The 133,251-nt window shown below is 49.7% G+C and overlaps 6 protein-coding genes and 1 non-coding gene across 9 annotated transcripts; 5 read left to right on the top strand and 2 right to left on the bottom strand.

The window, feature by feature from the left end:
- The first annotated feature begins 4,257 nt into the window (after positions 1–4,257).
- C21H16orf92 (chromosome 21 C16orf92 homolog) lies at positions 4,258–6,919 on the top strand. The gene is made up of 5 exons (XM_038763817.1): positions 4,258–4,317; positions 4,529–4,624; positions 5,805–5,957; positions 6,258–6,348; positions 6,803–6,919. The coding sequence occupies exons 1-5, from the start codon at positions 4,272–4,274 to the stop codon at positions 6,846–6,848; spliced, it is 432 nt and encodes a 143-aa protein (XP_038619745.1). The 5' UTR covers positions 4,258–4,271; the 3' UTR covers positions 6,849–6,919.
- Positions 6,920–7,300: 381 nt separating this feature from the next.
- On the bottom strand, positions 7,301–18,696 carry TLCD3B (TLC domain containing 3B). The gene is made up of 5 exons (XM_038763313.1): positions 18,572–18,696; positions 17,646–17,729; positions 9,353–9,587; positions 8,963–9,058; positions 7,301–8,553 (listed from the first exon to the last, which is right to left on the bottom strand). Exons 1-5 carry the CDS (start codon positions 18,694–18,696, stop codon positions 8,245–8,247), a joined length of 849 nt encoding a protein of 282 aa, XP_038619241.1. The 3' UTR covers positions 7,301–8,244.
- A 7,915-nt stretch (positions 18,697–26,611) lies between these two features.
- LOC119942995 lies at positions 26,612–26,749 on the top strand. Its single transcript, XR_005455484.1, has one exon. It is a non-coding gene; the product is annotated as a small nucleolar RNA SNORA7 (small nucleolar RNA).
- A 43,977-nt stretch (positions 26,750–70,726) lies between these two features.
- On the top strand, positions 70,727–85,150 carry LOC119942602 (keratin-associated protein 4-12). Its single transcript, XM_038763457.1, has 4 exons — positions 70,727–70,975; positions 73,184–73,354; positions 84,313–85,014; positions 85,107–85,150. The coding sequence occupies exons 1-3, from the start codon at positions 70,883–70,885 to the stop codon at positions 84,424–84,426; spliced, it is 378 nt and encodes a 125-aa protein (XP_038619385.1). The 5' UTR covers positions 70,727–70,882; the 3' UTR covers positions 84,427–85,014; positions 85,107–85,150.
- A 7-nt stretch (positions 85,151–85,157) lies between these two features.
- ALDOA (aldolase, fructose-bisphosphate A) lies at positions 85,158–94,141 on the top strand. Of its 3 annotated transcripts, none has more exons than XM_038763456.1 (9): positions 85,158–85,178; positions 88,732–88,864; positions 88,950–89,161; positions 89,457–89,511; positions 89,778–89,938; positions 90,732–90,815; positions 90,898–91,072; positions 92,571–92,770; positions 93,865–94,141. In XM_038763456.1, the coding sequence occupies exons 2-9, from the start codon at positions 88,753–88,755 to the stop codon at positions 93,958–93,960; spliced, it is 1,095 nt and encodes a 364-aa protein (XP_038619384.1). In that variant the 5' UTR covers positions 85,158–85,178; positions 88,732–88,752; the 3' UTR covers positions 93,961–94,141. The 3 variants fall into 3 exon arrangements, with proteins under 3 accessions (XP_038619384.1, XP_038619383.1, XP_038619382.1); XM_038763455.1 differs by lacking the exon at positions 85,158–85,178 and adding an exon at positions 85,519–85,568; XM_038763454.1 differs by lacking the exon at positions 85,158–85,178 and adding an exon at positions 87,717–87,794.
- An 8,039-nt stretch (positions 94,142–102,180) lies between these two features.
- PPP4C (protein phosphatase 4 catalytic subunit) lies at positions 102,181–121,630 on the top strand. Its single transcript, XM_038762894.1, has 9 exons — positions 102,181–102,240; positions 111,976–112,144; positions 117,009–117,060; positions 117,839–117,889; positions 118,221–118,322; positions 119,371–119,544; positions 119,678–119,804; positions 120,590–120,779; positions 121,039–121,630. The coding sequence occupies exons 2-9, from the start codon at positions 112,047–112,049 to the stop codon at positions 121,166–121,168; spliced, it is 924 nt and encodes a 307-aa protein (XP_038618822.1). The 5' UTR covers positions 102,181–102,240; positions 111,976–112,046; the 3' UTR covers positions 121,169–121,630.
- Positions 121,631–122,817: 1,187 nt separating this feature from the next.
- Positions 122,818–132,532, bottom strand: TBX6 (T-box transcription factor 6). The gene is given in 9 exon segments (XM_038763561.1): positions 122,818–123,067; positions 123,193–123,352; positions 124,199–124,269; positions 124,633–124,703; positions 124,896–125,042; positions 127,601–127,868; positions 131,818–132,058; positions 132,207–132,273; positions 132,275–132,532. Coding segments are annotated over 9 exon segments (1,326 nt in total). The 5' UTR covers positions 132,326–132,532.
- Positions 132,533–133,251: the final 719 nt, after the last annotated feature.

Genomic DNA, 133,251 nt, shown 5'->3' with positions numbered 1-133,251 from the left:
TCCAGTGCTCTGCACACAGTAAGCGCTCAATAAATACGATTGAATGAATGAATGAGTACTTAGGCAATCATCTCCGAATGGCTACAGTGGGCAGGGCGGTAATAATAATAATAATGATGGCATTTGTTAAGCGCTTACTATGTGCAAAGCACTGTTCTAAGCGCTGGCACTTTTAGACTGTGAGCCCACTGTTGGGTAGGGACCGTCTCTATATGTTGCCAACTTGGACTTCCCAAGTGCTTAGTACACTGCTCTGCACACAGTAAGCGCTCAATAAATACGATTGATGATGATGATGATGGCACTGTTCTAAGCGCTGACCGTTGGACATAAGGAACGGTTTCCTCGGACCCTCCGTGACCATGTAATAGCCGCTTCTCATTCCCTCACGCTCATGCCACAACCTTTCTTGTGTGCGGTGTTGGGGAGAAGTGTATGTGGCCTTTGGTCTTGGGAGACTATCATTCATTCATTCTTTCAATCAATCGTATTTATCGAGCGCTTACTGTGTGCCGAGCACTGTACTAAACGCTTGGAAAGTCCAATTCGGCAACAGAGACAATCCCCACCCAGCAACGGGCTATCAGGCTGCTTCTGCTCCAAGTCCACCTGTTGTTGGGGGTTTGTTTTTTCATTCATTCATTCAATCGTATTTAGTGAGCGCTTACTGTGTGCCGAGCACTGTACTGAGCGCTTGGGAAGTCCAAGTTGGCAACGTATAGAGACGGTCCCTACCCAACAGGGGGCTCACAGTCTAGAAGGGGGAGACAGACAACAAAAGAAAACATATTAACAAAATCAAATAAATAGAATGAATATGTACAAATAAAATAAATATTTTTTTTTTTTACTGTTTTTCCCACTTGTTGGTAGGATTTTAGGGGTTAGGACTGTGAGCCCGTTGTTGGGTAGGGACCGTCTCTGTATGTTGCCAACTTGTACTCCCCAAGCGCTTAGTACAGTGCTCTGCACGCAGTAAGCGCTCAATAAATATGATTGAATGAATGACTTTCCAGGAGGGTAGGGAGCGGATTTTCCTCCTCGGGAAGGCCGCAGCATCTAGGACAGTGCGGTGTCCTGCGGTGAATCCTGATGCCCGAGTGGCACAGCGGGTGGCCGGGAGCAGTGATAATAATAATAATAATAATAATAATAATAATAATAATGGTATTTGTTAAGCGCTTACTATGTGCAAAGCACTGTTCTAAGCGCTGGGGAAGATACAAGGTTATCAGGTTGTCCCACATGGGGCTCACAGTCCCATTTTCCAGATGAGGGAACTGAGGCCCAGAGAATAATAATAATAATAATAATGGCATTTATTAAGCGCAAAGCACTGTTCTAAGCGCTGGGGGGGGATACAAGGTGATCAGGTTGTCCCACGTGGGGCTCACAGTCAAACCCCATTTTACAGATGAGGGAACTGAGGCTCAGAGAAGTGAAGTGACTTGCCCAAAGTCACACAGCTGACGAGTGGCAGAGCTGGGATTCGAACCCATGATCTTTCCACTGAGCCACAGCTGCTTCTCATCCCCAGCCCGGCTTCCTCTCCGAGAACCCAGGGGCTCCTTCTCCCCACCCTGGGTCCGTCGGCGCCTTCATCATCATCATCATCAATCGTATTTATTGAGCGCTTACTGTGTGCAGAGCACTGTACTAAGCGCTTGGGAAGTACAAGTTGGCAACATATAGAGACAGTCCCTACCCAACAGTGGGCTCACAGTCTAGAAGCGGGAGACAGAGAACAAAACCAAACATACTAACAAAATAAAATAAATAGAATAGATAGGTACAGGTAAAATAAATAAATAAATAAATAAATAGAGTAATAAATATGTACCAACATATATCCATATATACAGGTGCTGTGGGGAAGGGAAGGAGGTAAGATGGGGGGATGGAGAGGGGGATGAAGGGGAGAGGAAGGAAGGGGCTCAGTCTGGGAAGGCCTCCTGGAGGAGGTGAGCTTTCAGTAGGGTCTTGGCAGGGAAGAGGCAGGGGTGGCTGTTGGCTGCGCCCGCTCCTCTGGCAAAGGGAGCTGGGACGCTCTCGCCATTGAACAGTGCTTCGCACAGAGTAAGCGCTTAATAAATGCCATTATTATTATTATTATCTAGCATTATTCCTTCTCAAATCTAACCAGAGATGGGCCCTTTTGCCATCCGCTTCGGGGGGGAAGAATGAGGAGAAGCAAAGCTTGGACGGCCTTTATATCTCCGGGTGGGAGAGGAGGAGGGAATCAAACAATCAATCAATCGTATTTATTGAGCGCTTACTGTGTGCAGAGCACTGTACTAAGCACTTGGGAAGTACAAGTTGGCAACATATAGAGGTGGTCCCTACCCAACAGTGGGCTCACAGTCTAGAAGAAGCAAAAGCTTGGAAGGCCTTTATATCTCCAGGTGAGCCCACTGTGAGCCCACAGTTGGGTAGGGACTATCTCTATATGTTGCCAACTTGTACTTCCCAAGCGCTTAGTACAGTGCTCTGCACACAGTAAGCGCTCAATAAATACGATTGATCGATTGAGGGAGGGCGTTTCAGGGCGGCTGAGATGAGGAAGAGGGACCTAATAATAATAATGGCATTTATTAAGCGCTTACTATATGCAAAGCGCTGTTCTAAGCGCTGGGGAGGTTACAAGGTGATCAGGTTGTCCCACAGGGGCCTCACAGTCTTCATCCCCATTTTCCAGATGAGGTAACTGAGGCCCAGAGAAGTGAAGTGACTTGCCCAAAGTCACACAGCTGACCTGCGTAGGAGATGGTTTCCCACAGGCCCTGGCTGAGGGAGCGTCATCGTCCAAGGTGTCAAAGGACACAGCCAGCGTTCTCACTCCGTGAGGGCAGTGAGGGTGTGGGATTCTCCCTGGAAGCCTTTAAGGAAAGGCTGGATTGCTGTGTCCTGAAAAAGGTAGTCAAGCAGGTGACTTCCCAAGGCCCCATCAAGTCTGGGGTTCCCTTCCCAGCAGGGGGGATGTCCCCTCTTTCACCACCTCTCCCGCTCCTCTGCCGCTCACCTCCTCACCGGGCCTCGTTCTCGCCCGTCCCGCCGTCGACCCCCGGCCCACGTCCTCCCCCTGACCCGGAATGGCCTCCCTCCGCACATCCGCCAAACTAGCTCAATTCCTCCCTTCAAAGCCCTCCTGAAAGCTCACCTCCTCCAGGAGGCCTTCCCACACTGAGCCCCCCTTTTCCTCTCCTCCTCCCCACCCCCGGCCCTACCTCCTTCCCCTCCCCACAGCACCTGTATATATGTTTGTCCAGATTTATTACTCTATTTACTTTACTTGTACAGATTTACTATTCTATTTATTTTCATTCATTTCATTCAATCGTATTTATTGAGCGCTTACTATGTTCAGAGCACTTATTTTGTTAATGATGTGTATCTATGAGAAGCAGCGTGGCTCAGTGGAAAAAGCCCGGGCTTTGGAGTCAGAGGTTATGGGTTCAAAACCTGGCTCCGCCACCTGTCAGCTGTGTGACTTTGGGCAAGTCACTTAACTTCTCTGGGCCTCAGTTACCTCATCTGTAAAAAGGGGATTAGGACTGTGAGCCCCCCCATGGGACAACCTGATCACCTTGTAACCTCCCCAGCGCTTAGAACAGTGCTTTGCGCATAGTAAGTGCTTAATAAATGTCATTATTATTATTATTAATATGTATGTATTATTATTATTATGTATATGCACCTGTATATATGTATATATGTTTGTACATATTTATTGCTCTATTTATTTATTTATTTATTTTACTTGTACAGATCTATCCTATTTATTTTATTTTGTTAGTATGTTTGGTTTTGTTCTCTGTCTCCCCCTTTTAGACTGTGAGCCCGCTGTTGGGTAGGGACTGTCTCTATATGTTGCCAATTTGTACTTCCCAAGTGCTTAGTACAGTGCTCTGCACATAGTAAGCGCTCAATAAATACGATTGATGATGATGATGATGATGATGATGATGATTATCTAGCTTTATTTCCATTTATTCTGACGACTTGACCCCTGTCCACATGTTTTGTTTTGCTGTCTGTCTCCCCCTTCTAGACTGTGAGCCCGCTGTTGGGTAGGGACTGTCTCTATATGTTGCCTACTTGGACTTCCCAAGCGCTTAGTACAGTGCTCTATGCACAGTAAGCGCTCAATAAATTCGATGGAATGAATGAATACCCCCCACCCCCGCCCCCAGGATGGAAATGGGACATTCCTGGGGCAGCTTGTGATCTCATAAAGCGGTTTCTGGGGTTCCGGGATACCCCAGAGAGGGGAGATGTGGCTGGGGCTCTGGCTAGCGGTGTTAGGGTTTGCTGCCGCAGGTTGGGGATATGGGGAAAAGGGAACGGGCCTCATGGGCAGTAAGGGAAAGAAGTGTCCTGGAGGGGCTTTAGGGCAGGAGAAAGGCGCAGACCATCGGCCCAAGGCTTGGGGTGGAAGGGACCAGGCCCCATCCTGGGATCTTTGGGGGAGGGACACCATGCCAACCCGGGATCTTCTCTTTCCTTCCCAACTCCTCTCTACCCCCCACAGCTCCAGTTAGAGATCGGCCCCCGATTGAGGATGAGCCGCCTAAGAGCCTCAGCCCCCCGATCACCGTCCCCGCCGGGCAGAAGCCCCCCTTTTCAGGTAACGACCCCCTCCCTTTCTCCCATTCCCCCGGACGGAGGAGGAGAGCGTCCAACCTTGGCTTCTTACCCCCCCAAGACGTCCTAGAGACAAGTCCTCTCTGAAGCGGGAGCATTAGGAATGTCCTCTAAAGGGAACTGAGGAGACCACCTCTCTCAGATTAGCACTGGCCCTCCTGTCTTACTACAACTCTCTGGCCTGGACCAAGAGTCTTCTTGATTTGTCTCCTATAGGGAGAAACAGGTTCCTTAGCTAGTCTTCTGCGCTGTAGGTGGTAATATCAGACCCTCCAAAGTATTCACCGGAGAAAGTGGGACAGTATACTGAGAGAACTATTTTCCCAAACGAGGGCGTCCTCTGTGCCAGGGAAGGTAAACCTCAGGCCAGAGTGTAAACCTCAGGAGGGTAAACCTCAGGCCAGAGTGTAAACCTAAGGAGGGAGTGAAGTAGATTTATCCATTGTGAGATATCAGACCCAGAAGCTGTCCCCCTTCTCCTTTTCTTTCTTTTCCTTTTCTTCCTCTTCTTCCTTTCCCGCCTCATCTTCATCCTTCTCCTCCTCCTCTTCTCCTTTTTCTTCTCCTCTTTCTCCTCTTCCTTTTTCTTATCCTCCTCCCCCAGCCTCCACCATGCCAAGGTGAGCTGATCCTAGGAAGTCCACTGAAGGGTAACATAATTTTATGTATGTCATAGTTGAAAGTTGGGTCTCTGTGACTTCCCTCGTACCCCGATGGCACACTGGGCCTAATGTCTAGTAGAGCTTCAGCCTGGTTTACCTCCGAGGTGCCCTGGCTGCAGATGCCAGTGAAGACCCTCTGGGTCTTTGTCGGGTTACATCCCGGAGAGGTGGGGAAGACCACCCTAGGCACTGGAAGTCATTAACATGGCCCTTAAGTGTCCAGGTACTAATGTGTTCTGCTGTGACTCTGCGGCCCTACTAGGACCCTTTGGTGATCACCCCTGGGTCACCCCTAACAGCTGGCTGGGACCCTCGGCTTCAGGGACCCCATATTGGAGGCATCAAATCGATCCTGAAACCCACATCATCCCCTGTGCTGACCTTGGAGTCATTTGCTGGATGGAAGTGCGGTCCCCGAGGGTGGCCATCCACACACCTTGTCCGGTGGGTCAGCGGACCCTCGGGGTGGGGGTTTACAGATACTCTCTTCTGTGTTCCCAGGCCACGATCCTCAACGCTCGGTAGACCAGGCGCTTGACCAACAGATTATGTTTCTTGGAGAACCCAACTGGTTTGATTACGCAGACACGGATCAGGCTAAGATCCTAGTGGTCTACCACCTCATTGGAGAGAAACCCGTCTTCTTTTCGTCAAGTGAGGGACTGGCACTCCGTTTTAAATGCCAGAGAACAATTCTACCCACAGAGATCCCTCCTCCCCTTACCAGCCCTCGACTCCGACCTCACTCCGTCTGTACACGCCCCTGTTCCTAGCTCTGCTCCCTTTTACCGTGAGGGGCCGTGAGAGGGGATGCAAACGGGGAGGTGGTGTTCCTGACCCCATCCCTCTCCCTGCTCCCCGAAAGCTTGTTTGGGGCCGGATCTTCTTTGTGTGTGGGACCAGAGGTGCTGGGGGAAGGGAACTGGGGTTGCTGACTTCTCCTTCTTCCTCCAGAAACCTACAGTTCCAAGTTCTTGGGCCAGGTCCTCTTTGGGTCATTTATCCTCCTCCTCCTCCTCATCATCTTCCAGTTGTGCTACCACATGTAAGGCCCAGAACCACGCTCCTTCCCTCCCGCCTTGGTTCCCTTGGCCTTTCAAGAGTTGCTCCCTCCTAGGGCCTCCTTCAGGGCTCCCCTCACCTTCCCCACAACCGGGTTCCCGGTGGGGAACATAATAATAATAACTGTGGGATTTGTTAAGCGCTTACTCTGTGCCAGGCACTGTACTAAGCACTAGGGTGGGTACAAGTAAATCGGGTTGGACACAATCCCTGTCCCAGGTGGGGCTCGCAGTCTCAATCCCCATTTTAGAGATGAGTTATCTGAGGCCCAGAGGAGTAAACTGACTTATCCAAGGTCGCACAGCAGACAAGTGGCAGAGCCGGGATTAGACTCCCAGGTTCGCGCTCTATCCATCACGCCATGCTGCTTCTCGACTACACCATTGTGGGAAGGGGAAGTGTCACACCGTATCTTCAAAAGTCTCTGATGTCCACAGGTACTGCAAGAAGGGACCCCGAGGAGCTGGACGGCCCGTGCCTTGATGTAGACCTCTCTGGTTTGGGAAGCACAATCTGCTCGAATCTTTAGTCCTGAATAAAAGAGTCCCTCTTCCTTATCACCTGCTAGTGTCAGAAAAAAGGTGTTTTGTTCCCTGATCCTTCCTTCCCCTCTCAGATTTTGAATGTTCAGTTCCCCCAAACTCCAGGCCCCTCCTAGAACTGAGGTGTGTGGGTCACCCCCCAAAAATGGCACTGAGGCGCCCTGGAACTGAGCACTGAAGCCTCCTAGACCTGAGGTGTTGGGGTCACCCCCAGATAACAGCACCAAAGCCTCCTAGACATGAGGTGTTAGAGTGACCCCCGAATAACAGCACTGAAGCTCCCCAGACCTGAGGTGTTAGGGTGACCCCCGAATAACAGACCAAAGCGTACTAAAACTGAGGTGGCAGGTCACCCCCGAATAATGGCGCTGAGGTCCCGGTGGCATTCACGCTGATCTCGTCTTTATTAGCGGTGGAGCCGGGGAGGAGGAGGAGGAGGAGGAGGAGGCCCGGCCCTTGCACCAGGGTTCCCCTTGCCCCTGACCCTGGGGTGGAAGAAGGGGAGGGGGAGAAGGATTGTAGCACCAGGGGCTGGGGGGAGGGAAGGAGGTCTGAGGTCAAGCTTTGCAGCCTGCAGAGGTAGGGAGGAGGCTCGCCTCCTCCCCAGAGGCCGTGGTCAGCACTAGAAGGGCTTGGGGAGGGCAGAGGGGGAGCATATGTCCCCATCCCCCAATAAATTAATAAAAACTTGGGGAATAAAGAAAATCCCTGGGGCGGGGGAGGGAGGGAGAGAGGTAGGACCACTCCCCTTGGGTGGTCGATTCAGGGGGCAGCCCACCCTCTGCACGCGTGGGACACACCTATCGATCGGGGCCACCCTCCCCAGGGGAGAGGCCAGATTGGGGCCGCCTACCTAGTTTTCACCTAAGGAGAGGGGAAGCGAGGGTCTCCTTGGCTGAGGGGAGAGGGGCCTCCCCAATTTATTCCTCCCTGATCGTCTAGAGCCTCTGTCTCCCTCTCTCTCTCCCTGAATCTCTCCTACTCCAAGAAGGCTTTAGAGTAGGGCATCACCCTCCTGTAGGCCTCACCCACGGGGTCCCGGTGAATTGTGGATGGGAGGAAGGGAGTGGTCGGCCTCTCTGCTTTCCTCTCCTTTTTTCTCCCAGTGCCTGCAAGGAGAGGAGAGTCGCCCCATCCCAAGCCTCTGTCCTCGCCCTCTCAGGCCCAGGCTCGGTAGGGAAGACAGCCTCCATCTGCCAATTCCCACTTCTGCCCTGCCATCCTCCTCCTCCTTCGTCCACCCTTCTGCCTATTGGGAGAGAGATGCCCATCCCTGCCCGTCAGTCCCGGGGCCCGGCCCCTGCGGGGTCAGGCCCCCCGCTCCCCCATCCCGCCCCTCAGTCCCGGGGCCCGTTGTGTAGTCCCGGCGGAGGCCGAGGCGACGGAGTCACGGCCCCACGGGGCCGGAATAGGCGGCAGGCCCCACGGCAGATGAGGAAGAACCAGTAGAGCTGCGGGGCCAGGAGCAGGGCAGCACCCAGGTTGACATGGGCAGGGATGGCCAGGGGCACGGCCAGCAGCGGCAGTCCCGCGTGCCGCCCGTAGGCCCAGTACAAGTAAGGGAAGAGCAGCACGCGGCAGCAGAGGAAGCTCAGCAGCATCAGTGTCCCGTTTACCTTGTGCAGCAGTGTGTGTTGTTGCTTGTACTGGCGAGGGAGAGAGAGACGTAGAATAGGAGGGCAGAAGGCGGGAGAACAGAAGATGGTTTTGAGGCCTAGCCTCCAGAGAGAAGGCCCAGGACCCACTAGGGAGAAACCAGCCCCGTCCCCCCAAAGCTGGACAGCATCCTACTTTCCCACCGTGCTTCTCAGCGCTGAGAACAGTGCTTTGCTTAATAAATGCCATTATTATTATTATTATTCTCCAACTCCAAGTCTCCTCAGATCTTTGGAGGTCCCCCATCCAACCCCTGGGAGAGCCTCCAGCCCCACGATTTCCTTCTCCCCAACTCCTGCCAATCCACCTCTCTTGATCCGTGTGCTTTGTCCCACATCTCTCTTTCTCTTTCTCTCCTTTTTATCCCTCCCTCCCTCCCTGACCATGAGTGCCCCTCACCTGGATGAGGATCTTGCCTAGGCAGACGAAGGGTGTGCTGACTTCAGCCATCAGCATACAGCCCAAGAAGAAGTCCCCTTTACCCTGCCGCCATACCTTGGAGGGGAAAGAGGGGACGTGGGAGGGTGACAGGCCCCTAAGATTACTGTTTTTTCCCTTCCCTCTCTACTTCTCCGTGCCCAACGTTTGGGTTCCCTGTCGACCACCGGAAAGGAAGCCCGCGGCTCAGAGACCTCCACACAGTAGCCATTCAAGAATTATTTGTTGCCGCCCACCCCCGCCAATGACCCCACCCCAGGCTGGGCCCGGCAGGGACAAAGTGGCGTCCTAGTAACATGGGTAAGTCCCTCCCTTCTTCCCTCCCTCCCTCAGTTTCCCCGAGCCACTCACCACAGACAAAGGGAAGCAGACCAGCACCATAACGGCGTGGTGCAGCACCATGAGGAATTCCTTGTGCAGGTAGCCGAGGGCCACAGCCCATGTACTACCCGGGGGGCTGGTTCCCCCATCATCCCTGCCGTGCCCTTTGACCTGACGCTTGTGCCAGTGACAGAGGAACATGGCATAGATGTCGTAGATGAAATAGGGCACCGCAAACTGGGTGTAGGCGGAGGTCAGCCAGTGTCTGCAGAACGGGAAGAGCGAGAGAGAGGTGGAGACGGGGTGATAGAGAAACAGACCGAAATGGGGACGGGGATTCAGGGCCTTTGACCAAAAGAGGGGCTGAGGGAGAAACTGAGATGGGGTGGGAGAAAGACGAAAGAAGAGATGAAAGGCGCAGATCAAAGAAGCTAGGAGAGGGGAGACAAAATTTAGGGAGAAGAGAGCGTGGGAAGCAGGGTGGCCTAATAGGAAGAGCACAGTAGTCGGGACAAGGGTTCTAATCCCAGCTCTGCCACTTGGCCTGCTGTGAGATAATAATAATACTAATAATAATGGCATTTATTAAGCGCTTACTATGTGCAAAGCACTGTTCTAAGCGCTGGGAGGATACAAGGTGATCAGGTTGCTCCATGTGGGGCTCACAGTCTTAATCCCCATTTTACAGATGAGGTAACTGAGGTTTAGAAAAGTTAAGTGACTTGCCTAAGGTCACATAGCAGACATGTGGCGGAGCTGGGATTTGAACCCATGACCTCAGACTCCAAAGCCCGTGCTCTTTCCACCGAGCCACGCTGCTTCTCGACAAGTCACTTAACTTCTCCAGGCCTCCGTTTTGTCAACCGCGAAATGGGGATTCAAAACCTGTTCTTTCTCCTACTTCGACTGGGAGCCCCATGTGGGGCGGGGGCCCCGTCTGACTGTTTATCTCCCAGTGCTTAGAACAGTGCTTGACCCATAGGGAGGGCTTAGCAGATACCATCCTTATTATCGAGAGACGAGGTTGGCTGGAAGAACGGTCTTGGGGAGAAGAGGTAAGAGCCGTTCTGTGGAGGGGAGGCCAACCAAGGAGTCGGTCAGGGATTGGGAGAGCAAAGGCGAAAGGGACTGCTCAGGGGAGAGTTGCAAGAGTGGAGCATCAGCCCAGGACAGAGGGAGTCCCGGAGTAGACGCTTAGAAGCAGCGTGGCTCAGTGGAAAGAGCCCGGGCTTTGAAGTCAGAGGTCATGGGTTCCAATCCCGACTCCGCCAACTGTCAGCTGTGTGACTTCGGGCAAGTCACTTCATTCATTCATTCAATCGTATTTATTGAGCGCTTACTGCGTGCAGAGCACTGGACTAAGCGCTTGGGAAGTCCAAGTTGGCAACATAGAGAGACGGTCCCTACCCAACAGTGGGCCTCTCTGGGCCTCAGTTCCCTCAACTGGAAAATGGGGATTAAGACTGTGAGCCCCCCTACCGTGGGACAACCGGATCACTTTGTAACCTCCCCAGCGCTTAGAACAGTGCTCATAATAGGCGCTTAATAAAAGCCATCATAAACAATAAACCAAGGGTCACACCGACTTCGGGGGGGAAAGCAGGAGGGAAAATTTCTGGAGGGAGAGACTGAGGCCGCTCTGCCAAGTGTGTCGGGGTTGAGAGCGGATTGGGCAGAGAAGCAGCAGGACCCGGGGAAAAGAGGTGGGTCAACTTGGGTTGGAAGGAGAGTGGTGTTTAAGGGGAAGGGCCTTGGTGAACAGAAAGTCCTTTTCTCCCTGGGTGGGGAATGGGGAGGGCATCCTCCTGCAGAGGGTTAAATCCCCCACAAAATCCCCCATCCGTTGGGCACCCAGTGTCCTGAACAGCTGCTGCTCCTGGATTAGCCTTGATCCGTCCCTGGGCTGAGGGATTAAGTGGGAAGGGAAGGAAAATTGAGGGGGCGTCAAAGAGAGGGAGGTGCAGTGGGAAGGGCACAGGTAATCCTGGCTCAGCCTGGATGCAGACAAGGTGACAACAGAGGTGAGGGACGGGGAAGCCAAGGGGGCAGGAGAGTTCAGGAGAAGCAACGTGGAGCCCGGGCTTGGGAGTCAGAGGTCATGGGTTCTAATCCCGGCTCCGCCACTTGTCAGCTGGGTGACTTTGGGCCAGTCACTTCACTTCTCTGGACCTCAGTTCCCTCATCTGTCAAATGGGGATGAAGACTGGGAGCCCCCCGTGGTTCAACCCGATCACCTTGTATCCTCCCCAGCGCTTAGAACAGTGCTTTGCACTTAGTAAGCGCGTAACAAATGCCATCATCATTATTATTATTCAGATCCCGGCTCCGCCGCTTGTCAGCTGGGTGACTTTGGGCGAGTCACTTCACTTCTCTGGGCCTCAGGTCCCTCATCCGGAAAATGGGGATGAAGACTGTGAGCCGCACGGGGGACAACCTGATCACCTCGTATCCCCCGGAGCGCTTAGAACAGTGCTTGGCACATAGCAAGCGCTTAACAAATACCATCATTATTATGATTATTCAGGGACGGGGGAGCCAAGGTGGTAGGAGAGGTTTAGGGAAAGGGAATAATAATCATAATAATTTTTGGTATTTGTTAAGTGCTTACTATGTGCCAAACACTGTTCTAAGTGCTGGAGGGATACAAGGTGATCAGGTTGTCCCACTTGGGGCTCCCAGTCTTGATCCCCATTTTCCAGATGAGGGAACTGAGGCCCAGAGAATAATAATAATAATTTTGGTATTTGTTAAGCGCTTACTATGTGCAAAGCACTGTTCTAAGCGCTGGGGAGGATACAAGGTGATCAGGTTGTCCCACGGGGGGCTCACAATCTTGATCCCCATTTTTCCAGTTGAGGGAACTGAGGCCCAGAGAATAATAATAATAATTTTGGTATTTGTTAAGTGCTTACTATGTGCAAAGCACTGTTCTAAGCGCTGGGGAGGATACAAGGTGATCAGGTTGTCCCACGTGGGGCTCACAATCTTAATCCCCATTTGACAGATGAGGTAACTGAGGCCCAGAGAACTGAAGCGACTTGCCCAACGTCACCTAGCTGACAAGTGGCAGGGCGGAATTCGAACCCATATCCTCTCACTCCCAAGCCACGCTGCCAAGGCGGGCTTGTGGGAAGGGAAGGGGAAGGAGTTGAGGAGATGGGTCAGGATGGAGTTTCGGCCTTCTAGGGCCAGGTGGCCTGTAGGGAGGGTGGCCCAAAGGGAGGGCAGCAAACTTTCCTGGGGCCGGCAGGCTGGACGGAGGGAGCCAGGCCCATCAGTACCCTGGACAGTGTCCTCCTCCCGGCTCCCTCTCCCCTCCTTCCCTTTCTCCCCTCTTTCCCTTTCTCCCCTCTTTCCCTTTCTCCCCTCCTTCCCCTTCTCTCCTCCTTCCCCTTCCCCTCCTTCCCCTTCTCCCCTCCTTCCCTTTCTCCCCTCCTTCCCTTTCTCCCCTCCTTCCCCTTCTCCCCTCCTTCCCCTTCACCCCTCTTTCCCTTTCTCCCCTCCTTCTCCTTCTCCCCTCTTTCCCCTTCTCCTCTCCTCCCCGTTCTCCCCTCCTTCTCCATCTCCTCTCCTTCTCCTTCTCCCCTCCTTCTCCTTCTCCCCTCCTTCCCCTTCTCCCCTCCTTCCCTTTTTCCCCTCCTTCCCTTTCTCCCCTCCTTCCCCTTCTCCCCTCCTTCCCCTTCTCCCCCCTTCTCCTTCTCCCCTCCTTCTCCTTCTCCTTCTCCCCTCTTTCTCCTCCCCTCCTCCCCCTTCTCCCCTCCTTCTCCCCTCCTTCTCCTTCTCCCTTCCTCCCCCTTCTCCCCTCCTTCCCCTTCTCCCCTCCTTCCCCTTCTCCCCTCCTTCCCCTTTTCCCCTCCTTCCCTTATCCCCTCCTTCCCCTTCTCCCCCAAACTCCTCCTTCCCCTTCTCCCCTCCTTCCCTTTCTGCCCTCCTTCCCCATCTCCCTTCCTTCCCCTTATCCCCCCTATAATAATAATAACGATGGCATTTATTAAGCGCTTACTATGTGCAAAGCACTGTTCTGAGCGCTGGGGAGGTTACAAGGTGATCAGGTTGTCTGTCCCACGGGGAGTTCACAGTCTTAATCCCCATTTTCCAGACGAAGTAACTGAGGCCCAGAGAAGTGAAGTGATTGGCCCAAAGTCACCCAGCTGACAATGGGTGGAGCCGGGATTTGAACCCATGACCACTGACTCCAAATCCCGGGCTCTTTCCACTGAGCCCCGCTGCTTCTCTGCCTCTCTTCTCCTCTCCTTCCCCTTCTTCTCCCGTCCTTCCCTTTCTCCCCTCCCGTCTCCTCCCCTCTGTCCCCAGTTTTTGGCAAGACCATCGCACTGCAGGGGCTGCCCGTGCCAAACGGCGGCCTCCCTCCCTGCCCAGCCCGGCCTGGGTCCTCACACTCTGCCCACAACAAGCAGGTGAGAGCTCACCTCCTCCAAGAGGCCTTCCCAGACTGAGCCACCTTTTTAATAATAATAATAATGGCATTTATTAAGCGCTTACTATGTGCAAAGCACTGTTCTAAGCGCTGGGGAGGTTACAAGGTGATCAGGTTGTCCCATGGGGGGGGGGGGGGGGGCTCACAGTTTTAATCCCCATTTTACAGATGAGGTAACTGAGGCACAGAGAAGTGAAGTGACTTGCCCAAAGTCACCCAGCTGACAATTGGCGGAGCCGGGGTTTGAACCCATGACCTCTGACTCCAAAGCCCGGGCTCTTTCCACTAAGCCATGCTGCTTCCTTTTTCCTCTCCTCCTCACCATACCCCTCGCCCTACCTCCTTCCCCTCCCCACAGCACCTGCATATATGTTTGTACAGATTTATTAATAGTAATAATAATGATGGTATTTGTTAAGCGCTTACTATGTGCAAAGCACTGTTCTAAGCACGGGGGAGGTTACAAGGCGATCAGGTTGTCCCACGAGGGGCTCACAGTTTTAATCCCCATTTTACAGGTGAGGTAACTGAGGCACAGAGAATCAATCAATCGTATTTATTGAGCGCTTACTGTGTGCAGAGCACTGTACTAAGCGCTTGGGAAGTACAAGGTGGCAACATATAGAGACGGTCCCTACCCAACAGTGGGCTCGCAGTCTAGAAGGGGGAGACAGAGAACAAAACAAAACATATTAACAAAATAAAATAAATAAAATAAAAGAGAAGTGAAGTGACCTGCCCAAAGTCACATAGCCTACTTTGTTACTCTATATACTAGAGTAAATAATTTACTATTTACTCTAGTTATTTTATTACTCTATTTGAATTGTACCTATTTACTATTCTATTTATTTTGTTAATGATGTGCATCTAGCTTTATTTCTATTTGTTCTGACGACTTTGACACCCGTCTCCTTGTTTTGTTTTGTTGTCCGTCTCCCCCTTCTAGACTGGGAGCCCGTTGTGGGGTAGGGACCGTCTCTCTATGTTGCCAACTTGGACTTCCCAAGCGCTTAGTACAGTGCTCTGCACACAGTAAGCGCTCATGTTTTGTTGTCTGTCTCCCCCTTCTAGACTGGGACCCTGTTGTGGGGTAGGGACTGTCTCTTTAGAACCAGCGTGGCTCGGTGGAAAGAGCCCGGGCTTTGGAGTCAGAGGTCATGGGTTCGAATCCCGACTCTGCCACATGTCTGCTATGTGACCTTGGGCAAGTCACATCACTTCTCTGAGCCTCAGTGACCTCATCTGTCAAATGGGGATTGAGACTGTGAGCCCCACGTGGGACAACCTGATCACCTAGTATCCCCCCAGTGCTTAGAACAGTGCTCCGCTCATAGTAAGCGCTTAACAAATGCCATTATTATTATTATTATTATTATGAGCCCCACGTGGGACAACCTGATCACCTTGTATCACCCCAGCGCTTAGAACAATGCTCTGCTCATAGTAAGCGCTTAACAAATGCCATTATTATTATTATTATAGGTTACCAACTTGTACTTCCCAAGCGCTTAGTCCAGTGTTCTGCACACAGTAAGCGCTTAACAAATGCCATTATTATTATTATTATGTGAGCCCCACGTGGGACAACCTGATCACCGTGCATCACCCCAGCGCTTAGAACAGTGCTCTGCTCATAGTAAGTGCTTAACAAATGCCATTATTATTATTATTATTATTATAGGTTGCCGACTTGTACTTCCCAAGCGCTTAGTCCAGTGTTCTGCACACAGTAAGCGCTTAACAAATGCCACTATTATTATTATTATTATAGGTTGCCGACTTGTACTTCCCAAGCGCTTAGTCCAGTGTTCTGCACACAGTAAGCGCTTAACAAATGCCATTATTATTATTATGTGAGCCCCACGTGGGACAAACTGATCACCTTGTATTCCCCCAGCACTTAGAACAGTGCTCTGCTCATAGTAAGCGCTTAACAAATGCCATTATTATTATTATTATAGGTTGCCGACTTGTACTTCCCAAGCGCTTAGTCCAGTGTTCTGCACACAGTAAGCACTTAACAAATGCTATTATTATCATTATTATTATTATTATTATTATTTGAGCCCCATGTGGGACAACCTGATCACCTTGCATCACCCCAGCGCTTAGAACAGTGCTCTGCTCATAGTAAGCGCTTAACAAATGCCATTATTATTATTATTATTATTATTATTATTTGAGCCCCACGTGGGACAACCTGATCACCTTGCATCACCCCAGCGCTTAGAACAGTGCTCTGCTCATAGTAAGCGCTTAACAAATGCCATTATTATTATTATTATTATAGGTTGCCGACTTGTACTTCCCAAGCGCTTAGTCCAGTGTTCTGCACACAGTAAGCGCTCAATAAATACGATTGAACGAATGAATGTTGGAGTCGGACGCCTGGGCTATTGAAGGGGAGCCCCAAACTGGGTGGGGGCTGGAAGGGTGGAGGCCCAGGCCCTGGGAAGGGAAGAGAGGCCGGCTGGAGGACGAGGGGGTGCTGGAAACTGGGGTTCAGGGCTCCCACTTAAAGGCCGCCCATTCCCCCCCCATCCCCGCCCCCCCAGGTTTGACCTTTAAGGACAGGAGGAAGCTAAATTTATCCCTGGGTGTTGAATTGCAGCTGCGGCAATTAGCTTACTACTCTGACCCGAGGGCAAGGCAAGGGGAGCGGAGGCTCTGGAAAGAGCCTCTCTCCTCCCCCTAGCCAATCGAATCGATCAGTCGGAGAAGCACTCAGTGGAAAGAGCCCGGGCTATGGAGTCAGAGGTCGTGGGTTCAAATCCCGCCTCCGCCGACTGTCAGCTGGGTGACTTTGGGCGAGTCACTTCACTTCTCTAGGCCTCGGTTCCCTCATCTGGAAAAGGGGGATGAAGACTGTGAGCCCCCCCCCCCGTGGGACAACCTGATCGCCTTGTAATAATAATAATAATGATGATGGCATTTACTAAGCGCATACTATGTGCAAAGCACTATTGTAAGCGCTGGGGAGGTGATCAGGTTGTCCCACGGGGGGCTCACAGTCTTAATCCCCCATTTTACAGATGAGGTAACTGAGGCTCAGAGAAGTGAAGTGACTTGCCCAAAGTCACACAGCTCACAATTGGCGGAGCTGGAATTTGAACCCATGACCCTTCCCCACAGCACCTGTATATATGTATACATGTTTGTACATATTTATTACTCTATTTATTTATTTATTTTACTTGTACATATCTATTCTATTTATTTTATTTTGTTAATATGTTTGGTTTTGTTCTCTGTCTCCCCCTTCTAGACTGTGAGCCCACTGTTGGGTAGGGACTGTCTCTATATGTTGCCAACTTGTACTTCCCAAGCGCTTAGTCAAGTGCTCTGCACACAGTAAGCGCTCAATAAATACGATTGATTGATTTCCACTGAGCCACACTGTTTCTTGTAACCTCCCCAGCGCTTAGAACAGTGCTTTGCACATAGTAAGCGCTTAACAGATACCATCATTATTATTGTTACTAGGTGCTCCCTATGTGCAGAGCACTATACTCAGCGCTTGGGAAACTACAAGACAGCAGATTGGCAGACACATTCCTGGCCCACGATGAGCTTACAGTCTAGAGGGGGAGATAGACGTTAGTGGAAATAAACACTTGCTAATATAGAGTTTAAAGATAGGTACGTGAAGAGCTGTGGGGTCGACGGTAGAGAGACGTTAGTGGAAATAAACACTTGATAATATAGAGTTTAAAGATAGGTATGTGAAGAGCTGTGGGGTCGACGGTGGAGCGAATAGTTAATGCCCAAAGGTCACAGATCCGAGTACGTAGATGATGCGGGAAGGGGATCCCGGGGAGGGTGGAGGTGAGGGGGGAGAGAGCTTTATCTAGGGTGAAGAAAAGGCGCTTTGAACGTACTTACTGGTCATCGATGATGTGTTTGCAGGATGAGGAGACGATATAGCCAGCGGTGGAGGCCATGATGGCCTGAACCGAAGACACCAACCTAGAGAGACGGAGGGGAGAGGTCAAGGGTGGGCGGCCTCCCTCCCTCCTGCTTTTGGTGACCTCCCCTGTGCCTGACCTCCTCCAGGGCCGCTCCAACTGCACTGGGCCCCATCTCCCCTCAGGCCTACCTGTCAGTTGGTGTATCTCTCTCCCCGCTCCCGGCCCTCTTCAAGTTAGGCCTTCAAGGCCTGGTCCGGACGGGCCCCTCTTTCCCCAGGTTGGCCCCAGACCTCTTCCTCTATTTCGTCTTCCACTACCCTCTTCCTTCAGGCAGAGGAGGAACGGATCCCCTCCCGCCCAGAGAGGACACTGGGGTTGTCCCTTGGAGGTGAGACAATGCCGGGAATGTGCTGCTGATAACGAGGCCTCTCTTGGACAGGACCGAGACGCCAGGAGGGAGGGAAGGAGCCATCTCTCAGCCTTTCAAAACTCAGTTTCCCCCCCCAACCAGCTCTCCTCCTCAACCTCCCCCAAGACCAGGCCCCTCATTCCTCCTGCTTGGGCAGGGCTCCATGGTCTCTTCCCTCCCCGCCTGCTTCGCCCCCCATCCCTGTCCCTTTTCTCCTTAACCCACCACAGAGGTGTGTCTGTGTTGGGAGGGATTCTGGGGAGACAGATGGCTGGGACCGGGCGAAGTCTCCTGGGGAAATGAGGGAAACCAGGGGGAGGAGATGGGGAGGAAGGCGCAAACCACTGTCCCTAGAGGATAGAGGACCGAGGGGGAGGAAAGAGAGAAATGACCTTGCCACTCCCCCTCGCCCTCAACACCCTCCCATCCTCGGGAGGCCCAGGAGCATGGGAGAAGGAGGAGAGGAGGATCTGGGGAAGATGCCCTATTACCTGGCCGAGACAATGACGGCGTCAGCCTCTTCCCAGCGCAGCTGGGGCAGTCGCCGGAGCGTGTTCTTGGAGAGGAGGAAGAGTCCGGGAAACACAACGCCTCCAGCCACGAGAGGGGACAGCATGGTGACTCGGGAGAGGGGATGGAGGAGGACAGTGAGGGGTCGGACAGGGCTCCCGGGGAGGAGATGCAGAGAGGAAGAAGGGCTGAAGAGAGGGTGGAGGGTGGGGGGATGCAGGGAGAGAGAGGGAGAGAGGAGCCACACAAAGGGGACAGGGGAGAGAGAGAAGGTGGAACTGAGCAGATGGACAGAGACAGGGGAATGGAATGGAGGTGGGGGGACAGGGCGGGACTGGGTGGGAAGTTGTGGGGGACAGAAGGGATGGAGCTGGACAATGAGAGGATGGAAAGAAAGGGAAACAGAAGGGACAGGGGATGGGGGAAGATGCAGATGGGGGAGGGACAGAGATGGGAGGGAGGGGGAGGACTGGGGGTGTGCGCCAGGCCAACCCTGGGAAGTAGGGGGAGGGAAGGGGGGTAGAGAGGAGGCTTGGGGAGGAGGGGGCAGGTCAGTGGTCAGCACCGCTCTCCCATTTCCACCTCCTCCTCCTCACAAGGCGGCCGCCCCCACCGTCTCTCTGTTGAGGTCTGAAGCTGCTCATGGTATCATCGCATCCTCCTCCTCCTCCTCCTCCTCCTCCTCCTCCGGGCCCCCTGCCCCCTCTTTGTGGGGAGGGGGCGGGGGGAAAGGAAGGGAGGGCTGAGGGGTGGGCTGGGAATGAAGGCCCCGTCCAGGCACCGAGACACCGGACCTGCAGTGGCGTCTCCCCAGGCAGCTCTGAGCGGCTGCGACAGAGAGATGGGGGGCGAGAGAAAGGGGGAGGGGGAGACCCTTAAAGAGACAGTGGCTGCGGCAGAAGGGGGTCAAGGGGGGCGGGGGGATTGAGGAAGCCCTCCTCTCCCGGGAGAAGGCATCCTCTGCCCCTACAAAGGACTTTTAGACTGTGAGCCCACTGTTGGGTAGGGACTGTCTCTGTACGTTGCCAATTTGTACTTCCCAAGCGCTTAGTACAGTGCTCTGCACATAGTAAGCGCTCAATAAATACGATTGATGATGATGATGATGACAGGGAAGGGATTCCCATCTCCCCTCCCATTCATTCATTCCCCCCCCCGTATTTCATAATAATAATAAGGATGATGGCATTTATAAAGCGCCTACTATGTGTCAAGCACTGTTCTAAGCGCTGGCGAGGTCACAGGAGAAGCAGCGCGGATCAATGGAAAGAGCCCGGGCTTGGGAGTCGGAGGTCATGGGTTCAAATCCCGGCTCTGCCAGTTGTCAGCTGTGTGACTTTGGGCACGTCACTTAACTTCTCTATGCCTCAGTTCCCTCATCTGTCAAATGGGGACGAAGACTGGGAGCCCCCCGTGGGACAACCTGATCACCTTGTATCCTTCCCAGCGCTTAGAACAGTGCTTTGCACACATTAAGCGCTTAACAAATGCCATCATCATTATTATTATTATTACAAGGTGATCAGGTTGTCCCACGTGGGGCTCACAGTCTGCATCCCCATTTTCCAGATGAGGTCACTGAGGCCCAGAGAAGTGAAGTGACTTGCCCAAAGTCACACAGCTAAGTGGCGGAGCCGGGATTTGAACCCCTGACCTCCTCCAGGAGGCCTTCCCAGACTGAGCCCCCTCCTTCCTCTCCCCCTCCTCCCCCTCCCCATCCCCCAGCCTTACCTCCTTCCCCTCCCCACAGCACCTGTATATATGTATATATGTTTGTGCGTATTTATTACTCTATTTGTTTATTTATTTTATTTGTACATGTTTATTCTATTTATTTTATTGTGTTAATATGTTTTGTTTTGTTCTCTGTCTCCCCCTTCTAGACTGTGAGCCCACTGTTGGGTAGGGACCGTCTCTAGATGTTGCCAATTTGGACTTCCCAAGCGCTTAGTCCAGTGCTCTGCACACAGTAAGCGCTCAATAAATACGATTGAATGAATGAATGAATGAATGCACTGTCCTAAGCACTTGGGAGAGCCCAGTACAACAGAGTTGGCAGACACACTCCCTGCCTAATAATAATAATAACAATAATAATAATGATGATGTTTAAGTGCTTCCCCCTCCCCATCCCTGCCCCGCCTTACCTCCTTCCCCTCCCCACAGCACCTGTATATATGTATATATGTTTGTACGGATTTATTACTCTATTTATTTATTTATTTATTTTATTTATACATATTTATTCTATTTATTTTATTTTGTTAATGTGTTTGGTTTTGTTCTCTGTCTCCCCCTTCTAGACTGTGAGCCCGCTGTTGGATAGGGACCGTCTCTATATGTTGCCAACTTGGACTTCCCAAGCGCTTAGTCCAGTGCTCTGCACACAGTAAGTGCTCAATAAATACGATTGAAGGAATGAATGACTGTCTCTATATGTTACCAACTTGTACTTCCCAAGCGCTTAGTCCAGTGCTCCGCACACAGTAAGCGCTCAATAAATACGATTGAATGAATGACTCCAAAGCCCGGGCTCTTTCCACTGAGCCACGCTGCTTCTCATATTTATTGAGCGCTGACTGTGTGCGGAGCACTGGACTAAGCGCTTGGGAAGTCCAAGTTGGCAACAGATAGAGACGGTCCCTACCCAACAACGGGCTCACGGTCTAGAAGGGGGAGGCGGACAACAAAACCAAACGTGGAGACAGGTGTTGGCATCCCAGCTGCAACCCCTGGCCTCCCTTTCCCCCCCTTTCCCCTTTCCCCTCCGCCCATATTCCCGGGTGACTCTGTTCTGGGAAATGGGGATGAAGATGACCCTTGCTCCAAACGGAGGACTCCGGAGTTTGGAAGAGGAGTCAGGAGAGTGGGGAGAAAGAAGGAACTAATAATAAGAATAATAATGATGGCATTTATTAAGCCCTTACTATGTGCAAAGCACCGTCCTAAGCGCTGGGGAGGTTACAAGGTCATCAGGTTGTCCCATGGGGGCTCACAGTCTTCATTCCCATTTTACAGAGGAGGTAAGTGAGGCACAGAGAAGTTAAGTGACTTGCCCGAAGTCACACAGCTGACAACTACGGCCCCTAATAATAATAATAATGATGGCATTTGTTAAGCGCTTATTATGTGCAAAGCATTGTTCTAAGCGCTGGGCCTCCCCACAGCACTTGTATAGCGTGGCTCAGTGGAAAGAGCCCGGGCTTTGGAGTCAGAGGTCATGGGTTCAAATCCCGGCTCTGCCAATTGTCAGCTGTGTGACTTTGGGCAAGTCACTTCACTTCTCTGTGCCTCAGTTACCTCATCTGGAAAATGAGGATTAAAATTGTCCCACGTGGGACAACCTGATCACCTTGTAACCTCCCCAGCACTTAGAACAGTGCTTTGAACATAGTAAGCACTTAACAAATACCATTATTATTATTATTATTATATTTGTACAGATTTATTACTGTATTTATTTTACTTGTACATATTCACTATTCTATTTTGATAATGATGTGCATCTAGTTTTAATTCTATTTGCTCCGACGACTTTGACACCTGTCTCCATGTTTTGTTTTGTCGTCTGTCTCCCGCATCTAGACTGTGATCCCGTTGTTGGGTAGAAACCGTCTCTAGATGTTGCCGACTTGTACTTCCCAAGAGTTTAGTCCAGTGCTCTGCACACAGTAAACGCTCAATAAATGCGATTGAATGAATGAATAAATGAATGGGGAGGTTACAAGGTGATAAGGTTGGGGGGGCTCACAGTCTTCATCCCCATTTTCCAGATGAGGGAACTGAGGCCCAGAGAAGTGAAGTGACTTGCCCAAAGTCACACAGCTGACAATTGGCGGAACTGGGATTTGAACCCACGACCTCTGACTCCAAAGCCCGGGCTCTTTCCATTGAGCCACTCTGCTTCTCTAAGCACAGGACTGGAGCAGAGTTGGGGCCTGAGTGTTCTGAGCAGTGTGGGAGCCCAGATAGCACCCTCTTTCTTTTAGACTCACCCCCCAAAAAAACTTTATAGAGCTCTGCCCCCCACCCCGTTCCCGGCCCACAGCCTCCCCCATCTTACTTCCCCCCGGCTCCTCACCGAGAAGCAGTGTGGCTCAGTGGCAAGAGCTTGGGAGTCACAGGACGTGGGTTCTAATCCCGGCTCCGCCACTCGTCTGCTGGGTGACCTTGGGTAAGTCACTTCACTTCTCTGGGCCTCAGTTCCCTCATCTGGAAAATAGGGATGGAGACCGTGAGCCCCACGTGGGACAACCTGATTACCTTAGATCTACCCACAGTAGAACCACGCTGAGAAGCAGCGTGGCTCAGTGGAAAGAGCCCGGGCTTTGGAGTCAGAGGTCGTGGGTTCGAATCCCAGCTCTGCCACATGTCTGCTGTGTGACCTTGGGCAAGTCACTTAACTTCTCTGAGCCTCAGTTCCCTCATCTGTAAAACGGGGGTTAAGACTGTGAGCCCCACGTGGGACACCCTGATCACCTTGTATCCCCCCAGCGCTTAGAACAGTGCTTTGCACATAGAAAGCGCTTAACAAATGCCATTATTATTATTACCCCAGTGGTTAGAACAGTGCTTGGCCCATAGTAAATGCTTACTATTACTATTATATTATTACTATTATAACTTACCACCATTATTATCTGGTGGCTTTCCCTGGTCCCCAGGATCCCTTGCTCCCCTGACTTCCCATTCATTCATTCAATTTTATTTATTGAGCGCTTACTGTGTGCAGAGCACTGTACTAAGCTCATGGGAAGTACACCCATCTGACTTCCCACGTCCCTGCTCCCCTCGTGATTCCCCTCACCCTCCAGCTCCATCCCTCCCTGATTCTCAGACTGACCGCTCTATCCTGGCCTCCCCCCTGAATCAATCATTCAATCAATCGTATTTATTGAGCGCTTACTGTGTGCAGAGCACTGGACTAAGCGCTTGGGAAGTACAAGTTGGCAACATATAGAGACAGTCCCTACCCAACAGTGGGCGCACAGTCTAGAAGGGGGAGACAGAGAACAAAACCAAGCATATTAACAAAATAAAATAAATAGAATAGATATGTACCAGTAAAATAAATAAATAGAGTAATAAATATGTACAGACATATATACATATATACAGGTGCTGTGGGGAAGGGAAGGAGGTAAGATGGGGGGCATGGAGAGGGGGACGAGGGGGAGAGGAAGGAGGTGGCTCAGTCTGGGAAGGCCTCCTGGAGGAGGTGAGCTCTCAGTAGGGCCTTGAAGCATGGACTGTCATGCTTCTCTAAAGTGTGGACTGTCACGCTGGGACTGTCACTCCCCTCTAATCCCCCTACCCCTTCTAGGCACTGCCTCGGTTTCCCTCTTCTTCTCTTCCCTTCCCCTTCCCTCTCCCCCCCACCTCCAATTCCCAGTGAGGAGTGGGATTCTGGATCTCGTACCTCCTCCTCCTCCCCCCATCCCAGTCCCCCACGACCACCAGGGTGTTCGAGGCTGGAGCTGGGGGTCTCCTGGGGTTAGGGTTGACCTCTCCTCCAGGGGTGACTGCGACCTGAAGAATCCCGCCAGGAGGGATGGAGAGAGGTAGCCTGGTGGCTTTCGTTCATTCGTTCAATTCAATCATATTTATTGAGCGCTTACTATGTGAAGAGCACTGTACTAAGCGCTTGGGGGAAGCAGCATGACTCAGTGGAAAGAGCCCGGGCTTTGGAGTCAGAGGTCATGGGTTCAAATCCCGGCTCCACCACTTGTCAGCTGTGTGACTTTGGGCCAGTCACTTCACTTCTTTGTACCTCAGTTACCTCACATGTAAAATGGGGATTAAAACTGTGAGCCCCCGTGGGACAGCCTAATCAACTTGCAACCTCCCCAGCACTTAGGATAGTGCTTTGCACATAGTAAGCACTTAACAAATACCATTATTATTATTATTATTATTGGGAAGTACAAGTCGGCAACATACAGAGACGGTCCCTACCCAACAACGGGCTCACAGTCTAGAAGGGGGAGACAGACGACAGAACAAAACACGCGGACATGTACCAAGTCAGAACAAATAGAATTAAAGGTAGATGCACATCATTAACAAAATAAATAGAATGGTAAATATACGTCCAACAGAGTAATAAATCTGTACAAACATATACACAGGTGCTGTGGGGAGGGGAAGGAGGTAGGGCGGGAGGCGGGGAGGAGGAGAGGAAACAGGGGGCTCAGTCTGGGAAGGCCTCTTGGAAGAGGGGAGATCTTAGTAGGGCTTTGAAGGGAGGAAGAGAGGTGGCTTTCCAGATCTCCCTGCCTCCCGCTTAGTTAATAATACTGGATTTTAGGTCTCCGAAAGCTGACGGCCAGCCTCACCCTGGCCCTGCCAACACGGCATGGTGGGGAGAGGGGATGAGCCCAACCAGGCCCTTCCCAAATCCCAGCGTGGTAGGGAAGGAAGCGTGTCGAGGGGAGCCCTAGTTAGCTCAGGGAAGAGGCCAGGCCAGACCAGGCCGGGGTGGATCGAGCGCTCACTATGAGCAGAGCACTGGACCACTTGCAGTTGCGAGAATACAGCGCTCTGCACACAGTAAGCGCTCAATAAATACAGTTGATGAATACAATTCGACAAAGTGGGGAGACGTGTCCCCTGCCCACGACAAGCTTTACAGCTCGTATTCCCTCCCTCTCCCAAAAGAGATTCTGCCTGGTATATTCCATCTGATTCAAATTCGACCATTTGACATGTTTTCAATTCTCTGTTCAATTAAATCAATCGATGGTATATAATGATGATGATGATGGTATTTGTTAAGCGCTCACTATGTGCCAAGCACTGTTCTAAGCGCTGGATGTTTTAAGCGCTTACAGTCTGCCAGACACTGTACTAAGCGCTGGGGTGGATACAAGTTAATTGGGTTGGATGCTGCCCTTGTTCCACATGGGGCTCGCAGTCTCACAGTCTTGTTGCCAACTTGTACTTCCCAAGCGCTTAGTACAGTGCTCTGCACACAGTAAGCGCTCAATAAATATGATTGAATGAGTGAATGATCCCCCTTTTACAGGTGAGGCGACTGAGACCCAGAGAAGCGACTTGCCCAAGGTCACATGGCAGACAAGTGGCAGAGCCGGGAGTATTTTCTGAGCAGACAGCACTGTACTAGGTGCCTGGAAGACACAATAGAGTCGATAGGCCTGATGTCTGCCTTCAGACATCTTACAATCTAGCAGGGGAGGTGGACACTAAAATAAATTACAGAAGAAAGCAAACGAGTATAAATTCCTCACTGTACCCCGTTCTCCTCACTGTACCTCGTTCTCGCCCATCCCACTGTCGATCCCCGGCCCACGTCCTCCCGCTGGCCCGGAATGCCCTCCCTCTGCCCATCCGCCAAGCTAGCTCTCTTCCACCCTTCAAAGCCCTACCAAGAGCTCACCTCCTCCAAGAAGCCTTCCCACACTGAGCCCCCTTTTTTCTGCTCCTCCTCCCCATCCCCCCCGCCCTACCTCCTTGCCCTCCCCACAGCACCTGTATATATGTTTGTACAGATTTGTTACTCTATTTATTTTACTTGGACATATTTACTATTCTATTTATTTTGTTAATAATGTACATTTAGCTTGAATTCTATTGATTCTGACGACTTGACACCCGTCCACATGTTTTGTTTTGTTGTCTGTCTCCCCCTTCTAGACTGTGAGCCCGTTGTTGGGTAGGGACCGTCTCACCGTCTCTCTATGTTGCCGGCTTGTACTTCCCGAGCGCTTAGTCCAGTGCTCTGCACACAGTAAGTGCTCAATAAATACAACTGAATGAATGAATCTGTTCATAAGAGCTTTGAGGATGGGGGAGGGATGAGTCCCTAAGTGCTGAAGGGGTCCAGAGGAGGGGTCACCTCCAGTTGTCGGGAGACTCTCCCTTCGACTGTCTCTATATGTTGCCGACTTGTACTTCCCAAGCGCTTAGTACAGTGTTCTGCACACAGAAAGTGCTCAATAAATATGACAATGAATGAATGAACTCTCCGACTTAGTCTGTGAGGGCCAATTATCTTGCACTTTCCCCTTTCAGGATCGCACCCGGAGAGTTTCCAGGACTCTACCAGTTTCGACTACGGGATGGAGAGTCAAGCAGAGGCCTACCCATTCCATTCCTAGCTTGCCCAGTGGCTAGTGAGTGGCAAGCAATCTGCTACAAGTCAAAACTCACCCGTGTTGGGCAGCGGCGGCATGGGAGAGAGTCGAGGGCGGAGGCTCAGGTTTGCTGCATGGAAGGAGGCGATGGTAAACCTCTTCCATATTTTTTACCAAGAAAACTCTATGGATTCATTCAATCGTATTTATTGAGCACTTACCGTGTGCAGAGCACTGTACTAAGCGCTTGGGAAGTACAAGTTGGCAACATCTAGAGACGGTCCCTACCCGACAGCGGGCTCACAGTCTAGAAGGGGGAGACGGACAACAAAACAAAACATATTAACAAAATAAAATAAATAGAATAAATATGTACAAGTAATATAAAAATAAATAGAGTAATAAATACATACAAACATATATACAGGTGCTGTGGGGAGGGGAAGGAGGTAAGGCGGGGGGGATGGGGAGGGGAAAAACCAGAAAAACCCAAGGTAGCCGATTCTTTCTCTGACCTCCGGTGGCTTTCGGTCTAAAATGAGCATCAGTTCTCAAGCAAATGATGCTGCGGGGCAGCCGCCAAACGGGCTGCTCCGGTCACTATTCTGGGAATACCGTGATCTAGTTGCAACAGCGGTGAGATGACAACAGTTAGCCTCACGGCACTCACGTCCGTATCTGAAATTTATTTATATTAACTTCCGCCTCCCCCTCTAAACTGTAAGCCCGTTCTTTCATTCGACCGTGTTTATCGGGCCAGGCTGCCGGCTTATAGCTGCCTGCCCCTGCAGCCGGTGAACCTCCGGTGATGATGATGATGACGGTATTTGTTAAGCACTTACTATGTGCAAAGCACTGTTCTAAGCGCTGGGGAGGTCACAAGGTGATCAGAGATACATTACCAGGACGATTGTGGATGGAGGTGGGGCGTTCTGGGAAAAATGTGTCCATGGAGTCATAAAAGACAAGACCCCAGCTCTTAATGTAGTGCTTGGAGTCTAGTAAGTGCTGAACAAACAACGCAATTATTATTATTGTTTTCAGGGGTAAATTTGGAGGCCCAGGTACAGCAGTGCGAGATCCTTGGCAGAAAGATGCACTATGCATCTAATAAATAAATGAAAGCCAAACGGCAATGGTTCATTTCCCATTATGACAAGGGAATGGTGTTCTTTTCCTCATTTAGAGAAGCAGCCTGGCTCAGTGGAAAGAGCATGGGCTTTGGAGTCCGAGGTCAGGGGTTCAAATCCCGGTTCCACCAACTGTCAGCTGTGTGACTTTGGGCAAGTCACTTCACTTCTCTGGGCCTCAGTGACCTCATCTGTAAAATGGGGATTAAAACTGTGAGCCCCCCCGTGGGACAACCTGATCACCTTCTAACCTCCCCAGCGTTTAGAACAGTGCTTTGCACATAGTAAGTGCTTAACAAATACCATCATTATTATTATTTAGCCCAGGACAAACCACCTCTGTCTCTTTATCTCTTTGTCTCTTAACAAATGCCATCATTATTTATTATTATTTATCATTACCCTAATCCACATGAGTGGAAAGACCTAATCCTCCTATCAATAATCTAAAGAAGGATCCTATTCATCTACATAGTAACTCAGTGAAGAGGAAAGTCAGTTGATATTTATTCACACATAACAAGTAAGGAGAACTACTTTCTGTTACAATCTTTGAAGAGAGGAGGATCTTTTTCTAGGGAAAGAGGATTATCTTGCTCACTGCATCAGTTTATCCCAAATAGGAAGCCTCAATAAATCCATAGTACTTCTTCAGAACCTACTGTTTCCAGAGCCTGCTACTAAGATTTTGGGGAGCACACAATGCCGGTATTAGCAGACCTGTCCCCAGAGAGCTCACAATCGAAGCATTTTCAGGTATGAGAAAGAAGGAAAAGGGGCTATGTATACACGTTGGCTCGTTAAATGCCACTGATTGATTGAATTGGTGGTCAAACCATAGGGCATGTAAGAGTCTTACATAAATGAGAAGCAGCATGGCCTGGGAATCAGAAGGACCCCTGGGTTTTCATCCTGGCTCCTCCACTTCTCTGCTGTGTGACCTGAGGTAAGTGCCTTCTCTGTGCCTCAGTAACCTCATCTGTAAAATGTGGATTAAGTCTGTGAGCCCCATGTGGGACAGGGAGTGTGTCCAACCTGATTAGTTCGCATCTGCCTCGGTGCTTAGGACAGTGTCTGGCACATAGTAAATGCTTAGCAAATACCATCATCAATCATCATCATCATCAATCGTATTTATTGAGCACTTACTATGTGCAGAGCACTGTACTAAGCGCTTGGGAAGTACAAATTGGCAACATATACCATTAAAAATGCTACTGGAAGTTGGGAATATTTAAGTGCTGAGGTGGTACAGAAGTGCTGAATTAACAGGTAGAGGGATATAAGCAGGGTGATTAGAAATAAATTAGGGAAGGCGTGATTTCAGTAGGATTTTGAAGACGGGGAGAGCAGTGGTCATTCATTCATTTATTCAATCGTATTTACTGAGTTCTTACTGCATGCAGAGCACTGTACTAGGAGCTTGGGAAGTACAAATCATCAACACATCCATCAGATGTGAAGGGGGAGAGAGTTCCAACCATCATCATAATAATAACTGTGGTATTTGTTAAGCACTTACTATGTGCCGAGCACGGTTCTAAGCACCGGGGTAGATACAAGCTAATCAGGTTGGACTCAGTCCCTGTCTCACATGGAGTTCACCGTCTTAATCCCCATTTACAGATGAGGTAACCGAGGCACAGAGAAGTTAAATGACTTGTCCAAGGTCACACGGCAGAGGCGTGGCAGAGCCAGGATTGGAACATATGTCCTCCGACTTCCAAGCCTGCGTTCATTCCCCTGGACCGTGCTGCTTCAAGGCCGGGGAGGGGGTGAGCAAGAGTTGGGCAGTGGTGGAAGAGATGAGAACCAGGCACAGTGAATTCATTCGCATGAGGGGAATGAAGAATATGAGCTGCTGGAGTTTAGTGAGAGAAGAGAGCAGTTTAGATAATAAAAATAATAATAATAATAATAATAACAATAATGGCATTTTTAAGCGCTTACTATGTGCAGAGCACTGTTCTAAGTGCTGAGGGGATACAAGGTGATCAAATTGTCCCACGTGGGGCTCAGTCTTCATCCCCATTTTACAGATGAGGTCGCTGAGGCTCAGAGAAGTGAAGAGACTTGCCCAAGGTTACCCAGCAGGCATGTGGAATAGCTGGGATTCGAACCCATGACCTCTGACTCCAAAGGATCAGAGGGAGAGAGCTGATGTGTGCATAGTGATGTGCATCTGGCTTTATTGCTATTTATTGTGATGACACCTGTCCGCGTGTTTTGTTTTGTTGTCTATCTCCCCCTCCTAGACTGTGAGCCCGTTGTTGGTTAGGGACCGTCCCCATATGCTGCCAACTTGTCCTTCCCAAGCGCTTAGTCCAGTGCTCTGAACACAGTAAGCGCTCAATAAATGCGACTGAATGAATGGAATGATGGAGTGACCTTAAAGCCAAGGGTCAGGAGTTTCCGCTGTAAGGGGAGAGGAATGGCTTAACCAGAAGGTTTATGAGGGGTTGGGAGATGGGGCGCAGAGTGACATTTTAGGAAAATGACGAGGGCAGCGGAGTGAAATACAGATGGAGGAGGGGAGAGGTTGGAGATGGGGGATAATAATAATAATGATGGCATTTATTAAGCACTTACTATGTGCAAAGCCCTGTTCTAAGCACTGGGGAGGTTACAAGGTGATCAGGTTGTCCCACGGGGGGCTCACAGTCTTCATCCCCATTTTACAGATGAGGGAACTGAGGCACAGAGAAGTTAAGTGACTTGCCCAAAATCACACAGCTGTCAAGTGGCGGAGCCGGAATTTGAACCCGTGACCTCTGACTCCAAAGCCCGGGCTCTTTCCACTGAGCCACGCTGCTTCTCTGAGTGAGAAGGAGATGAGTGAGAAGGCTGATACCTCCTTGAGAGAAAGATTTCTCCCCAAATTGCAGAGCTCATTGGGGACGGAAGTAGAATTGTTCATCATCAAATCGCTGAGGGAATTGTTTATTTCCCTTTCAAATAATGGCACTTTTTTCCAAACAGAAGGTGCTCAGGATCGACATAGGCTTCCTATTTTCCTATAGAGAAGCAGCGGGGCTCGGTGGAAAGAGCCCGGGCTTGGGAGTCAGAGGTCATGGGTTCAAATCCCGGCTCCGCCATTTGTCAGCTGTGTGACTTTGGGCAAGCTGACAAGTACATATTTACTATTCTATTTATTTTATTTTGTTAATATGTTTTGTTTTGTTGCCTGTCTCCCCCTTCTAGACTGTGAGCCTGCTGTTGGGTAGGGACCGTCTCTATATGTTGCCAACTTGTACTTCTCAAGCGCTTAGTACAGTGCTCTGCACAAAGTAAGCACTCAATAAGTACGATTGAATGAATGAATGAAGTCACTTCACTTCTCTGGGCCTCAGTTTCCTCATCTGTAAAATGGGGATTAAGACTGTGAGCCCCACGTGGGACAACCTTGATGACCTTGTATCCTCCCCTGCGCTTAGAACAGTGCCTGGCACATAGTAAGCACTTAACAGATACCAGCGTCATTATTATTCTTATTATTTGGGATACACCTATATCCTGAGCAAGAGAAATCCCTTTCCCTAGAAAAAGATCCTCCTCTTCAAATATTCTAAGAGAAAGTAGAAGTTCTCCTTATGTATTATGTATGAATAAATGACTACTGATTTCTCTCTTTGCTGAGTTATGTGGACAAATAGGATTCTTCTTTAGGCTGCTCCTTGTAAATTTGTTATGGGAAGAAGATAATTCAATAAATCATTCAATAATAAAGGGAGGACCGTAGTTTAACCGCTGTCCTGTCCCAACTGCCCTGGGCAGTGTGAATCCCTGGGAAACAGTATGGTCTAATGGGGAAGATCCCTGAGAGAGGCGAACATTGTGGTGGAGAGTTGGAAATCCGGATTTCACTGTGTCAAACAGCATATTAAGCACTAGGATAGGTACAAGCTAATCAAATCAGCACTTAGTACATTCCAGCCCCACCACATGTCTGCTGCGTGACCTTGGGCAAGTCACTTAACTTCTCTGGGCCTCAGTTCCCTCATCTGAAAATGGGGATTAAGATTGTAAGACTGTAATTCCCCTGTGGGATGGGGACTTTGTCCATCCCGATTATTTTAGATCTATCCCAGTGCTTTAGAACAGTGCTGGGCACATATTAAGTGCTTAACAAATACCACTATTATTAGTAGTAGTAGTAGTAGTAGTAGTATTAAAGGAGCAGAGTGTGCGGATTGGGTTATAGTAAGAGTTCAGTGAGGTAATAATAATAATAATAAATATAATATAATAAACATAATAATAATGTTAAGTGCTTACTATGTGCAAAGTACTGTTCTAAGCGCTGGGGAGGTTACAAGGTGATCAGGTTGTCCCATGGGGGGCTCACAGTTTTAATCCCCATTTTACAGATGAGGCAACTGAGGCCCAGAGAAGAATATGAGCTGCTGGAGTTTAGTGAGAGAAGAGAGCAGTTTAGATAATAATAATAATAATAATGGCATTTTTAAGCACCTACTATGTGCAGAGCACTGTACTAAGCACTTGGGAAGTACAAGTTGGCAACACAGAGAGATGGTCCCTACCCAACAGCAGGCTCACAGTCTCGAAGGGGGAGACAGACAACAAAACGTATAAACCAAATACAATAAATAGAATAAATATGTACAAGTAAAATAATTCTCTGGGCAGACAAGGCGTACCCATAAGACTGTAAGCCCCAAGTGGGACAACCTGATCACCTTGTAACCCCCCCAGCGCATAGAACAGTGCTTTGCACATAGTAAGCGCTTAACAAATACTACCACCACCATTATTATTATTATTATAAAGGGATTGACTACCTCCTATCTCCTCCATTATAATCCAGAGGGGTTGGGAGCCCTCAGCAGCGTTTGGGGTGGGAGTTTATGGGATTTGGGGATATCGTCCCCCTCTCCATCCCCCCCATCTTACCTCCTTCCCTTCCCCACAGCAACTGTATATATGTATATATGTTTGTACAGATTTATTACTCTATTTATTTATTTTACTTGTCCATATCTATTCTATTTATTTTCTTTTGTTAGTATGTTTGGTTTTGTTCTCTGTCTCCCCCTTTTAGACTGTGAGCCCACTGTTGGGTAGGGACTGTCTCTAGATGCTGCCAACTTGGACTTCCCAAGCGCTTAGTCCAGTGCTCTGCACACCGTAAGCGCTCAATAAATACGATTGATGATGATGATGATGATTTATTTATTTTACTTGTACATATCTATTCTATTTATTTTATTTTGTTAGTATGTTTGGTTTTGTTCTCTGTCTCCCCCTTTTAGACTGTGAGCCCACTGTTGGGTAGGGACTGTCTCTAGATGTTGCCAACTTGTGCTTCCCAAGCGCTTAGTCCAGTGCTCTGCCCACAGTAAGCGCTCAATAAATACGATTGATGATGATGATGAGGGCAGCCGGAATTTCCCATTCCTCCCTGACTCTCCCCACTTATGGAACAGATCCGGAAGGCTCTGTGCCGCTTTCAGCCACGGCCCTCTGTCCCTTCGTGCATTATGTATGAGACCCGAAGCGGGAACAGAACATGATCAGGAAAGAGAGTCCGTTTGTCTGGAAGGCCGCCTGATACACCCTGGTTCCCTGCCAGGGCGGCTGTTTCTAGACTGTGAGCCCGCTGTTGGGTAGGGACCGTCTCTATGTGTTGCCGACTTGTCCTTCCCAAGCGCTTAGTCCAGTGCTCTGCACACAGTAAGCGCTCAATAAATACGCTTGATTGATTGATTGATTGATTTCCCAGACTGAGCCCCTTCCTTCCTCTCCCCCTCTCCATCCCATCTTACCTCCTTCCCTTCCCCACAGCACCTGTATGTATATATGTTTGTACATATTCCTTACTCTATTTATTTATTTATTTATTTATTTTACTTGTACATATCCATTCTATTTATTTTATTTTGTTAGTATGTTTGGTTTTGTTCTCTGTCTCCCCCTTTTAGACTGTGAGCCCAATGTTGGGTAGGGACTGTCTCTAGATGTTGCCAATTTGTACTTCCCAAGCGCTTAGTCCAGTGCTCTGCACACAGTAAGCGCTCAATAAATACAATTGATTGATTGATTGATTGATTGCCGTCCCTGCTGGCAGTACAACAAGAGGGAAAGGCTCCCCAGGTGGGGCATCTGGGACCCTTCTAGATGGCGAGCCCGCTGTTGGGTAGGGACCGTCTCTAGATGTTGCCAACTTGGACTTCCCAAGCGCTTGGTACAGTGCTCTGCACACAGTAAGCACTCAATAAATACGATTGATTGATTGATTGATCGCGGTGGGGTGGAGAGGCCGAAGGGGAGCAGCTAGAAATGTTGGAGGAAGCCTGGCTTAGAGAGACCCTCAAAGGCCCGCTGTTCCCCTGCTTCACAGCCTCCCTGAAGGCCCATCTCCTCCAAGAGGCCTTCCCTGCTTACACCCTTATTTCCTCTTCTTCCACTCCCTTCCGCATCACCCTGACTTGCCCTCTTTAATCACCCCCTTCCCCCAGCCCCACTCCACTTCTGTACATTGGGTAGGGACCGTCTCTATATGTTGCCAACTTGTCCTTCCCAAGCGCTTAGTCCAGTGCTCTGCACACAGGAAGCGCTCAATAAATATGATTGATTGATTGATAGCCCTCATTATTTCTATAAATGTCTGTCTCATCCATAATTCGTCTCCCTCTCTAACCTGTAAGCTCGATCTGGGCAGGGAATTCGTCCGTTATATTTTTGGGTTGTATATAATATATGATAATAATGGCATTTATTAAGCGCTTACTATATGCAAAGCACTGCTCTAAACGCTGGGCAGGTTGCAAGGTGATCAGGTTGTCCCAGAGTGGGGGCTCACAGTCTTAATCCCCGTTTTACAGATGAGGCAACTGAGGCACAGAGAATAATGATAATAATCATAATGGCATTTATTAAGCACTTACTATGTGCAAAGCACTGTTCTAAGCTCTGGGGAGGTTACAAGGTGATCATGTTGTCCCACCAGGGGAGCTCACAGTCTTAATCCCCATTTTACAGATGAGGCAACTGAGGCACAGAGAATAATGATAATAATAATAATAATGGCATTTATTAAGCACTTACTATGTGTAAAGCACTGTTCTAAGCGCTGGGGAGGTTGCAAGGTGATCAGGTTGTCCCACGGGGGGGGTTCACAGTCTTAATCCCCATTTGACAGATGAGGCAACTGAGGCATAGATAATAATGATAATAATAATAATGGCATTTATTAACCGCTTACAATGTGCAAAGCACTGTTCTAAGCACTGGGGAGGTTACAAGGTGATCAAGTTGTCCCACGGGGGGCTCACAGTCTTCATCCCCCATTTTACAGATGAGGTAACTGAGGCACAGAGAAGTGAAGTGACTTGCTCAAAGTCACACAGCTGACAATTGGCGGAGCCGGGATTTGAACCCATGACCTCTGACTCCAAAGCCCGGGCTCTTTCCACTGAGCCACACAAGTGCTTAGTACAGTGCTTTGCACACAGTAAGTGCTCAGTAAATACAATCGGTTGACTGATCGGAGGCTGTGGGGAGGAAGCAAGCGGGGGCTGAGCAAACAGAAACAGACTCGTCGTACGGCTGCAACGACTCCCATTACAGTACTTGTCAGCTGTGTGACTTTGGGTGAGCCACTTAACTTCTCAGTGCCTCAGTTCCCTCATCTGTAAAATGGGGATTAAGACTGTGAGCTCCCCATGGGACAGCCTGATTGCCTTGTATCTCCCCCAGTGCTTAGAACAGTGCTTGGCACATAGTAAGTGCTTAAATGTCATTCTTATTATTACTAAGGCCCACCACGAGATAAAGGAGAGATGTCACTCCCTCCCCACCCCAAATGCCACCCTATGGGGTCTAATTGGTAGCGTAGAAGATTCAGCAGGTTGTTCCTGTGTGGCTCAGTGGAAAGAGCCCGGGCTTGGGAGTCAGAGGTCATGGGTTCTAATCCCGACTCCACCACTTGTCTGCTGTGTGATTTTGGGCAAGTCACTTCACTTCTCTGGGCCTCAGTTACCTCATCTGTAAAATGGGGATGAAGACTGTGAGCCCCACATGGGACAACCTGATCACCTTGTATCCCCCCGGCGCTTAGAACAATGCTTTGTATATAGTAAGTGTTTAACAGATACCACTATTATTATTATTATTGTCAATCAGGAGCCGGAAAACTGCTCCTTCAGCCATTATGGATTCCGGCGTTAAGTATCGTCTTTGTTTCCTTAAGGTTGTTTCGTTGAGTTTATTATTTTAGCCTTTCTTCGTGGGTCCATGGCCATCCCTCTCCCCCGCAAACCCTACTCTGCGGTCGTGATCCCCCTCCAGCCCCAGTGGGCCAGAACGAGGGTTTTTAATTGATTAGTGCATAGTACAGTAATTTGAATGGAATCGATCAGCGCACAATACCGTCGGCCAAGCAAAGGAGATGCTCAGTAAATGCTACTGAATAAATGAAAGGGAGAAGGGGGACTGGCAGTGCTCCACACCGGAGAGGTCACCGGTCTTGTGTTCTGAGATTGAGACTCCTCAGAGATGGTGATAGCGAGGGCCGCCTGGACACCGACCAAGGAGCCTCGGTTCCCGATAACATTCAGAGGGGGCTGGAGCAGGAAAAATGGTGGGAGCCAGCCAGGGAGCGGGCCCTGGAATAGGAAGCGTCTCCTAACAGCTGTTCCTGTTATAATAATGATGGCATTTGTTAAGCGCTTACTATGTGCAAAGCATCTGTTCTATGCACTGGGGGGGATACAAGGTGATCGGGTTGTCCCCCGTGGGGCTCCCAGTCTTCATCCCCATTTTCCAGATAAGGGAACTGAGGCCCAGAGAAGTGAAGTGTCTTCCCCAAAGTCACCCAGCTGACAATTGGCGGAGCTGGGATTTGAACCCATGACCTCCGACGGCAGCCGGACTTGGGCTACTAGGGAGGTCAGTGATGGGCAGGCCCAAATAATAATAATGATGATGGCATTTATTAAGTGCTTACTATGTGCAAAGCACTGTTCAGGTTGCAAGGTGATCAGGTTGTCCCATGGGGGGCTCACAGTCTTAAACCCCATTTTACAGATGAGACAACTGAGGCTCAGAGAAGTTAAGTGATTTGCCCAAAGTCACACAGAAGACATGTGGCGGAGCCGGGATTCGAACCCATGACCTCTGACTCCAAAGCCTGGGCTCTTTCCACTGAGCCACGCTGCTTCCCAAACCCACCTCCCTCTGCTGGCCCCGAAGTGGGGGATTGGTTGGAGACCAATTTTATTTTGTTAGTATGTTTGGTTTTGTTCTCTGTCTCCCCCTTTTAGACTGTGAGCCCACTGTTGGGTAGGGACTGTCTCTATATGTTGCCAATTTGTACTTCCTAAGCGCTTAGTACAGTGCTCTGCACATAGTAAGCGCTCAATAAATACGATTGATGATGATGATGATGGTGATGATGGAGACGCTGCTGGGAGAGCGGCTGGAGGAATCGGCAACGGGAATGCGGGGACCTGCCCTGTGGCTTCTTTCCAGCCGGTGTGGCCAGCTCAGCCCAGTCCAGCCAGTTCAGCCCAGTCAACATGGCCCCGTCCAGCCAGCTCAGCCCAGTCCCAGCTCAGTCCTGTCCCTCCAGCTTGGCCCAGTTCATTCATTCATTCATTCAATCGTATTTATTGTGCACTTACCATGTGCAGAGCACTGGACTAAGCGCTTGGGAAGTACAAGTCAGCAACAGATAGAGACAGCCCCTACCCAACAACGGGCTCACAGGCTGGAAGGGGGAGATGGACAACAAAACAAAACATGGAGACGGGTGTCAAAGTCGTCAGAACAAATAGGATTAAAGCTATAGGAGCATCATTAACAAAATGAATAGAATAGTAAATATGTACAAGTAATATAAATAGAGTCATACATCTGTACAAATGTAGCAGCCCAGCCAGCTAAGCTCAGACCAGCCAGTTCAGCTGGGCCCAGTCCAGCCAGCATGGCCCACTCCATTCATTCATTCATTCAATCGTATTTATTGAGCACTTACTATTCATTCATTCATTCAATTGTATTTATTGAGCACTTACTATGTGCAGAGCACTGGACTAAGCGCTTGGGAAGTCCAAGTCGGCAACATATAGAGATGGTCCCTACCCCAACAACGGGCTCACAGTCTAGAAGGGAGAGACAGACAACAAAACAAAGCCTGTAGACAGGTGTCAAAGTCATTAGAACAGATAGGATTAAAGCTATAGGTGCATCATTAACAAAATAAAAAGAATAGTAAATATATATAAGTAAAATAAATACAGTAATAAATCTGTACAAATATAGCAATCCAGTCAGCTAAGCTCAGACCAGCCAGTTCAGCTGGGCCCAGTCCAGCCAGCATGGCCCACCCCATTCATTCATTCATTCATTCATTCATTCGTATTTATTGAGTGCTTACTATTCATTCATTCATTCAATTGTATTTATTGAGCGCTTACTGTGTGCAGAGCACTGGACTAAGCGCTTGGGAAGTGCAAGTCGGCAACATATAGAGACGGTCCCTACCCGACAACGGGCTCCCAGTCTAGAAGGAGAAGAGGGACAACAAAACAAAACATGGAGACAAGTGTCAAAGTCATCAGAACAAATAGGATTAAAGGTATAGGCACATCATTAACAAAATAAATAGAATAGGAAATATGTACAAGTAAAATAGAGTAATAAATCTGTACAAACGTAGCAGTCCAGCCAGCTAAGCTCAGACCTGCCAGTTCAGCTGGGCCCAGTCCAGCCAGCATGGCCCAGTCCATTCATTCATTCATTCATTCATTCATTCATTCAATCGTATTTATTGAGCGCTTACTGTGTGCAGAGCACTGGACTAAGGCTTGGGAAGTCCAAATCGGCAACATATAGAGATGGTCCCTACCCAACAACGGGCTCCCAGTCCAGAAGGGGAAGAGGGACAACAAAACAAAACATGGAGACGTGTCAAAGTCATCAGAACAAATAGGATTAAAGCTATAGGCACATCATTAACAAAATAAATAGAATAGGAAATATGTACAAGTAAAATAGAGTAATAAATCTGTACAAACGTAGCAGTCCAGCCAGCTAAGCTCAGACCAGCCAGTTCAGCTGGGCCCAGTCCAGCCAACGTGGTCCTCTCAGCCACCATCACCCAGTCTACCCATGGTTACTCCCCTCCCCGTGCTTCAAGCAAGTCTGGTTTCTGGGTTCATTCATTCATTCATTCAATGAGTTGTATTTATTGAGCGCTTACTGGGTTGAGAGAGGTGACTGCAGTCTTCCCAGTTGCTCCCTCCTCTCTTCCTCCCCTCCTGCCCGCCCCTGACACTGGGGCTGGAGCTGGGAATGGAGGAGTGGGACAGGGGAGATGGGATAGCTTCGTGGTGAATAGGAGCGGCCTCCCAGCTCTTCAGCCCTTGTGTGACCTGAACTGGGGGCCTGGGCTCCCACCACATATGGGAAAACCATTGTAGGTACAGGAAAGAAAGGCATAATGTCCCCTTCCAATCAATCAATCAATCAATCAATCAATCCATTGTATTTACTGAGTCCTTAGCACTGCACTAAGCCCTTGGAAGTAGTGTACACTATAACAGGGTTGGGAGACACATTCCCTGCCCACAAGGAGCTCTTTCTAGGGGTTTCTGTCACCTCCTTGACCAGTAGAGGTTGGGGGAAGGAGGGGGGAGTAGGGCTGGGACCCTTGGCTTCCAGCCCAGCCTATGACAATCAATCAATCAATCAATCAATCATATTTATTGAGTGCTTACTGTGTGCAGAGCACTGGACTAAGCGCTTGGGAAGTACAAGTTGGCAATATATAGAGACAGTCCCTACCCAACAGTGGGCTCACAGTCTAAATCATCACGTTACCCTGCATGGCCAGAGCAACATGTCTGGGTGTTCCACTTAGACCTTCTTTTTCCTCAGTTTCAGAACCGGGGCTGGCATTTTGGGGGCCTTCCCTGAGTTTGAGGTTTACCTCATTCTCCCCTGTCCCGCCGTCGACCCCCGGCCCACGTCCTCCCCCGGCCCGGAACGCCCTCCCTCCGCACATCCGTCAAGCTAGCTCTGTTCCTCCCTTCAAGGCCCTACTGAGAGCTCACCTCCTCCAAGAGGCCTTCCCACACTGAGCCCCCTTTTTCCTCTCCTCCTCCCCATCCCCCCCACCCTACCTCCTTCCCCTCCCCACAGCACCTGTATATGTTTGTACAGATTTATTACTCCATTTATTTTACTTGTACGGATTTACTATTCTATTTTGTTAATGATGTGCATCTAGCTTTCATTCTATTTGTTCTGACGACTTAACACCTGTCCACGTGTTTTGTTTTGTGGTCTGTCTCCCCCTTCTAGACTGTGAGCCCGTTGTTGAGTAGGGACCGTCTCTATAGGTTGCCAGCTTGTACTTCCCAAGCGCTTAGTCCAGTGCTCTGCACACAGTAAGCGCTCAATAAATACGATTGAATGAATGAATGAATGAAGCATACACTATAACAGGGCTGGTAGACATATTCCCTGCCCACAAGGAGCTCTTTCTAGAAGTTTCTGTCACCTCCTTGACAAGTAGAGGTTGGGGAAAGGAGCAGGGGAGTGGGGCTGGGACCCTTGACTTCCAGCCCGGCCTATCATCATCATCAATCGTATTTATTGAGCGCTTACTGTGTGCACAGCATTGTACTAAGCGCTTGGGAAGTACAAGTTGGCAACATATAGAGACAGTGCCTACCCAACAGTGGGCTCACAGCCTATGACAGACATCATCACGTTACCCTGCATTGTGAAAGCAACATGTGTCATGTCATGGGAGTTCCATTTAGACTTTTGATTTTCCTCAGTTTCAGCACTGGAGTTGGCATTTTGGGGGCCTTCCCTGAGTTGGACATTTACTGGGAATAACAGAGGGAGGAGAGACTGGTGGGAGGGGATGGAACATTCATTGCCCAGGGGCCCGGAAAGCTGAGGATTTCTGTAGATCGAACTTCTTTTTAATTTAACAGAGGGTAGAGTCAGATGGAGTGTCAATCAATCAATCAATCAATCAATCAATCAATCAGTCGTATTTATTGAGCGCTTACTGTGTGCAGAGCACTGTACTAAGCACTTGGGAAGTACAAGTTGGCAACATATAGAGACAGTCCCTACCCAACAGTGGGCTCACAGTCTAAAAGGGGGAGACAGAGAACAAAACCAAACATACTAACAAAATAAAATAAATAGAACAGATATGTACAAGTAAAATAATTAAATAAATAGAGTAATAAATATGTACAAACGTATATTCATATATACAGGTGCTGTGGGGAAGGGAAGGAGGTAAGATGGGGAGATGGAGAGGGGGACAAGGGGGAGACAGCGTCCCCAGGAGAGTTGGGTAAAGCTCTTTGGGATGCAACGGGGTCAGCTGTGTGACTTTGGGCAAGTCACTTAACTTCTCTGGGCCTCAGTTACCTCATCTGTAAAATGGGTGTTAAGGCTGTGAGCCCCGCAAGGGACAACCTGATCACCTTGTAACCTCCCCAGCATTTAGAACAGTGCTTTGCACATAGTTAGAGCTTAATAAATGCCATTATTATTATTATTTACTCTTAAAGCCGGTTCCCTGGGGATGAGCCACTGAGGAGGAGAGAGCCATGGATGTGCACTGGGGGAGGGAGAGAAGCAGCATTGCCTAGTGGGTAGAGCAGAAGCCTGCGAGTCATTAGGACCTGGGTTCTAATCCCAGCTCTGCCCCACGTCCACTGGGTGACTTTGGGCAAGTCACTTCTCTGTGCCTCAGTTACCTCATCTGTACAATGGAGATGAAGACTGTGAGACCCATGTGGGCAGGGCGTGACCTGAGTAGCTTATATCCACCCCAGTGTTTAGTACAGTGTCTGGCACATAGTAAGAGCTTAACAAATACCATTAAAAAAAATAAAAGCTGAACTCCCCCACCCCCGCCAAGGAATGACAAAGGGGAGGGTTGGGAAGGATGGAGAAGCAGCGTGGCTCAGTGGAAAGAGCCCGGGCTTTGGAGTCAGAGGTCATGGGTTCGAATCCCAGCTCCGCCACTTGTCAGCTAGGTGACCTTGGGCAAGTCACTTCTCTGGGCCTCAGTTACCTCATCTGGAAAATGGGGATTAAAACTGTGAGCCCACCGTGGGACAACCTGATCACCTTGTAATCTCCCCAGCGCTTAGAACGGGGCTTTGCATATAGTAAGCACTTAACAAATACCATTATTATTATTATTATTAAGTACAGACAGAGTTCTGTCGGGGCTGAGATGCCTCTAGACCGTAAGCTCGTTGTGGACAGGGAATGTGTCTGTTTATTGTTGTATTGTACTCTCCCAAGTGCTTACTACAGTGCTCTGCACACAGTAAGTACTCAATAATTGAGTGTCTGGCTTCTGAGAGGAAGAGTCCCAGAGAGGAAAAGGAAAAGCTAGAGAAGCCGGCAAATGAGCCCGTTATTGGGTAGGGACCGTCTCTCTATGTTGCCAACTTGTACTTCCCAAGCGCTTAGTACAGAGCTCTGCACACAGTAAGCGCTCAATAAATACGATTCAATGAATGAACAAACATTAGAGGGGTAATTAGCCTTTTTCTTCTCCTCCTCCCCCACACGCCCTACCTCCTTCCCCTCCCCACAGCACCTGTATAAATGTTTGTACAGATTTATTACTCTATTTATTTTACTTGTACATATTTACTATTCTATTTATTTTGTTAATGATGTGCATTTAGCTTTAATTCTATTTGTTCTGACGACTTGACACCTGTCCACATGTTATGTTTTGTCATCTGTCTCCCCCTTCTAGACTGTGAGCCCACTGTTGGGTAGGGACCGTCTCTATATATCGCCAACTTGTACTTCCCAAGCGCTTAGTCCAGTGCTCTGCACACAGTAAGCGCTCAATAAATACGACTGAATGAATGAATCTTATAAGTAAACAAGTGCTGGATTTGGGGTTTTAACTTGCAATAACTGTATGAGTTCTGATAATAGGAGCGAATTGAGTTAAAACCTGATATTAGGGGAGAATGGTAAAATAGGATACAGGCTTATGAATGAAAATAGGTTCTATGTAAAAGCACGTAAAATGGGAAGCATTTCACACAGAAGTGTATCTTGCCTCTGGGGCTGAGTGGATTAAATCTACAAGAGGAGCCTCAGAATACTGCACTATTCATAAATATGGCCAGGGAAGACCCTGTTTTTCCTCTCCTCCTCCCCCCCCCACCCTACCTCCTTCCCCTCCCCACAACACCTGTATATATATTTGTACAGATTTATTACTCTATTTATTTTACTTGTACATATTTACTATCCTATTTATTTTGTTAATGATGTGCCTATAGCTTTAATTCTATTTGTTCTGATGATTTTGACACCTGTCTACTTGTTGTCTGTCTCGCCCTTCTAGACTGTGAGCCTGTTGTTGGGTAGGGACCGTCTCTATCTGTTGCTGACTTGTACTTCCCAAGCACTTAGTACAGTGCTGTGCACACAGTAAGCGCTCAATGAATATGATTGATTGAATGAATGAATGAATGTCACATTATTTAGTAATTTTAATCAAACAATCAATCAATGGTATTTATTGAGAGCTTACCATGTGCACATCACTGTATTTAGTACTTATAGAGCACAATACAACAGAATTGGTAGACACATTCTCTGCCCATAATGAATTTACAGTCTAGAGGACTATAATTGAATCCATAGTCTGGAAAGGGTAACGCTTCTCTCGTAATCCAGAGATTGTTCACCGGAAAATCAAATGAAGGATTCTGATCTCCTGGAAGAGATGAATCTGGAGATAACATTTTTGCAATCTGCCTCAGAGTGTTAAGAAATTGAAGTCAAAGTTGTTATTTTGGCAATCACAAAATGATTGGGGTAAGAAATGTAGACATAATGAAAAATAACTGGGAGTGCCTGAAATGGATTAAAAAGACCTATTAAAATATGCCAAGCAACTGAAGTGAATTCATTATCTATATTGGGGATGAGAAACAACAATAGACGAGATTTTATGGGACAAACAGAATTTGGTTGAGGTGAATCAAATACACAAACACGAAAATGGAAATTAGGTTAAACCACAAAATATGCGATGGAAGTCCTCGCCCACAAAAGTCCCCTGCCCTGAAAAGAATAATTGTTGCTACAGTACATAATAATCTGTATTAGAACCCTGTGGAAAAAAGAAAATAGGAACCAAAAGAAGCAAAATGTACAAGGATTAAAAATGATAGTAACATAGTTAAGCAATTTACAGTGGAGGGAAATAAGAGAACGGTAAAAAAAGAAATAGCAGATCTGTTGATGGGAAATAGAAAGAACAGAAATTGTCCAGATTGTGGTGTAAAGATAATTTGGAACAGAATAACAGAGTGGAACGGTCCAGACTGTTTTCCTATAAGAAGTCTTTTGGATAAAATGCTGTGGGGGAAATAGCGGACATTTTCCCAGTGATGAGCCTCTGTCTGAATATAACACCCTGCGATGTCTTAAGAAAGGTTTGTGTGCATATGTGTGGCTTTGGTCAAGATGTGAGTTCTAGAATGAGATTTTTTCCTTATCAGTGGTATTTACTGAGCGCTTATTATGAGCAGAGGACTGCACTAAGCACTCAGGAGAGTTCAATACAACAGAATTAGCAGACATGTTCCCTGACCATAATAAGATTACAATCGAGCGGGGGAGACGGACATTAATATGAATAAGTAATTTGTAATATATCATTTAAAGGTATGTACATAAGTGCTGTGGGGTTAGGGGTGGGGAGACTATCAAATGTCCAAAGATCACAAGTCCAAGTGCATAGACGACGCGGAAGGGAGAGTGAGTTGGGGAAAAGAAGGCTTAAATGGGGACGGCTTCTTGGAGGAGATGTGACTTTAGTCCTTAATAAATGGCTGTTCAGGAATGCAACTCTAGCATTTCAGGACTGCTAACTATCACAACGGATTTTCAGCAGTTTACAAATTGAACCCACACCCTGCAACTACTCAGAGGAATACTCTGACCAGATGCTGGAAAGAAGAGCCCAAATCTATATTTACTATTCTATCTATTTTGTTAATAATAATAATGGCATTTATTAAGAGCTTACCATGTGCAAAGCACTGTTCTAAGCACTGGGGAGGTTACAAGGTGATCAGGTTGTCCCACGTAGGGCTCACAGTCTTTATCCCCATTTTACAGATGAGGTAACTGAGGCACTGAGAAGTTAAGTGATTTGCCCAAGGTCATACAGCTGACAAGTGGTGGAGTAGGGATTTGAACCCATGACCTCTGACTCCAAAGCCCGGGCTCTTTCCACTGAGCCATGCTGCTTAATGATGTGTCTATAGCTCTAATTCTATTTGTTCTGACGATTTTGACACCTGTCTCCATGATTTGTTTTGTTGTCCGTCTCCCCCTTCTAGGCTGTGAGCCCATTGTTGGGTAGGGACCATCTCTATAGGTTGCCGACTTGGACTTCCCAAGCGCTTAGTCCAGTGTTCTGCACATAGTAAGCGCTCAATAAATACGATTGAATAAATGAATGAATGAATCTAGGTTCCTGCGAATAATGAGTAGCAGCACAGCCCTTGTGGGTCAGGGACCGTGTTTGATTCACTTGCATCTACCCAAGTGCTTAGTAATAATAATAATAATAATAATAATAATGGCATTTGTTAAGCACTTACTATGTGCAAAGCACTGTTCTAAGCGCTGGGGAGGTTACAAGGTGATCAGGTTGTCCCAAGGGAGGCTCTCTGGGCCTTAGTTCCCTCTTCTGTAAAATGGGGATTAAGACTGTGACCCCCTTGTGGGTCAGGGACTGTGTCTGATTCACTTGCATCTACCCAAGCGCTTAGTAATAATAATAATAATGGTCTTTGTTAAGCACTTACCTTGTGCAAAGCACTGTTCTAAGCGCTGGGGAGGCTACAAGGTGATCAGGTTGTCCCACGGGGGGCTCGGGTAGGGACCGTCTCTATATGTTGCCAATTTGTACTTCCCAAGCACTTAGTACAGTGCTTTGCACACAGTAAGCGCTCAATAAATACGATTGAATGAATGAATGAATGAATCCCCATTTGACAGATGAGGTAACTGAGTGCCTGCCACATAGTAAGTGCTTAATAAATACCATAAAAAAGAGTGGTTTGTGACAATGCATTCTAGCAGCCCCAGGAAGGTCGTTAGCCGGCCGAAGACCCACATCGGGGGCAAACGCTCCTAGGTTGGAGAAGCCATTTGGCGTGTGGTCAGGCAGAAATATTCCAATAAGCTAATAATAATAATGATGATGGCATATGTTAAGCGCTTACTATGTGCTGAGCACTGTTCTAAGCACTGGGGGGATACAAGGTGATCAGGTTGTCACCCACAGTGTTGCCTAGCAGAAAGAGCACAAGCCTGGGAGTCGGAGGACCTGGGTTTTAATCTCGGCGCTACCAATTACTGGCTGTGGGACCTTGGGCAAGTCGCTTAACTTCTCTGTGTGTCCGTTTCCTCAACTGTAAAATGGAGATTCAACACCTGTTCTCCCTCCTACTTAGACTGTGAGCCTCAAGCGGGACTGGGCCTGTTACCAAACCGATTCACTTATATCTACCCCAGCGCCTAGAACAGTGCTTGGCACATAATAAGCACTCAACAGATACTATTAAAAAACAAAATAATAATAATAACGATGACATTTGTTAAGTGCTTACTATGTGCTGAGCACTGTTCTAAGCGCTGGGGTAGATACAAGGTAATCAGGTTGTCCCACGTGGGGCTCACAGCCTCAATCCCCATTTTACAGATGAGGTAACTGAGGCACAGAGAAGTCAAGTGACTTGCCCAAAGTCACACAGCAGGTCAGTGGCAGAGCCGGGATTAGAACCCAAGACCTTGGACTCCCAAGCCCGTGATCTTTCCCCTATGCCACACTGCTTCTCTACCGATACCATTATTATTATTATTAACATGGACTTTGTCCAATTTGATTAGCTTGCATCTACCTCAGTGCTTAGTACAGTGACTAACACATAGTAAGCACTAAACAAATGCCATAAAAAAAAAGTGGAGGAACTGGGATTCATTCATTCAATCGTATTTATTGAGTGCTTACTGTGTGCAGAGCACTGTACTAAGCGCTTGGGAAGTACAAGTTGGCAACATATAGAGACGGTCCCTACCCAACAGCGGGCAGGTCCTTTGACTCCCAATCCCGTGCTCTTTCCACTTAATCTTCAAAATGCTTTCACTTCCTTGAGTTTCAGGCACTGCATGTGTATTAACAAATCCAGGAAAACTAAAATCTTAGGTGCAAAACAAACCGATATGAGAAATTGACTCAGTTTATTGTGTGTGTGTTCATTAGGCTTGCTTTCTTTAGGCTAGGGAGACACAAAGGTGCCATCTCATCTCCTGCCATGTTGTGAGAGCCAGCATAATAATAATAATAATAATTATTATTATTAATAGTAATAATAATAATGGCATTTGCTAAGCACTTACTATGTGCAAAGCACTGTTCTAAGCACCCGGGGCGGGGAGGGGATACAAGGTGATCAGGCTGTCCCACGTGGGGCTCACAGTCTTAATCCCCATTTTCCAGATGAGGTAACTGAGGGCCATGGAAGTGAAGTGACTTGCCCAGAGTCACACAGCTGACAAGTGGCAGAGCCGGGATTAGAACCCATGACCTCTGACTCCCAAGCCCGGGCTCTTTCCAATGAGCCATGCTGCTTCTCTAGCCTTCCAACTCCCTCTTGCTTTCTGTGAGCCCGTTTTTGGGTAGGGACCGTCTTTATACGCTGCCAACTTGTACCTCCCGAGCACTTAGCCCAGTGCTCTGCACATAGTAAGCGCTCAATAAATACGATTGAATGAATGAACAAAGCTGTCACCTGGAAATACAGCTCAAGTCAGGTGGCATTAAAAGTGCTAGCTCTCTTCCTCCCTTCAAGGCCCTACTGAGAGCTCACCTCCTCCAGGAGGCCTTCCCACACTCAGCCCCTTCCTTCCTCTCCCCCTCATCCCCCTCTCCATCCCCCCATCTTACCTCCTTCCCTTCCCCACACCACCTGTATATATGTATATATGTTTGGACATATTTATTACTCTATTTATTTATTTATTTTACCTGTACATATCTATTCTATTTATTTTATTTTGTTAGTATGTTTGGTTTTGTTCTCCGTCTCCCCCTTTTTAGACTGTGAGCCCACTGTTGGGTAGGGACTGTCTCTATATGTTGCCAACTTGGACTTCCCAAGCACTTAGTACAATGCTCTGCACACAGTAAGCGCTCAATAAATACGATTGATTGATTGATTGATTGATTTAGTGCGTGCGTTAAAATGGGGTAGGAAAACTAGGTGGAAAGAGCACAGATCTGGGAGACAGGGAACTTGGATCCGAATCCCAGTTTTGTCATCTGTCCACTCGGTAAACTTGTCCTCCAGACTGTATGCTTGTCTTCTAAATCAATCAATCAATCAATCAATCAATCAATCAATCAACCGTATTTATTGAGTACTTACTGTGTGCAGAGCACTGCACTAAGTGCTTGGGAAGTACAAGAACTATAAGCTCATCCTCTAGACTGTAAGCTCCTTGTGGGCAGGGAATGTGCCTATTGTTATAATGTACTCTCCCAAGCGCTTAGTACAGTGCTCTGCCCCCAGTAAGCGCTCAATAAATAGGATTGAATGAACTGGGTGACCTTAGATAAGTCACTTAAACTCCTCTGGGCCTCAACGATCTCATCTGTAAAATGGATATTCAATACCCGTTGTCCTTCCCCCTTAGACAGTGAGCCCCAGGAGGGACAGGGATTGTGTCCAACCTAGTCATTTTGTATCTAGAGAAGCAGCGTGGCTCAGTGGAAAGAGCCTGGGCTTTGGAGTCAGAGGTCATGGGTTCAAATCCCGGCTCTGCCACTTGTCAGCTGGGTGACTTTGGGCAAGTCACTTAATAATAATAATAATGATGGCACTTATTAAGTGCTTACTATGTGCAAAGCACTGTTCTAAGAACTGGGGAGGTTACAAGGTGATCAGGTTGTTCCACGTGGGGCCTCACAGTCTTAATCCCCATTTTACAGATGAGGGAACTGAGGCACGGAGACGTGAAGTGACTTGCTCAAAGTCACACAGCTGACAGAGTTGGGATTTGAACCCATGACCTCTGACTCCAAAGCCCGGGCTGTTTCCACTGAGCCATGCTGCTTCTCTACTCTGGGCCTCAGTTCCCTCATCTGTAAAATGGGGATGAAGACTGTGAGCCCCCCGTGGGACAATCTGATCACCTTGTAACCTTCTCAGTGCTTAGAATAGTGCTTTGCACATAGTAAGCGCTTAATAAATGCCATTATTACTATTATTACCCAGCCCAGGGTTTAGTACAATGCTTGCAACCTAGTAAGGGCTTAACAAATACCACTATCACTTATTCTTGTTGTAGTTGTTGTTGTGTCTAGTGGAAAGAGCACAGCCTCAGGAGTCAGAAGACGTGGGTTCTAATCCCGACTCCACCCCCTGTCTGCCGTGTGAACTTGGGCAAGTCACTTAATTCCTCTGGGCCTCAGTTACCTCATCTAGAAAATGGGGATTAAGACTGTGAGCCCCACGTGGGACAAGAATCGTGCCCAACCTGATTACCTTGTATCTACCCCAGAGCTTGGAATGGTGCTTTGCACATAGTAAGCACTTAGCAAAAACCATAATAATCATGATCATTATTATTATTGTTGTTGTTTATAGGGCAGGAGTTGAAGAGCCTGCAGCCTTATGACTCCTACACAGTTGCTGGCCCAGAGAGGGGCCACAGGGAAGATAAGGAAGGAATAAAAATAGGACAGCGGCAGCAACAGCCTAAGTGATGTCATGAAACTCAAAAGAAACAAATATAGCCCACACGAGGGCTTTTCCCCGCTTCCCTGGAGCCCCCATTAATAGAGAACGGAAATAGGATACCGTAAGCGGGGCTATTCTTTCTGCATGACTTAACTGGAAAATCCATCGCCCACCACTGATCGAGGGGGACCCGGCGGCCTGGGGGAAGTTACGGCCTTAACTCTAAAATTGAGCTTCAATCAATCAATCAATCAATCAATCAATCGTATTTATTGAGCGCTTCCTGTGTGCAGAGCACTGGACTAAGCGCTTGGGAAGTACAAGTTGGCAACATCTAGAGACGGTCCCTACCCGACAGTGGGCTCACAGTCTAAAAGGGGGAGACAGAGAACAAAACCAAACGTACTAACAAAATAAAATAAATAGAATAGATATGTACAATTAAAATAAATAAATAAATAGAGTGATAATAGAGTAATAAATAAAGTAATAAATAATAGAGTAATAATAGAGTAATAAATAGAGTAATAATAGAGTAATAAAGTAAAAATAGAGTAATAATAGAGTAATAAATAAATAGAGTAATAAATATGTACAAACATATATACATATATACAGGTGCCGTGGGGAAGGGAAAGAGGTAAGATGAGGGGGATGGCTGTGTATTGAGTATCTGTCCTTGTCCCTTCTGCTGTTTTAATGTTTCAGTGCTCTGCTGCTCCCAGTGTATCTCTTCTTCAATTTTTCCCCCTGCCCCGAGCACTATATTCAAAGATGGTGAGCCCCTCGAGTGATAGGGTCCATGTCTAATTAGTAATGATAATAATGACGGTACTTGTGAAGCGCTTACAACGTGCCGGCAATGGGGCGGATACAAGCAAGTCGAGTTGGACAAAGTTTGTGTCCCGTGTGGTGCTCACAGTCTCATCCCCATTTGACAGACGAGAGAACTGAGGCCCAGAGAAGTGAAGTGACTTGCCCAAGGTCACACAGCAGACAAGGAGCAGAGTCAGGATTAGGACTCCCAAGCCTGTGCTCTCTCCACTAAGCCACTCTGCTACTCTACCTAATTCCCACCTGGCTCAGTGGAAAGAGCCCAGGCTTTGGAGTCAGAGGTCATGGGTTCAAGTCCTGGACCCGCCAATTGTCAGCTGTGCGACTTTGGGCAAGTCACTTCACTTCCCTGGGCCTCAGTTACCTCATCTGTAAAATGGTGATTAAGACTGTGAGCCTCACGTGGGACAACCTGATCACCTTGTAACCTCCCCAGTGCTTAGAACAGTGCTTTGCACATAGTAAGCGCTTAATAATGCCATTATTATTATATTATGTATACCCATAGACACCTAATTCCCACTTTATATGTGCATATATATTCTATAAACTAGATATACACTCCCTATATACTCTTTTCCAGTGCTAATTCTATAAACTAGCTATACACTCCCTATATACACTGTTCCAGTGCTAATTCTATAAACTAGATATACCCATAGACACATAATTCCCATTTTATATGTGAATATATATTCTATAAACTAGACATACACTCCCTATATACTCTTTTCCAGTGCTAATTCTATAAACTAGATATACATTCCCTATATACACTGTTCCAAGCGCTGAGGTCGAACGGTTACCCGGGACCCCGGGGTCCTGGAAAAGGTGCCCGTGGCCCCGGGAATGGGGACTTGAGGGTGGGAATTATTTCTCTTATGTCTATTATTATTACTTCCATTATTTTTTATTATTATTGCTGCTTCTAGAGAAGCAGCGTGGCCCAGTGGAAGGAGCCCGGGCTTTGGAGTCAGAGGTCATGGGTTCAAATCCCCCTCCCCATCCCCCCGCCTTACCTCCTTCCCCTCCCCACAGCACCTGTATATATGTATATATGTTTGTACATATTTATTACTCTATTTATTTTTCTTGTACATATTTATTCTATTTATTTTATTTTGTTAATATGTTTTGTTTTGTTGCCTGCCTCCCCCTTCTAGACCGTGAGCCCGCTGTTGAGTAGGGACCGTCTCTGTATGTTGCCAACTTGGACTTCCCAAGCGCTTAGTCCAGTGCTCTGCACACAGTACGCGCTCAATAAATACGATTGAATGAATGAATGAATAGATACTCTTTTCCAGTGCTAAGTACAGTTCTCTGCTCAGAGTAAGTGCTTAATAAATACGATTACTATTAACCCATCCGGTTATAAAATGCTCAAAGGAATGATGGAAAAATTGATAAAAGAGGAATGTAACAAATTAGAAATGCAAAGAAAAACAGAGAAAGTAAACAGTTCTCAGGAATGGATACCCGGTATTTATCTGTCATAGCAGAAAAGAGAAGCAGTGTGGCTCAGTGGAAAGGGCATGGGCTTTGGAGTCAGAGGTCACGGGTTCAAATCCCAGCCCCTCCACTTGTCAGCTGTGTGACTTTGGGAAAGTCACTTAACTTCTCTGTGCCTCAGTGACCTCATCTGTAAAATGAGGATTAAGACTGTGAGGCCCACCATGGGACAACCTGATCACCCTCTAACCTCCCCAGTGCTTAGAATAGTGCTTTGCACATAGTAAGTGCTTAATAAATGCCATTATATAAAAAAGAAGGCTGGATCCCTACATTTTGTTTCTATCCCACTATCTCACATAAATATATTAAAAGAGAACATTTTCTCAGCCTTAGGAGAGATGAAACGTTTGGCCAAATGGAAGGGACCCCATATTTTTCCTATCTAAATAATAATAATGATAACAACTGTGGTATTTGTTAAGCACTTACTGTGTGCTAGGCACTGTACTAAGCGCCGGAGTGGTTACAAGTAAATCAGGTTGGACACAGTCCCTGTCCATACATCTCTAGAGAAGCAGAGAGAAGCAGAGAAGCAGCGTGGCTCAGTGGAAAGAACCCGGGCTTTGGAGTCAGAGGTCATGGGTTCAAATCCCAGCTCCGCCAGTTGTCAGCTGTATGACTTTAGGCAAGTCGCTTCACTTCTCTGGGCCTCAGTTACCCCATCTGTAAAATGGGGATTAAGACTGTGAGCCCCTGGTGGGACAACCTGATCACCTTGTATCCCCCCAGCGCTTAGAACAGAGCTTCACATATAGCAAGTGCTTAACAAATACCATTATTATTATTATTATTATTATCTCTAAGGTTCTGGCACGTACTTTTGGAGGAATCTAGTAGTCTGGTGTAAATTTGTGTTGCCTTATGATAACGAGTCATCTCCGGCCCGTGGCGACTCCACGGACACATCTCTCCCAGAACGCCCCACCTCTAGCTGCAATTGTTCTCGTAGTGAAATCATAGAGTTTTCTTGGTAAAAATACAGAAGTGGTGCTGAAATTCTTCACAGAAGAACCAGAAATATGGAAAGATGTAGAGAGAACAAAAGTGAACATGGAAGACATCCCGATAAGTCGAAAAACGTGGTGTATGATGCGAATATTATTACAATGTCCACAATAAACCTGGATAAAAGTAAATGTCACTTGAGATCGGAAGAAATGGAAGGAAAAGTGGTCACCAGGTGCTGTAAAAATAGATCAAAACAGAATACAGGCCATTACAAATATGACTTCCAAAGGACTTTGTTCCAATTTCGTTGAGGAATTCATTCCAAATTTGGCACAAGAAACGAGTAATTTAAACCATTAAAAAGGGGGGGTGGTGTTTCGGGCAGACAATCATCAGGAAGACTTTGACAGACCGAAAGGATTGATCATGAGAGCATCAACGCTAATCACGTGGCTCAGTGGAAAGAGCCCGGGCTTTGGAGTCAGAGGCCATGGGTTCAAATCCCGGCTCCGCCACTTGTCAGCTGTGTGACTTTGGGCAAGTCACTTCATTTCTCTGGGCCTCAGTTACTCATCTGTAAAATGGGGATTAAGACTGCGGGACAACCTGATCACCTTGTCACCTCCCCAGCGCTTAGAACAGTGCTTTGCACATAGTAAGCGCTTAATAAATGCCATTATTATTATAAAACTGTGGCATTCATTAAGCACTTACTAAATGCCAAGCCCTGTACTACGAGCTGAAGTAGAAGCGAGATAATCAGGTTGGACACGGCCCATGTCCCATGTGGGGCTTATAGCCCAATTGGGAGGGAGAATGAGTACTGAATCCTCATTTTTCAGATGAGGAAACGGAGGCCCAGAGATGTTAAGTGACAGGCCTAAGGTTACACAGCAGACAAGTGGCAGAGCTGTCCGAACACAAGTAGAGAAATATAAATCTTGGTGGATGCTTCAGAGCAGAAAAGAACTTCCAACAAAATGCGGGTCAGAGTGGATGTTTAGGGCCCAGCCACCTCAGGTCCACTACAGTAACAGATATTTGCTCAAATAAAGCAAATAAAGATATTTGCTCTTGCAGAAACTGGTCATAAAATAATCTGTAACAATTTCTAAGAAAAATTGGTGCGACGACTCCGTAATTACAAAAGCTAATTTTGTCAACTACTTATATACTACCAAGTGAAGTTTGTGATTCAGGGAAACCGTGAATTATTACAGACTCACTATCTTGAGCAAACTTGGAATGTAAGTTTATTATTCATGAAAAGTATTTAAAAGAGAGATGGCGGTGATGGGAAATGGACACAGTTTAAAAGCACCGTACTTTTTAAAATTTGAGTTGGACTATCACGTCGGTTCTATCACTTAGAATATCACTTAGATGGGATAGTAGAAAATGGGATCAACAATATTATACTCATTTTCAAAAGCAAAAGATTCTATTGCGAGCCCCTTTTTGGCATTATCAAATTACTGAGCAGTGGGATAGTCTCCAGCTGTCTTGTAATTTGGGAGCATAGTCAGAACTTGCTTTCTAACGAATTTGGAAATGAAACCAGCGAGGGATGAGCATATTTAAAAAAAGCAAAATGAAAGAGAAGCAGCTTGGCTCAGTGGAAAGAGCCCCGGCTTTGGAGTCAGAGGTCATGGGTTCAAATCCCGGCTCTGCCACTTGTCAGCTTTGGGCAAGCCACTTAACTTCTCTGGGCCTCAGTTCCCTCATCTGGAAAATGGGGATTAAGACTGTGAACCCCCCATGGGACAACCTGATCCCTTGTAACCTCCCCAGCTCTTAGAACAGTGCTTTGCACATAGTAAGCGCTTAATAAATGTCATTATTATTATTAATATTATTATTATTATTAAAACAAAGATTTGGGATGACAGGAGTTTTTTTGCAGAGAAGCAGCATGGCCTAGTGGCCTAGTGTAAAGAAGCACAGGCCTCAGAGCTAGAGGACTTGGCTTCTAATGCCAGTTCCCTCACTTTAAAAAAAAAAGGTATTTGTTAAGCGCTTACTATATGCCAGGCACTGTACTAAGAGCTAGGGTAGATACAGGTTAATCAGGTTGGACCACACAGAGTTCTCACACTCTTAATCCTCATTTTACAGTTGAGGTAACTGAGGGCCGGAGAAGTCAAGTGAGTTGCCCAAGGTAACGGAGCAGAAAAATGGCAGAGCCGAGATTAGAACCCAGGTCCTTGCTCTACGTCCTTTGTCGGTTGCATGACTTTTCTGTTCATCAGGTTCCTCACTGATAAAATGTGGAAAGTTCCTCACCTGTTCTCTCTTCTACTTTAGACTGGGAACCCCATGGGGGACAGGGACTTGCGTCTGACCTGAATTCCTTATTTCCACCCCAGCACTTAGTACAATAAATGGCGTATGGTAAGAACTTAACAAATACCGCATTTATCATTAGATGCCTCTGTAGTTTGCTTAGAGAGAGACGGTAAAGGTTGTTCGATATAAAATACTGTGAGAAAGGGGCTGTTGTTATGCCTGAAGTGACCCCAAGATTATATGAAATTTGGGGTTTTTTTTATTTTTCTTATGACTTTTGTTAAATTCATTCATTCAATCGTATTTATTGAGCGCTTACTGTGTGCAGAGCACTGGACTAAGCGCTTGGGAAGTCCAAGTTGGCAACATATAGAGGCGGTCCCTACCCAACAGCGGGCTCACAGTCTAGAAGGGGGAGACAGACAACAAAACAAAACATATTAACAAAATAAAATAAATAGAATAAATATGTACAAGTAAAATAGAGTAATAAATATATACATATATACAGGTAAATATGTACTATGTCAAGCACTATATTAAGCGCCGGTGTAGATTCACTCATTCATTCATTCAATCGTATTTATTGAGCGCTTACTGTGTGCCAAGCACTGTACTAAGCGCTTGGGATTCAAACTAATCAGGTCAGATAAAGTCCATGTCCCACATGGGGCTCACAGCCTTGTTCCCCAAGGCAAGAGAAGTGAAGTGACTTGTCCAAGGTCACACTGCAGACAGGCGGCAAGGCCAGGATTAGAACACAGGTCCTTCTGTCTCTCGAGCCCGTGCTTTATCCACTAGCCCATGCTGCTCCTCTAATAGAAGTTAAAAAGGAAAAGAGGCAGAGCTATGGAAGGAATAACCAACATTTACAACTACTACCGTCTGAGAAGACTATGACAACAAACGGCTGCTGGGTTTTGGAAGAAACTGCTTACATGGAAGGCGAAGGAGGATATCCTAAATAATAATAATAATAATAATGGCATTTATTAAGCGCTTACTCTAAGCACTGTTCTAAGCACTGGGGAGGATACAAGGAGATCAGGTTGTCCCATGGGGGACCTCACAGTCTTAATCCCCATTTTACAGAGGAGGCACAGAGAAGTGAAGTGACTTGCCCAAAGTCACACAGCTGACAATTGGTGGATGCAGGATTCGAACCCGTGACCCCTGACTCCAAAGCCCGGGCTCTTTCCACTGAGCCACGCTGCTTCTCTCAACAAAACTATACAAAACTCTAGACTGTAAGCTCATTCTGGGCAAGGAATGTGTCTGTTACATTGTTGTATTGTACTCTCCCAAGTGCTTAGTACAGTACCCTGCAAATGGTAAGTGCTCAAAAAAAATGTGATCGATTATTTGGAACAGGAGGAATAAAAGGGAGTCTGAGGGGGGGGTGAAGTATATTTTTCAGGATTCCATCCCACCATCCGAAGGACCTTAGAAGCCCTACTGAGAGCTCCCCTCCTCCAAGAGGCCTTCCCAGACTGAGCCCCCTTTTTCCTCTCCTCCTCCCCATCCGCCCTCCCTACCTCCTTCCCCTCCCTACAGCACCTGTATATATGTTGGTACAGATTTATTACTCTATTTATTTTACTTGTAAACATTTACTATTCTATTTCTTTTATTAATGATGTATATATAGCTATAATTCTATTTATTCTGATGACGTTGACACCCGTCTACTCGTTTTGTTTTGTTGTCCGTCTCCCCCTTCTAGACTGTGAGCCCGTTGTTGGGTAGGGACCCTCTCTCTATGTTGCCAACTTGGACTTCCCAAGCGCTTAGTCCAGTGCTCTGCACACAGTAAAGCACTCAATAAATACGATTGAGAGAATGAATGAATGAACTAGAGAGGGATGGCTGGGAGTTCTCCCTGTTTCAGCTGTGATGGCGCTTGGGTTGGCTAATGGCAGTGGCCGTTGGTTGCCCAGTTCGTTTGGGGCCACGGGCTTCCACTGCCCTCAACAGATGGCATTAATGGAGGCAGCCCCAGCTGAACCCAGCCGTCATTCATTCAGTCGTATTTATTGAGCGCTTACTGTGTGCAGAGCACTGGACTAAGCACTTGTACGTGTTATTACTTTTTGCTTTGTTCTCTGTCTTCCCCTTCTATCAATCAATCAATCAATCATATTTATTGAGCGCTTACTGCGTGCAGAGCACTGTACTAAGAGCTTGGGAAGTACAAGTTGGCAACATATAGAGACAGTCCCTACCCAAGGGGGGCTCACAGCCTAAAAGGGGGAGACAGAGAACAAAACCAAATATACTAACAAAATAAAATAAATAGATATGTACAAGTAAAATAAATAAATAGAGTAATAAATATGTAGACTGTGAGCCCACTGTTGGGTAGGGACCGTCTCTACATGTTGCCAACTTGGACTTCCCAAGCGCTTAGTACAGTGCTCTGCACACAGGAAGCGCTCAATAAATACGATTGATTGATTGTACGTCGCGGGCCTGGCTGCTGGGGCCACCATCCCGGCTTCTGCCCAGCCCAAGTGGGCTGGCTACTCAGTCTCCCCTCTCCCCTCTCCCTTTTAGTCACTGCCCTCTCCCTCCCACTGCTTCCCCTCTCTTTTCTCCCTTCTCTCTCCCCATCCTGTCAATCGATTTTCCCTTTCTCTTCTCTCCTTATCTCTAATTCCTCTTCTCTTCCCCTCACTGTCCTCTCCTGTTCTCTTCCTAGACCATCCCCTCCCTTCCATCCCTCCCCACCTAAATCGACGGGAAATGCGGTCACCTTCGAGCGAAGACAAGAGAAAAGGATCGGTTCGACCCTCACAACAAGGCTAAAATCCAGTCCTTTTCAATCAATCATAACCATAACAATAACAATAATAATAATGGTATTTGTTAAGCGCTTACTATGTGCCAAGCACTGTTTTCAGTGCTGGGGGAGATACAAGGTGATCAGGTTGTCCCAGGTGGGGCTCACACTCTTCATTCCCATTTTACAGATGAGGTAATCGAGGCACAGAGAAGGTGACTTGCCCAAAGTCACACAGCAGACAGGTGGCGGAGGCGGGATTAGAACCCACGACCTCTGACTCCCGAGCCCTTTCCACTGAGCCACGCTGCTTCTCTACTATTGAGTGCTTACTGTGTGCAAAGCACTGTACTAAGCACATAGGCGAGTGCAACACAACAATATAATGGACACATTTCCTGCTCACAAAGCGCTTACAGTCTAGTGAGGCATTAATATAAATGCCTCATGTATATTAATATTAATATAATTAATTAATATAGATTAATTACATTAATGTAAATAAATCACAAACATGGACTTAAGTGCTAAGGCCGGGGTGGAAAAGGGGAGCAAGTCAGGGTGATGCAGACGTGCACTTGTGTATATATGTACGTATCCATATTTCTGTTTATATTGATGTCTGTTTACACCTCCTCCAGGAGGCCTTCCCAGACTGAACCCCCTTTTTCCTCTCCTCCTCCCCATCCCCCCCGCCCTACCTCCTTCCCCGCCCCACAGCACCTGTATATATATTTGTACAGATTTATTACTCTATTTATTTTACTTGAACATATTTACTATTCTACTTATTTTGTTAATGATGCGCCCATAGCTTTAATTCTATTTGTTCTGACAATTTTGACACCTGTCTCCATGTTTTGTTTTGTCGTCTGTCTCCCCCCTTTAGACTGCGAGCCCGTTGTCGGGTAGGGACCGTCTATGTTGCCGCCTTGTCCTTCCCAAGCGCTTAGTACAGTGCTCTGCACACAGTACGTGCTCAACAAATACAATTGAATGAATATAATTCTATTTATTTCTATTGATGCCTGTTTACTTGTTTTGACATCTGCCTCCCCTCTTCTAGACTGTAAGCTCGGTGTGGGCAGGGATTGTCTCTCTTTATTGCTGAACTGTACTTTCCAAGCGCTTGGTACAGTGCTCTGCGCACAGTAAGCGCTCAATAAATACGATTGAATGAATGAATGAATGAATAAATGAATGCAGAGCACTGTACTAAGCGCTTGGGAAATACTAGTTGTCTACCCCAGCACTTAGTAAAGCAGCTGGCACATAATAAATAACACGAATACCATGAGAAGCAGTGTGGACTAATGGATGGAGAGCCATTGGGAGTCAGAAGTTCCTCTGGGTGGCCTTGGGCAAGTCACTTAACTTCTCTGTGCCTCAGTTATTTATTATTATCAGATGCCGTCAAGTTGTTTCCAATTCAGAGGGACTCTATGATGATGATGATGGCATTTATTAAGCGCTTACTATGTGCAAAGCACTGTTCTAAGCACTGGGGAGGTTACAAGGCGATCAGGTTGTCCCACGGGGGGCTCACAGTCTTCATCCCCATTATACAGATGAGGTAACTGAGGCCTAGAGAATGATAATAATAATAATAATAATAATAATAATAATAATAATGGCATTTATTAAGCGCTTACTATGTGCAAAGCACTGTTCTAAGCACTGGGGAAGTTACAAGGTGATCAGGTTGTCCCACGGGGGGCTCACAGTCTTCATCCCCATTATACAGATGAGGTAACTGAGGCCTAGAGAATAATAATAATAATAATAATAATGGCATTTATTAAGCTCTTACTATGTGCAAAGCACTGTTCTAAGCACTGGGGAAGTTACAAGGTAATCAGGTTGTCCCACGGGGGGCTCACAGACTTCATCCCCATTTTACAGATGGGGGAACTGAGGCCCGGAGAAGTGAAGTGACTTGCCCAAAGTCACGCAGCTGACAATTGGCAGAGTCGGGATTTGAACCCATGACCTCTGACTCCAAAGCCCATGCTCTTTCTACTGAGTCACGCTGCTCTATGGCTGTATATTCTCCAGAAAGTCCAATGTTCTCGCATAATGCCTCAGTTTCCTCATCTGAAAAATGGGGATGAAGACCATGAGCCCCTTATGGGGCAGGGACTGTGTCCAACCTGATTATCCTGTATATACCCCGGCGCTTAGTACAGTTCAGAGAAGCAGTGTGGCTTAGTAGAAAGAGCCCGGGCGTGTGAGTCGGAGGATATGGGTTCTAATCCCGACTATGGCACTTGTCTGCTGGGTGACCTTGGGCAAGTCACTTCACTTCTCTGTGCCTCAGTTCCCTCATCTGTAAAATGGGGATGAAAACTGTGAGCCCCACGTGGGACAACCCTGATTACCTTGTATCCCCCCCAGCGCTTAGAACAGTGCTTGGCACATAGTAAGCGCTTAACAAATACCAACATTATTATTATTATTATTCTCTGTGCCTCAGTGACCTCATCTGTAAAATGAAGCACCATGGCTGAGAAGCAACGTGGCTCAGTGGAAAGAGCCCGGGCTTTGGAGTCAGAGTTCATGGGTTCAAATCCTACCTCCGCCAATTGTCAGCTGTGTGATTTTGGGCACTTCTCTGGGCCTCAGTTACCTCATCTGGAAAATGGGGGTTAAGACTGTGAGCCCCCCGTGGGACAACCTGATTACCTTGTAACCTCCCCAGCGCTTAGAACAGTGCTTTGCACATAGTAAGTGCTTAATAAATGCCATTATTATTATTATTAAAATGGGGGTGAAGACTTGTGAGCCCCATGTGGGACAACATGAATACCTTGTATCTACCCCAGCGCTTAGAACAGGGCTTGGCACATAGTAAGCGCTTAACAAATGCCATAATTGTTATTATTATTACAGTAACTAGCAGCGTGGCTCAGTGGAAAGAGCACGGGCTTTGGAGTCAGAGGTTAGGGGTTCGAATCCCGGCTCCCTCACATGTCTGCCGTGTGACCTTGGGCAAGTCACTTAACTTTTCGGAGCCTCAGTTACCTCATCCGTAAAATGGGGATGATGACTGTGAGCCCCACGCGGGGCAACCTGATCACCTTGTATTTCCCCCCAGAGCGCTTAGAACAGTGCTTTGCACATAGTAAGCGCTTAACAAATGCTATTATTATTATTGTTATTATTATACTTATGTACATACGTATCGTGGCTTGGTGGATAGAGCACGGGCTTGGGAGTCAGAGGATGTGAGTTCTAATCATGGCTCCGCCACTTGTCCGCTGTGTGACCTTGGGCAAGCCACTTCACTTCTCTGGGCCTCAGTTCCCTCATCGGTAAAATGGGGATTAAGACTATGAGCCCACGTGGGAAAACCTGATCACCTTGTAATAACCATAATAATAATAATAATGGCGTTTGTTAAGCACTTACTATGTGCAAAGTACTGTTCTAAGCGCTGGGAGGGATACAAGGTGATCAGATTGTCCCACGTGGGGGCTCACAGTCTTCATCCCCATTTTACAGATGAGGGAACTGAGGGTCAAAGCAGTTAAGTGACTTGCCCAAGGTCACACAGCAGACAGGTGGTGGAGCCAGGATTCGAACCCATGATCTCTGACTCCAAAGCCCAGGCTCTTTCCACCGAGCTAAGCTGCCTCTCTGCTTAGAACAGTGCTCAGGAAGTAGCAAGTGCTTAACAAATACCATAATTATTATTGTTATTATTATTATAATTCTATTTAGAGAAGCACCATGGCTAGAGAAGCAGTTGGCTCAGTGGAAAGAGCACAGGCTTTGGAGTCAGAGGTCATGGGTTCAAATCCCAGCCCCGCTAATTGTCAGCTGGGAGACTTTGGGCGAGCCACTTAACTTCTCTTTGCCTCAGTTACCTCATCTGGAAAATGGGGATGAAGACTGTGAGCCCCCCCGTGGGACAACCGGATCACCTTGTAACCTCCCCAGCGCTTAGAACAATGCTTTGCACTTAATAAATGCCATTATTATTATTTATATTGATGCCTGTTTACTTGTTTTGATATGTCTCCCAACTTCTAGACTGTAAACACGGTGTAGGCAGAGATTGTCTCAATTGTTGAATTGCACTTTTCGAGTGCTTAGTCCAGTGCTCTGCACACAGTAAGCGCTCAATAAATACAATTGAATGAATGAATAGTAAGGGCTTAACAAATACCATAATAATAATTATTATTACAGTGCCTGGCACATTGTGAGGCGGCCCCCTCTCCACCCCACAGCACTGATGTGTATTTGTATATATTTATTGTACACGTCCGTTTATTTTATTAATGATGTGTATAGACCTATAATTGTATTTATCTATTTTTGTGCTATTTTTACCCATCTACTTGTTTTTGTTTTGTTGTCTGTCTTCCCCTCGTAGACTGTGAGCCCATTGTTGGGTAGGGACCATCTCTTTCTGTTGCCGAATTGTACTTTCCAAGAGCTTAGTCCAGTGATCTGCGCACAGTAAGTGCTCAATAAATATGATTGAATGAATGAATGAAATACCATAATTTTCATTATTATTACAGTGCCTGGCACCTAGTAAGCACTTAACAAATACCATAAAAATAATAATAATAATTGTTATTATTATTGTTACAGTGCCTGGGACCTAGTAAGTGCTTAACAGATACCATCATTTTTATCATTATTACAGTTCCTGGCACCTAGTAAGCGCTTAGCAGATACCATCATTTTTATCATTATTACAGTTCCTGGCACCTAGTAAGCGCTTAACAGATACCATCATTTTTATTATTCTTACAGTGCCTGGCACCTAGTAAGCGCTTAACAGTTACCATCATTTTTATTATTCTTACAGTGCCTGGAACCTAGTAAGCGCTTAACAGATACCATCATTTTTATTATTATTATAGTGCCTGGCACCTAGTAACTTGTACAGTGCTCTGCACACAGTAAGCATTTAATAAATACGATTGATTGATTGATTGATTGATTGAAGCGCTTAACAGATACCATCATTTTTATTATTCTTACAGTGCCTGGCACGTAGTAAGTGCTTAACAGATAACATAATTTTTATTATTATTATAGTGCCTGGCACCTAGTAACTCGTACTTCCCAAGTGCTTAGTACAGTGCTCTGTACACAGTAAGCCCTCAATAAATACGATTGAATGAATGAATGAATGAATGAATAGTAAGCGCTTAACAGATACTATCATTTTTATTATTCTTACAGTGCCTGGCAGCTAATAAGCACTTAACAGATACCATCATTTTTATTGTTCTTACAGTGCCTGACACCTAGTAAGTGCTTAACAGATACCATCATTTTTATTATTCTTACAGTGCCTGGCACCTAGTATCTTGTACTTCCCAAGCACTTAGTACAGTGCTCTGCACACAGTAAGCGCTCAATAAATACGATTGAATGAATGAATGAATAGTAAGCACTTAACAGATACCATCATTTTTATTATTCTTACAGTGCCTGGTACCTAGTAAGAGCTTAACATACCATCATTTTTATTATTCTTACAGTGCCTGGACCTAGTAAGCGCTTAACAGATACCATCATTTTTATTGTTCTTACAGTGCCTGGACCTAGTAAGCGCTTAACTGATACCATCATTTTTATTATTCTTACAGTGCCTGGCACCTAGTAAGCGCTTAACAAATACCATCACTTTTATATTACTCTTACAGTGCGCTTAACAAATACCATAATAATAATAATAATAATAATAATTGTTACAGTGCCTGGCACCTAGTAAGCGCTTAATAGATACCATAATTTTTATTATTCTTACAGTGCCTGGCACCTAGTAAGCGCTTAATAGATACCATCATTTCTTACAGTGCCTGGCACCTAGTAAGCTCTTAATAGATACCATCATTTTTATTATTCTTACAGTGCCTGGCACCTAGTAAGCACTTAACAGATACCATCATTTTTATCATTCTTACAGTGTCTGGCACCTAGTAAGCGTTGCCAACTTGTACTTCCCAAGCGCTTAGTACAGAGCTCTGCACACAGTAAGCGCTCAATAAATACGATTGATTGATTGATTAATAGATATCATCATTTTTATTATTCTTACAGTGCCTGGCACCTAGTAAGCACTTGATACCATCATTTTTATTATTCTTACAGTGCCTGGCACCTAGTAAGCGCTTAACAGATACCATCATTTTTATTATTCTTACAGTGCCTGGTACCTAGTAAGCGCTTAATAGATATCATCATTTTTATTATTCTTACAGTGCCTGGCACCTAGTAAGCGCATAACAGATACCATCATTTTTATTATTCTTACAGTGCCTGGCACCTAGTAAGCGCATAACAGATACCATCATTTTTATTATTCTTACAGTGCCTGGCACCTAGTAAGCGCTTAACAAATACCATCACTTTTATATTATTCTTACAGTGCGCTTAACAAATACCATAATAATAATAATAATAATTCTTACTGTGCCTGGCACCTAGTAAGGGATACCATAATTTTTATTATTATTACAGAGCCTGGCACCTAGTAAGCGCTTAACAGATACCATCATTTTTATTATTCTTACAGTGCCTGGAACCTAGTAAGCGCTTAACAGACACCATCATTTTTATTATTCTTACAGTGCCTGACACCTAGTAAGCGCTTAACAAATACCATAAGAATAATTATTATTATTGTTACAGTGCCTGGCACCTAGTAAGTGCTTAATGATACCATATTTTTTATTATAATTACAGTGCCTGGCACCTAGGAAGCGCTTAACACATACCATAATAATAATAATTATTATTATTGTTACAGTGCCTGGCCCTAGTGAGCGCTTAACATACCATCGTTTTTATTATTCTTACAGTGCCTGGCACCTAGTAAGTGCTTAACAGATACCATCATTTTTATTATTCTTACTGTGCCTGGCACATAGAAAGCGCTGAACAAATGCCATAATAATAATGATGATGATGATGATAATAATAATAATAATAACAACAATAATATTGGTACAGTGCCTGGCACCTAGGAAGCGCTTAACACATACCATAATAATAATTATTATTATTATTGTTACAGTGCCTGGCCCTAGTGAGCGCTTAACATACCATCGTTTTTATTATTCTTACAGTGCCTGGCACATAGAAAGCGCTGAACAAATGCCATAATAATAATGATGATGATGATGATAATAATAATAATAATAACAACAATAATATTGGTACAGTGCCTGGCACCTAGGAAGCGCTTAACACATACCATAATAATAATTATTATTATTATTGTTACAGTGCCTGGCCCTAGTGAGCGCTTAACATACCATCGTTTTTATTATTCTTACAGTGCCTGGCACCTAGTAAGTGCTTAACAGATACCATCATTTTTATTATTCTTACTGTGCCTGGCACATAGAAAGCGCTGAACAAATGCCATAATAATAATGATGATGATGATAATAATAATAATAGTAGTAGTAGTACTAATAATAGTAATAATAATAGTAGTAATAATAATAATAATAATAGTAGTAGTACTAATAATAGTAATAATAATAGTAGTAATAATAATAATAGTAATAATAATAGTAGTAGTAATAATAATAGTAATAATAGTAGTAGTACTAATAATAGTAGTAATAATAATAGTAGTAATAATAATAATAATAATAGTAGTAGTACTAATAATAGTAATAATAATAGTAGTAATAATAATAATAGTAATAATAATAGTAGTAGTAATAATAATAATAATAATAATAGTAGTACTAATAATAGTAATAATAATAGTAGTAATAATAATAATAGTAATAATAATAGTAGTAGTAATAATAATAGTAATAATAATAGTAGTAATAATAATAGTAATAATAATAGTAGTGATAATAATAGTAATAATAATAATAGTAATAATAATAATAGTAATAATAATAATAATAATAACAATAATATTGGTACAGTGCCTGGCACCTAGTAGGCGCTTAACATTCCTCCAAAAAGCGCCTTGGAGGCCTCCGAGGAGGTTTGGCCCCGGCGGGCCACCGTAGGGCCGGACTATGGGTTGCCATGGTGATTGTGGAGGAGGTTTGGCCCCGGCGGGCCACCGTAGGGACCGACTTCGGGTCGCCATGGCGACGGCGGGATGCCAAGCGCGATGCCGCCGCTGGCCGCCGCGCGGCGCCAACGAGCCCGCCCCGCCCCCTCCGCCAGGACGCCCTCCGGCCTGCAGACGGGACCGGGCCCTATCGGGGTCAGAGGTCGGGGGTCAGAGGTCGGGGGGAGGCCTGGCGGAGGAGGCGTCCAAACAAAGGCCTCACGGCTTCATTCACTCCATCCTATTTATTGAGCGCCCACGGGGGGGGGGGGAGGGGGGCGCTGAGCACTGCCCTAAGCGCTACAGTTCGGCAACAGATATTCATTCGGTCCGTCGTATTTATTGAGCGCTTACCGTGTGCAGAGCACTGTACTAAGCGCTTGGGAAGAACAAGTCTAGAAGGGGGAGACGGACGACAAAACAAAGCAAGTAATAATAATAATAATAATAATGGTATTTGTTGAGCGCTTACTATGTGCGCAGCACTGTTCTAAGCGCTGGGGGGGGATTATGTTGCCAACTTGGACTTCCCAAGCACTTAGTACAGTGCTCTGCACACAGTAAGCGCTCAATAAATGCGATTGATTGATTGATTGATTCATTCATTCAATTGTATTGGGCGCTTACTGTGTGCAGGGCACTGTTCTAAGCGCTGGGAGATTCATTCATTCATTCAATTGTATTGAGAGCTTACTGTGTGCAGGGCACTGTTCTAAGCGCTGGGGGATTCATTCATTCATTCAATTCAATTTATTTATTTTACTTGTACATAGCTATCCTATTTATTTTATTTTGTTAGTATGTTTGGTTTTGTCCTCTGTCTCCCCCTTTTAGACTGTGAGCCCACTGGTGGGTAGGGACTGTCTCTATATGTTGCCAATTTGGACTTCCCAAGCGCTTAGTACAGTGCTCTGCACATAGTAAGCTCTCAGTAAATGCGATTGATGATGATGATGGTGATGCAGGGCACTGTTCTAAGCACTGGGGGTGATTCATTCATTCATTCAATTGTATTGAGCGCTTACTGTGTGCAGGGCACTGTTCTAAGCGCTGGGGTGATTCATTCATTCATTCAATTGTATTGAGCGCTTACTGTGTGCAGGGCACTGTTCTAAGCGCTGGGGGGATTCATTCATTCATTCAATTGTATTGAGAGCTTACTGTGTGCAGGGCACTGTTCTAAGCGCTGGGGGGAGATTCATTCATTCATTCAATTATATTGAGTGCTTACTGTGTGCAGGGCACTGTTCTAAGCGCTGGGGGGATTCATTCATTCATTCAGTTGTATTGGGCGCTTACTGTGTACAGGGCACTGTTCTAAGCACTGGGGGGATTCATTCATTCATTCAATTGTATTGAGCACTTACTGTGTGCAGGGCACTGTTCTAAGCGCTGGGGGGATTCATTCATTCATTCAATTGTATTGGGCGCTTACTGTATGCAGGGCACTGTTCTAAGCGCTGGGGGGATTCATTCATTCATTCAATTGTATTGAGAGCTTACTGTGTGCAGGGCACTTTTCTAAGCGCTGGGGGGAGATTCATTCATTCATTCAATTATATTGAGTGCTTACTGTGTGCAGGGCACTGTTCTAAGCGCTGGGGGGATTCATTCATTCATTCAGTTGTATTGGGCGCTTACTGTGTACAGGGCACTGTTCTAAGCACTGGGGGGATTCATTCATTCATTCAATTGTATTGAGCACTTACTGTGTGCAGGGCACTGTTCTAAGCGCTGGGGGGATTCATTCATTCATTCAATTGTATTGGGCGCTTACTGTATGCAGGGCACTGTTCTAAGCGCTGGGGGGATTCATTCATTCATTCAATTGTATTGAGAGCTTACTGTGTGCAGGGCACTGTTCTAAGCGCTGGGGGGAGATTCATTCATTCATTCAATTATATTGAGCGCTTACTGTGTGCAGGGCACTGTTCTAAGCGCTGGGGGGATTCATTCATTCATTCAGTTGTATTGGGCGCTTACTGTGTACAGGGCACTGTTCTAAGCACTGGGGGGATTCATTCATTCATTCAATTGTATTGAGCACTTACTGTGTGCAGGGCACTGTTCTAAGCGCTGGGGGGATTCATTCATTCATTCAATTGTATTGGGCGCTTACTGTATGCAGGGCACTGTTCTAAGCGCTGGGGGATTCATTCATTCAATTGTATTGAGCGCTTACTATGTGCAGGGCACTGTTCTAAGCGCTGGGGGATTCATTCATTCATTCAATTGTATTGAGCGCTTACTGTGTGCAGGGCACTGTTATAAGCGCTGGGAGATTCATTCATTCATTCAATTGTATTGGGTGCTTACTGTGTGCAGGGCACTGTTCTAAGCGCTGGGGGGATTCATTCATTCATTCAGTTGTATTGAGCGTTTACTGTGTGCAGGGCACTTTTCTAAGCGCTGGGGGGATTCATTCATTCATTCAATTGTATTGAGCGCTTACTGTGTGCAGAGCACTGTTCTAAGTGCTGGGGGGATTCATTCATTCATTCAATTGTATTGAGAGCTTACTGTGTGCAGGGCACTGTTCTAAGCGCTGGGGGGAGATTCATTCATTCAGTTGTATTGAGCGCTTACTGTGTGCAGGGCACTGTTCTAAGCGCTGGGGGATTCATTCATTCATTCAATTGTATTGAGCACTTACTGTGTGCAGGGCACTGTACTAAGCACTTATAATAATAATGGTGGCATTTGTTAAGCGCTCACTGTGTGCGAAGCACCGGGAGGTTACAAGGTGATCAGGTTGTCCCACGGGGGGCTCACGGTCTTCATCCCCATTTGACAGATGAGGGAACTGAGGCCCAGAGAAGCGAAGTGACTGGCCCAAAGTGACCCAGCTGACAATTGGCAGGGCTGGGATTTGAACCCATGACCCCTGAATCCAAAAGCCCGGGATTTTTCCACTGAGCCACGTAGAGAGGCATCAATCGCATAGGGGTTGTTGGGGGCTCCTGGGATTTAACGCGCCCCCTCTTTCTGTCCCCCATTATCCTGAAGCCCCTGGACCAGTTGCTGACTAGTAGTGGCCACATAGCCATGGACGTGAGTTACCCCCTCCCTCTCTTCCCCTCCAGTCTTTCCCCCTCCCCAGTTGCCACCCCTTTGCTCCTCTTGCCTTCCCTGCCGGCCCCCCATCCTAGGAATAATGATGATGGTATAATAATAATAATAATAGCATTTATTAAGTGCTTACTATGTGCAAAGCACTGTTCTAAGCGCTGGGGAGGTGACAAGGTGATCAGGTTGTCCCCCGGGGGGCTCCCAGTCTTCATCCCCATTTTATCTTCATCCCCATTTTCCAGATGAGGGAACTGAGGCCCAGAGAAGTGAAGTAACTTGCCCAAAGTCACACAGCTGACAGGTGATGGAGCTGGGATTGGAACCCGTGACCTCTGACTTAAGCGCTTACTAGGTGCCATGCACTGTTCTGAGCGCTGGGGGAGCTGCAAGGGAATCAGATTTTCCACATCGATCAATCAATCAATCGTACTTATTGAGTGCTTCCTGTGTGCAGAGCACTGGACTAAGCGCTTGGGAAGTCCAAGTTGGCAACATCTAGAGACTGGTCCCTACCCGACAGCGGGCTCACAGTCTAGAAGGGGGAGACAGACGACAAAACAAAACATATTAACAAAATAAAATAAATAGAATAGATATGTACAAGTAAAATAAATAAATAAATAGAGTAATAAATCCGGACAAACATATATACATATATACAGGCGCTGTGGGGAAGGGAAGGAGGAGAGGGGGAGGAGGGGGCTCAGTCTGGGATGAGGCCCAGAGAAGTGACATGGCTTGCCCAAGGTCACACAGCGGACGAGTGGCGGAGTCGGGATTAGAACCCACGTCCTCCGACCCCCAAGCCCGGGCTCTTTCAACTGAGCCACGCTGGTTTTCTAGGGAAGGCCTGCGATCAATCAATCAGTCGTATTTATTGAGCGCTTACTGTGTGCAGAGCACTGGACTAAGCGCTTGGGAAGTCCAAGTTGGCAACATAGAGAGACGGTCCCTACCCAACAGTGGGCTCACAGTCTTCAACTTTCCCCTAGCCCTAAAAAATTCCTCCCCACTGCAGAATCAATTAATCAATCAATCGTATTTATTGAGCGCTTACTGTGTGCAGAGCACTGGACTAAGTGCTTGGGAAGTCCAAGTTGGCAACATATACAGTCCCTACCCAACAGTGGGCTCACAGTCTAAAAGGGGGAGACAGAGAACAAAACCAAACATACTAACAAAATAAAATAAATAGAATAGATAGGTACAAGTAAAATAAATAAATAAATAGAGTAACAAATATGTACAAACATATATACAGGTGCTGTGGGGAAGGGAAAGAGGTAAGATGGGGGGATGGAGAGGGGGATGAGGGGGAGAGGAAGGAAGGGGCTGAGTGTGGGAAGGCCTCTTGGAGGAGGTGAGCTCTCAGTAGGGACTTGAAGGGAGGAAGAGAGCTAGCTTGGCGGATGGGCAGAGGGAGGCCATTCCAGGCCAGGGGGATGACGTGGGCCGGGGGTCGATGGCGGGATGGGCGAGAACGAGGTACGGTGAGGAGATTAGCGGCGGAGGAGCGGAGGGTGCGGGCTGGGCTGGAGAAGGACAGAAGGGAGGTGAGGTAGGAGGGGGCGAGGGGATGGATGGACAGCCTGGAAGCCCAGGGTGAGGAGTTTCTGCCTGATGCGCAGATTGATTGGTAGCCACTGGAGATTTTTGAGGAAGCAACCCCCGCATCCGCCCTTTCCCCCCCCCGTTGGTCATCCTTCCCTCGAACCCCAAACCCCGTAGCCCCCACAGGCCTCCCCGAGCCCCGTGGCTTCGGCCCCTTCGACAGCGGAGAGCAACTCCATGCCGATGCCGATTCCCGCCATCGTTTTCATCGCCGTGGGCCTCTACTTGCTGCTGATGGGCCTAGTGCTGGGGACCAGACGCTGTCTACTGGTGAGGGGGGATCTGGAGGTTGTTGCCGGGGGAGACGGGGTGGTGGGAGGGGAGCGGGCGACGATAAATACAGCAGAAACTCTCTCTTTGGACCCTGGTCTGTATATATGCATATATACCAAACATACTAACAAAATAAAATAAATAGAATAGATATGTACAAGTAAAATAAATAAATAAATAGAGTAATAAATATGTACAAACATATATACAGATATACAGATATCTGTATATCTGTATATATGTTTGTACATATTTATTACTCTATTTATTTATTTATTTTACTTGTACATATTCCATTTTATCTGTATATAGATATCTGTATATGTATATCTGTATATATGTTTGTACATATTTATTACTCTATTTATTTTACTTGTACATATCTATTCTATTTTATCTGTATATAGATATCTGTATATCTGTATATATGTTTGTACATATTTATTACTCTATTTATTTATTTTACTTGTACATATCTATTCTATTTCATTTTGTTAGTATGTTTGGTTCTGTTCTCTGTCTCCCCCTTTTAGACTGTGAGCCCACTGTTGGGTAGGGACTGTCTCTAGATGTTGCCAATTTGTACTTCCCAAGCGCTTAGTACAGTGCTCTGCACATAGTAAGCGCTCAATAAATATGATTGATTGATTGATTGATTGGTCCTTGCCCACAGCCCAGAATAATAATAATAATAATAATGATGGCATTTGTTTAGCGCTTACTATGTGCAAAGCACTGTTCTAAGCGCCGGAGAGGATACAAGGTGATCAGGTTGTCCCACTTGGGGCTCCCAGTCTTCATCCCCGTTTTACAGATGAGGGACCTGAGGCCCAGAGAAGGGAAGTGACTTAATAATAATAATAATAATGATGGCATTTATTAAGTGCTTACTTTAGTACAGTGCTCTGCACACAGTAAGCGCTTAATAAATATGATTGATGATATGTGCAAAGCACTGTTCTAAGCGCCGGGGAGGATACAAGGTGATCAGGTTGTCCCACTTGGGGCTCCCAGTCTTCATCCCCGTTTTACAGATGAGGGAACTGAGGCCCAGTGAAGTGACTTAATAATAATAATAATAATGATGGCATTTATTAAGTGCTTAGTATGTGCAAAGCACTGTTCTAAGCGCCGGGGAGGTTACAAGGTGATCAGGTTGTTCCATGGGGAGCTCACAGCTTTCATCCCCATTTTACAGATGAGGGAACTGAGGCCCAGAGAAGTGAAGTGACTTAATAATAATAACAATAATGATGGCATTTATTAAGCGCTAACTATGTGCAAAGCAATCAATCAATCGTATTTATTGAGCATTTACTGTGTGCAGAGCACTGGACTAAGCGCTTGGGAAGTACAAGTTGGCAACATATAGAGACAGTCCCTACCCAACAGTGGGCTCACAGTCTAAAAGCACTGTTCTAAGTGCCGTGGAGGCTCCTCTGCTGCTAGTCTCCTCACCGTACCTCGTTCTCGCCCGTCCCGCCATCGACCCCTGGCCCACGTCCTCCCCCGGGCCCGGAATGGCCTCCCTCTGCCCATCCGCCGAGCTTGCTCTCTTCCTCCCTTCAAGGCCCTACTGAGAGCTCACCTCCTCCAGGAGGCCTTCCCACACTCAGCCCCTTCCTTCCTCTCCCCCTCGCCCCCCTCTCCATCCCCCCATCTTACCTCCTTCCCTTCCCCACAGCACCTGTATATATGTTTGTACATATTTATTACTCTATTTATTTATTTATTTATTTATTTATTTTTAGACTGTGAGCCCTCTGTTGGGTAGGGACTGTCTCTATATGTTGCCAATTTGTACTTCCCAAGCGCTTAGGACAGTGCTCTGCACACAGTAAGCACTCAATAAATACGATTGATGATGATGATGATTCATTTATTTTACTTGTACATATCTATTCTATTTATTTCATTTTGTTAGTATGTCTGGTTTTGTCTCCCCCTTCTAGACTGTGAGCCCACTGTTGGGCAGGGACCGTCTCTCTATGCTGCCAATTTGCACTTCCCAAGTGCTTAGTACAGTGCTCTGCACACAGTAAGCGCTCAATAAATACGATTAAGGATGAGGGCTGATTGATTGATTGATTGACCGAGGCCCCGACATCCCTCGAGGACCTCAGCTAGGGTCCAGCTCGGCCCTCGCCCAGAAGGAGGATGAGGAGGCCTCCCCCGGGACTGAGGCGCTTCTTTTTTCGCCCCCAGGCTAGGGGCTGCTGCCAGGACTGCGGGGAGTCCTGTGGAAAGACGGGGGTCCGAGGACCCTGTGGATGCCACTGCTGCTGCTGCCGCCGGGATTGTGCCCAGGCCTGCGACTTCACCGTGCCCAGCCCGGCTCGCTGCCTGGATGCCTGCTGCCCCCGCCCAGCTGAATGCGTGAGACCTCCTCCCTTTTCCTTTCCTGCCGCCTCTTCTCTTTTGATGACGATGGCATTTGTTAAGCGCTTACTAGGTGCCAAGCACTGTTCTAAGCGCTGGGGAGGATACAAGGTGATCAGGTTGTCCCATGTGGGGCTCCCAGCCTTAATCCCCATTTGACAGGTGAGCTAACTGAGGCACGGAGAAGTTAAGTGACTTGCCCAAAGTCACACAGCTGACAAGTGGCCCTTTTAGACTGTGAGCCCGCTGTTGGGTAGGGACCGTCTCTATATGTTGCCAGTTTGTACTTCCCAAGCGCTTAGTACGGTGCCCTGCACACAGTAAGCGCTCAATAAATACGATTGATGATGATGATGGTGAAGTGGCAGAGCCGGGATTTGAACCCATGACCTCTGACTCCAAAGCCCGTGCTCTTTCCACTGAGCCACGCTGCTTCTCTTCTCCTCTTCTCCCACTCCCTGCTGCGTCTTCCTGACTTGCTCCCTTTGTTCAATCAATCAATCGTATTTATTGAGCGCTTACCGTGTGCAGAGCACTGTATTAAGCGCTTGGGAAGTCCAAGCTGGCAACATATAGAGACGGGCCCTACCCAACAGTGGGCTCACAGTCTAGAAGGGGGAGACAGAGACCAAACCAAACATGCTCCCGGCCCGACAGCGCTTAGGTACAGATCTGTAATTTTATCTTTGTGCGTTAATGCCAGCCTACCCCTCCAAACTGCTCGCTGCGGGCAGGGAATGCGGCTGTTACGTCGTACTCTCCCAGGCACATAGCACAGCGCTCTGCACATAGTAAGCGCTCAATAAGTATGATTGACTGCCTGTGAGGTCCTGGGTACCTCCTCCAGCAGGCCTGCCCAGACTGAGCCCCTTCCTTCCTCTCCCCCACGTCCCCCTCTCCATCCCCCCCATCTTACCTCCTTCCCTTCCCCACAGCACCTGTATATATGTATATATGTTTGTACATATTCATTACTCTGTTTTACTTGTACATATCTATTCTATTTATTTTATTTTCTTGGTATGTTTGGTTTTGTTCTCTGTCTCCCCCCTTTTAGACTGTGAGCCCACTATTGGGTAGGGACTGTCTCTATATGTTGCCAACTTGTACTTCCCAGGCGCTTAGTACAGTGCTCTGCACATAGTAAGCGCTCAATAAATACGATTGATGACGATGATGACTCCCCCCATCCCCAACCCCCACCTCCTTTCACCTGTCAGATCCCTCCTTTCCTATCACTTAGACTGCAGCAACCCGGGATCCCCCTTTCCTTCCCAGAAAGGCAGACCCCTGGAATCCAGGTGTGCCCTCTTTAATAATAATAATAATAATAATAATAATAATGATGGTATCTGTTAAGTGCTTCCTATGTGCAAAGCCCTGTTCTAAGCGCCGGGGGGATACAAGGTGATCAGGTTGTCCCACGTGGGGCTCCCAGTCTTCATCCCCATTTTACAGATGAGGGAACTGAGGCCCAGAGAAGTGAAGTGACTTGCCCGAAGTCACCCAGCTGACAAGTGGCAGAGCCGGGATTTGAACCCGTGACCTCTGACTCCAAAGCCCGGGCTCTTTCCACTGAGCCACGCTGCCTCTCTAATGCTGCTGCTTGAAGCAGCGTGGCTCAGTGGAAAGAGCCCGGGCTTTGGAGTCAGAGGTCACGGGTTCAAATCCTGGCTCCACCACGTCTGCTGTGTAACCTTGGGCAAGTCACTTAACTTCTCAACCTCAGTTACCTCATCTGTAAAATGGGGATTAAGATTGTGAGCCCCACGTGGGGCAACCTGATCACCTTATATCCTCCCCAGCGCTTAGTACAGTGCTCTGCACATAGTAAGCACTTAACAAATGTCATTATTATTTATTTATTATTTAATGGCCCCGGGCTGGTTGGGGTGGGGATGGAGGCCGAGGGGACACCGTGGGGTGGGTAGCAGCTTCTTGCCACCCTCAGCAGGGCAAATATAATTTCCCCTGCTCCTGAGCACACTCCAAATCCCAGACACCCCCTGGGGCAGTCTGTAGCCAAGGAAATGGTTTCCCTCAGGAAGCAGGTAGAAAATAATAGTAATAATGGCATTTATTAAGCGCTTCCTATGTGCAAAGCACTGTTCAAAGCACTGGGGAGGTTACAAGGTGATGAGGTTGCCCCACAGGGGGCTCACAGTCTTCATCCCCATTTTACAGATGGGGGAACTGAGGCCCAGAGAAGTGAAGTGACTCGCCCAAAGTCACCCAGCTGACAATTGGCAGAGCCGGAATTTGAACCCATGACCTCGGACTCCAAAGCCCGGGTGTCCACTGAGCCACGCGTGTGCCAGGGCAGATTTGGACCGAAGACCTGCCCTTGTCGTGCTTGCCTGGGATGAGAATTTGGCCGCCAGCGCGAGGCTCCGACCCAGTATTTCTCGCTCCTGAGAAAATCCAGGAAACGTTCACTAGGTCGTGAGCACTGACTTGAACGCAGCCCTTCAAATCCCGGCTCCACCAATTGTCAGCTGTGTGACTTTGGGCACGTCACTTCACTTCTCTGTGCCTCAGTGACCTCATCTGGAAAATGGGGATGAAGACTGTGAGCCCCACGTGGGACAACCTGATCACCTTGTAACCTCCCCAGTGCTTAGAACAGTGCTTTGCACATAGTAAGCGCTTAATAAATGCCATTATTATTATTATTATTATTTAGCAGACGGGGTGGGGGTCGCTTTCAGAGCTCTGCCACCGCGCTCGTTATCTGGGGGGTAAGTCCCTGGCTCAGAGCCGAATCGGTGGATGGGGGGCTTCGAACCAGTGGACGGTGGGCTTCTGCGGGCTGGAGGGCTCACAGGATTCAATTCCAAACTTGCCTTCCCAGAGATATTCGTTCATTCAGTCAGTCGTATTTATTGAGCGCTTACTGTGTGCAGAGCACCGGACTAAGCGCTTGGGAAGTCCAAGTTGGCAACATCTAGAGACGGTCCCTACCCAACAGTGGGGTCACAGTCTAGAAGGGGGAGACAATCAATCAATCAATCGTATTTATTGAGTGCTTACAGTGTGCGCAGAGCACTGGACTAAGCGCTTGGAAAGTCCAAGTTGGCAACATCTAGAGACGGTCCCTACCCAACAGTGGGCTCACAGTCTAGAAGAACAAAGATAGAGACAGAGACAGAGAAAACAAAACATATTAACAAAATAAAATAAATAGAATAAATATGTACAAATAAAATAAATAAATAGAGTAATAAATATGTACAAACATATATACATATATACAGGTGCTGTGGGGAGGGGAAGGACAAGCCAATCTTATTCAAAAGAATCAAGTCACATCGCTGTACATTTTCCAGCCGGCTTCTCCCCACTCTCCGAACTCTCGGTTAATCATTGGAATTTATTGAGGGATTCCCGTCTACTAAGCACCTGGGAGAGTCCAATACAGCAGAGTTGGTAGACATATTCCCTGCCCACAAGGAGCTGACAGTCTAAAGGCGTTCTTGGCCGTCAATCCCTGGGTCAGCCCTCATTCATTCATTCAATCGTATTTATTGAGCGCTTACTGTGTGCAGAGCACTGGACTAAGCCTTGGGAAGTCCAAGTTGGCAACATCTAGAGACGGTCCCTACCCAACAGTGGGCTCACAGTCTAGAAGGGGGGAGACAGAGAACCAAACAAAACATATTAACAGAATAAAATAAATAGAATAAATATGTACAAATAAAATAGAGTAATAAATATGTACAAATATATATATGTTCTATATATACTGTTCTAAGCACTGACTGATGATTCATTCATTCAATCGTATTTATTGAGCACTTACTGTGTGCAGAGCACTGGACTAAGCGCTTGGGAAGTCCAAGTTGGCAACATCTAGAGACGGTCCCTACCCAACAGCGGGCTCACAGTCTAGAAGGGGGAGACAGAGAACCAAACAAAACATATTAACAGAATAAAATAAATAGAATAAATATGTACAAGTAAAATAAATACATAAATAGGTAAAATAAATACATAAATAGTAAAATAAATGCCCCGTGTCAGCCATCACTGAGGTTTTCGATTCACGGGGAACAAGCGCTTAGAACAGTGTCCAGCACTTAGAACAGTGCTTTGCACATAGTAAGCGCTTAATAAATGCCATCATTATTATTAAGTATGTAAAGACAGGTTAAAGAAGCAGCGTGGCCTGATGGTTAGAGCCCGGGCGCAGGAGTTAGAAGGACCTGGGTTCTAATGCTGGCTCTGCCGCGAATCTGCTGTGTGACCTTGGGCAAGTCATTTAGTCCTTCTAGACCATGAGCCTACTGTTGGGTAGGGACTGTCTCTATATGTGGCCAATTTGTACTTCCCAGGCGCTTAGCACAGTGCTCTGCGCGCAGTTAGCGCTCAATAAATACGATTGAATGAATGAATGAACTTAACTTCTCTGTGCCTCAGTTCCCTCGTCTGAAAAACGGGGATTAGGACTGTGAAGCCCAGGTGGGACAGGGATTGGGTCCACCCTGATTAGCTTGTATCCACCCCAGAGGTTAGTACAGTGCCTGGCGCATAGTAAATGCTTAACAAATACCGTAAAATAAAAAGTTAGCCACAGCGGTGTGTCTGCTGAGCTGCTTCTTGCCGGGCTCCCTGCAGAGGAAAGAACCCTGGGGATCCCAACAAGAAGCTGAGCAACAAAAATCCCAGGGGCTTGAGCCCTCAGTTGCCTCCTGGAGTAGCAGCAGAAACAGTTTCCTTTCTCCCCTGGCTCTCAGTGCACTGAGGGGTGTGGTTTTATTTTGATTTAGTTGGGGTTTTTTTGGGTTGTTGTTGTTTTGTTTAGTGTGTGTGGTGGCAAAACAGGGAAGCAGCGTGGCTCAGTGGAAAGAGCATGGACTTTGGAGTCAGAGGTCATGGGTTCGAGTCCTGGCTCTGCCACTTGTCAGCTGTGTGACTTCGGGCAAGTCACCTAACTTCTCTGGGCCTCAGTTCCCTCATCTGTCAAATGGGGATGAAGACTGTTAGCCCCCCGTGGGACAACCTGATCACCTTGTATCCCCCCCAGCGCTTAGAACAGTGCCTTGCACATAGTAAGCACTTAATAAATGCCATTATTGATATTATTATTTGGGGGGGGCTGTTTCTAAAGAAAGTTAAAAGTCCTTGCAATCAGATGAGAGATCGTTTGCTCCTCTTTTGGAGGCTGGGATTGTCCTCTCGAGCCAGCTGGATTTCCCTGGAGCCATCATCATCATCATCAATCGTATTTATTGAGCGCTTACTGTGTGCAGAGCACTGGACTAAGCGCTTGGGAAGTACAAGTTGGCAACATATAGAGACAGTCCCTACCCAACAGTGGGCTCACATGGGGTTGCCACTTCCAGAGGGGCGAAGGGAGAGATGGCAGACTAGTCCACCCCGCCCTGGCACTGCCAGGTGAAGGCTTCACTTCTGGCTCAGCTCCTGTGCTGGACCACAAGACTACCTTGCTCCCACCATTCATTCATTCATTCAGTCGTATTTATTGAGCGCTTACTGTGTGCAGAGCACTGGACTAAGTGCTTGGGAGGTACAAGTTGGCAACATAGAGAGACAGTCCCTATCCAACAGCGGGCTCCCAGTCTAGAAGGGGGAGACGGACGACAAAACAAAACATGGAGACGGGTGTCAAAATCGTTAGAACAAATAGAATTAAAGCTGTAGGCACGTCATTAACAAAATAAATAGTAAATATGTACAAGTAAAATAAATATTCATACATTCATTCAATCGTATTTATTGAGCGCTTGCCGTGTGCAGAGCACTGGACTAAGCGCTTGGGAAGTCTAAGTCGGCAACTTAGAGAGACGGTCCCTACCCAACAACGGGCTCACGGTCTAGAAGGGGGAGATGGACCACAAAATAAAATGTGGAGACGGGTGTCAAAATCATCAGAACAAATAGAATTAAAGCTATAGGCACGTCATTAACAAAATAAATAGTAAATATGTACAAGTAAAATAAATATTCATTCATTCATTCAATCGTATTTATTGAGCGCTTACCGTGTGCAGAGCACTGGACTAAGCGCTTGGGAAGTACAAGTCGGCAACATAGAGAGACGGTCCCTACCCAACAACGGGCTCACAGTCTAGAAGGGGGAGACGGACGACAAAACAAAACATGGAGACTGGTGTCAAAATCGTCAGAACAAATAGAATTAAAGCTATAGGCACGTCATTAACAAAATAAATAGTAAATATGTACAAGTAAAATAAATAGAGTAATAAATCTGGACAAACATATATACAGGTGCTGTGGGCAGGGGAAGGAGGTAGGGCGGGGGGGATGGGGAGGGGGAGAGGAAAAAGGGGGCTCAGTGTGGGAAGGCCTCCTGGAGGAGGTGAGCTCTCAGTAGGGCTTCGAAGGGAGGAAGAGAGCTAGCTTGGCCGATGTGCGAAGGGAGGGCATTCCGGGCCAGGGGGAGGACGTGGGCCGGGGGTCGATGGCGGGACGGGCGAGAACGAGGTACGGTGAGGAGGTGAGCGGCGGCAGAGGAGCGGAGGGTGCGGGCTGGGCTGGAGAAGGACAGAAGGGAGGTGAGGGAGGAGGGGGCCAGGGGATGGATGGATGGACAGCCTGGAAGCCCAGGGTGAGGAGTTTGGGGATGGAGACTCATCACAGAGAAGCAGCGTGGCTCAGTGGAAAGATCCCGGGCTTGGGAGTCAGAGGTCATGGGTTCTAAATCCCAGCTCCGCCACTTTTTTTTATAGCATTTATTGAGCGCTTACTATGTGCAAAGCACTGTTAGAACTGGGGAGGTTACAAAGTGATCAGGTTGTCCCACGGGGGGCTCACAGTCTTCATCCCCATTTTCCAGATGAGGGAACTGAGGCCCAGAGAAGTGAAGTGACTTGCCTAAAGTCACACAGCTGACAAGTGGGGAGCTGGGATTTGAACCCATGACCTCTGACTCTAAAGCCCGGGCTCTTTCCACTGAGCCACGCTGCTTCTCACCTCACGTCTCTGGGCCTCAGTTACCTCATCTGTAAAATGGGGATGAAGACTGTGAGCCCCCCCGTGGGACAACCTGATCACCTTGTATCTACCCCAGCGCTTAGAACAGTGCTGGCACATAGTAAGCACTTAACAAATACCAACATTATTATTATTATTATCAAGCAGTGGAATTTATTGAGAGCTTTCTGTGCACAGAGCACTGTACTAAACACTTGGAGGATTATAATACAACAGAGTCGGCAGACACGTTCCCAGCTCACGACAATGAGCTGACATCGTACACATCGTTTGTACTTGTACACACTTGTACATATTTACTATTCTATTTATTTTATTTTGTTAATATGTTTTGTTTTGTTGTCTGTCTCCCCCTTCTAGCCTGTGAGCCCGCTGTTGGGTAGGGACCATCTCTCTAGGTTGCCGACTTGGACTTCCCAAGCGCTTAGTCCAGTGCTCTGCACACAGTAAGCGCTCAATAAGTACGAATGAATGAATGACAGCCCACGGGGCTGAAAGACTAGGTCATTTCCACCGGGTTCCAGAGGTAGGGGCTTCTCCCCGCTGCCAGGCTTTGGGTTCAGGGTGGAGAGATTTTACATTCCCTCACACGGTAACCGTTCAATAAATAGACCTGATTGATTTTTATAGTCCTGCCAGTCTTTTCATTCATTCATTCAATCGTATTTATTGAGCGCTTACTGTGTGCAGAGCACTGGACTAAGCACTTGGGAAGTCCAAGTTGGCAACATATAGAGACGGTCCCTACCCAACAGTGGGCTCATTCATTCATTCATTCATTCAATCGTATTTATTGAGCGCTTACTGTGTGCAGAGCACTGTACTAAGCACTTGGGAAGTCCAAGTTGGCAACATCTAGAGACGGTCCTTACCCAACAGTGGGCTCACAGTCTAGAAGGGGAAGACAGACAACAAAACATATTAACAAAATAAAATAAATAGAATAGTAAATATGTACACGCTCTAGATTATGAGCCTGTTGTTGGGTAGGGACCGTCTCTATATGTTGCCGACTTGTACTTCCCAAGCGCTTAGTCCAGTGCTCTGCACACAGTAAGCGCTCAATAAATGCGATCGAATGAATGAATGAATGGGGAGGGGAAGGAGGTAAGGCTGGGGGGGATGGGGAGGGGGAGGAGAGGGAGAGAATAATAATGATGGCATTTGTTAAGTGCTTACTATGTGCAAAGCACTGTTCTAAGCGCTGGGGAGGCTACAAGATGATCAGTTGTCCCACGTGGGGCTCACAGTCTTAATCCCCATTTTACAGATGAGGTAACTGAGGCATAGAGAAGTCAAGTGACTTGCCCAGAGTCACACAGCTGACAGTTGGCAGAGGCGGGATTTGAACCCAAGACCCCTGACTCCCAAGCCCATGCTCTCCGCACAGTCTTGCAGCCAATCAGGGGCTTTGTGTGCTCTTCCCGGGGACCAGGACCGAGGCTGGACGTCTCCTGAAAGCCCCACCTTGTCGAAGACGGAGCCCCATCCCAGTTTCACCCTGGCCCTTACAGATCAATCAATCAGTCGTATTTATTGAGCGCTTACTGTGTGCAGAGCACTGGACTAAGCGCTTGGGAAGTCCAAGTTGGCAACATCTAGAGACGGTCCCTACCCAACAGTGGGCTCACAGTCTAGAAGGGGGAGACAGAGGACAAAACCAAACATATTAACAAAATAAAATAGATACGTACAAGTAAAATAAAATAGAGTAATAAATCTGTACAAACATATCAATCAATCAATCGTATTTATTGAGCGCTTACTATGTGCAGAGCACTGTACTAAGCGCTTGGGAAGTACAAATTGGCAACACATAGAGACAGTCCCTACCCAACAGTGGGCTCACAGTCTAAAAGGGGGAGACAGAGAACAGAACCAAACATACCAACAAAATAAAACATATATACATATATACAGGTGCTGTGGGGAAGGGAAGGAGGTAAGGCGGCGGGGATGGAGAGGGGAGAGGAAGGAGGGGGCTCAGTCTGGGAAGGCCTCCTGGATGGAGATGTGTCACTGAACTCCCATCCTCCGATCGGTTCCCGTCTACTCTCTTCCCTTCCCGGCGAGTCTCCGACTGGTCCCAGAAACGGACGGTCACTATCCCATCCCTTTATCATTGGAAGTCCGACTCTAAGCCAAAGTCAAGGGGTCAAAGGACTGGGCCAAGCCTCAGCCCTGGTCTGGTATCAGATATTAGGTATCAGGCCGTGGGGGTGGGTCCAGATAAGGGGGTGGAGGAGAGCTGCTTCGGGCCACAGATCGGGGGCAGGTGTCAGAGTTCATTCATCGATTCATTCAATCGTATTTATTGAGCGCTTACTGTGTGCAGAGCACTGGACTAAGCGCTTGGGAAGTCCAAGTTGGCAACATATAGAGGCAGTCCCGACCCAACAACGGGCTCACAGTCTAGAAGGGGGAGACAGAGAACAAAACCAAACATATTAACAAAATAAAATAGAATAAAGATGTACAAGTAAAATAAATAGAGGAATAACTATGTACAAACATATATACAGGTGGTGTGGGGAGGGGAAGGAGGGGGCTCAGTCTGGGAAGGCCTCCTGGAGGAGGTGAGCTCTCAGTAGGGCTTTGAAGGGAAAGTTGCTTCTGGCCGGAGTTAATACTAATAACGACGGCATTTATTAAGCGCTTACGATGTGCAAAGCACTGTCCTAAGCGCTGGAGTCGAGGCTCAGGCCACGCCCATGTTATCTCTGGGCAGGAAGATTTCCGGGAAGGATGATCTGCTTCTCATCTCCATTTTCTCATTTGGGGGCTGAGAGTGCCCGTGTGGGCAGGGATTGTCTCTATTTGTTGCCGAACTGTACTTTCCAAGCGCTTAGTCCAGTGCTCTGCACACAGTAAGCGCTCAATAAGTACGATTGGATGAATGAAAGCAGCGTGGCTCAATGGAAACAGCATGGGCTTTGGAGTGAGAGGTCATGGGTTCAAATCCCCGCTCCACCAATTGTCAGCTGTGTGACTTTGGGTAAGTCACTTAACTTCTCTGTGCCTCGGTTACCTCATCTGTAAAATAGGGATTAAGACTGTGAGCCCCCCGTGGGATAACCTGATCACCTTGTAACCGCCCCAGTGCTTAAAACAGTTTGTACGTATTTATTACTCTATTTATTTATTTATTTTACTTGTGCATATCTATTCTATTTATTTTATTTTGTTAATATGTTTTGTTTTGTTCTCTGTCTCCCCCTTCTAGACTGTGAGCCCACTGTTGGGTAGAGACCGTCTCTATATGTTGCAACTTGTACTTCCCAAGCGCTTAGTACAGTGCTCTGCACACAGTAAGCACTCAATAAATATGATTGATTGATAGTAAGCACTTAATCAATGCCATCATTATTATTATTATTATTATTATTATTGTCCCCCGGCCCTGATCTTGCCCCAGCCCCACAATATCCGGCTCCTGCTTTTCAACCACAGTAAGACTGTTACTTTTATTAAAGAAGAAAACGTACTTGCGCCTTTCCTGTTCATTCATTTATTCATTCAGTCGTATTTATTGAGCGCTTACTGAGTGCAGAGCACTGTACTAAGCGCTTGGGAAGTCCAAGTTGGCAACATATAGAGACGGTCCCTACCCAACAGCGGGCTCACAGTCTAGTCTGTTTAGACTGTGAGCCCACTGTTGGGTAGGGACCGTCTCTATATGTTGTCAACTTGGACTTCCCAAGCGCTTAGCCCGCTGTTGGGTAGGGACCATCTCTATATGTTGCCAACTTGGACTTCCCAAGCGCTTAGTACAGTGCTCTGCACACAGTAAGCGCTCAATAAATACGATTGATTGATTGATTGATTGGTGGCTACCCCTGCTACCTTTCTGGCTCACCTTCCCATTCCTCGTATTCCTTCCAGAGAGTTATAGGCCGCCCCCCTTTCCCAGCCCTCGATCCCCATTTCCCCATCCCTGGTTTTCCCCTGTCCCCTTTATCCATTTGTCTTCTCTCCCTCAGAGTTGGGTCCCAGGTTGTCCCCACTGCTGTCCGCTGTGCGACTGTGCCTGTGCCTGCCAGCCTCCCGACTGCCAGAGCCTCAACTGTCTTTGCTTCGAAATCAAGCTGCGCTGAAGAGGACCCAGCGATGTCGCCCCGGCGGGGATCCCGCCATCCTTTGAACCCAGAACCTCGTCCGTCCAACCACCGGGCCGCCCCCCTCCAGGAACCAGGCCCCTGCCTCAGAGCCAGAAAAGCCTTTCTCCCGCTTCCGCGGGGCGGGAATCTTCCGCTGGACCAGGCCCTCTCATGGGGAAGGCCGGCTGCCCTGGCAGGATACCCTCGCCACCGTGGGGAATTATTGGCCCTTCTCGGCGGTGCTCACCGCTACTTGAGTTTTGGGGTCCAGGGAAAAGAGGGGGCTGACCCAAAGGAATGGTTGCGGGGGGGACCGCTACTAATCCAGGGAAGAACTCTCATCCCTGCCCCAAGGGATGCCAGTTGTTTCTTTGGAGGACTCGATGGGGGTGAGCTGGCATTGCCTGGACTGGACTGCCTTGTGGAATGGGTTCACAGTAGGGAGGGATCGCGGGGTCAGGGTTGACACTCTTTCTCCCCAACCATCCTGATAAACTTTTATGGGAGATAAGGGAGGTGGCTGCCCCCCCTGAACTGAATGGCTGAGGACCATGCCTGAAACCAGAGAGGATCCAGGAGAGCCAGGTGAGTCTAGCAGAAAAGAGCAGGCTAGGGGGTGGGTGGGGTTCCCCAGTTCTGTCCCTCGGGTCCTGGGCTCTGACCCTTGTTTTCTCCAGGAGGCAGGGCAGCAGGAGCGATTCCTGGGCAAAAAGGGCCAAGGGAGCGAAGATTCCCGGCCCCTGGAGCGGGTGAGTAAGCGGGAGTAGCCCCCATCCCCTCAATCTTTGGGGCTTCACTCTCTGCCTGTTCCTTCCCTTCGTTTCTTCATCTTCCCTGGCCTCCCTCCCTGGCATCCTCCTGTCCTCCCCTCTGGGGCCTCTCTCTGCCTCCCCACTCAGAGACCCCCAGCCCCTTCTTCTTCCCTTCCCCCTCTGAATGTCAAGGGCTTCAGGTTTCCCCTAAATATAGGCCGGTCGGAGGGGACCCGGGGGTGGGGAAAGGGCAGGGGTTATAGGAGAAGGTCGGGAAAATTCCGGGGGTGGGGGGAGCCCCCTTATAAGCCCAGCCCTGCTCGGCCTCGCCCACTGGTCGCTGCCCAAGGCCTGACTGCGTCCACACTTCCTCCCGGCTCGCACAAGGTGGGCGAAAGCAGCGGGAAAGCGGCCAGGGACACCCGCGCTGACTGCCAGGGAACGAGGGGGAGATAGTGGGAATTTGGGACCATTTGAGGGTCCGGGGAGAGGGGGAAAGGAAAGGGAAATGGAAGGCAGGGGTCTCGGGGCGGAGGCGGTGGAGTTGGGAGCCGCCAAGGTGAGGGGAAGCGGTTTCCACGGGGGGACATTGGCCGGTGGGATGCTCCGCTCAGCGTAGGCCGCGCCTCGACAGACGGGAGAAGGCCGTGGGGGTCGGGGGTCTGGTCCCGGGGGGCGGGCGGCCGGGTTGGCGACCACCGGGCCTTGGGGGGACCGAGCCGGGCTGCCCCATCCCTGCAATTGGGGGTTCAGGGGGTCTGCGTCTGCTGTGTGACCTTGAGCAAGTCACCTCACTTCCCTGTTCCCTCACCTGCAAAATGGGGCTGGAGACTGTGAGCCCCACGTGGGACAACCTGATGACCTTGTATCTACCCCAGCGCTTAGAACGGGGCTTGGCACATAGTAAGCGCTTAATAATAATACCATCATTAGGGAAAGGCTGCCGCAGAAAGGGGCTGGAGAGGCCCCTTCCCTCCTTGTCCCCGTTATCCCGGTGCCCATTTCACCTCAGGCCCTGTGGCTATGTCCCTCCCTTTCCTCTGGCCCCGGCCCCGCCTCTCTTAATAATAATAATAATAATAATAGCATTTATTAAGTGCTTACTATGTGCCAAGCACTGTTCTAAGCGCCGGGGAGGTAACAAGGTCATCAGCTTGTACCGCGATGGGGGCTCACAGTCTTCACCCCCATTTCCCAGACGAGGGAACTGAGGCGCAGAGAGGTGAAGTGACTTGCCCAAGGTCACACAGCAGGCAGTTGGCAGGGCCGGAATTAGAACCCATGACCTCTGCCTCCAAATAATAATGACGGCATTTATTAAGCGCTTACTATGTGCAAAGCGCTGTTCTAAGCGCTGGAGAGGTTACAAGGTGATCAGGCTGGCCCACGGGAGGCTCACAGTCTTAACCCCCCATTTTACCGATGAGGTAACAGAGGCCCAGAGAAGTGAAGTGACTTGCCCAAGGTCACACAGCAGACAGTTGGCAGGGCCGGGATTTGAACCCATGACCTCTAACTCCAAAGGCCGGGCTCTTCCCACTGAGCCACGCTGCTTCTTCCCCCCAGCCCTTCTTCCCTTCCCTCAGCCCTCGCCCTCCTGTTTTCCGCCCCCGTCCCTTTTCCTTCCTTCCTTTCTTCCCTCTCTCGTCTCTTTTCTCTTCTCTTTCCTTTCCTGCCGCGTTGTAGCTCCTTAAACCCTCCATCTTCTTTGCCCCACCCCGTCTTCGTCATCCTCCTCGTCATCCTCCTCGTCCTCCTCCTTCCCCCCCCCGAACATCCTGCCCTCCATTTTGCGGCCCCGCATCCTCAGCGACGCAGGGCCTGCGTTGGCTCGGTGTTTCACCAACAACCATCTATGTATATATGTTTGTGCGTATTTATTACCCTATTTATTCATGTATTTTACTTGTACATATTTATCCTAGTTTATTTTGTTAAGATGTTTGGTTTTGTTGCTTGCCACCCCCTTCTAGACTGTGAGCCCACCGTCACTGTTGCCAATTTGGACTTCCCAGGCGCCTAGTCCAGGGCACACAGTCAGCGCTCTATAAATGCGATTGAATGAATGAATAAATACGACTGAATGAATGAATGAACAATAATAATGATGAGGGTGGCATTTGTTAAGTGCTTCCTGTGTGCCAAGCCCTGCTCTAACCGCCGGGAGGGCGACACAAGGCGATCAGGTTGTCCCCCAGGGGGCTCACAGGCTTCGTCCCCATTTGACAGATGAGGAAACTGAGGCCCAGACGGCTCCCCATCCCCCCACCCCCCAAACCGGCTGAGTCACGCCCCTCCCCCCCCAATCTGGGCGAGATGTGGCCCCAGTCACGTCCCATTACGGGGCGGGGGGGGGCGCTCTTCCAGCTGCCCGCCCTTCCGAGCGGAGCCGCTAGGGGCGCTGCCTCTCCCCCGCCTCCCGCCCTCTGATTGGTCGGAGGGCGGCAGGCCCCGCCCCCTCCCCGCCCTCTCGCGTTCTGATTGGCCGGCCCCGCCCCCCGGCTCTGGCCCGCCCCCTACTGGACTGACTACCCCGCGTTCGGCGGACGAACGGCCAGTCCGCGGGCTCCGCCGTCTTTCCGCCCCGCTGCTGCCCCCTCGCGGTCGGGCCAGGTGAGCGCCGGGGGGCAGAAAATGCCCCCCAAAAGGGGCCAAGGATAATAATAATAATAGCATTTATTAAGCGCCTACAATGTGCAAAGCACTGTTCAAAGCGCTAGATGGGCGGGCTAGGGTCGGGAGAGGGGCACACCCTCTTCCATTCATTCAATCGTATTTATTGAGCGCTTACTGTGTGCAGAGCACTGGACTAAACCTTTTTGACCCTTTTGGGGTGCCCCGGAAGAAGCAGAGGAGGGGGCGGCCCGGTGGGGTGAAAGAAAGCCCGTAAAAAGGGAAAAGAGCCAGAGCCCCTCCCGCCCATCCACCCCTTTTCCCTCCCTGCCAGCAGGCCCCATTTGGAAGTGAAAAGGGACTCTCTCTTGCCGGGTTAAGATGGAGGCCTTGCTTTGCCCTGGGAAGAGATTTTTTTTTAATTCGGGTTCTTAACTGGCCCTTTCCCAAACCTATCCCTTCCCACCCTTGCTGCCCCTCCAAGGAGACCTTTAGGGTGGGCGCGGCCCTGGGCCGTGTGACCTTGATTTGCCCTTGACGGGTCTGCTCCCCTCCCGGATCATGGGGAGGGTCGAAGCTTTCCTGCCACGGGACCACAAGGAAAGGGGGGGATTTGCCCAAAGGAGGCCTCTCCCCGCCCCCCTTTTTATGGGCCCATGCCCACCTTAGTTCTTTCTCCACCCTTCCCTCCTGGGCACACTGGGCCCTTGTGTCAGGAAAGGGCAGTTGAGGAGGCTGGGGAAGCGGGGTGAAAGGGGCAGGAAGTGGATTTGGACGGGGGAGGGAAGGAAGTGGGTAAGGAGTGTTACGAAAGCATCCCCAAGAAACGTCCTGACCTTGAGGGAGGACCCACGGGCATCCGGCGTGGCAGGGGATGGATCTGGCGAACGTCTGGGCCTAGAGGGAGGAGCTGACTCTCCCGTTCCCTCCCTTTCAGGAAACCAACAACTCCGCCACCATGCCACACCAGTATCCAGCACTGACGCAGGAACAGAAGAAGGAGCTGTCGGACATCGCTCATCGGATCGTGGCTCCGGGCAAGGGCATCTTGGCCGCGGACGAGTCCACCGGTGAGGGGGGCCGGGCGAGCCGGTGGGAGGGAAGGGGCTGGGGCGGGGGCGAGGGCGTCACGTCCCCTCTGCCTCCCCTCCCCAGGAAGCATCGCCAAGCGGCTCCAGTCGATCGGGACGGAGAACACGGAGGAGAACCGGCGCTTCTATCGGCAGCTGCTCCTGACCGCGGACGACCGCGTGAACCCCTGCATCGGGGGGGTCATCCTCTTCCACGAGACGCTCTACCAGAAGGCCGATGACGGGCGCGCCTTCCCCCAGGTCATCAAGGCCAAGGGGGGCGTCGTGGGCATCAAGGTGAGCGGCCCGGAGCAGAGGATGGGCAGCGGGGGCGGTTTGGACCGTCAGGTGTGAAGCCGACGCGATCTGGGGGGGCGAGGACCAAGAGGCAGCGAGGAAGGCGTCAAAATTGGGGGGCTCCACGCCTCTAGCCCCCGATCCCTCGGCTCTCCAAAGGACGCGGGTGTCCCTTGGCGAGGAAGGGATGGAAAAGGGATGAGGGGACGTGGAGAGGAACGAAGGGTGGGGGGGGAAGGAGGTGGATCTGCGAGCGTAGGATGAGGGGTGGCACTGATCGTTTCTCCCAAAACAGGTGGACAAAGGTGTTGTGCCCCTGGCAGGAACCAACGGTGAAACCACCACTCAAGGTAAGATCTTCAAGCGGAGGAAGGAATGGTTCTCGCCCTCTTCCCTCCCCCATTTTCTTATTCCCACCACCCCGGCGAGTGGGCCGTTTCCAGCCCAGACCTGAAAACTTGACGATCCTAAGTCATCCCTCCATCCCCTGCCACCTGATCCTCTCCCTTGCCCGTGGGGTAGACGGGGCCGCCCACGAGACGTCTCGGCTCTCCCGGACACCTGTTTCCCCAGCTTGTCCTGGCTCTCCCTCACACTCGTGTCTGTTCCCCGGCAGGCCTGGATGGGCTGTCGGAGCGCTGCGCTCAGTACAAGAAGGATGGGGCTGACTTTGCCAAATGGCGCTGCGTGCTGAAGATCGGCGAGCACACCCCTTCTCCTCTCGCCATCCTGGAGAATGCCAACGTCCTGGCTCGTTACGCCAGTATTTGCCAGCAGGTAAGATGTAGCTTCCTAGTTCCCCTCCCCGTCGCCTCCCTCCCACCGCGTAGGCCACAAGTTGGCATTCATCATTGGCATCTGCCTGTAAGACCGCCCCACCTGATGCTTTTTTCCCCCTTCTAGACTGTGAGCCCACTGTTGGGTAGGGACCGTCTCTAGTTGTTGCCAGCTTGTACTTCCCAAGCGCTTGGTCCAGTGCTCTGCACACAGTGAGCGCTCAATAAATACGATTGATTTTTGCCCACTTCCATTCCTCTGCCCGCATCTGCAACTTGGTCTCGGTACGAAGGTCGGATTAGAGGCCGAGGGGACTCAAGCTCACCGCTTCTAAGCGAGCCCAGGGCCGTTGCTCGTGTTTTGGGTGATGTGACTAAGTGCTTGGTGGTAATAATAATAATAATGATGGCATTTATTAAGCGCTTACTATGTACAAAGCCCTGTTCTAAGCGCTGGGGAGGTTACAAGGGGATCAGGTTGTCCCACGGGGGGCTCACAGTCTTCATCCCCCGTTTCACAGATGAGGGAGCTGAGGCCCAGAGAAGGGAAGTGACTCCCCCAAAGTCACCCAGCTGGCAATTGGCGGAGCCGGGATTTGAACCCGTGACCTCTGAATCCAAAGCCCGGGCTCTTTCCACTGAGCTGCGCTGCTTCTCTAGTCCTGGCAACCCCGCGTTGAATGCCGTCCTTAGATAAAAGTCCGATTCCCTGGGGACTCCCAACCCAAGGCGACAGCAGATAGCCACCCCCCCCACCCCGGCCCGTTCTCACCTTCACACCTCCATTCCCGTAGAACGGCATCGTTCCCATCGTGGAGCCCGAAATCCTTCCGGACGGGGATCACGACCTGAAGCGCTGCCAGTACGTCACCGAGAAGGTGAGGCGGGGCCGGAGGGTGGGGGGCCGGGCCTGGAGGCTCCCTCGTTGGCCCTGCCCTTATTCCCGCCGTCCTCCCTTAGGTTTTGGCGGCTGTGTACAAGGCCCTGAGTGACCACCACGTTTACTTGGAGGGGTCCCTGCTGAAGCCCAACATGGTGACCCCCGGGCACGCCTGCACTCAGAAGTACAGCAACGAGGAGATCGCCATGGCCACCGTCACCGCGCTGCGCCGCACCGTGCCCCCCGCCGTGACCGGTGAGAAATCCGCCTCCCGGGGCTCGCCTTCCAGGCGCCCTGCGCGGGTTTCGTCCGATCCCGTCGCCTCGGTGCATCTGTGCCCGCTCAGGTTCTCCCGAAGATATTTCACCTAGAGAAGCAGCGTGGCCTAGTGGAAAGAGCCCGGGCCTCGGAGTCCGGGGACCCGGGTTCTAATCCCGGCTCCGCCACCTGACTGCTGTTTGACCTTGGACGGGTCACTTCTCTAGGCTTCATCCCTTCTAGACTGTGAGCCCGCCGTTGGGTAGGGACCGTCTCTCGATGTTGCCAACTTGGACTTCCCAAGCGCTTAGTCCAGTGCTCTGCACGCAGTAAGCGCTCAATAAATACGATTGATTCATCTGGAAAGTGGGGGGTTTGGACTGTGAGCCCCGTGTGGGACAGAGATTGCGTCCAACTGGCATATTTTGAATGTGCCGCAGAGCTTTCTTTCGCTCATTGTCGCATTTATTGAGTGCTTACTGTGTGCAGAGCACTGGACTAAGCGCTTGGGAGGTGCGCATTGGCAACATAGAGAGACAGCCCCTACCCAGCAACGGGCTCACAGTCACAGTCTAGAGCTCAGTACAGTGGCCAGCCCTCAGTGCTTAATGAAAGCTATAAAAAAAAATTGGAACGGGCCTGCCTTTTTTGTTCAGATTCATTCATTCAATCGTATTTATTGAGCACTTACTGTGTGCAGAGCACTGTACTAAGCGCTTGGGAAGTACAAGTCGGCAACATATTAAGACGGTCCCTACCCAACAATGGGCTCACAGTCTAGAAGGGGGAGACAGACAACAAAACGTAGACAGGTGTCAGTCGGCAGAACAAATAATTAAAGCTATATGCACATCATTAACAAAATAAATAGAACAGTAAATAGGTAGAAGTAAAATAGAGTAATAAATCTGTACAAATATATACGGAGAAGCAGCGTGGCTCAGTGGAAAGAGCCCGGGCTTGGGAGTCAGAGGTCATGGGTTCAAATTCCGGCTCCGCCACATCAGCTGTGTGACTTCGGGCAAGTCACTTCATTTCTCCATGCCTCAGTTCCCTCATCTGGAAAATGGGGATAGAGACTGTGAGCTCCACGTGGGCCAACCTGATCACTTTGTCACCTCCCCAGCGCTTTTCACATAGTAAGCGCTTAATAAATGCTACTATTGGGGGGATGGGGAGGAGGAGAGGAAAAAGGGTGATGGTGTAATTTCAGAAAATACCCCCTTTATCATCAGTTATATTTATTGAGCGCTTACTGTGTGCAGAGCACTGTACTAAGCGCTTGGGAAGTACAAATTGGCAACATAGAGAGACAGTCCGTACCCAGCAGTGGGCTCACAGTCTACAAGGGGGAGACAGAGAACAAAACCAAACGTACTAACAAAATAAAATAAATGGAACAGATATGTACCCCCCCAGCACTGTTTCTCCCAGTCTTTTCACCTCCCCCTGACTGTTCGTGATTTCTCCCCCGTCCCCCACCCCTTCTTCACAGGCGTCACTTTCCTTTCTGGGGGCCAGAGTGAGGAGGAGGCCTCCATCAACCTTAACGCCATCAACAAGTGCCCTCTGAAGAAGCCGTGGGCGCTGACCTTCTCCTACGGCCGCGCTCTGCAGGCCTCTGCCCTCAAAGCCTGGGGGGGCAAGAAGGAGAACAGCAAGACCGCCCAGGAGGAGTACATCAAGCGTGCCCTGGTGAGCCGTGGGAGCTGGGCAGGGAGCTTGGGCAAGAGCGTAATCGGGCCGCTATTTCCCGGAAAGACTCCGGCTCCGAACCTGTTATCGATCAATCGTATTTATTGAGCGCTTAATGTGTGCGGAGCACTGTACTAAGCGCTAGGGAAGTCCAAGTTGGCCACATATAGAGACGGTCCCTACCCAACAGTGGGCTCCATCGCTGGGAGCTTTGGGGCCACGCTGGATCCCTAGACTGGACCGCGGTCGAGGGGAGGGAGCGGGAGCGAAGTGACCGCCGCGGGGGTTCTTGATTTTTGCGGCTGGAGGCGCAGACCAGGAAGGGGAAATCGGGACCGAGCAGGCTTCAACCCGAGGCGTTCAGTCTGGTTCCACCGGGGGGGAATATAGGTCGAAGGGTGGGATATATAGGCCCTGCTGGCGCGGAAGGGAGGGATGGGAGAGGGCAAGGGCACGGTTTAGTCAGAGCGATCTCCGCGCCGGGACGGATGGATCTGCGGCGTCAGGGCCCCGGTCCTGGGGGTCAGAGATGAAATCAATCAATCGTATTTATTGAGCGCTTACTGTGGGCAGAGCACTGGACTTAGCACTTGGGAAGTACAAGTTGGCGACGTATAGAGATGGTCCCTACCCGACAGTGGGCTCACAGTCTAGAAGGGGGAGACAGACAACAAAACCAAACATACTAACAAAATAAAAATAAAATAGATATGTACAAGTAAAATAGAGTAAAAAATATGTACGTACGTATATGCAGGTGCTTTGGGGAGGGGAAGGAGGGGAGATGGGGGAGAGGAAGGAGGGGACTCAGTGTGGGAAGGCCTCCTGGAGGAGGTGAGCTCTCAGTAGGGCCTTGAAGGGAGGAAGAGAGCTTGGCGGATGGGCAGAGGGAGGCCATTCCGGGCCCGGGGGAGGACGTGGGCCGGGGGTCGATGGCGAGAAAGGGGAGAATGAGGTACGGTGAGGAGATTAGCAGCAGAGGAGCGGAGGGTGCGGGCTGGGCTGGAGAAGGAGAGAAGGGAGGTGAGGGGATGGAGAGGAGCCTGGACGCTAACGTGCCGCGTGTCTCTTTCTCGTCCCCTTCCGTTATTTAGGCTAACAGCCTGGCCTGCCAAGGCAAGTACGCGCCAAGCGGGCAGGCGGGCGCCGCCGCCAGCGAGTCGCTGTTCGTCTCGAACCACGCCTACTGAAAGACCAGGCTCTTGGGTCGATCGTGGCTCCGCAGGCCGGGAGGGCCGCCCCGAGACCCCCCACCTCGCCCTCCAGGCCTCCCAGTCCTCCCTTGCTGGGTGTGTGGTGTCGTAATTTCTGTGGTGACCCCCAGTGACTCCCTCCCCGGTCCCAGTCCCGCTAATAAACTATTTAAGGAGGTGGTGTTTTAGCTTGATTTACGGGGGAAACGGAGGCGGAGGGGATTTTTGGTCTGAGTATGCGTGCTCTCTGCCCTTCCTTTTAGTAGCAGCGCAGCTCAGTGGAAAGAGCCCGGGCTTTGGAGTCAGAGGTCATGGGTTCAAATCCCGGTTGTCAGCTGGGTGACTTAGGGTAAGTCACTTCACTTCTCTAGGCCCCAGTTACCTCATCTGGAAAATGGGGATGAAGACGGTGAGCCCTCCCGTGGGACAACCTGATCAGCTTGTAACCTCCCCAGGGCTTAGAACAGTGCTTTGCACATAGTAAGCGCTTTGTAAATGCCAGCATTATTATTAAGGGTGGTTACATTGAGTGCTTAATGGGGGCAGAGCACTGTACTAAGTGCTGGGAGAGTACGGAGGGGGGAATTAAACATGGTCTCTGACCCTCAAGGGGTTCACAATAATAGGAATTATGGTATGTGTCAAGTGAATGGTGGTATTAAGTGCTTACTATGTGCAAAGCACTGTTCTAAGCACTGGGGAGGTTACAAGGTGATCAGGTTGTCCCATGAGCTCACAGTCAATCCCCATTTTACAGTTGAGGTAACTGAGGCACAGAGAAGTGAAGTGACTTGCCCAAAGTCACACAGCTGACAATTGACGGAGCCGGGATATGAACCCATGACCACTGACTCCAAAGCCCGTGTTCTTTCCACTAAGCCACCCTGCTTCTCAAGCGGGGCCAAGCACTGGGGTAGATACAAGGTCATCAAGTTGGACACGGTCCCTGTCCCACATGGGGCTCACAATCTCCATCCCCATTTTACAGATGAGGTCACTGAGGCTGAGAAGAAAAATAATAATGATGGCATTTATTAGGCACTTACTGTGTGCCAAGCACTGTTCTAAAGGGCTGGGGAGGTTACAAGGTGATCAGGTTGTCCCACGGGGGGGCTCACAGTCTTCATCCCCATTTTATAGATGAGGGAAATGAGGCCACAGAAGTGAAGTGACTTGCCCAAAGTCACACAGCTGACAATTGGCAGAGCTGGGATTTGAACCCATGACCTCTGACTCCAAAGCTTGGGCTCTTTCCACTAGGCACTGAGAGGTCTGGCAACAGATACACTTAAGGAGCAAAGAAACAGAACATTAAAACGGTATGAAAGACACAGTGAAAATAAAAATCAATAGGGTGCTGTGAGTAATGGAGATTTTCAGGCTCATAGTAATAATGATGGCATATAAGCGCTTACTAAGTACAAAATACTGTTCTAAGCGCTGGGGAGGTTACAAGGTGATCAGGTTGTCCCACTAGGGGCTCGCGGGCTTCATCCCCATTTGACAGAGGAGGGAACTGAGGCCCAGAGAAGTGAAGTGACTTGCCCAAAGGCACACAGCTGATAATTGGAGTCAGAGGTCGTGGGTTCAAATTCTACCTCTGCCACTTGTCAGCTGTGTGACTTTGGGCAAGTCATTTCACTTCTCTGGGCCTCAGCTCCCTCATCTGGAAAATGGGGATGAGACTGAGCCTCATGTGGGACAACCTGATCACCTTGTATCCCCCCAGTGCTTAGAACAGTGCTTTGCACATAGTAAGCACTTAATAAATGCCATCATTATTATTATTAACTGGCAGAGCAGGGATTCAAACCCATGACCTCTGACTCCAAAGCCTGGGCTCTTTCCACTGAACCACACTGCTTCTTTATAATAATAATAATGATGGCATTTATTAAGCGCTTACTATGTGCAAAGCACTGTTCTAAGCGCTGGGGAGGTTTCAAGGTGATCGGGTTGTCCCATGGGGGGCTCACAGTCTTAATCCCCATTTTCCAGATGAGGTAACTGAGGCACAGAGAAGTTAAGTGACTTGCCCAAAGTCACACAGCTGACAATTGGTGACACGGGGATTTGAACCCCTGACTGACTCCAAAGCCCGGCCTCTTTCCACTGAACCACACTGCTTCTCTATAATAATAATAATGGCGGCATTTATTAAGTGCTTACTATGTGCAAAGCACTGTTCTAAGTGCTGGGGAGGTTACAACATGATCAGGTTGTCCCATGGGGGGCTCACAGTCTTAATCCCCATTTTCCAGATGAGGTAACTGAGGCACAGAGAAGTTAAGTGACTTGCCCAAAGTCACACAGCTGACAACTGGCGGAGCCAGGATTTGAACCCATGACCTCTGACTCTAAAGCCCGGGCTCTTTCCACTGAACCACACTGCTTCTCTATAATAATGATGGCATTTATTAAGCGCTTACTATGTGCAAAGCACTGGGGAGGTTACAAGGTGATCAGGTTATCATCATCATCATCAATCGTATTTATTGAGCACTTACTGTGTGCAGAGCACTGTACTAAGCGCTTGGGAAGTACAAGTTGGCAACATATAGAGACAGTCCCTACCCAACCGTGGGCTCAGGTTGTCCCATGGGGGGCTCACAGTCTTCAACCCCATTTTCCAGATGAGGGAACTGAGGCCCAGAGAAGTGAAGCGACTTGCCCAAAGGCACCCAGCTGACAACTGGCGGAGCTGGGATTTGAACCCATGACCTCTGACTCCAAAGCCCGGGCTCTTTCCACCGAGCCACGCTGCTTCTCTATGGCTCAGAAGCCACAGGTCTTCTTGAAGAACGTGTGAAGGTCACTTGCAACTTTTCCTCCCCACCGTGCTGCAGGACAGGACGGAGTCTCCTCGAGCAGCGCGGAGGAGAGAAGGTGTGAGTTCGGGAAGAGGCAAGCAGTGCTGGGGATTAGGGGCATCAAGGACGTTCAGCTGAAGCGTAATAATAATGATGGCATTTGTTAAGCGCTTACTATGTGCAAAGCACTGTTCTAAGCGCTGGGGAGGATACAAGGTGATCAGGTTGCCCCACGGGGGGCTCACCGTCTTCATCCCCATTTTCCAGATGAGGGAACTGAGGCCTAGAGAAGTGAAGTGACTTGCCCAAAGTTACACAGCTGACAAGTGAAGCAGCGTGGCTCAGTGGAAAAGAGCCCGGGCTTTGGAGTCAGAGGTCAGGGGTTCAAATCCCGATTGTCAGCTGGGTGACTTTGGGCAAGTCACTTCTCTGTGCCTCAGTTACCTCATCCATAAAATGGGGATTAAGACTGCGAGCCCTCCGAGGGACAACCTGATCACCTTGTAACCTCCCCAGCGCTTAGAACGGTGCTTTGCACATAGTAAGTGCTTAATAAATGCCATTATTATTATTATTATTATAATAAGTGGCGGAGCCGGGATTTGAACCCATGACCTCTGACTCCAAAGCCCGGGCTATTTCCACTGAGCCACGCTGCTTCAATCCTTGTAGCTGGTTTGCCTGGCTTGGAGCATGAGCTAGGCTGAAAGGGTGACCAGAACACAGGAAGGGTGGGGCCTGTTCCGGGTTCTGTGGTCACTTACATTGCTGCAACTTGGGGGTTGCATATAATAATAATAATGATGGCATTTATTAAGCGCTTACTATGTGCAAAGCACTGTTCTAAGTGCTGGGGAGATTACAAGGTGATCAGGTGGTCCCCCGGGGGGCTCACGGTCTTCGTCCCCATTTGACAGATGAGGGAACTGAGGCCCAGAGAAGTGAAGTGACTCACCCAAAGCCACACAGCTGACAAGTGGCGGAGTAGGGATTTAAACCCTCGACTTCTGACTCCAAAGCCCAGGCTCTTTCCACTGAGCCACGCTGGTTCTCTAATAATAATAATGGCATTATTAAGCGCTTACTATGTGCAAAGCACTGTTCTAAGCACTGGGGAGGTTACAAGGTGATCAGGTTGTCCCACGGGGGGCTCACAGTCTTAATCCCCATTTTCCAGATGAGGTCACTGAGGCCCAGAGACGTTAAGCGACTTGCCCAAAGACACAGCTGACAATTGGTGGCAAGGAGATTTGAACCTGTGACCTCTGACTCCAAAGCCCGGGCTCTTTCCACTGAGCCACGCTGCTTCTCTAATAATAATGATGGCATTTATTAAGCGCTTACTATGTGCAAAGCACTGTCCTAAGCGCTGGGGAGGTTACAAAGTGATCAGGTTGTCCCAACAGGGGGCTCACAGTCTTATCCCCATTTGACAGATGGGGGAACTGAGGCACAGAGAAGTGAAGTGACTCACCCAAAGCCACACAGCTGACAAGTGGCGGAGTTGGGATTTGAACCCTTGACTTCTGACTCCAAAGCCCGGGCTCTTTCCACTGAGCCACGCTGCTTCTCTAATAATAATGATGGCATTTATTAAGCGCTTACTATGTGCAAAGCACTGTTCTAAGCGCTGGGGAGGTTACAAGGTGATCGGGTTGTCCCCCGGGGGCTCACAGTCTTTGTGCACGATACCTTGGCACCTTAAATCTTCAGGGCTTTAGGTCCCGTTGTCCCAAAATGGGGCTTGACTCGCAGCGTGGCTCAGTGGAAAGAGCCCGGGCTTGGGAGTCAGAGGTCATGGGTTCAAATCCCACCTCCGCCACTTGTCAGCTGGGTGACTTGGGGCAAGTAAGTGCTTAATAAACTGCAAAAAATCCAAAAGGAGAGCAGCCTAGCCATCCCCTGCCTCGAGGCCCGGTTTGGCCACTCATTCATTCATTCGGTCGTCTTCAATACTCAATCAATCGATCGTATTTATTGAGCGCTTGCTGTGTGCAGAGCACTGGACTAAGCGCTTGGGAAGTACAAGTTGGCAACATATAGAGACTGATGATGATGATGATATTTGTTAAGCGCTTACTAAGAGCCAAGCACTGTTCTAAGCACTGAGTGATGATGATGATGGTATTTAAGTGGTATTAAGTGTTGCCAACTTGGACTTCCCAAGCGCTTAGTCCAGTGCTCTGCACACAGTAAGCACTCAACAAATACGATTGAATGAATGAATAGGGACCGTCTCTATATGTTGCCAACTTGGACGTCCGAAGCGCTCAGTCCGGGGCTCTGCACACAGGAGGCGCTCAATAAATACGATTGAATGAATGAATGAATGGGGACCATCTCTCTATGTTGCCAGCTTGGACTTCCCAAGTGCTTAGTCCAGTGCTCTGCACATAGTAAGTGCTCATGATTGAATGAATGAATAGGGACCATCTGTATTTGTTGCCAACTTGTACTTCCCAAGCGCTTAGTCCAGTGCTCTGCACACAGCGCTCAATAAATACGATTGAATGAATGACTAGGGACCATATCTATATGTTGCCGACATGGAGTTCCCAAGCACTTCGTTCAGTGCTCTGCACACAGTCAGGACTCAATAAATACGATTGATTGAATGAATGAATGGGGACCATCTTTCTATGTTGCCAACTTGGACTTCCCAAGCGCTTAGTCCAGTGCTCTGCACATAGTAAGTGCTCATGATTGAATGAATGAATAGGGACCGTCTCTATTTGTTGCCAACTTGTACTTCCCAAGCGCTTAGTCCAGTGCTCTGCACACAGTCAGCGCTCGATAAATATGATTGAATGAATGAATGAATGAATAGGGGCCATCTCTATATGTTGTCAACTTGAACTTCCCAAGCGCTTAGTCCAGTGCTCTGCACATAGTAAGCGCTCATGATTGAATGAATGAATGAATAGGGACCATCTCTCTATGTTGCCAACTTGGACTTCCCAAGCGCTTAGTCCAGTGCTCTGCACACAGTCAGTGCTCAATAAATACAATTGAATGAATAAATAGGGACCATCTCTCTATGTTGCCAACTTGGACTTCCCAAGCGCTCAGTCCAGGGCTCTGCACACAGTCAGTGCTCAATAAATACGATTGAATGAATGAATGAATGAATAGGGACCATCTCTATATGTTGCCAACTTGGACTTCCCAAGCGCTTAGTTCAGTGCTCTGCACACAGTCAGCGCTCAGTAAATATGATTGATTCTATTTATTTTATTTTGTTAGTACGTTTGGTTTTGTCTCCCCCTTTTAGACTGTGAGCCCACTGTTGGGTAGGAACTGTCTCTATATGTTGCCAATTTGTACTTCCCAAGCGCTTAGTACAGTGCTCTGCACACAGTAAGCGCTCAATAAATGCGACTGATGATTGATGATGATGATGATTGAATGAATGAATGAATGAATAGGGACCATCTCTCTATGTTGCCAACTTGGACTTCCCACGCGCTCAGTCCAGTGCTCTGCACATAGTAAACGCTCATGACTGAATGAATAGGGACCATCTCTCTATGTTGCCAACTTGGACTTCCCAAGCGCTCAGTCCAGTGCCCTACACATAGTATGTGCTCAATCACTACATTTATTTATTACTCTATTTATTTATTTATTTATTTTAATTGTACATATCTATTCTATTTATTTTATTTTGTTAGTATGTTTGGTTTTGTCCCCCCCCTTTTAGACTGTGAGCCCACTGTTGGGTAGGGACCGTCTCTATATGTTGCCCACTTGGACTTCCCAAGCGCTTAGTACAGTGCTCTGCACAGAGTAAGCGCTCAATAAATACGATTAATGATCGATGATGATGATTGAATGAATGAATGAATAGGGACCATCTCTCTATGTTGCCAACTTGGACCTACCACGCGCTCAGTCCAGTGCTCTGCACATAGTAAACGCTCATGACTGAAGGAATAGGGACCATCTCTCCATGTTGCCAACTTGGACTTCCCAAGCGCTCAGTCCAGTGCTCTGCACACAGTAAGCGCTCAATCACTACGTTTCAAGTGTCCTGCACACAGTCAGCGCTAAATCAAGATGATTAAGACTGTGAGCCCACGGACTGCGGAAGTGACTGTCTCTAGCCAGGCTTCTAGACTGTGAGCCCGCTGTTGGGTAGGGAACCGTCTCTCTATGTTGCCAACTTGGACTTCCCAAGCGCTTAGTCCACTGCTCTGCACACAGTAAGTGCTCAATAAATACGATTGATTGATTGATTGATTCATAAGGACTGACTGACTCAGCCCCTTCCTTCCTCTCCCCCTCGCCCCCCTCTCCATCCCCCCATCTTACCTCCTTCCCTTCCCCACAGCACCTGTATATATGTTTGTACATCTTTATTACTCTATTTATTTATTTTACTTGTACCTATCTATTCTATTTTATTTTGTTAGTAGGTTTGGTTTTGTTCTCTGTCTCCCCCTTTTAGTCTGTGAACCCACTGTTGGGTAGGGACCATCTCTCTATGTTGCCAACTTGGACTTCCCAAGTGCTTAGTCCAGTGCACTGCACACAGTAAGCTTTCAATAAATACGATTGATTGATTGATTGATTGATTGATTAAGGACTGACTGACTGAGCCCCTTCCTTCCCCTCCCCCTCGTCCCCCCTCCATCCCCGCATCCTACCTCCTTCCCTTCCCCACAGCACCTGTATATATGTATATATGGTTGTACATATTCATTACTCTATTTATTTATTTATTTATTTTACCTGTACCTATCTATTCTATTCATTTTATTTTGTTAGTAGGTTTGGTTTTGTTCTCTGTCTCCCCCTTTTAGACTGTGAGCCCACTGGTGGGTAGGGACCGTCTCTACATGTTGCCAACTTGGACTTCCCAAGCGCTTAGTCCAGTGCACTGCACACAGTAAGCTTTCAATAAATACGATTGATTGATTGATTGATTGATTGATTAAGGACTGACTGACTGAGCCCCTTCCTTCCCCTCCCCCTCGTCCCCCTCTCCATCCCCCCATCTTACCTCCCTCCCTTCCCCACAGCCCCTGTATAGATGTATATATGTTTGTACATATTTATTACTCTATTTATTTATTTCTTTATTTATTTCTTTATTTTACTTGTACATATCTATCCTATTTATTTTATTTTGTTAGTATGTTTGGTTTTGCTCTCCGTCTCCCCCTTTTAGACTGTGAGCCCACTGGTGGGTAGGGACCGTCTCTAGATGTCGCCAACTTGGACTTCCCAAGCGCTTAGTCCAGTGCTCTGCACACAGGAAGCGCTCACTAAATACGACTGGCGATGATGGCTGAGGGAAAGGCCTGAGGTAAAAAGGCGTGAGGGAAAGGGGTGAGGCCCCAGGTCGGGGCTCCTTCCGGTGGCGGGCGTGACGTCACATCCGGTCTGCGCCGGAAGTGGGCCGCCCTGCCTGCTGCGGCGGGGCCGGAAGGAGGCCAACGACGACAGCCCGGGCCCCTCGGCGGCGGTAAGGCCTCACCCCCCCCACCCCCCACCAAGCGCTTAGTACAGTGCCCACCGTCCAATAAGTACGATGGAATGAAGCAGGGCGAGGAAGAGGGACCGGCTGGGGGACTGTTTTTTTTTTTTAAAGGTATTTATTAAGCGCTTACTATGTGCAGACCACTGTTCTAAGCGCTGGGGAGGTTACACGGTGATCGGGTTGCCCCCCGGGGGGCTCCCAGTCTTCATCCCCATTTTCCAGATGAGGCAACTGAGGCCCAGGGAAGCGACTCGCCCAAGCCACCCAGCTGACGAGTGGCGGAGCTGGGATTCGAACCCGTGACCTCTGACCCCGAAGCCCGGGCTCTTGCCACTGAGCCACGCTGTTGCCAAGAGGTCGGGAGGAGGGCTAGACTGGGAGCCCAGTGGGGGGCAGGGACCGGCCCTCAAGCGCTTAGTACAGTGCCCAGCGCCCAATAAGTACGATGGGATGAAGGAGGACGAGGAAGAAGGACCGGCTGGGGGACTGTTGCCAAGAGGTCGGGAGGAGGGCTAGACTGGGAGCCTGCTGGGGGGTAGGGACCGGCCCCCAAGCGCTTAGTACAGTGCCCAGCGCCCAATAAGTACGATGGACTGAAGGAGGACGAGGAAGAAGGACCGGCTGGGGGACAGTTGCCAAGAGGTCGGGAGGAGGGCTAGACTGGGAGCCCGCTGGGGGATAGGGACCGGCCCCCAAGCGCTTAGTACAGTGCCCAGCGCCCAATAAGTACGATGGAACGAAGGAGGACGAGGAAGAAGGACCAGCCGGGGGACTGTTGCCAAGAGGTCGGGAGGAGGGCTAGACTGGGAGCCCAATGGGGGGGAGGGACCGGCCCTCAAGCGCTTATTACAGTGCCCTGAGCACAGGAAGCGCTCAATAAATACAATGGAGTGAATGAGGAGGAGGAAGAGGGACCGGCTCTCTGTGTTGCCAACCTTTCCTTCCCAAGCGCTTAGTCCAGTGCTCAGCACACAGGGAGCGCCCAATAAGTACGATGGAATGAAGGAGGATGGGGAAGAAGGACCGGCCGGGGGATAGTTGCCAAGAGGTCGGGAGGAGGGCTAGACTGGGAGCCCGCTGCGGGGGAGGGACTGGCCCTCAAGCGCTTAGTACAGTGCTCAGCACACAGGGAGCGCTCAGTAAATGTGGTGGGATGAAGGAGGACGAGGAAGAAGGACCGGCTGGGGGACTGTTGCCAAGAGATCGGGAGGAGGGCTCGACTGGGAGCCCAATGGGGGGGAGGGACCGGCCCTCAAGCGCTTAGTACAGTGCCCAGCGCCCAATAAGTACGGTGGAATGAAGGAGGGCGAGGAAGAAGGACCGGCCGGGGGACTGTTACCAAGAGGTCGGGAGGAGGGCTAGACTGGGAGCCCAATGGGGGGGAGGGACCGGCCCTCAAGCGCTTAGTACAGTGCCCTGAGCACAGGAAGCGCTCAATAAATACAATGGAGTGAATGAGGAGGAGGAAGAGGGACCGGCTCTCTGTGTTGCCAACCTTTCCTTCCCAAGCGCTTAGTCCAGTGCTCAGCACACAGGGAGCGCCCAATAAGTACGATGGAATGAAGGAGGACGAGGAAGAAGGACCGGCCCGGGGGACTGTTGCCAAGAGGTCGGGAGGAGGGCTAGACTGGGAGCCCAATGGGGGGGAGGGACCGGCCCTCAAGCGCTTAGTACAGTGCTCAGCACACAGGGAGCGCTCAGTAAATGCGGTGGGATGAAGGAGGACGAGGAAGAAGGACCAGTCGGGAGGAGGGCTAGACTGGGAGCCCCCTGGGGGGGGAGGGACTGGCTCTCAAACGCTTAGTACAGTGCTCAGCACACAGGGAGCGCTCAGTAAATACGATGGAATGAATGAAGAGTCCAGTGCTCAGCACACAGTAAGCACTCAATAAGTACGATGGAATGAAGGAGGACGAGGAAGAAGGACCGGCTGGGGGACTGTTGCCAAGAGGTCGGGAGGAGGGCTAGACTGGGAGCCCGCTGCGGGGTAGGGACCGGCCCTCAAGCCCTTAGTACAGTGCTCAGCACACAGGGAGCGACCAGTAAGTACGATGGAATGAAGGAGGACGAGGAAGAAGGACCGGCCAGGAGGAGGGCTAGACTGGGAGCCTGCTGGGGGGTAGGGACTGGCTCTCAAGCGCTTAGTCCAGTGCTCTGCGCACAGAGAGCGCCCAATAAGTACGATGGAATGAAGGAGGACGAGGAAGAGGGACCGGCTGTCTATGTTGCCAACCTTTCCTTCCCAAGCGCTTAGTCCAGTGCTCTGCACATAGTCAGCGCCCAATAAGTACGATGGAGTGAAGGAGGACGAGGAAGAAGGACCGGCTGGGGGACTGTTGCCAAGAGGTCGGAAGGAGGGCTAGACTGGGAGCCCAATGGGGGGTAGGGACCAGCCCTCAAGCGCTTAGTACAGTGCCCAGCGCCCAATAAGTACGATGGAATGAAGGAGAACGAGGAAGAAGGACCGGCTGGGGGGCTGTTGCCAAGAGGTCGGGAGGAGGGCTAGACTGGGAGCCCAATGGGGGGAGGGACTGGCTCTCAAGCGCTTAGTACAGTGCTCAGTAAATGCGGTGGGATGAAGGAGGACGAGGAAGAGGGACCGGCCGGGGCACAGTTGCCAAGTGGTCGTGATGAGGGCTAGACTGGGAGCCTGCTGGGGGGGAGGGACCGGCCCTCAAGCGCTTAGTACAGTGCTCTGCACACAGGGAGCGCTCAGTGAATACGATGGAATGAATGAATGAAGAGTCCAGTGCTCTGCGCATAGTCAGCGCTCAATAAATACGATGGAATGAAGGAGAACGAGGAAGAGGGACCGGCTGGGGGACTGTTGCCAAGAGGTCGGGAGGAGGGCTAGACTGGGAGCCCAATGGGGTGGAGGGACCGGCCCTCAAGCGCTTAATACAGTGCCCAGCGCCCAATAAGTACGATGGAATGAAGGAGGACGAGGAAGAAGGACCGGCTGGGGGACTGTTGCCAAGAGGTCGGGAGGAGGGCTAGATTTGGAGCCCGCTGGGGGGTAGGGACAGGCCCCCAAGTGCTTAGTACAGTGCCCAGCGCCCAATAAGTACGATGGAATGAAGGAGGACGAGGAAGAAGGACCGGCTGGGGGACAGTTGCCAAGAGGTCGGGAGGAGGACTAGATTTGGAGCCCGCTGGGGGGTAGGGACCGGCCCCCAAGCGCTTAGTACAGTGCTCTGCGCACAGGGAGCGCCCAATAAGTACGATGGAATGAAGGAGGACGAGGAAGAAGGACCGGTCGGGAGGAGGGCTAGACTGGGAGCCCGCTGGGGGGTAGGGACCGCCCCCCAAGCGCTTAGTACAGTGATCTGAACACAGTCAGTGCCCAATAAGTACGATGGAGTGAAGGAGGATGAGGAAGACGGACCGGCCGGGGCACAGTTGCCAAGAGGTAGGGAGGAGGGCTAGACTGGGAGCCCGCTGGTGGGCAGAGACTGGCCCTCAAGCGCCTAGTACAGTGCTCTGAACACAGCCAGCGCCCAATAAGTACGATGGAGTGAAGGAGGACGAGGAAGAAGGACCGGCTGGGGGACTGTTGCCAAGAGGTTGGGAGGAGGGCTAGACTGGGAGCCCAATGGGGGGGAGGGACTGGCTCTCAAGCGCTTAGTACAGTGCCCTGCGCACAGGAGGCGCTCAATAAATACGATGGAACGAAGGAGGAAGAGGGACCGGCTCTATATGTTGCCAGCTTGTCCTTCCCAAGCGCTTAGTCCAGTGCCCTGCACACAGTAAGCGCTCAATAAATACGGTTGAATGAGTGAGGACGAGGAAGAGGGACCGGCTGGGGGACAGTTGCCAAGAGGTCGGGAGGAGGGCTAGACTGGGAGCCGGCTGGGGGGTAGGGACCGACTCCCAAGCGCTTAGTACAGTGCTCAGCACACAGGAAGCGCTCAGTAAATGCGATGGAATGAAGGAAGACGAGGAAGAAGGATTGGCCGGGGCACAGTTGCCAAGAGGTCGGGAGGAGGGCTAGACTGGGACCCTTCTGGGGGGTAGGGACCAGCTCCTAAGCGCTTAGTACAGTGCTCTGCGCACAGTCAGCGCCCAGTAAGTACGATAGAATGAAGGAGGATGAGGAAGAAGGACCGGTGGGGGCACAGTTGCCAAGAGGTCGGGAGGAGGGCTAGACTGGGAGCCCAATGGGAGGGAGGGACCAGCTCTCAAGCATTTAGTACAGTGCTCAGCACACAGGAAGTGCTCAGTAAATACGATGGAATGAATGAGGAGCAGGAAGAGGGACCGGCTCTATATGTTGCCAGCTTGTCCTTCCCAAGTGTTTAGTACAGTGCTGTGCACACAGTAAGCACCCAATAAATAGGATGGAATGAATGAGGAAGAGGAAGAGGGACCGGCCAGGGGACAGTTGCCAAGAGGTCGGAAGGAGGGCTAGACTGGGAGCCTGCCGGGGGGTAGGGACCGGCTCTATCTGTTGCCAACTTGGACTTCCCAAGCGTTTAGTACAGCGCTCTGCACACAGGAAGCGCTCAATAAATACGATGGAATGAGTGAGGAGCAGGAAGAGGGACCGGCCGGGGGACAGTTGCCAAGAGGTCGGGAGGAGGACTAGACTGGGAGCCCGCCGTTGGGTAGGGACCGGCTCCGTATGTTGCCAACTTGGACTTCCCAAGCGCTTAGAACAGTGCTTTGCACATAGTAAGCGCTTAATAAATGCCATTATTATTAGAGGTCATGGGAGAGAAACTTCCCACCCCGGGGAAGAGGGGGTGTCCGTGGAGGATCGGGTCTTGCTAGTCTTGGGGCTCATTCATTCATTCATTCCTTCCCATGGATTGAGCACCGACTGTAAGCGCTCAATAAATATGATTGATTGATTGACTGTGTACAGAGTACTGGACTAAGCGCTTGGGAAGAGAAGCAGCGTGGCTCAGTGGAAAGAGCCCGGGCTTTGGAGTCAGAGGTCACGGGTTCAAATCCCGTCCCCCCCTATTGTCAGCTGGGTGCCTTTGGGCATGTCACTTCTCTGGGCCTCAGTTCCCTCATCTGGAAAATGGGGATGAAGACTTTGAGCCCCCCGTGGGACAACCTGATCACCTTGTAACCTCCCCAGCGCTTAGAACAGTGCTTAGCACGTAGTAAGCGCTTAACAAATGGCATCGTTATTCATAGAGAAGCAGTGTGGCTCAGTGGAAAGAGCCCGGGCTTTGGAGTCAGAGGTCATGGGTTCAAATCCCAGCTCTGCCAATTGTCAGCTGGGTGACTTTGGGCAAGTCATTTCACTTCTCTGGCCTCCTTTCCCTCATCTATAAAAGGGGGATGAAGACTGTGAGCCCCCCGTGGGACAGCCTGATCACCTTGTAATCTCCCCAGCGCATCAGACAGTTCTTAGCACATAGTAAGCGCTTAACAAATGTCATCGTTATTCATTCAATCGTATTTATTGAGTGCTTACTGTGTGCAGAGCACTGTACTAAGCGCTTGGGAACATATAGAGATGGTCCCTACCCTACAGCGGGCTCACAGGCTAGAATTTATTATTACTTCTCTGGGCCTCGGTTCCCTCATCTGGAAAATGGGGATGAAGACTGTGAGCCCCCCCGTGGGACAACCCGATCACCTTGTAACCTCCCCTGCGCTTAGAACAGTGCCTAGCACATAGTAAGCGCTTAACAAATATCATCGTTGTTATTATTATTTACTTCTCTGGGCCTCGGTTACCTCATCTGGAAAAGGGGGATGAAGACTGAGCTCCCCATGGGACAGCTTGATCACCTTGTACCCTCCCCAGCGCTTAGAACATTGCTTAGCACATAGTAAGCACTTAACAAATGTTGTTATTATTTACTTCTTTGGGCCTCAGTTATCTCATCTGTAAAATGGGGATGAAGACATGAGCCCCCCGCCATGGGCAGCCTGATCACCTTGTAACCTCCCCAGCGCTTAGAACAGTGCTTAGCACGTAGTAAGCGCTTAACAAATGTCATCGTTGTTATTATTATTTACTTCTCTGGGCCTCAGTTACCTCCTCTGGAAAATGGGGATTAAGACTGTGAGCCCCCCGTGGGACAACCTGATCACCTTGTAATCTCCCCAGCGCTTAGAACAGTGCTTTGCACATAGTAAGCGTTTAATAAATGCCATCATTATTATTATTATTATTACGAGTCGGCAACAGAGACAGTCCTTACCCAACAACGGGCTCAGGGTCTAGAAGGGGGAGACAGACCACAAATCAAAACATGGAGACAGGTGTCAAAAGCAGCGTGGCTCAGTGGTAAGAGCCCGGGCTTTGGAGTGAGAGGTCATGGGTTCAAGTCCCGGCTCCGCCAATTGTCAGCTGTGTGACTTTGGGCAAGTCGCTTCACTTCTCTGGGCCTCAGTTCCCTCATCTGTCAAATGGGGATGAAGACTGTGAGCCCCCCGGGGGACAACTTTATCACCTTGTAACCTCCCCAGCCAGCTTAGAACAGTGCTTTGCACATAGTAAGCGCTTAGTAAATGCCATCATTATTATCATTATTATTATAAAATCATCAGAACAAATAGAATTATAGCTATATGCACTTAACAAAATAAATATTCATTCATTCAGTCGTATTTATTGAGCGCTTACTGTGTGCAGAGCACTGGACTAAGCGCTTGGGAAGTCCAAGTTGGCAACATAGAGAGACGGTCCCTACCCAACAGCAAATAGAATAGTGAATATGTGCAAGTAAAATGAAGAGTAATAAATCTGTACAAATATATTCATTCACTCAGTTGTATTTATTGAGCGCTTACTGTGTGCAGAGCACTGGACTAAGCGCTTGGGAAGTCCATATAGAGACGGTCCCTACCCAACAGCAAATAGAATAGTGAATATGTGCAAGTAAAATGAAGAGTAATAAATCTGTACAAATATATTCATTCATTCACTCAATCATATTTATTGAGCGCTTACTGTGCGCAGAGCACTGGACTAAGCACTTGGGAAGTCCATATAGAGACGGTCCCTACCCAACAGCAAATAGAATAGTGAATATGTACAAGTAAAATGAAGAGTAATAAATCTGTACAAATATATTCATTCATTCATTCAAGCGCTTAGAACAGTGCTCAGCGCTTAGAACGGTGCTTTGCACATAGTAAGCGCTTAATAAATGCCATCATTATTATTATTATTGTCATTATTTATTGAGCGCTTACCGTGTGCAGAGCACCATACTAGGCACTTGGGAAGGTCAAGCTGGCAACATATAGAGACGGTCCCTACCCAACAGCAAATAGAATAGTGAATATGTACAAGTAAAATGGACAGTAATAAATCTGTACAAATATATTCACTCATTCAGTCATATTTATTGAGCGCTTACTGTGTGCAGAGCACTGGACTACGAGCTTGGGAAGGACAAGTTGGCAACATATAGAGACGGTCCCTACCCAAGAGCAAATAGAATAGTGAATATGTACAAGTAAAATGAAGAGTGATAAATCTGTACAAATATATTCATTCACTCAATCATATTTATTGAGCGCTTACTGTGTGCAGAGCACCATACTAAGCACTTGGGAAGGTCAAGTTGGCAACATATAGAGACGGTCCCTACCCAAAAGCAAATAGAATAGTGAATATGTACAAGTAAAATGAAGAGTGATAAATCTGTACAAATATATTCATTCATTCACTCAATCATATTTATTGAGTGCTTACTGTGTGCAGAGCACCGTACTAAGCACTTGGGAAGGTCAAGTTGGCAACATATAGAGACGGTCCCTACCCAACAGCAAATAGAATAGTGAATATGTACAAGTAAAATGAAGAGTAATAAATCTGTACAAATATATTCATTCATTCACTCAGTCGTATTTATTGAGCACTTACTGTGTGCAGGGCACTGGACTAAGCGCTTGGGAAGTCCAAGTTGGCAACATATAGAGATGGTCCCTACCCAACAGCAAATAGAATAGTGAATATGTACAAGTAAAATGAAGAGTAATAAATCTGTACAAATATATTCATTCATTTACTCAATCGTATATATTGAGCGCTTACTGTGTGCAGAGCACTGGACCAAGCGCTTGGGAAGTCCAAGCCCATTCCTCCCCATCCCCCCTGCCTTACCTCCTTCCCCTCCCTACAGCACCTGTATATATGTATATATGTTTGTACGGATTTATTACTCTATGTATTTATTTTATTTGTACATATTCTACTTTAATATGTTTTGTTTTGTTGTTCATTTTGTTGTTGTTCATTCAGTACGATTGAATGAATGTTGTCTGTCTCCCCCTTCTAGACTGCGAGCCCGCTGTTGGGTAGGGACCGCCTCTAGATGTTGCCAACTTGGACTTCCCAAGCGCTTAGCCCAGTGCTCTGCACACAGTAAGCGCTCAATAAATACGATGGAATGAATGAATGAATGAATACAAGTTGGCAACATATAGAGACGGTCCCTACCCAAATAGAGTAGTGAATATGTACGAGTAAAATGAAGAGTAATAAATCCGTACAGAGTGCTGTGGGGAGGGGAAGGAGGTAGGGCGGGGGGGATGGGGAGGAGGAGAGGGAAAAGGGGGCTCAGTCTGGGAAGGCCTCCTGGAGGAGGTGAGCTCTCAGCTTGATGACCCCGGGATGACTGTAATAAATCCGTACAGATATATATACAAAGTGCTGTGGGGAGGGGAAGGAGGTAGGGCTGGGGGGGATCAATCAATCAATCAATCGTATTTATTGAGCACTTACTGTGTGCAGAGCACTGGACTAAGCGATTGGGAAGTCCAAGCTGGCAACATATAGAGACGGTCCCTACCCAACAGTGGGCTCACAGTCTAGAAGGGGGAGGCAGAGAACAAAACCAAACATACTAACAAAATAAAATAAATGGAATAGATAGGTACAAGTAAAGTAAATGAATAAATAGAGTAATAAATATGTACAAACATATATACAGGTGCTGTGGGGAAGGGAAGGAGGTAAGATGGGGGGGATGGAGAGGGGGATGGGGAGAAGGAGAGGAAAAAGGGGGCTCAGTGTGGGAAGGCCTCCTGGAGGAGGGGAGCTTTCAACCTGATGACCCTGGGGTGACCGTAATAAATCCGTATAAACATATATACAAAGTGCTGTGGGGAGGAGGAGAGGAAAAAGGGGGCTTAGTGTGGGAAGGCCTTGTCCATATCTATTCTATTTATTTTATTCTGTTAGTATGTTTGGTTTTGTTCTCTGTACAGATTTCTTACTCTATTTATTTTACTTGTACATATCTATTCTATTTATTTTATTCTGTTAATATGTTTGGTTTTGTTCTCTGTCTCCCCCTTCTAGCCTGTGAGCCCGCTGTTGGGTAGGGACCGTCTCTATGTGTTGCCGACTTGGACTCCCTAAGCGCTCAGTCCAGTGCTCTGCACGCAGTAAGCGCTCAATAAATACGATTGATTGATTGATAAATACGATTGAATGAATGAATGAATGAATGAATGAATACCTGTATCTATCCCAGGGCTTAGAACACTGCTTGGCACTTAGTAAGCGCTTAAGAAGTGCCATTATTATTATTATGGGGATTAAGGCTGTGAGCCTCCTGAGGGACAACCTGATTTCCTTGAATCTCCCCCAGCGCTTAGAACACTGCTTGGCACTTAGTAAGCTCTTAATAAATGCCATCACTATTATTATTATTATTATTATTATGGGGATAATAATGAGCTCTCAGCCGGATGCCCCCGGGATGACCTTCTCGCCCCCGGCCCCATCTTCTCCGCGTGCAGGCAGCGCCCGTGCGGAGGGGGGGAGAACCCCAGGGTCCGGCCCCGGTCCGGCCCGGCCCGAGGGACGGACGATGGCAGAGATCAGCGACCTGGACCGGCAGATCGAGCAGCTGCGGCGCTGCGAGCTCATCAAGGAGAGCGAGGTCAAAGCCCTGTGCGCCAAGGCCAGGTGAGGCCCCCCGGCCCGTTCGTCCGGGCCCCCCAACCCGACATTTGGGGAGGGATGGGGTGGGGGGGCCTTGGCAGACGTCTCCAGGGAAGCAGCGATGCCCAGTGGAAAGAGCCCGGGCTGGAGAGCCAGAGGCCCTGGGTTCTAATCCCGGCACCGCCAGTGACTTCGGGCAAGTCGCTTCACTTCTCTGCGCCCCCAGTTCCCTCGTCTGGAACACGGGGATGAAGGCTGTGAGCCCCGTGAGGGACAACCTGGTTACCTTGTAGACTAGACTGTGAGCCCGCTGTTGGGTGGGGACCGTCTCTGTATGTTGCCAACTTGGACTTCCCAAGCGCTTAGTACAGTGGTGTGCACACAGTAAGCGCTCAATAAATACGATTGAATGAATGAATGAATGACAACCTGATTACCTTGTAGACTAGACTGTGAGCCCGCTGTTGGGTAGGGACCGTCCCTATACGTTGCCAACTTGGACTTCCCAAGTGCTTAGTACAGTGCTCTGCACACAGTAAGTGCTCAATAAATACGATTGAATGAATGAATGAGTGACAACATGATTACCTTGTAGACTAGACTGTGAGCCCGCTGTTGGGTAGGGACCGTCTCTGTATGTTGCCAACTTGGACTTCCCAAGAGCTTAGTACAGTGCTCTGCACACAATAAGCGCTCAATAAATACGATTGAATGAATGAATGAATGACAACCTGATTTCCTTGTAGACTAGACTGTGAGCCTGCTGTTGGGTAGGGACCGTCTCTGTATGTTGCCAACTTGGACTTCCCAAGTGCCTAGTACAGTGCTCTGCACACAGTCAGCGCTCAATAAATATGAATGAATGAATGAATGAATGAATGAATACCTGTATCTATCCCAGTGCTTAGAACACTGCTTGGCACTTAGTAAGTGCTTAACAAGTGCCATCATCATTATTATTATTATTATGGGGATTAAGGCTGTGAGCCTCCTGAGGGACAACCTGATTTCCTTGAATCTCCCCCAGCGCTTAGAACACTGCTTGGCGCTTAGTAAGCTCTTAATAAATGCCATCATTATTATTATTATTATTATGGGGATGAAGACTGTGAGCCCCACAGGGGACAACCTGATTACCATGTATCTACCTCAGTGCTTAGAACAGGGCTTGGCACGTAGTAAGTGCTTAACAGAGAAGCAGCGTGGCCCACAGGAAAAGAGCCCGGGCTTTGGAGTCAGAGGGCATGGGTTCAAATCCCGAATCCGACAATTTTCAGCTATGTGATTTTGGGCAAGTCACTTCACTTCTCTGTGCCTCAGTTCCCTCATCTGTAAAATGGGGATGAAGACTTTGAGCCCCCTGAGGGACAAGCTGATTTCCTTGTATCTCCCCCAGCACTTAGAACACTGCTTGGCACTTAGTAAGCACTTAACAAATGCCGTCATTATTATTATTATTATTATGGGGATGAAGACTGTGAGCCCCACGAGGGACAACCTGATTACCTTGTGTCTACCTCAGCGCTTAGAACAGGGCTTGGCATGGAGTAAGCGCTTAACGGAGAAGCAGCGTGGCTCACTGGAAAAGAGCCCGGGCTTTGGAGTCAGAGGGCATGGGTTCAAATCCCAAATCCACCAATTGTCATCTGTGTGTGCCAACCACTACGTGGGTGTCGCAATCTTAATCCCCATTTTTCAGATGAGGTAATGGGCCTAGAGAAGTGAAGTATCTTGCCTAAGTTCACACAGCAGACAAGTGGCAGAGCCAGGATTAGAACCGAGGACCTTCTGATCCCAGGGCCGGCCTCTCTCCATTAAGCCACGCTGCTGTCACGGACGGACAAGCGCCGGTTCCCCACGACTGGATTTGCCCGAAGGGAAAGTCAGCGTTGGGTACCGCTCCGAAGAGCGGCAGGGGCCCCTCTGATCGGTGGCTTGGGGCCAGCTGGGGCCCCGGGAATGGATGCGGGTCTTAGGGAGGCGAGGGGACACTGACAGTCTTGTCTTCGGAACTGGGCCTCGGCCTCCTTCCGGCCTTCTGCCTAGCGGCAGGCAGCCAAACCATACCTAATAATAACAATGACAGCATTTATTAAGTGCTTACTATGTGCAAAGCACTGTTCTAGACGCTGGGGAGCTTACAAGGTGATCGGGTGCCTCGTTCTCGCCTGTCCCGCCGTCGACCCCCGGCCCACATCATCCCCCGGGCCTGGAATGCCCTCCCTCTGCCCATCCGCCAAGCTAGCTCTCTTCCCCCCTTCAAGGCCCTACGGAGAGCTCACCTCCTCCAGGAGGCCTTCCCAGACTGAGCCCCTTCCTTCCTCTCCCCCTCGTCCCCCCCTCCATCCCCCCATCTTACCTCCTTCCATTCCCCACAGCACCTGTATATATGTTTGTACATATTTATTATTCTATTTATTTATTTACTTACCTCCTTCCATTCCCCACAGCACCTGTATATATGTATATATGTTTATACATATTTATTACTCTATTTATTTATTTTACTTGTGCATATCTATTCCATTTATTTCATTTTGTTAATATGTTTGGTTTTGTTCTCTGTCTCCCCCTTCTAGACTGTGAGCCCACTGTTGGGTAGGGACTGTCTCTATATGTTGCCACCTTGTCCTTCCCAAGCGCTTAGTACAGTGCTGTGCACACAGTAAGCGCTCAATAAATACGATTGATTGATTGATTGGGTTGTCCCCCAGGGGGCTCACAGTCTTCATCCCCATTTTATAGATGAGGGAACTGGGGCCTGGAGAAGTGAAGTGACAAAGTCACACAGCTGACAATTGGCGGAGGCGGGACTTGAGCCCATGACCTCTGACTCCAAAGCCCGGGCTCTTTCCACTGAGCCACGCTGCATCCTTCGAGTCCCATCGTACAGCCTCCGATTCCTCTCCTCCGATTCTCTCCTGACCCCCTCCGATCTGGTTTCCACCCCCTTCACTCCACAGAAACTGCCCTCTCAAAGGTCACCAGTGATCTCCTTGCCAAATTCAACGGCCTCCACTCCGCCCCGTCCTCCTGGACCTTCAGCGCTGTGGACCACTTCCTTCTCCTTGAAACATTATCCAACCTTGGCTTCGTTGTCACTGTCCTCTCCTGGTTCCCCACCCCCTAACCGTGGGAGTCCCTCCGACTCACTTCTGGGTCCCCTTGTAGGCTCCTTCTACACCCACTCCGTTGGAGAGCTCATTCGCTCCCACATCTTCAGGGACCATCACCACGCAGATGATTCCCAAATCTGCATCTCCAGATCTTTCTCCTTCTCTGCAGTCTCCTCTTGCCTTTCAGGACGTCTCTAACTCGGATGTCCGGCTGACGCCTCAGACTTAACGTGTCCAAAATAGGACTGATCGTCCCACCGAAACCCTGCCCTTCCCCTGATTTTTCCCATCGCTGTAGACGGCACCTCCATCCTCCGTATCGCACAAGCCCCGTAACCTTGACGTTATTCTAGACTCATCTCATTCAACCCACATACTCAGTCTATCAAATCCTGTTGATTAAACCTTCACCACATTGCTAAAGTCTGCCCTTTCCTCTCCATCCAAACTACTACCACGTTAATCTCAGCCCTTCTCCGATCCCTGAATCCTATCCTTGATGACCGCATTAGCCTCTCCGGTGATCTCCCAGCTTCCCGTCTCTTCCCACTTCAGTTCGTACTTTGCTGCGCGGATTGTTTTTCGACAACACTGTTCAGTCCACGTTTCCCCACTCCCCGAGAACCTCCAGGTAGCCGCCCGTCCACCTCCGCATCAAACAGAAACTCCTTACCGTTGGCTTTAAAGCACTCAATCGCCTTGCCCCCTCCTACCTCACCTCTCTGTTGTCCTCCTGTAACCCAGCCCACAAACTTTGCTGCTTTCATGATAACCTACTTGCTATACCTCGATCTCACCATTGACCCCCGCCCACATCCTGCCTCTGGCCTGAAACTCCCTCCACCTTCATATCCAACTTCCCCCGCTCAAAACCTTATTAAAATCACATCTCCCCCAGGAGGCCCTCCCCAACTACACCCTCGTTTCCTCTTTTCCCACTCCTTTCTGCGTGTTCCTGACACTTGGATTTGTGTTCTTTATTCCTCTCACTCCCAGTCCCTCAGCACTTAAGTCTATATCTAACTTATCTTAATGTCTGTCTCCCCCTCTAGACTGTGGCCTTATTTCTTTTCTTGTTTTTTTAAGTGGTATCTGTTAAGCGCTATCTCTGTGCCAGGCACTTTTCTAAGTGCGGGGGTAGATATAAGGTTGGACGCAGTCCGTGTCCCACTTGGGGCTCACGGTCTTAATCCCTATTTTACGGGTGAGGCACAGAGAAATTAAATGACTTGCCCAAGGTCACACAGCAGACAAGGGGAGGATCCAGGATTATAACCCAAGTCCTTCGGAGTCCCAGGCCAGCATTCTGTCCGCTAGGCCGTTCTGCTCCTTGTTGCGGGCAAGGAACATGTCAACTGACTTGGTTATATTGTACTTTCCCAAGCGCTTAATACAGTGCTCTGCACTCACTCAGCGCTCAATAAATGTGATTTATTGGGATGTGGGAAATGTGGGAACTCACCACGGACCCTCCCCTTCTCTCCCGTGGCTCTCATCCCGTCTCGCCGCGTTTCCCCCCACCGACACCATCCACCTGTCGAAGACCTGGGTTAGCCTTCCCTCCCCCAAGTCGCCCTCTCGGACTTCCAATCTCACTGCTCCTGGCCCGCTCGCCATTCCCAGATTGGGAAGGGAAGTGAGGCCTTCTGAGCTGCCGGTGTGGCTGAGCTTGACCACAGGCCAGAGGAACAATTTACACTCCCCTCAGTGGGAGGCAGGCGGGTAGTGGGTCGGTAACTGAATTTGGATCTCTACCTTTGTCCTATTGCCAGAGAAATCTTGGTGGAGGAGAGCAATGTACAGAGGGTGGATTCTCCCGTCACGGTGAGTGAAACCCCGTCCCCTTTGCTGTGGCTTGTCCTGCTGATCCCCCTCCAGTTTGAATCTTGTCCTCCTGGTCGCTCCCAGCCACCGGGAAACACTGCTTCTTCCAGGAACGAAAAACCCCACAAACCAACATGTGCCTGTTACGTGTTGGTTATAGAGGAGACTTTTGTTTTTGGGGAGTGGAGAAGGGAGGGTAAATTGGAATTGGCTCACTGCTTCTTGGGAAAAAGACCCAAATTTAGTGGCTCAACTGGGAGAGGGGTGTTGGAGGGATTTCGCTGGGGAGGAGGTAAGGAGGACAGGCAGTGGGGAAAGGGAAGGGGAGTTGGCCAGTTCTGAGGGAAAATGGCCGGCGCTGGTGGACGGAGGGACTCAAAAAGCTTGGTGAACTGTAACTAAGTGGGGAGGAAGAGGGATTTCCCTAGGGAGGAGGTAAGGAGGACAGGCAGTGGGGAAAGGGAAGGTGAGTTGGCCAGTTCTGAGGAAAAATGGCTGGCGCTTGTGGATGGAGGGACTCAAAAAGCTTGGTGAACTGTAACCAAGTGGGGAGGAAGAGGGATTTCCCTGGGGAGGAGGTAAGGAGGACAGGCAGTGGGGAAAGGGAAGGGGAGTTGGCCAGTTCTGAGGAAAAATGGCCGGTGCTCGTGGACGGAGGGACTCAAAAACCTTGCTGAACTGTAACTAAGTGGGGAGGAAGAGGGCAGGACCTGACGGGGGGAGCGAAAGGTTGATCTCCTTGTCATAGTCCGTCTGTTCCGTCCCCATTCCTCTGCAGGTATGCGGGGATATCCACGGACAATTCTACGACCTCAAAGAGCTGTTCAGGGTGAGTAGGGGAGCGGGGAGCGGGCCTTGTCTTCCCCCTTGGAGAGGACGCTCGTCGTGCGGCCAAGGAACCGCCGGGGCCCGTGTAGCCGGGGAAGGGAAAAGATGCTCTTAATATAGCTGGGGAGGGGCTGAGGAAGTTTAAGCCTAAAGAAGGAAAAGATCCTTTGGATGACTGCTTCAGGGGGTTGCATCTGGTGAGTTGGGGATCGGTGTGAATTTTAGGTAGGAGGGTGGGTTTCTTTGGGTGGCGGAGGGGGGTGGACCAGAAGGAGCAGAAACCGGAGGAGCCTTTGACCCCTGGGATTTGACCCTTCTCCCTGCCCCTCCAGGTGGGGGGAGACGTTCCTGAGACCAACTACCTCTTCATGGGGGACTTCGTGGACCGCGGCTTCTACAGTGTTGAGACGTTTCTACTACTGCTGGCCCTCAAGGTAGGGAGACTCGGCACGCATTCATTCAGTCGTATTTATTGAGTGCTTACTGTGTGCGGAGCACTGTACTAAGCGCTTGGGAAGTACAGATCGGCCACATAGAGGGACGGTCCCTACCCAAAAACGGGCTCGCAGTCTAGAAGCGGCGTGGCTCAGTGGAAATAATAATAATAATAATAATTATAATTGGCATTTGTTAAGCACTTACTATGTGCAAAGCACTGTTCTAAGCGCTGGGGAGGATACAGGCTAATCAGGTTGTCCCACGTGGGGCTCACAGTCTCAGTCCCCATTTTACAGATGAGGTAACAGGCCGAGAAGTGAAGTGACTTGCCCAAAGTCACCCAGCTGACAAGTGGTGGAGCCGGGATTTGAACCCATGACCACTGACTCCAAAGCCCATGCTCTTTCCACTGAGCCAAGCTAGAGCCCGGGCTTGGGAGTCAGAGGTCATGGGTTCAAATCCCGGTTCCGCCGCTTGTCAGCTGCGTGACTTTGGGCAAGTCGCTTCACTTCCCTGGAAAGAGCCCGGGCTTGGGAGTCAGAGGTCGTGGGTTCAAATCCCGGTTCCGCCGCTTGTCAGCTGTGTGACTTTGGGCAAGTCGCTTCACTTCCCTGGAAAGAGCCCAGGCTTGGAAGTCAGAGGTCATGGGTTCAAATCCCGGCTCCTCCGCTTGTCAGCTGCGTGACTTTGGGCAAGTCGCTTCACTTCTCTGGCCCTCAGTTACCTCATGGGGATTAAGATTGTGAGCCCCCCATGGGACAACCTGATCACTTTGTATCCTCCCCGGCGCTTCGAACAGTGCTTTGCACATAGTGAGCGCTTCACAAATACCAAAGCTATTATTATTAGAAGGGGGGAGAGGCAAGACGAGGTCCCCACTCCAAGGTGAGGTCCCCAAACCTCCGGTCCCCCGAGTCTGCCCAGCTTTTCCGCGCCCCCTGACCTCCAGACGTCCTTTGAAGGCAAGCCTCCATAGCCTCGGGAGCCCTCCGTCCCCCCTCGCCTCCGGTGACTCTGTGTCCTCCGTCCCCTCCCGCCCCCAAGGTGCGCTACCCTGACCGCATCACCCTGATCCGGGGCAACCACGAGAGCCGGCAGATCACCCAGGTGTACGGCTTCTACGACGAGTGTCTGCGCAAGTACGGCTCGGTGACGGTCTGGCGCTACTGCACCGAGATCTTCGACTACCTCAGCCTGTCCGCCATCATCGACGGCAAGGTAGGGCCGCCCGGGAGCGGACGCCGTCGCCGCCGAACCTGGCGGAGGGGGAGAGCGCGGGCTGGGGTGGTGGCCCCAGGAGGAGTCCCGGATGCCCCCCGAGTCGGCGGCCGATTCTAGTTGTCCCCCCCAGATCTTCTGTGTGCACGGGGGCCTCTCCCCCTCCATCCAAACCCTGGACCAGATCCGGACGATCGACCGGAAGCAGGAGGTGCCGCACGACGGGCCAATGTGTGACCTTCTCTGGTCGGACCCCGAAGGTGAGCCCATAGCGGGGGGTTTCTGGGAGAGGTCAAGGGGAGGGGTGCTTGGTTTGGTGGTTTTTGGTTATGTTGCCAACTTCAATCAATCAATCAATCAATCGATCGTATTTATTGAGCGCTTACTATGTGCAGAGCACTGTACTAAGCGCTTGGGAAGTACAAATTGGCAAAGTACAAAGTACAAGCAAACTTGTACTTCCCAAGCGCTTAGTACAGTGCTCTGCACACGGTAAGCGCTCAATAAATCCGATTGATTGATTGGGGAGGGGGACCCCCTTCATTTGGGTGACAGGGCAGCTTCCGTTGGTGGCGACAGGCTGTGCTTCCCCCCTCAGCCGGGCCAGTGAGTGGCCAAGCGGGAAACTGGCAGGAATTCATTCATTCAAGCGCTGACTGTGTGCAGAGCACTGTACTAAGCGCTTGGGAAGTACAAGTCGGGATCACACGTGGGAAGGAGCGGGGTGGCCCGCCCTGCAGCTCCCGGGGAGGGACCCTTTTGCCCCCGCAGCCCCACCCGAGGGGCCGCGAGGGCTCCATTAGCTACAAGACCCTACGTCTCCTGGCACTGGTAGCACGCCACTTGCCAGCCACAAACGTGGCGTTGCGGGGAGGGTCGGAGGGTATTCCGGCGGTGCGGTTTATCACTTGGCTGGGGCCGTTCTGCGGTTTTCCCCCTCCGGCGTGGGGTGTGGGAGGAGGGAGGTGGCCTGCGGCGGGGAGGGGGCTCTACCTTAGCCAGTGAAGTGGAAATAAACCATCTGTCCGCCTCCCCTCTTCTGCAGACACAACGGGCTGGGGTGTGAGCCCCCGGGGGGCAGGGTACCTGTTCGGCAGTGACGTGGTGGCCCAGTTCAACGCGGCCAATGACATCGACATGATTTGCCGGGCCCACCAACTGGTCATGGAGGGCTACAAATGGCACTTCAACGAGACCGTTCTCACCGTCTGGTCCGCGCCCAACTACTGTTACCGGTGAGGGGGATGTGTGTGAGTGAGAGAGAGAGAGAGAGAGAGAGTGTGTGTGTGTGTGTGTGTGGCGGTGGGGACGGATGAGGACCCAGCCTCTCACAACCCAGAGCCGGGAGGGAGCGTGTGTCCGTGAACCCAAGGGTGGGAAGCAGCCGCCCGAAAACTCGAGGCCCGGTTTGCGTCTCGGGGGGCCGGGGGACTTGGCAGGGGGGAGGTGGATCCCGGGAGAGATTTCTTCACGCGGCCCCCTTCTCGTCCCCAGCTGTGGGAATGTGGCCGCTATTTTGGAACTGGATGAACACCTGCAGAAGGACTTCATCATCTTCGAAGCGGCACCCCAAGAGACCCGGGGCATTCCTTCCAAGAAGCCCGTGGCCGACTACTTCCTGTGACCCCCGAGGAGTCGTCTCCAACCTCCCTTCCCCTCCACCCGCCCCGGCCTCACCGGGCTGGCTGCCCCTCGGACCACTGTGACTCTGCCCGCGGCCGCCACTCCCCCCCATTCTCGGGGCAGAGTCTCCTAGGGCAGAGGGACTTTTTCCAGCTGCCCCCTTTTCCTCTTTTCCCCACCCACCCTCCCTCCCCTAAAGTCCTGGCCCCGTCGGCTCTTAAGAGGGCCTTAGTCCGTGGGCTCTGTCCCTACTCGTTCCTGGGAGGAGGAGCTGGGGAAGAAAAGGCTTTTACATCCCAGGCGAGGGAGCCGGGAGGAAAAAGGTGCTGTGACCTGGGGAAAGGAAACTGTGGGGGGAAAGGAGTCTCGCACCAGGGACGGTAGGGTAGGGAGAACCATGGCTTTAATGTCTCTCTTCCTAACCCACTCCTCCAGGTTGATCTGATTCCGAGTTTCCAATTTTTTTTTTTCCTTTTTTTTTTTTTTTTTTGGTTTTTAAATAAAAACTTTGTGGAAAAAAAGTAAAAAAAAAATTCTAATAGAAGAAAGGATTTTTGGGTTGTTATCTCTGCCCCCATTTTCTCTTCACGAGCCTGCACGGGGTCCGTGCCGTCCGTCACTCTGTCTCGGTCTCCCCGTCTCCCCAGGCTCTCACCTCATCCGCCTCAGTTTACACGTTCCCACCGCTGGGCCGCCTCGGTGCGGGGAGACTTTTCAGGTTAGAGTCCCGCTTCCTTTACGATCCAGCAGGGAGATGGGATGTGGAAATAGCCAGCCGGTGTCACCCAGCTCTATATCCCCGTTGTAAATCGTGGGCGTTCGTTCGCGGGGCGGAGGGGTCCGAGAGAGAGTGGCCAAGGCTGCCGCTTCGAGCCGGGCGGGACGGGGTTAGGCCGCACGAAGCCACGTCTGGAACTTGTCATATTCTTAAACCAAGTATCGCTTGGTATTTTAGCCGAAAGGGTCTGGGATGTAACAGAGCTGGAAGCATTTAAGAAGATAGTTATTGTTCATCTGGCAATGTGGAAGGGAGAGAGGGGGCAGAGAGGACGGTGAGGGCAAGGGGGAGCCCAGGGTTGGGGGGAGGCCCTAATTTGGGGGATCCTGAGTCTGTGGACTTGACTGGAAGAAGGGGGATAGGAGATGGGGTGGCCCGGCCCAGCAGCCGGAGGCGAGGGAGAAGAGGAGCGGCTGGCGGGGGCTTCCAGGTTGGAGTTGAGGGGGTTGCGGTGGTGCTCGGGGCTTTGGTGGGGGGGGCTCTAGTCCCATTTGGTGTGGGGCCTGTGGCAGCCTCTGCTCCCCCAGCCCCCTCCGTTCACACCCAGGTGAGATCCTGAGTGAGGGGGTTGAGGAGCAGCTGCCCACCAGCCTTTGAAGCCTGGGGCCGCGGAATATGGGAACTGAAGCTAATGTGTGAACTGGGGGGGAGCAGGGGGACTGATTGAGGCCATTTGGCCTCCTAGCTGAGATAATGGGGGTGGGGGCCTGCTGCGGACCGCTGGGGAGAAGATTCTTGTGTCCCAGGGTGGGCCGAGGGGGGACGACAATGAAGTAATGAGGCGGATGGGCTGCCTTGGAGGAAATTCACGCCCCCCCCGCTTTATTCCCCAGGACGGTTGGGGCTGCTCCCTGCAGGCCCCCCAGCCCCAGTCAGTACAGGGCCTTGGAGCTGACGTCCAGGTAACCCCCAGGGGCCGGATAGGGTAGGGGGAAGGGTCCCCCCTGGAGAAAGTGGGGAGGGAAGGGGCCCGGGGGGTGGGCTGGGGGGTAGGAGGGTCCGGCGCTCCCCCCTCCTCCAGCAGGCAACTCCAGGAAGGATGCGGCGTAAGAGGCCGGGCGGCGGGACAGGAGGGGCGCGGGGGCCGGGGCGGCATCCGACGACTCCGAGAAGGCAGTGGTCCTGAGGAAGAAAGGGACCCAGCTGTCCTGCCCCTTCCCCTAGCCGAGGCCATGTGGGAACTGAGGTGGGAAAAAGCCCAGCTGTCCCACCCTTACCCCTAGCCGAGGCCATCCCCTGAGTCTCACCTGGCGGGAAGGCTGCCGGGAGCCCCGTGGAAGGCGGCCGGGTGCAGGACGTAGGCCTCGGCGCTGGGACCCCCGCAAGTGGGTTGGGGGTCTGCCGAGGAGGACGGGGGCGGCTCGGGCAGGTCTCCGCTCAGAGTCGAGTCACAGGGCCCGCTGGGGCCTGCTGGGCGGCGGGGAAAGAGGGATGGCTCACAAGGGAAGCCAATCAAGTCACTGTTCTCCACCTTTCCCCATCCTAGCAGGGGCTCCCGACACCAAAATCCTCACCTCCTGCGCCTCAGAAGCCCAGATAATGGTGACTTTTAGTGATGACGATGATGATAAAGCACTGTGTGCCGAGCACTCATAATAATTCTTGTTAAGCACTTACTATGTGTCAAGCACTGCGGTAGGGACAAGATAATCGGGTTGGATGCAGTCCCTTTCCCTCATGAAGCTCACGGGGTTGGGGGAGAGAGAACGGGTAGCCAATTCCCATTTTACGGATGAGGAAACGGAGGCTCAGGGAAGGTAAGTGGCCCACTGTTGGGTAGGGACCGTCTCTATATGTTGCCAACTTGTACTTCCCAAGCGCTTAGTACAGTGCTCTGCACACAATAAGCGCTCAATAAATACGATTGATTGATTGACTTACCCAAGCTCCCACAGCAGACGAGTGGCGGAGCCGGGATTAGAACCCAGCTTTCCCAGCTCCCAGGCCCGGGCTTTCCACCCAGCTGCCAGGTGGCTCGGGAATGACGATGGTGATGATGACGGTATTTGTTAAGTGCTTACTATGTGCAAAGCGCTCTTCTAAGCGCTGGGGCGGGGGGATACAAGGTGATCCGGTTGTCCCACGGGGGGCTCACAGTCTCCACCCCCATTTTACAGATGAGGGAACTGAGGCCCAGAGAAGTGACTTGCCCAAAGTCACCCAGCTGACAGTTGGAGGGGCCGAGATTTGAACCCATGACCTCAGACTCTAAAGCGCGGGCTCTTTCCACTGAGCCGCGCTGCTCGCACTCACCCCCAGCGTAGGTGTCCGTCAGGGCCGGCTCCGGCCCCCTCAGCCTCCGCTTTACCCGGGCATCTCTCTCCCTGGGGAAGAAGGCAAACAGGTTCCCAGCCTCGGGACCGCTCTCACGCCCCTGTCCAGTCCCCAGCCCTCGCCCACATAATAATAATAATGGCATTTATTAAGCGCTTACTACGTGCAAAGCACTGTTCTAAGCGCTGGGGAGGTTACAAGGTGATTGGATTGTCCCACGGGCAGCTCACATCTCCCTCCCTTCCCCAAGTTCAGGCTCCTTTCACCTCCCAGCTCCTGCCCACGGACCCTGCTGCCTTCAGTGCTTAGAACAGTGCTTTTGCACATAGTAAGCGCTTAACAAATACCATCATTATTATTATTATTATTATTCCCGGCGGAGTAGCCGGGTGAGCGGGCCCTGGCTCTCCCACCTCTTACAGTTCCTTCCGTTCTCCCGGAAGCCCTTGGCGAAGGGATTGGCTGCGATCTTCAGTTGTGTGATCTGCGGGAGAAGGGGGAAGAAAATAAAGACAGTGACCCCTGGTTTATCCCTTTCTGCCCACAGATGGACTGCACGATGACCCCTGATAAATTCAGGCTGGCACAAGGGCAACAGAGGCTTCCCGCTGGGGTAAAAGTGGGGAGGGGCAAGGGGAAGACAGGGAGAGACCACCCCAGGGCCGGAGACCCTCACCCGGGGGTTCTGGTAGGCCGTCACAGAGATGAACTCCGTCTCGGGGAAGCGGAAAGAGGAGACCCCACCCCAGTGTCGGCTGCAGAGTTGGGCCGCCCGGACCAGGTGCAGGCGCGGCTGGTACTTGTGCATCGAGTGAAGGATCAGCTGTGGGGAGCAGATTCATTTTGGGGGGGTGAGATCGGACTCCCCAGCCCTTCGGACCACCGCCCCCCGGCTCCTGCGCTTCCCCCGGCAAACCTCCCCCAGACCTGGGCCTCACACCCTCTCTTACTGCAGCCCCACTCCTGGGGCGCTTGACACTTTCCTAGCATCGCTTTCATCGCTTCTCTGGGCCTCAGTTCCCTCATCTGTAAAAATGGGGATGAAGACTGGGAGCCACCCGTGGGGCTGATCATCTGGTCACCTCCCCAGCGCTTAGAACAGTGATTGGCACATAGTAAGTGCTTAATAAATGCCATCATTATTATTATTATTACTGGTGGCCCCAGGCCTTTACACTTTCCTAGCATCATTTTCATCACCACCAGATTTTAGTCCCAGAGCCCCTGGCGTCCCCCTTTCTTCACAGTCCAGCCCCCAAGGTCACTGAACTTCCCCCACACGTTGAGGTTCCCTAACGCCCTTTCCCTCGTGGGCTCCCGGACCTTCCAAAAAATCCGACCGTCTTCCCCTCCCACCAGCACGGCTCCGCCCGGCCCTAAGCCCGGGCTTTGGAGTCAGAGGTCATCGGTTCAAATCCCCACTTCGCCACTTGTCAGCTGTGTGACATGGGGCAAGTCATTTTGCTCCTCCGGGCCTCAGTTCCCTCATCCGTAAAAATGGGGATGAAGACTGGGAGCCCCCACCATGGGACAACCTGATCACCTGGTCACCTTCCCAGCGCTTAGAACCGTGCTTGGCACATAGTAAGCGCTTAATAAATGCCATCATTATTATTATTACTGGTGGCCCCCAGACCTTTACACTTTCTTTCCTAGCATCATTTTCATCACCACCTGATTTTAGTCCCAGAGCCCCCGGCGTCCCCCTTTCTCCACAGTCCAGCCCCCAAGGTCACTGAACTTCCCCCACACGTTGAGGTTCCCTAATGCCCTTTCCCTCGTGGGCTCCCGGACCTTCCAACGAATCCGACCGTCTTCCCCTCCCACCAGCACGGCTCCGCCTGGCCCTAAGCCCGGGCTTTGGAATCAGAGGTCACAGGTTCAAATCCTGACTCTGCCACTTGTCAGCTGTGTGACTTGGGGCAAGTCACTTCACTTCTCCGGGCCTCAGTTCCCTCATCTGTAAAAATGGGGATGAAGACTGGGAGCCCCCCCCCAGCGTGGGACAACCTGATCATCTGGTCACCTTCCCAGCGCTTAGAACTGTGTTTGGCACATAGTAAGCGCTTAATAAATGCCATCATTATTATTATTACTGGTGGCCCCCAGACCTTTACACTTTCTCTCCTAGCATCATTTTCATCACCACCGGATTTTAGTCCCAGAGCCCCCGACGTCCCCCATTCTCCACAGTCCAGCCCCCAGGGTCACTGAACTCCCCCCTTGCATCGAGTTTCCCTAACGCCCTTTCCCTCGTGGGCTCCCGGACCTTCCAACGAACCCATCTTCCCCTCCCACCAGCACGGCTCCGCCCGGCCCTAAGCCCGGGCTTTGGAGTCAAAAGTCACGGGTTCGAATCCCAGCTCTGCCACTTGTCAGCTTGTGACTTTAGGCAAGTCACTTCACTTCTCCGGGCCTCAGTTCCCTCATCTGCAAAAATGGGGATTAAGCCTGAGCCCCCCATGGGACAACCTGATCCCAAGCGCTTAGTACAAGTCCAGTGCTCTGCACACAGTAAGCGCTCAATAAATACGATTGATGATGATGATGATGATGACCTTGTAACCTCCCCAGCACTTAGAACAGTGCTTTGCACACAGTAAGCACTTAGTACAAGTCCAGTGCTCTGCACACAGTAAGCGCTCAATAAATACGATTGATGATGATGATGATCACCTTGTAACCTCCCCAGCACTTCGAACAGTGCTTTGCACATAGCAAGCGCTTAGTACAAGTCCAGTGCTCTGCACACAGTAAGCGCTCAATAAATACGATTGATGATGATCACCTTGTAACCTCCCCAGCACTTAGAACAGTGCTTTGCACATAGCAAGCGCTTAGTACAAGTCCAGTGCTCTGCACACAGTAAGCGCTCAATAAATACGATTGATGATGATGATGATCAATCAATCAATCAATCAATCGTATTTATTGAGCGCTTACTATGTGCAGAGCACTGTACTAAGCGCTTGGGAAGTACAAATTGGCAACACATAGAGACAGTCCCTACCCAACAGTGGGCTCACAGTCTAAAAGGGGGAGGCAGAGAACAGAACCAAACGTACCAACAAAATAAAATAAATAGGATAGAAATGTACAAGCAAAATAAATAAATAAATAGAGTAATAAATATGTACAACCATCACCTTGTAACCTCCCCAGCACTTCGAACAGTGCTTTGCACATAGTAAGCGCTTAATAAATGCCATCATCATCCGTAAAAATGGGGATGAAGACTGTGAGCGGACAACCTGATCGCCTGGTCACCTCCCCAGCGCTTAGACCAGTGTTTGGCACATAGGAAGCGCTTAATAAATGCCATCCTTATTATTATTATTATTATCACTGGCGGCCCCCGCCCCTCCAGCCGGCCCCCCTCACGTGTCCGTGGGGGTCCAGCGTGTTGTTGGTGAGCTTGACGCGGTGGAAGGACACGGGCTGCCGCATCCAGTGGGCGCCGGTGGCCGGAGAGTCGGGGTGGATGTACACGCGGTCGGGCAGCCGTGGCTCGGCCTTGCCGCTGGGCTCCCAGTGGTGGCCCTGCCAGCGGTAGCGAGCCCCATCCACCGCAGCCACGTCCAGCAGGAACAGGTAGCGGGCCTCCGGGTCCAGCCCGGTCACCGCCACGCGGCACGCCGGGAACATCCGCCTGGAAATGGGAAGAGGGGTGCTGGAGCCGGGCCGGCGTCCCGGAGAAGGCCCGAAGTGTCCCTGCTGAGAAGGACCTTCTAGACTGTAAGCCCACTGTTGGGTAGGGACCGTCTCTCTATGTTGCCAATTTGTACTTCCCAAGCGCCTCGTACGGTGCTCTGCACACAGTAAGCGCTCAATAAATACGATTGATGATGATGACCTGGGCTCTAATAGAGGAGCAGCGTGGCTCGGTGGAAAGAGCCCGGGCTTGGGAGTCGGAGGTCGTGGCTTCAAATCCCGGCTCCGCCAACTGTCAGCCGGGTGACTTTGGGCGAGTCACTTCTCTGGGCCTCAGTCCCCTCATCTGTAAAATGGGGATGAGGATGGGGAGACTGGGAGCCCACTGTTGGGTAGGGACTGTCTCTATATGTTGCCAATTTGTACTTCCCAAGCGCTTTGTACAGTGCTCTGCACATAGTAAGCGCTCAATAAATACAATTGATGATGATGATGATGAAGCCTGTGAGCCACCCCGTGGGACACCCCCCGATCACCTTGTATCCTCCCCAGCGCTAAGGACAGTGCTTTGCACATAGTAAGCGCTTAATTGTACTTCCCAAGCGCTTAGTACAGTGCTCTGCACACAGTAAGTGCTCAATAAATACGACTGATGGTGATGAAGGACCTGGGCTCTAACAGAGAAGCAGCGTGGCTCGGTGGAAAGAGCCCGGGCTTGGGAGTCGGAGGTCGTGGCTTCAAATCCCGGCTCCGCCAACTGTCAGCCGGGTGACTTTGGGCGAGTCACTTCTCTGGGCCTCAGTCCCCTCATCTGTAAAATGGGGATGAGGATGGGGAGGCTGGGAGCCCACTGTTGGGTAGGGACTGTCTCTATATGTTGCCAATTTGTACTTCCCAAGCGCTTTGTACAGTGCTCTGCACATAGTAAGCGCTCAATAAATACGATTGATGATGATGATGATGAAGCCTGTGAGCCACCCCGTGGGACACCCCCCGATCACCTTGTATCCTCCCCAGCGCTAAGGACAGTGCTTTGCACATAGTAAGCGCTTAATTGTACTTCCCAAGCGCTTAGTACAGTGCTCTGCACACAGTAAGTGCTCAATAAATACGACTGATGGTGATGAAGGACCTGGGCTCTAACAGAGAAGCAGCGTGGCTCGGTGGAAAGAGCCCGGGCTTGGGAGTCGGAGGTCGTGGCCTCAAATCCCGGCTCCGCCAATTGTCAGCCGGGTGACTTTGGGCGAGTCACTTCTCTGGGCCTCAGTCCCCTCATCTGTAAAATGGGGATGAGGATGGGGAGACTGGGAGCCCACTGGTGGGTAGGGACTGTCTCTGTATGTTGCCAATTTGTACTTCCCAAGCGCTTAGTTCAGTGCTCTGCACATAGTAAGCGCTCAATAAATACGATTGATGATGATGATGATGATGATGATGAAGCCTGTGAGCCCCCCCCGTGGGACCCCCCCCCCGATCACCTTGTATCCTCCCCAGCGCTAAGAACAGTGCTTTGCACATAGTAAGCGCTTAATTGTACTTCCCTAGCGCTTAGTACAGTGCTCTGCACACAGTAAGCGCTCAATAAATACGACTGATGGTGATGAAGGACCTGGGCTCTAATAGAGAAGCAGCGTGGCTCGGTGGAAAGAGCCCCGGCTTGGGAGTTGGAGGTCGTGGCTTCAAATCCCGGCTCCTCCAACTGTCAGCCAGGTGACTTTGGGCGAGTCACTTCTCTGGGCCTCAGTCCCCTCAGCTGTAAAATGGGGATGAGGATGGGGAGACTGGGAGCCCACTGTTGGGTAGGGACTGTTTCTGTATGTTGCCAATTTGTACTTCCCAAGCGCTTAGTACAGTGCTCTGCACATAGTAAGCGCTCAATAAATACGATTGATGATGATGATGATGATGATGATGATGAAGCCTGTGAGCCCCACCGTGGGACCGCCCCCCGATCACCTTGTATCCTCCCCAGCGCTAAGAACAGTGCTTTGCACATAGTAAGCGCTTAATTGTACTTCCCAAGCGCTTAGTACAGTGCTCTGCACACAGTAAGCGCTCAATAAATACGATTGGTGATGATGATGATAAATACCATTATTATTATTATTACTAATAATAATAATCCCATCTCCACCACATGCTTGCTGCGGGGACAAGTCACTTCACTTCTCTTGGCCTCAATTCCCTCATCTGTAAAATTCATTCATTTCATCGTATTTATTGAGCGCTTACTGTGTGCGGAGCACTGTACTAAGCACTTGGGAAGTACAAGTCGACGACATATAAAGATGGTTCTGACCCAACAACGGGCTCACAGTCTAGAAGGGGGACTACTACGTGCCTGCTGTGGGACCTTGGACAATTCAATTCACTTCCCTGGGCCTCAGTTCCCTCGTCTGTAAAAGTCATTCATTCTATCGTATTTATTGAGCACTTACTGTGTGCAGAGCACTGGACTAAGCGCTTGGGAAGGACAAATCGGCAACACATAGAGACGGTCCCTACCCAACGACGGGTTCACAGTCTAGAAGGGGGAAAAGGGGGATTAAGCCTGGAAGCCACATGCGGGACATGGACTGCGTCCAACCTGATTAGCTTATATCTACCCCGGCGCTTAGAACAGTGCCTGGTACATAGTAAGTGCTTAACAAATAATAATAATGATAGCATTTATTAAGCGCTTACTATGTGCAAATCACTGTTCTAAGCACTGGGGAGGTTACTAGGTGATCAGGTTGTCCCACGGGGGGCTCAAAGTCTTAATCCCCATTTTACAGACGAGGGAACTGAGTCCCAGAGAAGTTAAGTGAGTTGCCTAAAGTCACACAGCTGACAATTGGTGGAGCCGGGATTTGAACCCCTGACCTCTGACTCCAAAGCCCGGGCTCTTTCTTCTTATTATTATTAAATGGCTTTTTTTTAAAAAAAAAAGAGGGTCTTGGGGGAGGGACGAGGCCAGAGGCCGGGGGAGGCCAGGCCTGGCCTGTAGCCGGCTACTTAGAGAAGCAGCGTGGCTCAGTGGAAAGAGCCCGGGCTTTGGAGTCAGAGGTCATGGGTTCAAATCCCAGCTCCTCCACGTGTCTGCTGTGTGACCTTGGGCAAGTCACTTCACTTCCCTGCGCCTCAGTTACCTCATCCGTAAAATGGGGATTAAGACTGTGAGCCCCACGTGGGACAACCTGATCACCTTGCATCCCCCCCAGCGCTTAGAACAGTGCTTTGCACATAGTAAGCGCTTAACAAATGCCATCATTATTATTATTATTATTAGGAGGCACCGGGAGTGGGAGCCCAGGGCTGGGCACTGAGTGAGGGGCTTGGTTTCTGGAGGGAGGCTCCTCCATCCCTATTTGTTGGGCAGGGGGGTCCCGGGGGCCTGAAATTCTTCCTCCTCGCCCTGCAGGATCAGCGGCTTTCTGTCCCCGAGTCTGTCTGAAGCCAATCTGCCCAAATCCACAAACCAGCAATTGCCAATGGCAAAGAAGTATCAACGTCCGCGCTTTCCGGTTCAGCTGGAGAGCTTTTGGGAAACGAGAGGGGGCTGAGGGAAGAAAATGGGGTCCCTAGAGCCTGCAGGGTGAGAAACTCCTGCTCTTGGTGGAGGGGAGAGTGGTCTTGGGAAGGGAGTGTACTTCCCAAGCGCTTAGTGCAGTGCTCAGCACACAGTAAGCGCTCAATAAATACCATTGAGTGAGTGACTGGCTCACTGGGCCCCAGCCCCATCCGACCTTGTACTTCCCAAGCGCTTAGTACAGTGCTCTGCACATAGTAAGCGCTCAATAAATACGATTGATGATGATGATGACCTTCCCCAAGCCCTTGGGTTGTCGCTTCCTGGCAAAACCATTCGACTAACTTACTGGCTCAACTCTGAACCAGGGCCTTCCCGCCTCCGGAAAGCTACCGGGTTTCAGGCGGCTCCTGCTCCCGTCTCCCGCCCGTCTCACCTCCCGGCCTTGGTGATGATCATCTCTGTTCCCACGGAGCTGAACTCCTTCCACAGCTCCCGGTTTTCCAGACTCACGCTGACACCCGGGAGAAGGCGAGGGGCTTCCGGGCCTGGGGCCGGGGAAGGGGTCTCTCCTCCGAAAGAGGCGGGCAGCGGGGCCAGCGACGGAGGGGCAGCCAGGGGCCGGGGACTAGGCTCCAATCCGGGAAGGAAGCAGTCGAACTTGGGTGGGTCCAGGTCTAGGGGAGCGGGGAGACGGGACGGGAGACAGACAGACAGATGGAGAGAGGAAAAATCAGACGCTCCCACTTGCTTCCCCGGCTCCTCGACGGTCCATCCAGGCCTCCGCGCTCCATCCTGGACCGCGTCCCCCTAGGCCGCTCTCACCTGGGAAGTGGTACCCTTCTGCAGACCCCGGGATGAAGCTGGGGTTGCCCACAGGCTGGGGGGGGCCGGAGTCTGTAGCCGGCCCCGAGCGGGGAGTAGAGCTCCCGGGGGTGATACATGGGCCTGGTCCTGCCTCGTCTGCTCTCCGTGGCCCCTGGAAGATGCCACTTTTATAGCCCCGCAGCTCAACTCCATATGGCCCGGGGTCGCAGCTCCTCCCCCTCTGTGCCCCTCAGGGCGGCGGGATCTGTCGAGTGGGAGAGAGAGGGAGGAATGAGAGATTGGGGGGGTCCCGCACCTGAAACTCTGATGGGGGGCACCGGAGGATGAAGGCGCGGAGGCCCATCCAACGGGGCGGCTGGCCAACGGGCCGCAAGGCCACGGTTGGGGTTGTGGGGGTGGCAAAGAGGGGGTTGGATGCAAAGGGAAGCAGCCGGATGCCTGGGTCCCCTCTCAGCCCTCTCCCCACCCCCTCACTCTTAGGCTTCATTAGCTCCCGCCAGGCCCCCTAATTACATAATTAGCTCCTCGGCCTGATTGATCCCTCCAGGGGTCTGGCCAGGTTGGCCAGGGGGAGCTGCAGTTTGGCTGCTTCCTGCCAGCTGTTCCTGGTTCCCACGGTAGCAGCAGCAGCTTTGGGGAGCAGGGCGCTGAGGGGAGGGGTCCGTCCTCAGCTGGGAAGGAGAGATGTCGGGGAGTTGGGTGAGGCATTGGCCGTCGGCTGAGGCCGGACGATCCGACGGCCGGTTGCCATCTCCGGGGGCCAACTGGAGGCCTCTGACCCTGCCCACTCGGCCCCGACGGGGCCTGCACGTAGGATGAGTTGGGCTCTTGGCCGGCTTTGTCTTCCCGGAGGACTCTGGGAAAAGAGACGGGGACTTGGCCTACCTTGGGGCTCAGAGAGCGGGATATGGAAGGAGACACACTCTGGGCCTCAAGGCTGTCCATCCATCCCCTCGCCCCCTGCTCCCTCACCTCCCTTCTGTCCTTCTCCAGCCCAGCCCACACCCTCCGCTCCTCGGCCGCCACTCACCTCCTCACTGTG

The sequence above is a fragment of the Tachyglossus aculeatus genome, chromosome 21, assembly GCF_015852505.1.
Source record: "Tachyglossus aculeatus isolate mTacAcu1 chromosome 21, mTacAcu1.pri, whole genome shotgun sequence".
In the NCBI taxonomy this organism is placed as follows: domain Eukaryota; kingdom Metazoa; phylum Chordata; class Mammalia; order Monotremata; family Tachyglossidae; genus Tachyglossus; species Tachyglossus aculeatus.
Note: the sequence above shows the minus strand (reverse complement) of the source record. Positions and strands in the feature narration are given on the sequence as shown.

Excerpts from the sequence above, each read along its gene's own strand:
- PPP4C (XM_038762894.1), top strand. The coding sequence starts at position 112,047 with ATGGCAGAGATCAGCGACCTGGACCGGCAGATCGAGCAGCTGCGGCGC. Across the intron at positions 119,545-119,677 it reads CCGCCATCATCGACGGCAAG|ATCTTCTGTGTGCACGGGGG; the intron begins GTAGGGCCGCCC and ends TGTCCCCCCCAG. Across the intron at positions 120,780-121,038 it reads GCGCCCAACTACTGTTACCG|CTGTGGGAATGTGGCCGCTA; the intron begins GTGAGGGGGATG and ends TCTCGTCCCCAG.
- TLCD3B (XM_038763313.1), bottom strand. The coding sequence starts at position 18,696 with ATGCTGTCCCCTCTCGTGGCTGGAGGCGTTGTGTTTCCCGGACTCTTC. Across the intron at positions 17,730-18,571 it reads GCCGTCATTGTCTCGGCCAG|GTTGGTGTCTTCGGTTCAGG; the intron begins GTAATAGGGCAT and ends CCGTCTCTCTAG. Across the intron at positions 8,554-8,962 it reads TAGGCAAGATCCTCATCCAG|TACAAGCAACAACACACACT; the intron begins GTGAGGGGCACT and ends CTCCCTCGCCAG.
- C21H16orf92 (XM_038763817.1), top strand. The coding sequence starts at position 4,272 with ATGTGGCTGGGGCTCTGGCTAGCGGTGTTAGGGTTTGCTGCCGCAG. Across the intron at positions 4,318-4,528 it reads GTTAGGGTTTGCTGCCGCAG|CTCCAGTTAGAGATCGGCCC; the intron begins GTTGGGGATATG and ends TACCCCCCACAG. Across the intron at positions 5,958-6,257 it reads ACCCGTCTTCTTTTCGTCAA|AAACCTACAGTTCCAAGTTC; the intron begins GTGAGGGACTGG and ends TTCTTCCTCCAG.
- ALDOA (XM_038763456.1), top strand. The coding sequence starts at position 88,753 with ATGCCACACCAGTATCCAGCACTGACGCAGGAACAGAAGAAGGAGCTG. Across the intron at positions 89,162-89,456 it reads GGGGCGTCGTGGGCATCAAG|GTGGACAAAGGTGTTGTGCC; the intron begins GTGAGCGGCCCG and ends CTCCCAAAACAG. Across the intron at positions 90,816-90,897 it reads GCCAGTACGTCACCGAGAAG|GTTTTGGCGGCTGTGTACAA; the intron begins GTGAGGCGGGGC and ends GTCCTCCCTTAG.
- LOC119942602 (XM_038763457.1), top strand. The coding sequence starts at position 70,883 with ATGCCGATGCCGATTCCCGCCATCGTTTTCATCGCCGTGGGCCTCTAC. Across the intron at positions 70,976-73,183 it reads GGACCAGACGCTGTCTACTG|GCTAGGGGCTGCTGCCAGGA; the intron begins GTGAGGGGGGAT and ends TTTCGCCCCCAG. Across the intron at positions 73,355-84,312 it reads GCCCCCGCCCAGCTGAATGC|AGTTGGGTCCCAGGTTGTCC; the intron begins GTGAGACCTCCT and ends TCTCTCCCTCAG.